This window comes from Crocodylus siamensis, chromosome 9, assembly GCF_052110815.1.
Source record: "Crocodylus siamensis isolate JL-2025a chromosome 9, ASM5211081v1, whole genome shotgun sequence".
NCBI lineage: Eukaryota > Metazoa > Chordata > Crocodylia > Crocodylidae > Crocodylus > Crocodylus siamensis.
In genome coordinates, this window is record NC_143403.1 from 37,781,208 (window position 1) to 37,904,468 (window position 123,261).

General features: G+C 48.0%; 2 protein-coding genes and 1 long non-coding RNA gene across 6 annotated transcripts; 1 reads left to right on the forward strand and 2 right to left on the reverse strand.

The window, feature by feature from the left end:
* Window positions 1-21,845: 21,845 nt before the first annotated feature.
* Window positions 21,846-51,608, forward strand: LOC149857357 (uncharacterized). Its single transcript, XR_016444121.1, has 3 exons — window positions 21,846-27,008; window positions 41,324-41,393; window positions 51,020-51,608. It is a non-coding gene; the product is annotated as an uncharacterized LOC149857357 (long non-coding RNA).
* Window positions 51,609-52,217: 609 nt separating this feature from the next.
* Window positions 52,218-66,549, reverse strand: CFAP20 (cilia and flagella associated protein 20). The gene is made up of 6 exons (XM_090062386.1): window positions 66,310-66,549; window positions 59,901-59,980; window positions 58,937-59,048; window positions 58,106-58,294; window positions 54,306-54,416; window positions 52,218-52,709 (listed from the first exon to the last, which is right to left on the reverse strand). The coding sequence occupies exons 1-6, from the start codon at window positions 66,391-66,393 to the stop codon at window positions 52,704-52,706; spliced, it is 582 nt and encodes a 193-aa protein (XP_089918512.1). The 5' UTR covers window positions 66,394-66,549; the 3' UTR covers window positions 52,218-52,703.
* An 11,627-nt stretch (window positions 66,550-78,176) lies between these two features.
* CSNK2A2 (casein kinase 2 alpha 2) lies at window positions 78,177-122,924 on the reverse strand. 4 transcript variants are annotated; one of them, XM_090062017.1, is made up of 13 exons: window positions 122,581-122,924; window positions 122,248-122,359; window positions 105,909-105,971; window positions 101,790-101,891; window positions 100,676-100,726; window positions 89,944-90,003; window positions 87,773-87,856; window positions 86,107-86,217; window positions 85,780-85,881; window positions 85,261-85,361; window positions 84,085-84,233; window positions 83,739-83,832; window positions 78,177-80,242 (listed from the first exon to the last, which is right to left on the reverse strand). In XM_090062017.1, the coding sequence occupies exons 3-12, from the start codon at window positions 105,948-105,950 to the stop codon at window positions 83,756-83,758; spliced, it is 879 nt and encodes a 292-aa protein (XP_089918143.1). In that variant the 5' UTR covers window positions 105,951-105,971; window positions 122,248-122,359; window positions 122,581-122,924; the 3' UTR covers window positions 78,177-80,242; window positions 83,739-83,755. The 4 variants fall into 4 exon arrangements, with proteins under 4 accessions (XP_089918143.1, XP_089918140.1, XP_089918141.1 ...); XM_090062014.1 differs by having other exon boundaries at window positions 122,522-122,770; XM_090062015.1 differs by lacking the exon at window positions 105,909-105,971 and having other exon boundaries at window positions 122,522-122,770.
* Window positions 122,925-123,261: the final 337 nt, after the last annotated feature.

The following is a 123,261-nucleotide window of genomic DNA, read 5'->3' on the forward strand; positions in this document are numbered from 1 at the left end:
TTGTTTGCATGAAATGGATCAAAAGAAATACGACGGGTTAATTTTCCCCTCCAGTAGGAATGTTTCAGTTGTTTGATTAATTTTTAGCATTTTAGAGACTGCTGTCTCAGAGAGGCACCAACTTTCATGGGCAACAACCTACTTCATCAGATACTTAAGGTTAATGAATAGGAGACCAATGGTAATGGATGGGAGACCTCAGGGAAACCCCCAAGAAAAGGTTCAGTGGGTTGTCAGGGCATGCTCTTTCCTTAAGGTCAATGCTAATCTAGTGCCCCAATATGATGCTAGATGGCATCTTGCAAGTGACATCACAATCTGATCCTGACCAACAGTGATCCTTTAACTCCTGATAGCATCTAATAAAGTAGATTATTGCCTGTGAAAGCTCGTACCTCACTGAAACAATTAGTCTCTAAGGTGCCTGCCTGACTTTAGACCACAGGTCAGTAGCCCCTGGCAAATGTGCTAGAGTGTGGCAGGTGAAGGCATTTTACTTGGCAAACACACCTTGGAGTGGATGGCTGGGAAGCGGCTGTGCAGCAACCCCACTGCCCACCCAGAGGTATGCATGCAACCACCACCAGCAACAAGTTGAGCCAGGGCTCCAGAGATCTCAGTGCAGCCGCTTGCAGCCTCCCAGCCGCCCGCCACAGCCAACCTAACTCTGGGCAGGCCCCTGCCACCCACCACAGAAACTGGGCTGCTCACAGCAGGCAATGGGAAGACTGCAAGCAGCTGCACTGAGGTCTCTGGAGCCCCGGCATGGCTCATTGCTTGCAGTGAGTGAACGCGCACCTCTGGGACGACAGCAGGGAAGGGGCTGGATCTGCACCACCACAATAAAGATTGGGCCCTGTGGCAGGGGACTGTGGGTCCTGCCACTTTAAGGGCCTGGAGCTGGCAGCTGCCAGGTGCCTGATGAGGGCAGCCATTTTGAACCAAGGGCTGCCCATATAAACAGGGCAGTTCTGCTGCTGGAGGCCAGGCAACAGTGTTGCCTGGCTAGAGAGCTGCTAGTATCATCTGGAGGTAAGGGAGGAGCTGTAGGGGTTGGTAAGGAGGCTCCTGGTCCTGGTTGTAACCTAGAACTGCACCAAGCTGGGAGTGGGTGGCCTGGTGGGGCTCTTAGTGGTGTGGGAGCCCCCAGGAAATGCCAGGCCAGTCACCACCCTGGTGAAAGGTGGGTTGGGGCACCTTAGCGCCTAGCCCCCACAACTGGGTGGGTTACCCCTTTGTTGGAGGGTTGGGAGGGTGGACCCCATGGAGAAAGAGTGAGGCCATGGACTCATGCCTGTCTGGACTTCCCCATACTAGTCATGCTGGGGCCAGGACTGGAAGGGTCAAAGGGCCGGAGACCCACCACAAGGAACATCCAGAGCTGAGGGCCTGGGGTTCCGGCTGGCCTGGAGGTGGCCAGGGCTAGTGAGCCGAAGGTCCCGGGGGGACCACACCTGAAGGGGAAGCAGTTCAGGGACTCGATGATCTATTGAGGTCCCTTCCGACCCTAGCATCTATGAATCTATGCCTGAGGAGAAGAATCCAGGCAGGGTTCAATTAGAAGGATTCTGGGGCCCAGTGTGGGGGCTGGTGATAATGATAACATCAAGATGCTATCTGTGAGGCTTGGGCTGCAGTGTAGGGGAGTTGATGCCAAGGGGCACTATCTGTGGCTCCATAAGGCAGGAAATGGGCAGCCTCCTGCTTAATTATATCATTTAACTAATTAACAACAAGGTGTGGTGGGCGAGAAGGCAGGCAGTTAGCCCAGAAACAGGTGGGTGGGCCACAGTTAAATTGGTCCTGAGAAGGCCCCCTGTTACAGGCCCCTTGCCATTCCTTCAATGTCCTCCCCTGGTACTTCAACATCTTACAAGTTAAAGTTAGGCGCTGGGGTGTTCCCAAAAACTTTGTCAACCCCTGCTTTAGACTAACTCAGCTAATCACTTCTGTCTTTCTTCCCTTTGAAAACCGAAGAAAAGCCCATATTTTTTTTATTTTGGACGACAACCATCCATTTAGCCAAAAAAAGCAATTTGTCCAAAAATGGAAAACTTTGAATATAACAAATTTCCCAAGAAAATTTGTCATGTAAAAACAAGTTTTAACAGTTTTCTTTCCTACCAGTTCTGATTGGCTCCCACTAGGCATAGTTTCATAGTTGGTAGGGTCAGAAGGGACCTGAGCAGATCATCAAGTCCAAACTCCTGCCATGGGCAGGAAAGAGTACAGGGGTCAAACAACCCTGGCAAGGTGATTATCTAGCCTCCTTTTGAAGACCCCCAGGGTGGGAGCAAGAACCACTTCCCTTGGAAGTTGGTTCCAGATCCTAGCCGCCCTGTCTGTGAAGTAGCACCTCCCAATCTCTAGCTTGAATCTACTCTGTCAACTTATGGCTGTTATTCCTTGTTACTCGAGGTAGTGCTCGGGGAAACAGGGACTCTCCCATTGCCTGCTGGTACCCCCTTGACAAGTTTATAGTAGGCCACCAGATCCCCCCCTCAGCCTTCTCTTTTGGAGGCTGAACAGGTTCAGGTCCCTTAGCCTCTCCCTGTAGGGCCTGCCCTGCTGCCCCCAGTCATGCAAGTGGCCGTCCTCTGGACCCTCTCAGTGCTGTCCACATCCCTCCCGAAGTGCGGCGCCCAGAACTGGACGCAGTACTCCAACTGCAGCCTGACCAATGTTCCACAGAGCGGGAGGATCACCTCCTTGGACCTGCTCGTGATGCATCTGTGGATGCATGACAAGGTGCAGTTAGCCTTCCTGGCTGTTTCCTCACACTGTCAGCCCATGTTCATTTTGGCATCAATGATGACACCAAGATCCTTTTCTGCCTCTGCACTGACGAGAAGGGAGTTCCCCAGCCTGTAGGTCTGCTGCTGGTTCTTCCTCCCTAGGTGCAGTACCTTGCACTTGTCAGAATTGAAACCCATCCTATTCTCATCTGCCCACCCCTGTAACCTGTCCAGATCTAGTTGTAGCCTGACCCTCTCTTCTAGCATACCCACTTCTCCCCACATCTTGGTGTCATCTGTGAATTTGCTTTTCACCCCCTCGTCCAAGTGACTGATGAAGATGTTGGACAGTGCAGGCCTGAGGACCGAGCCCTGGGGAACCCCACATCCCTCCAGGTTGACAATGACCCGTCCACCACCACTCTCTGGGTGCGGCCCTCCAGCCACTTTGCGACCCATCTGACTGCGTAGGCATCAACACCACAGTCACCTAATTTTTTAATTAGCACAGAGAGTTACGTAGGAAGAAGATTAGGGATGAGAGAAGAGTAGCCATGTTTGGAGGTAAAGTATTTGGAGATATTGACATGAGAAAGTAAAAGGGAGTGAGCCGGGCTGGTGATGGAGGAAGCATGTGAAAAGTGATATAAGATGAGGCAGCAGGGGGCAAAACTTGAATGCCACTTGGTGAGCACATCTACATGAGATGCTGACCATGCAGTAGCCAATAATACTGCAAAATAGCACATCACAGCACAGACAGTGCTAATAGGCTACTGTGTAGTAGTATTACTAGGCTACTGCATAATAGCATCACTTAAAAGGCATTTGCTAGTGCTACTGTGCAATAACTCCAGTTCCTGCGCATGTATTTAGTACTGGCTTATACAAGTACTAAATAAATGCACAATAGCCACTGCGCAGTAGTGTCTTGTGTAAACATGCCCAGTGATTGGGTGAAGGCAGTGGCGGGAGAAGAGGGAGAATAATAAAAATAAAGGTCAAGGAAGATGATCTTGTAGCATTATGTTAGAGGGGAAAATGGGTGTCTGGGAGGTTGGAGAAGCCATCAAGCTGGGAGTGAGCAAGACCTGAGTGAGCATGTTGGCTGTCTGTATGGAAAGGAAATGAAGTATCTTAGCTAAGTTACGGGGTAGGAGATGGATAGGCAGGGAGTTTGATAGACTGCCCCCCATCCAGTTCAGCACCAGAGCCACAGGCAAAGAAAGGAGCTGTCTGCAGTGCCAGAGAACAGGAGGAATGGAGATGGCTTGGGAGGAAAGACCAAGAATTCCCCCCTGGTTCAGAAACATACAGGAGAGGTCAAAGGGAAGGAGCAGGAATAGGGCATTAGGTCTGTGAGCTGTAGCATACCAAGACAGTTGAAGCCTCATGAGTCACATGGAGGCATGGCCAAGGGAAGGTTACCACACTCACTTGATCTATGTGTCTCAAAGCCTGTATGGAGCAGGCTCTGTTTCCTCATCATTACAAATGAGCAAACCTATATCCACATAGGAAATTGATCTTGAAATAAACCCCAGATGCCCTGACACTCCATCCTGTGCTCTATGCACTACTACTGCTGTATCTTCCTGTTGTTTCAAGAAGAGGTGCTGCTAAAGGTCAGAAAACATAGCTCTAGGCATCTAGCTATGAAGCTTTGCCTCTTCTGGTACCAGGATACACTCAGGACTGCAGTCTCAGCTGTTGCTAATGCAATGGAGCTAGGAACTAGTGAAAGGCACCATAGACAAGTTGACAGTGCTCTTGATACTATGTGCTCTCACAGTTCCAGTATGCCAGGCACTGAGCTACTTTAATGCCTTCTGGCTCACAGTCCTGCATTGTCATAGTATCATAGTGCTTAGGGTTAGAAGGGACCTAAACAGATCATCAGGTCCGACCCCCTGTCCCAGGCAGGAACAGGTGCCGGGGTCATATCACCCCAGGCAAATATCTGTCCAGCCTCCTCTTGAAGACCCCCAAGGTAGGAGAGAGTACCACTGCACTTGGGAGCCCATTCCAGAGCCTGGCAGCCCTAACTGTAAAGTAATGTCTCCTAATGTCCAGGCTGAACCTTCTCTCTAATGAATTGTGGGCATTGCTCTAATGAAATGGAACATTGCCCCTAGCAGGCTGACAGCATTCCAGGATGCACAAGGCTGCTTGGGGCCACAGGAGCAGGAGCAGTCTATGCCAGGAGCAGGCTGGCTGCAGGCCATGCCACATGCATATACACACCCTTACACACATGCCTACAGCAGGCAGCCCACATCCCATGGGCAGGAAGGTGTTGGCACACTTGTTGCCCAGCTTCTTATCCAGGGTTGTGGAGGTAACCCCACAATTTGGTCCCATGCAGTGACATGTGGAAGAAGCTGGCAGGGGCTGTGGGATTTCTGGCTGGTTCAAGTCAGTTTACACCCAAGGGTACTCAAGAAGTTGGCAAGCATCATAGCTCAGCCCCTGGCACGGATCTTTGAGAGCTCCTGGTGTTCTGGTGAAGTGGCCAAAGATTGGAAGAAGGCCAATGTGGTGCCTATCTTCAAGAAAAGGAGGAAAGTAGATCCGGCAAACTACAGGCCCATCAGCCTGACCTCCATCCTGGGGAAGGTCTTGGAAAAGATTATCAAAGAGGCCACCCTTAACAGACTAGCTGATGGCAATATCTTGAGGGATACCCAGCACGGGTTTGTTGCAGGTAGGTCTTGCTTGACCAATCTCATCTCCTTTTACAACCAGGTGACCTATCACTTGGACAAGGGGGAAGAGATTGATGTCATATATCTTGACTTTAAAAAAGCCTTCGATCTGGTATCCCATAATCACCTTCTAGCAAAACTGGCTAACTGCGGCCTCAACCACACCACTATCCTCTGGCTGTGGAACTGGTTCTGCGGTAGGACCTAGAGGGTGGTGGTTGACAGAGGTCAGTCGTCGTGGTGCACGGTGACCAGTGGGGTCCCTCAAGGTTCTGTCCTAGGGCCTATACTTCTTAACATCTTCATCATTGGTGTCAGAAGTGGGCTGGCCAAGTTCGCCAATGACACCAAACTCTGGGGTAAAGCATCTACACCTGAGGACAGGAGGGTGATCCAGGCAGATCTTGACAGACTCATGAAATGGGAGAATGAGAACGTGATGGTGTTTAATACCAAAAAATGCAAGGTTCTCCACCTTGGGAGGAAAAACCTACAGCATGCTTATAGGCTTGGCAGTGCTACACTGGCTATCACTATGGATGAAAAGGGACTTGGGGGTCATGATTGACCACAAGATGAACACAAGCCTTCAATGTGATGCTGCAGCTAGTAAAGCTAGCAAAATGCTGGCTTGCATCCATAGATGCTTCAACAGGACAGCTTTCTCCCATGTATTTGGCCTCGGTGAGGCTGCAGCTGGAGTACTGCGTCCAGTTTTGGGCTCCACAATTCAAAAAGGATGTGGAGAAGCTTGAGAGAGTGCAGAGGAGAGCCACGCGCATGATCAGAGGTCAGAAAAGCAGACCTTATGATGAGCGGCTGAGAGCCATGGGACTCTTCAGCCTGGAAAAGTGCAGGCTCAGGGGTGATCTGGTGGCCACCTATAAGTTTATCAGGGGTGCTCACCAGGATCTGGGGGAACATCTGTTCACTAGAGTGCCCCAAGGGATGACAAGATCAAATGGTCGCAAAATCTGCTGCGACTGATTCAGGCTGGACATAAGGAAGAACTTCTTTACTGTCCAAGCCCCCAGTGTTTGGAATAGACTGCCGCTGAAGCACCCACTTTGAACCCCTTCAAGATGCATTTGGATGTTTATCTTGCTGGGATTCTATGATACCTGCTGACTTCCTGCCCCTGGGGTAGGGGGCTGGACTCAGTGTTCCTTCAGGGTCCCTTACAGCCTGAACGTCTATGAAATCTATGGAGGATGTGTGGAGGCATGTGTCCCATCTTTCCATTTTGAAAGGTGGTCACCCTACTAGATAGTGGCATATTGCAGGTGAGATCACAATTTAAGTCTTGAGTAACTGTGATCCTTAAGTTCTGGGGAACTTTGTATATTTAAAGCAAGGGGGTTCATCCTTTCTTTCTAGTCCTGAATGCTTGTGGGTTCATTGTAATGGTTGCTGTGTTCTACTACAGATGTTGGTAAATTTTGCCTGCTGTCACTGCTTGGCTGTTTAGGGGCCTACTTGGAAATTGCTCTGTCTTATCTTTACAGAACAAATGTCATCTGATGGGACCACTGGACACAATGAGATCCAGTGAACTGCATTCACTAGGAATATGCAACACAAGGCCTAGCTGCTTCTCTGCTAACTTCTGAAAAAACAAACACCGTGAGCACAACTTTAAAGAGCACCAGCTCCTTAAAGTGACACTACCACAAACATCTATTTCAGAACTATCATGGACTTCATAAAGGGGAAATCAGAACACTTTAATTTGGGAGCCCATGGAAGTTCAGCAAGGGCAAAGCCAAAAGGTGGCTTCTATGCCACCATCTCTGTTCCCCTAACATTCCACAGACACGCGCTTTCTACCCTTCTGATCCCATATGGCTGGAAGACAGTTTGCCAAAAATGGGCCTGGGATTTTTGAATGAGGTAGTCACTTGAAGGAGTCTCAAAAATACAAGCTCATATTTCTCACCCAAACAGCAGCATGGAAACCAGAAGGTCTGAGCTGTTCTGGTGGAAGAATGCAAAGGGGTGAGAGTGGGCGTGCAGGCCCTGGGATTGGTGATAACCATGCAGACTAGCTCTGGCCTGTTTGTTCATTATCCCTACTGCATTCCACATGGAGAGCTGATAAGGAAGCAACCAGTTAATTAGGGCTTCCCCATTCACCTAACTACTACCCTTTTGGCTCTGCAGTTTCAAGTGGGGAAGGGATGCCTTGCATCCTTTCTCCCTGCTGCTTGTGATACTTTGCAAGAGTGCACCAAATGGAGAAGAGGTGCAAGCACTACATAGGACAGACAATAAAGCAATGGGCTAGAATTGAAGTTTATCCTAGGATAAAATGCAAGCTTATATTTTTACAAGGAAAGTCTCCATTTACTCAGCATCCAATGAAAATAAAACACAGAAAAAAACTGAGAGGTGACAGTGGCCAGTAATTTAGACATGGGAGCAATATTTAGTTGCATATGCAGAGGCATCACATCTTAAAACAAAGAGATGAGTCTCTTTGTAAAGTGGAAAGCATGCCTACAGTAAATGAGGTATAACATGTGGGGCTGGAGTGAGTCTGTCAGCCATTGACTGTAAAATAGCGTATTAGGTACGTGCCTAGGGAATATTTTGATTCTTGTCACACTTTTAATATAAAAAGAATTTCCCTGACTGCCAAGGGGAAGCCCTAGGGGTGGATTTAAATAAAATGAGTGTCATGCACTGCTCACTTTCATGCTGACTTTATTCTTTCTTTATCTGATGCTTTAATTGATCTGCAAATATGGGTGTCACAGACTGAATGTGTACATTTTTATGTCTCTGTTCCTGGAAAACAAATGAACAACAAACATCAGTTTGACATCAATCCCTGGGAAGATCTTGGAGAAAATTATCAGAGAATCCATCAATAACAGGATGACAGAGGGCACCATTCTGGGAGAAAGAGACTTAATGGTGGTGAGAGTCTACTACAGACCTCCCAACCAGGGTGAAGAGCTTGACCAGGAATTCTTGGGTCAGCTCACAGAGGTAGTGAAGGCTAAGGATGTGGTAGTCATGGGGGACCTGAACCTCCCGGACATCTGCTGGGAAGAACAGTCAGCCAGGTCTGAACGCTCCCGTAGGTTCTTGGCCGGAGTGCAGGACCTCCATCTAACCCAGGAGGTGCACAGCCCCACCGGGGGGACGCCTTGTTGGACCTAGTGCTGGCCACGGGTGATGACCTGGTGAGGGGGCTGCGGGTGCTCGACCACCTGGGCGACAGCGATCATCGCCTGCTGGAATTCACCATCCAGCGCAAGGTGGCAAAGGCATGCAGTAAGGCAGCAGCCCTAGATTTTAGAAGGGCAAACTTCAACGAGCTAAGGAGGATAGTTGGAGAAGCGCTGAGGTCCCGGAGGGGAGGGGAGCCAGGTGTCCAAGGACAGTGGTCGCTCCTTAAGGACACGATCCTCCAAGCCCAAAGGAAGATAATCCCAACGAGGATCAAAGGAAGAGGAGAGCACACAAGCCTCCGTGGCTCACCAAAAGCATCTGGGAATGTCTCCTTGCTAAAAAGGAGGCTTCCACCCAATGGAAAGAAGGGGTCATCACCAGGAAGGACTATCCTGTAGTTGCTCGGGGATGTAGGGGGGTAGTTTGGAAGGCCAAGGCAGAGATGGAACTGGGACTAGCTTCCCAGATTAAGGACAACAAGAAGTCCTTTTTTAAATACAAAAAAGAAGGTCCCAGGTAATGTGGGGCCCTTGCAGGACACGTTGGAAAACTTGGTCATCACACCAGACGGCAAAGCTAACATGTTTAACGATTTCTTTGCCTCCATCTTCCTAAGTAGGGACTGGAACAGCCACCTCCCTGCTGGGCCCCCTACAGGCCCCAGGGGAGGCACACCTGGGCCACGGGTTAGCGAGGATTTAGTTATGGAGCTTCTGGAGGGGTTGGATGTATTCAAGTCAGCCGGCCCGGATGATCTCCACCCTAGAGTTCTAAAGGAACTGGCCGAGGTCATTGCAAGTCCCCTGGCACGGCTTTATGAGCACTCGTGGTGCTCTGGTGAGGTACCGGAGGACTGGAAGAGGGCCAACGTGGTCCCCATCTTCAAAAAAGGCAGGAAGGAGGACCCGGGAAACTATAGGCTGGTTAGTCTTACCTTGATCCTAGGCAAGCTGTTCGAGGAAATATGCTGGCTCACATCCAGGAGGGGCCAGCAGGAGACTGCATGCTTAGGGGCAACCAACACGGGTTCATCAGTGGCAGGTCCTGTCAGACCAACCTGGTGGCCTTTTATGATCAGATCACCAGATCATTAGATGCAGGGGTAGCAGTGGATATAGTCTTCCTGGACCTCCGGAAGGCATTTGACACTGTCTCTCACCCTGTTCTCATTAAGAAACTGGGGGGCTGTGGTGTAGACACCCACACAGTCAAATGGGTCACCAACTGCCTGGAGGGCCGCACCCAGAGGGTGGTAGTGGATGGGTCCTTCTCAACCTGGGAGGACGTGGGCAGTGGGATTCTGCAGGGCTCGATCCTCGGGCCCGCACTGTTCAACATCTTCATCAGTGATTTGGATGAGGGGGTAAAAATCACCCTGTTCAAATTTGCTGATGACACTAAGATGTGGGGGGACGTGAGCACACTGGAAGAATGCAACAGGCTACAATCAGACCTAGACAGGGTACGAGGGTGGGCGGATGAGAATAGGATGGGTTTCAACACAGACAAGTGCAAGGTGATGCACCTTGGGAGGAACACCCGGCACCATACCTACAGGTCAGGGAACTCCCCTCTTGTCAGCACGGAGGCGGAAAAGGATCTGGGGGTCATCATTGACTCCAAGATGAACATGGGCCGGCAGTGTGGGGAGGCAGTTAGGAAGGCCAACCGCACCTTGGCATGCATCCACAGATGCATCTCGAGCAGCCCCAAGGAGGCGATTCTCCCGCTCTATGCGGCACTGGTCAGGCCGCAGTTGGAGTACTGCATCAAGTTCTGGGCACTGCACTTCAAGAGGGTTGTCGACAGCATGGAGAGGGTCCAGACGAGGGCCACTCATATGATCAGGGGACAACAGGGCAGGCCCTTTGAGGAGAGGCTACAGGACCTGAACCTGTTCAGCCTCCAAAAGAGAAGGCTGAGGGGGGATCTAGTGGCCTGTTATAAACTAGTCAGGGGGGATCAGCAGGCATTGGGGGAGTCACTGTTCCCCCGAGCACCGCCAGGAGTGACCAGGAATAACGGTCACAAGCTGGCAGAGGGCAGGTTTAGGTTAGATATCAGAAGGCGCTACTTCACAGTCAGGGCGGCTAGGGTCTGGAACCAGCTTCCAAGAGAAGTGGTGCAGGCTCCTACCCTGGGGGTGTTTAAGAGGAGGTTAGATGCTCATCTTGCTGGGGTTGTTTGACCCCAATACTCTTTCCTGCCAAGGCAAGGGGTCGGACTAGATGATCTGCTCAGGTCCTTTCCGGCCCTAGAAACTATGGCTTCATCATGGGTAAGTGATGCCTGAATAACCTCATCTCCTTCTATGACCAGGTGACGTGTCACCTAGACAGGGGGTTTCATGTAATTTACTTGGATTTCAAAAAAGCATTTGACTTGGTCTCCCAGTGTCCCCATTGCAAAATTGGGGAACTGAGGCCTTGACAACCTTGTGGTACAATGCCTGGGGAATTGGCTCCATGGTCAGACCCAGAGAGTGATAGTTGATGGAACCAAGTCAACATGGCACATGGTGACCAGTGGCATCCCTCATCATTCAGTACTCGAACCAGTACTCTTTAATATATTCATTAACGATCTGGATTCAGGTGTCAGAAGTGGACTGGCTAAGTTTGTGGATGACACCAAACTATGGGGTAGCATGGTTTGGAGGATAGGCTGAGGATTCAGGCCAACTTGGACAGGCTTGCAAGCCATGTTCCCTCTAAAGAGTAGCTGTCCGTGAGTGCACTGCCTCGGTCCAGCATGGGACACTTATCAAAGGGGGCTGGGGGCTGGAGCTGAGGAGCCAGAGGCTGGAGCTGGGGGCCGGAGGCTGGAGCTGGGGCCAGGGCCTGGAGCCAGGGGCTTGAGGGTTATGATTGACCACAAGATGAATATGAGCCACCAATGCAATGCCACAGCCGGCAAAGCAAATAACCCCCTGGCTTGCATCTATCAATGCATCTCAAACAAGACCCAAGATGTCATTCTCCTGATTTACTCGACCTTGGTGAGGCCGTAGCTGGAGTACTGCATCCAGTTCTGGGCTCCACACTTTAAAAAGGACATAGAGAAGCTTGAGAGAGTCCAAAGGAGAGCCATGCACATAAACAGAGGTCAAGAGAGCAGGCCTTTTGAGGACAGGCTGACAGGCACAGGACTCTTCAGCTTGGAAAGCCTGGCTCAGAGGGGACTTGGTGGCAGCCTATAAGTATATCAAGGACACTAGAATCTGGGAGAACAGCTGTTCACCAGGGCTCCCCTAGAGAAGACAAGGTCCTATGGCCACAAACTGCTGGAAGAAAGTTTTAGACTGGACATAAGGAAAAACTTATTTACCATACCATATTCCAGAGCCTGGAATAGACTCCCCACAGAAGCGGTGTGAGCACCTACTCTGGACACATTCAAGTTCTGTTTGGATGATTATCTTGTTGGGGTCATCTGACCCCAGCTTACTTCCTGCCCTTTGGGCAGGGGGCTGGACCCGATGATCTCATGAAGTCCCTTCCAGCTATAAAACACCAAACAGAGAAAAAATGGTGTTGATAGAAACCTGGGTATAACTAGGGCTATTGGGACCCAAAGTGCAGATCCTAATCAGTGTTGTGGCCATTAAACACTGCACAGTACTTTTCATGTAAGACTAGAAATGTTAATGTTGCTAACCTGCCAAATTATTGCTGCTAGTGGATTTTGGAGCACAGCAGCTTGGTTTCCAATTGGAGGAGAGATCAGTGATGTAGAGTTTGTGCTTTTCCATAGTGTACCTACACCATCTATACCTATCCTTAAACAGAGGTGGCCACAAACAGCAGAGAGAGAATCTTTCTTTCAGAAACCATATCTTGCTACTAATGCCACGTTCCCAGGAGCAGCTCTGCACTAAGAACTGACAGTAGTCAGAGTGATTAAGGTAAAATGCAAATTCTCTTGCTATTTGCAACAGCCCCCTCAGAAGTAACTACATCACTGAAGTAAAGCCAGTGCTGCATTTCTTTAAATGTTCCATGCTACACTTCTGCTTAGAAAAAAGACCTGTGAGACTGTGTGTGTAACAGCTCCATCTGGTGACTCCCCCTACTAAAATAAAGTTCACCATTCCTATATTTCCCCTACAGTTTATTTGGATAAATATTCTTCCCTCCATCCTAACAAATTGTGTAGTCATTTGCATAGCTGCCATGGCTCCACCCCAGAAGTAGATACATTTCATGGATGACCTTTGGGTATAGTCTGTGTATCAATTTGCACTGGGATTCTTCAGAAAGACTAAGAGCTATATAAATATAAGATAATGATTATGAAGTAATGGGATGAAATCAAGCAAAGGAAAACGTAGGCTGGCCATTATAGGAAAAATGAATGAGCAATAAGCTTCTTAGAAAGCAGAACAGTCTCCTGGGGGAAGTGATGGAAGCCCCAGTGACTGAGTAATTTAGAATTAATCTGGACTGAGCATCCGAGAAATATTGCAGAGAACAATCTGGCACTGTGCAGGATGTGTGTGCAGGGGGTGGAGGGGCCAGTGGATGAGATGATCTAATATCATAGGTCTTTTCCATCTCTATTATTCTGTGCTAATTTGGGTTGAAGGGAGAGTTTAGCCTGGAGCCTATATGAGCTCATATGGACCTGTACTGCCTATAGCTTTATTATAGCCAGGCACACCCGCATTGCTTTCCACTGTAAACTGCTTTATAGGCACAGAAGGGGAGTTAGATCACCCAGCTGTTCCAGCTCCTTCATGGGCTGTAACGTGAAATGCCAGGGGAGAGCTATAGGCATTACACAGTGTGTGACTAGCATGTTGTCTCGGTGGTATTCAGCTGCAGTGATTCAAGTGCAGAGCTGCTTCTGTGGTCTGCACTGAGTGGCTTTTACTCCAGCCTTCTGCAGTAGAAGATGGTGGCTCACATGCTAGAACAGCTCAGTCTCTGCTCCTATGGCCCTGACCTATGCCATAACCTAGCAGGCAGGACAGCAGGAGCCAGGGATGGACTTCCAGCCTTATCTCTCCACATTCTCCCCCTTGTCTGCTTTGCTCTGCCCTTGGATGTTACTTTTAATGCAAATCGGTGTGTTTTATCTCCCATTTCCTTAATAGCCTCTTGTGAGGGATGTTATCAAAAGCCCGTAATAAATTAGATCCATTGCCTCCCTTGCTTTTATTAACCTGGCTTTTATCAACTCTTTCACAGAGGCAATGGTTCCCCTCACAGAGCATGAGTGTGCTTGTCTCTGCCATTTTATAGTCACCAAAGAGGCTTTCCAATGCAGGACAGTTAGGTATGGGATGCCATGGAAGTAGCACTTAGTTTTCTGTGCACCCCTTTGACCAGTGGTGGTAGGGGCTGCTGTGAAGGTGCTCCAGTTTGTATTCCAGTCCCTTCAATCGTGGAAAGGCTGTCCTAGCAGGCGCTAACTGGGGAGCCAAAGGCATAAGCTGCTAAAATTCCTGTGATAGGCCTGTGAAAAACAGGCCATGGCTCCACCGGACTCAAGAGCAGCATCCACCAGCGTGCTGAACTGCTCCAAGCAGGCTCCCCCCAGGTGATCGGATGATCTCCACCCTAGAGTTCTAAAGGAACTGGCCGAGGTCATTGCAAGTCCCCTGGCACAACTTTACGAGCGTTCGTGGTGCTCTGGTGAGGTACCGGAGGACTGGAAGAGGGCCAACATGGTCCCCATCTTCAAAAAAGGCAGGAAGGAAGACCCGGGAAACTATAGGCCAGTTAGTCTCACCTCGATCCTAGGCAAGCTGTTCGAGAAGATTATGCTGGCACACATCCAGGAGGGGCCAGCAGGAGACTGCATGCTTAGGGGCAACTAACACGGGTTCATCAGTGGCAGGTCCTGTCAGACCAACCTGGTGGCCTTTTATGATCAGATCACCAGATCATTAGATGCAGGGGTAGCAGTGGATATAGTCTTCCTGGACTTCCGGAAGGCTTTTGACACTGTCTCTCACCCCATTCTCATTAAGAAACTGGGGGGCTGTGGTGTAGACACCCACACAGTCAAATGGGTCACCAACTGCCTGGAGGGCCGCACCCAGAGGGTGGTAGTGGATGGGTCCTTCTCAACCTGGGAGGACATGGGCAGTGGGGTTCCGCAGGGCTCGGTCCTCGGGCCCGCGCTGTTCAACATCTTCATCAGTGATTTGGATGAGAGGGTAAAAAGCACCCTGTTCAAATTTGCTGATGACACTAAGATGTGGGGGGACGTGGGAACATTGGAAGGATGCAACAGGCTACAATCAGACCTAGACAGGTTACAAGGGTGGGCGGATGAGAATAGGATGGGTTTCAACACAGACAAGTGCAAGGTGATGCACCTCAGGAGGAACAACCGGCACCATACCTACAGGTTGGGGAACTCCCCTCTTGTCAGCATGGAGGCGGAAAGGGATCTGGGAGTGATCAATGACTCCAAGATGAACATGGGCCGGCAGTGTGGAGAGGCAGTAAGGAAGGCCAACCGCACCTTGGCATGCATCCACAGATGCATCTCAAGCAGCCCCAAGGAGGTGATCCTCCCCCTCTATGCGGCATTGGTCAGGCCGCAGCTGGAGTACTGCGTCCAGTTCTGGGCGCCGCACTTCAAGAGGGATGTCGACGGCATCGAGAGGGTCCAGAGGAGGGCCACTCATATGATCAGGGGACAACAGGGTAGGCCCTATGAGGACAGGCTGTGGGACCTGAACCTGTTCAGCCTCCAAAAGAGAAGGCTGAGGGGGGATCTAGTGGCCTGTTATAAACTAGTCAGGGGGGATCAGCAGGCATTGGGGAAGTCACTGTTTCCCCGAGCACCACCAGGAGTGACCAGGAATAACGGTCACAAGCTGGCAGAGGGCAGGTTTAGGTTAGATATCAGAAGGCGCTACTTCACAGTCAGGGCGGCTAGGGTCTGGAACCAGCTTCCAAGAGAAGTGGTGCAGGCTCCTACCCTGGGGGTGTTTAAGAGGAGGTTAGATGAACATCTAGCTGGGGTCATTTGACCCCAGTACTCTTTCCTGCCATGGCAGGGGGTCGGACTAGATGATCTGCTCAGGTCCCTTCCGACCCTACAAACTATGAAACTATGAAAACAATAGGGCTGTTTCAACATAGTGCTTCAGGTAAGCCAATTTGCTCAGCTGAGGCAGCTGGTTAGCCCACCTGCACTGCCATGTGGGTATGGCTATACTGCTTCCAGCGAGCAGCTTGACTGGAGCAGGGTATGCTGCCACGTAGCTGCAGCCTGACACCTGTTGTGGGTCAGGCCTGTAACACACACCAACCAGTGGGTTACATTTCCTATCTCTCTTTTCTCATGGGCACTTTATATTTGTTCTTAATGTTTTCCCTCTTCAGCCCCAGTGAAAAATACTGAGAAGTTATTTACAGAAAGTCATGATACACAGCAGCTGTGAAACCCAGTGAAAATGGAGCTGCCAGGTGTGGATCTGTAGTGCTGTGCTGTGCTATGCTGTGACCAGGTCTGAGTTGCCAACACCCACAAATGTGTTGGGAATCCCAGTGTATTTAGTGTGTTCTTCATAAAGCCTCAGCTTCAATGCACCAAATGCCCTGATGGAAAATACATACGAGAGACCAAAAAACTGCGCACCAGACTGAATGCACATCAGAAATCTACCAGATAAGAATACCCGATTACCTGCATGTGCACACTTCTCATAAGAAAACCATTCTCTCTCCAATCTCTTAGTTCTAATCCTCAAAGGGAATTTAAAAAACACCTTTCACAGACAAGCCTACACACTTCACTTCATCAACCTGCTGCATACAAAAAATCGTGGACTAAATATAGACATCGGGTTTATGACACACTAGCAAACTACCCATCAAAAATGACAGGGGAGGGGGACAGAGGGCTGCGTCTGGCTGCCTCGGGCTAGGGCTGGGGATGCAGCCACTCCCCGCATCTCCCCGGCCACTTCGGGCCGGGGCTGGGGCCACAGCTGTTCCCCCCCAGCCCTCCCTCCCCCCGTCGCTTTGGGCTGAGAGTGGTGCCATGGCCGCTCCCCACCTCCCCCCCACTGCTTTGGGTTGGGGCCTGTGACTGAGGTGGTGGTTGTGGCAGTAGTGACAGCCGATGCTGTGGTGGGATACAGCCACTAGTAACCCCTCCTCCCCTTCCTGCTCTCCTCCTTCCCCTCTTCCCTGCCGGCTGTTGGGGGAGGGGGGAGCACTCTGGCCATTGGCTCCAAGGAGGTGTGGGGAGAGGGGGAGCAAGGCCAGCACCGCTGGTGTCACCCCCCACCCGCTCTGTCTCCTGCGTCATGGCGGTGCTTCGGTCACCATCATCCCCCTCTGCCTCCAAGAAGCAGGGCCCCCCTGCTCCAGCCCCTCAGTCCCTGCTGTCATGTGGCACTCTGCCATGTGTCTCTATCTGTCCAGAGCACTATGATAGGCTGCCGAGGCAACCAGTCAGAATGTAAATAAAGCATTAGGGACAGACAAAGGCTTTTATAATGTTAGAATTATAGGCTTCCTGACATCTAATTCCCCAGGTACCTCGCCACTATTTACCACCTACATTCATTCTACTTTCTCCCTGCCACCTCCCCCAACCTGTCACCCAACTGCCTCTCAGTTTAATCTTCACTGACTGGCTTTCCTGCATGCATACCAGCCTCTGGCTTCTTTACTATTCATTCCATCCAGGAAGACACCAAATGCAGATGCTTCCTCAGCCTGACGAAGGGCATTTATACCTGAAAGCTTGCAAAGAAGAATTTTTCCAACTCTATGAGTTGGTTGTTTGGATAAATGTGATATCTTTTATTAGACTGTGTCAGCTCCTGGAGGCACATGACTAGGTGAGAAGGGCCTTTTTTACAGAGCTTGAAAATGTGGTTTGAATGACTCCTAAAGACTCAAAACCTGAAAGGAAATAATATAAAAATCTCCAGGTGTTTTTTAAATCCATCTTATAGTTCTGGGGAGCTTCATGATTTTTGAACACCTAGCAATATCCCAATTTTTTTTCCTGTCATTCAGATAACCCTCAGAGGAATGTGGATGTGGCTAGGAAACATGGTTTCAGTCTCCTTCTCCCCTGCTTCTAATCAGTGTTCTTGGAATGTTTCCATTTCCAATGAAAAAAAATGTGCATTTCTGGTCTCAAATAATTCCTCACTGGGATCAAGGAAAAACTGCAGCAAGTCTCCATGAAAGAGAACACAGTGTGTGTGTTTCTGTAATATGTTGTAGCAGCTCAAAGAACAAAATGGCTTTGAAGTCAGTACGGTGGCAGGGAGCGCTTGGAAATTCAGAGACTGTGCACAAAAAATCCATTGGAGTTTCATGGCTAGATGCCACATAATTTCTTGAGATCATCCACACCACCTGTTGTACCTGTAATTGGGGTTGAGTAGATGAGTTACTTAAAGTAGATACACAGATCTCTAAGGCAAGCTTTGTTTTATTTAAGAGAGAAAGAATAACTTAAGAGTATACTCACAAAAACCAATATAGCATGTTCAAGCCTTGTTACCTCTTATGTGCAATTGTTAAATACACCCTTACAGATGATGCCTGGAGCAGATCAGCTAAGCCGTTGGTTCTGCAGCACCTGCTAAGCTGCTTAAGTCATCTGTTCCCCCAGCAGTATGCTTCTATGGGAACCTGAAGATCTGCACCTTTTGCTCAAATTTCATCCCAAATTTATTCTCATTCAAGCAGAATTTAGAACCAAATTTGGATTAACCTTTACTATGATTGGCTAAGTGGCTACCCACCTGTGGTTAGCAGACCTTTGGATGCACTGTTCAGCCAGGTTCATATTGTAGCTGCTGTATCCTGTTGTGGTTAAAATTTTGTCAAGCTGCCTTGAGCAGCTTCTTTGTTCAGTGAGCCACCCTGAGCTGCTGCCTCATTGGGTGAGCTGCTCACCTTTTGACACGGTTTTGTGGTTTTCAGCACACTGCAGCACAGGTGTTTTATTATCTTGACAATGTCATGAAACCACATGTTTCCCTGTTGCGGCAGCTCAGTAGCAACCGTGCAGTCAGAACACTTAGGTTTCTCTTTTGTCAACTTCATGTCTGTTTTCTGTGCTGACAGCATAACCGAATATGTGGGTACCACACCACATTCATGAAGACAAGTGCACTAGGTGCAGCTGAGTAACAATGGGTATTTTTAAGTACTTTGTTGGTTTCAGAGCAATTCAATCCATCTTCTCTAATCACTGCTGTATCTTGTTGCTTATGTACACTGTGTCACCCTCTTTTCTAATAAGTGTAACCTCGGCAATACTCCAAGATGTACCCCCTCTCCAACTGAAGGGATCAGAGCAGGCGCACAAGCGCTGTGGGAGGTGTAGGGATCCTCCTTCCCCTATAGAGCAGAGCCAGATCACCAATTGGGACTTAACCATATACCTTTTAATGAGCAAACAGTAGTGGGAACATAACCAGCATAAACCAGGGGGTATAGGGGACACTACAACACCCGAAGGGGGCAGGATACAGCAAAGGTTAGAGACTTACAATCGTAGACATATTCATCCAGTTGACAAAAGGCAGGGTTAACAAAATATAAAACTCAAACAGCAGAACAAACAATACTGGTTGGCAAAATATAAAATGCATAAAATACAAAATGTCAAATAACAAGAAATATAGGGCCTAGGTACCTGGAGGTGGGAAAGAGGGAAAACACAGTGACCCCATTCCACTGCAACAAGAATTTCTCCCTGTTACATCACTCACCCCTACTTGGCCCAGCTGGAACTTGAACTCAGATTGCCCACATGGTAGGCAAAAGTCCTAACCACACAGCCACCACTTTGGGGCTATACTCAGCTACTAGGGGTTTTGACCTTCCAGGAGTCCCTGCTTTACATTAACCTTCCAGCCCTCTTGCTGAAGGAGCTGGAAGCAGAGCTGGGAACTTCTCAGGTCACTGCTCAGCTGCTTGCTGGAGCAGGGGAACCTCTCCTTCTGGCTGCAGCCTCTCGTAAGGGATCCTGGAGCCCAGCGGGGGCCTCTCCTGCCGGCTGCATGCCACGCTGCTGAGGGTCCAACTGCTGCCTGCATGTCCCGCTCCTTCAGGTTCTTCTGGGGCAACTGCTCCTGGGCCAGCTCTTGTTTGCATTTTCAAACTCCTTCCTTGTGGTCCCTTGCTAGTCTACCCTGAGTCAGCTGTGCTGCCCTTTTTATCCCCCTCCAGGTGACCCAAAGAGCCAATCAGGGGACATGGAGGGTGAGTCTCTGGGCTCTGATTGGTGAGGAAAGGGAATCCCAAGCCCTCCAATCATCTTTTACCCCTTCAAAACCACTGGGCCAGATATTACCAGATAGCCCGTCACATCACCTAATAGCCTGCAGCAGGAAGAACAACAAGCAGGTGCCCATTTAGGTGGTAAAGCAGTAAGAGGAGACAGTACCCGCTGACATTAAGGATCAGTTATGTGTGCTGCCTACTGAACTGAGCTGTTTAGCTCTTTAGTTCCTTTCAATCCTGAGGTGATGGAACAGAACAAACTGGAATTGTGATGTCTCAGGCTTTCTAAACCTCCCTGGACATTGCCACCTTGGAGTCGTTTGGGAGGACCTGCCTGGGTTCAGTATTTCTCCACCATCTACAGGGGCTTTGGTGTGTAAAGTAGGGATTGAGGATGGTGTGTAGGAAACCCAGTGGTGACCCCTCTCGCCTTTCTAAATTCCTCCAATTCATGCAGTTTCTGCGAACAGCATAATTTGCAATAAATCTGGTTGGGAATTTTCCAGTGAAAGAGGATTCCACTGAAGCTTTGTGGGAATGTGTCCGTTTTGGTGCACAGGCAGGTTTCAGAACATGATTTCCATCAGAAATGTGCCAGGTTTCAAGCCAGCTGACCAGCCTGGCTCCATACCAGCCTACCTGGCAGACTGCCTCAGAGTTGAAACCTGAGGGTTTCCAATGTCCCTGGGAACAACCTGCCTCAATCAGGTCCCACAGTTTCCAGGCTGCCTGCTACCAATCCAGGAACTTGGCAGTTGTGAAAACTTTGTGAGGACCAACTCCCAAGATCCAGCCACAGTCCTAAGGCCTCCTAGGCAGGGCTAAGAGCTAGGAAGTTGTCAAAGCCACCACAAATTTAGGACCCTTAAAGCTTTGGGGGTTTGGGCGGAATTTGGCTTTACAGTCTTTTCAAACAAAACATATCAAAATATATTTTATATTTTCCCTTCCACCACAAATTTCAAAATGTCTCTATTTCATTCCAAAATTAGTGAACATTTCCCTAGAATTTGGACCTTCCCAGAGAAGGGATATTCTGACTTCCCATGAGCAGTAATTTCAGCCATGGTTAAGTGCCTTCAGCAAAGCCTTGGATCTCTCAGTGGTACAGATCCATGCTCAGGAGGAGAGTTGTGATTGAAGTTCAAGTCCAGGGCTAGGAGCTGGGAGACTGTTGGGATTGTTGGGGGAGTCCTGGCACAGGCTGGGGAGACTACTGTGGTCAGAGAAATGGGAACACCGCTTCCCGGGGCTATCAAAGGCCCGCTCCCTTTGAAGTCCATGGCCAGGCTGCCATTGACTCAGTGAGATCTGTTCTCTGAGCAGTGCCAGAACCCACTTGGCCTCCTAAACATGGGACACTCCCCTCCCTCCCCTCCCATGTCCTGTTGGGCAAGAAGGGCTCTTTGAGCTCACACCCAGAGGGTCTTCTGCTTCCATACAAGACACAGAGTGTCTCTGGCCAGTGTGGTCTCTGTTAGAGGAAATTGAGATTGACAAGAAAAGTCTGAGCTAGTCAGTATCATGCTCTGATTGTGTCATCCCGTGTCCACCCCTTTGGCAGCCTGGCACAGCCAAATGATGCTTTGGGCCAGGCAAGTCTCTGGTCAGAGATGTCCAGGAGAATTCCCCAATGGCACAGAGATGTGGTCTGGGGTGGCCCGAGGAGAATTTCTGGGTATAATCCCAGCCCAGTTTACAGTTCCTTATTTCGGTCTATGTATTTAGCACAGCAGCTGGGGTGCTATCTATTGGCAGCCTGGCACGGCCAAACACGCATTGGGCCAGGCGAGTCTCTGATCAGAGATGTCCAGCAGAGTCCCCCTGTGCCACTGAGGCATGGCATGGGGTGGCCCAAGAAGAATTTCTGGATATAATCCCAGCCCAAAATCCAGTTCCTTATTCAGGTTCACATTCTTAGCACGGTGGCAAGGGTGGTGTCATCTGGCAGCCTGGCACAGCCAAACCGTGCTTTGGGCCGGCCAAGACTCTGATGAGATGTGTCCAGTAGAGTTCCCTGGTGGCACAGAGATATTCTGATGAGTGGCCCAAGCATTATTTCTAGCCATAATCCCAGCCCAAAAGCCAGTTTCTTATTCAAGCCATTATACTTAGTATAGTGGGCATGGGGGCTGTTATTTGGCAGCCTGGCACGGCCAAATCATGCTTTGGGCTGGGCAGGACTGTGGTCAGCGTTCTTTGGGACACTCCCCCAGTGGCATCGACAGTAAATTTGGGGTGGCCCAAGAAGTTTTTTGCCCCATAATCTCATCTGAATCTGACCTTCATTTAAGGCTCTGTACTTGATGTGGGATATTATTTTACATATTAAATAGTACATATGCATAGTTTATGAATTTCTCTCTCTTTAGGAGGTGTAATTCATTAATAACAAGCTTTTATTGGGTCTAGGTTAGCTTTGAAAAAGGAACTGATAACCAGAAATAAGTAATAAGGAACTTGGAATAAGGAATAGGGAACCAGGAATAAGAACCTGGGAATAAGCAACCAACTTCAGCCTCATACCTTCTACCAGGGTCTGAGAAATGGGGGTGCTGTTCTCAGGGGCCCACCTCAAGCTTATTCCTTGCTCCCAAAAACAGGTATCAGTTCAATTCTGGGTCTCATTTTCCTCTCTCTCTCTTCTTCCCATTCTCCTGCTAACCAGTTGTCAGCCACTCCCTCCCCACCAGACCCGCCACCACTTCCCCTTCCCACAGACCCCCAGCTCCCATCGCAAGGCTGACTTGGAGCCCATACAGGACAAGGGACTGGTGGGATCTGCAGGCATCTGCACAGCTCACAGCTTTGCCCCTCCAGCAGGTTTTCTGTGTCCATCCTGCTGGTGTCAGGGGCCCCTTTCCAAAGGGCAAAACTTGGAACAGAAGGAGAGAAAATTCCATTGTCAGCACCACACGGCCACACACACGGGCTCTGTGTGTAGCTCAGCGAGAGGGTGCCTGGGAGCAGGGCTAGCTCATTACTTCACATCCGCTGAATGAGGGCAGCCTTCAGGAAACAAAGCACAGAGTGTTGTAGTATCCATCCTGGGATGGGAGAGAGGAATCGATAACGGACGTTTCCTCCTAATGGGGTCAGCACCAGTGATTCAGACACTTTCCTCACAGAGAGGAATCTAATTTGGTTGGTGCTTTCAGGAAGCCAGCAATGCCGAGGGCAAGGGCAAGCTAGAGAACAAGCTCTAGTTTTCCAATGCTCCCAGGGAGACCTTGAGCAGATGAGCTCGCTGCTAGAGAGCAGTACAAACCTATCCAGGAGAGACAGCCTGGAACTCCAGACAGGTAGATTGGCTCTGCTGGGATTTCTAAGATAAGGGACTCACTGAGCTAAACTCAAAGGGTTCCCTTAAGGGTTGCCCACAGGCTCCACAGCTTGGAGCTCGAGGACCTGTGTGAATGCACTGAATGTACCACTCCCAGGGCAACACCCAGCCATTAACAGGGAAAGAGACAAAGGACTTGGACACATGATATATGTACAGCAACGCCATCAGCCTTCTTTACATCATTGTAAATTCCTGCAAAGGTGTCATTCTCATCCAATAAACAATTACCCCAGGAAAAATGCAGTAAATCTACAATATGAAAGTTACACCACTGTAGTAGACAAGTCATCTGTTTGCTGCCATCCTGTGGTACCCCAGGACAAACAAGCAAGTTTACTCCCCCACCATCCAGCGGTGAGGCACTGTAACAGCACCTACTGCAGGCAGCTGCCCCAGAAGGTACAAAACCAACTTAAACTGTACTGTGGTAAATGGGCTTCATGTCTGGGCCAAGAGACAGTGAGAGTTATGCACATGCATGGGCAGGTGATGGCTCCCCTTCATTCCAGTTTGGCTCCTGTGTTTCACTGAAGCTCAGTGTGTGGCCCATCTTACCCCCAGCTCCTTGCCCCCCTGCCAGCTTTTCAGTCTCTTGGGAAGTTGAGTCTGATTCTCTGTTCCACTAAGGCCCTTTGCATGCTGTCTGGTGGTATAATGGCATGTAAGCCTTCTGGGGCATAGTCCTGTGTAAAGATGCTCCCACACTGGCCCAGAGCTCTGAGAAGAGCTCTCTGCTCTAACCAGCAATATAGGGCTGGGGTTAGGCGTGGAAGGGATGCGGCAGAAGAGGAGTAGAAAGGGGGTGCACCAGAACTTTCTTTACCTTCTGAGCCCCACTAGGAGGCAAGGGAAGCAGAGAGCAAGTTGGAACAGCCTTGAGGCTGCTCGAACTGACACTAGCCCAATGCTGCACATGATACAAAAAGCAGTTTAAAACTCACAGCCCAGCACCCGCCATTCCCCCACTCAGCACAGGGATGCACTATTTAGAAGATAAGGACACTGTGCAGCAGGTCCCGTGGCTGACGCCTAAATCTGGCAGTGGCTGCCACTGCCAGAAGCCCATGGGAGAGCCAGGGGCCCATGAGATCTCAGGGCGGAACGAGGAGGGGGAAGATAGATTTGATGGCAGAGGAGCTAATAAGCCTGGGTTCCTGCAGTAGATACCAAAGGTCTCTGTTTCAGTTCAGTTCTGTAGGGTTAACCCCTTCCCAAATCCATGGGAGGATACCAGGCACCCTTAGGTTTCACACCCATCTGAGGAGCTGCAGCACAGCAGAGCTGCAGCTTGGAAGCATGTGCTGCAGTCGGGATGCAAGGGGTTAATAACAGTAGCAGCTAACAAGTTCACAAGGCCAAGAGTGACTAGAGATTTGATCATTAACTGAGCCAATGGAATTTCAGCCTTCATTCATTCCCCTTGCGGAGTTCTGCCCTCCGTGAGAGGGGAAAACAGGCTGCACTTTGAAACAGGGGTGTGAATTTGGCATTCGGGGAAATGGAGATGTTGATGCAACTGGCTGGAGTGTGAGTGAGTGTCAACAGGTGCACTGTGGGTGTCTCCCACCCAGCTCTGCCAGCACCCCTCTGTCCTGCCCTCCTCCCACTAGCTCTGCCAACACCACCCTATTCCTTTTCTGCAGTCCATCCTGCTGTACCAGCCCTTACCTCCCTGAACACCCACATGCCAAAGACTTGAGGGCTCTGCTTATGAACCCACCATTCCCCTTTTCTTCTGCCTTAGGGTGAGACAAGACTGCATCAGTTTTGGCAGGTTGTTGAGGGCCGCGGGGGTAGCCCTGCCCCTTGACAGGTGCCCCACCCCTCATCACCATGTTGGGAACAGAAGTCCTGCCCCTAACTTCTGCCTCCTGAAGTCCCTCGCCTGGCCCTGGAAGTACTCCTTTTGGGAGTGGGGGTTGCCACCGTGGAGCCAGAAAACCCCCCAAATACACTAAACATTAAATCATATTCTATAACATATTTTAATTGTATTTTTAAAAATATTTTGTCCTGATGTAGGTGTGTTTGCATAGTGTATCTAGAAGTGATTGCATAAGAGCTCAAAATAGACTCTTAATCTTGTATATTGTGTGTGTGGGGTAAGGGAATATATGTGGGATGTGTGGTTGAGGAGTGAGTGGGTGTGTAGGGGTGTGGCTATGCTGGGTGGGGTATGTGGGTGTGTGCAGGGAAGGGTGGGGGTGTTTTGGGGGGTGGGGTATGTGGGTGTCAGTCTAGGGTGTGTGGTTGGGGTGGGGGCTGTGGGGGGTATGGTGGGGGTTGGGACTGTGTGTGGGGGCTGTGGGAGGGTGGGGATATGGTGGGGGACAGGGTGTGTAGGAGGGTGTGGGTATGTGTCTGGGATGTATGTGGTAGGGGAAGTCCCTGAGTCCCTAGAGTTGTGTGAGCCCCTAGAGTCGCACATGGAGGCAGCAAGCGGGAGCAACCCATCCAGCCCCATAACATGCAGCTCCAGCCTGAGTCCACAGCCAAAAGTAGTGGCAGTGTGTGCAGCCAGCCCAACCCAACCCAACCCCATAGCACCGGCTCCTGCACTCCTACAGCCTGGCCTGGCCCCATAGCAAGCGGTGCCCCACACTCCCAGCCCCCTTTCCCCCAACAAGAGTCCCTAGCCCTTGGCCCAGTGGGGCCCTTACCTAAATTTCCACATTGGTAGGGAGGCTGGGAACAGCCATGGGGTGAGCAGGCACAAGCTCATCCAGGCAGTGGCTTCCTGTCTCTCATGCCAGGCTGGGGTGTGGGGAGTTGATTGCTTAGCAAGCAAAGCTGCATGTCCTGCATGGAGGTACCAGCTTGCAGAGGAGCAGCAAAGGCCAGGGCCCATGATAATTCTTTTGGTTTGTGAAGGGTTCCCGTGGGCTGGATGGATTGCTTGCTGGGTGGGATCCAGCCCACAAGCCATGTTTTGCCTGCCTGTGTATTAAAGGAAACATACAGAACCAGCCCTGAGAGAAGTAAGGGTCAGGGCCCATTCCTCTGACCTTCCCCTGACCTCAGCTACACCTCATTGACCATGATTTACAGTTGGGCTTTATTCCCCCCATTCAGCTCATTAGAAAACCAAAACAGGGCTGGGTGATGGGGGCCCAGACAACATCCCAGCTGGTGGACAAGAGTAGGATGCAAGGAACCAGATCAAATCTTGGTCTCACTCCATCCATCACTTGAAAGATAGAGAGGTAAGGCCTGCTGTAAACCAGGCACTGTGGATCAGGGTTGAGAGCTTAGGAAAAGCTGGCCTTCCAGGGCCGGGCGTTTGGGAGGGCCTGTCAGCACAGCTTGCCTTAGATAATGGTTCCAGCGGGGTTTCTGGGAGCTAGGAGCAGAGGTGATGTAAACTGATAATTGATGGTCCAGTCTCTGCCCTGGGACAGGGGCCCACCTGCTGTAGGCCACTAGCAAAGAGCTAACAACAGAGACGTGAGAAACATGCAATGCTCTCATGAAATATTTGCTTTCGGAGCGTTACCCAGAGCTGTGCAAACACACGGAACTAACACTTCTGTCCCCCGAGTGCATTATGGGACAGGGAAACTGAGGTACAGGAAAGGGAAAGGAGTAAAAGCACTTTGGCGAATACCCACACTACAAGCTCAGTGTCGACAGACAGCAGGGCCCTTTCATCCTCCCCCCCAGCTCCTCCCCCAGTCTCATTGCAGCAAACCTTGTGGGGCTCTTTGCTATTCCAATGACCCTCCAGCGAGGACAATGAGGTTTACAGTCTCTCAGAGATGACACAGAACCAGGGTTTGCAACATCAGAAACGTTTCCTGGCAATGAAGAGAGGTTCGGCAAGCAGGTAAGTTCTGGCTTCCATGAATGAACCGACCAGACGGTGGTGGGAGGGGTTCTGCTCAGGAAGAAACTGGGGTAAGGGAGGTGGGGAGGGTTGAGAGGGCAGCTGATCTGGCAAGGTAGTGTCTCCTGCCCAAGAAGGGACCTGAAGAGGGAAGGGGTTCTGCCTGGGAAGGGGCTTGGGAGGGTAGAGACTGCCTGGCATTCCTACATTTCCAGCCCGCCGGGGTGGGAGAGCTGACACTCTCCAGATCTGCTGATCAGGGAGTCCAGACATCCCTAAAGGAAGGTTGTGTTTACACAGAAGCTGATGCCGCTCCCAAATAGCCAGCAGCCCTTGAGTGCCTGCCCCCAGCACCACCTCTGACCTTCTACCATCACCACTCAGGGGCAGGAAGCCAGTGACATCTCCAGGCGGGAATGATGAAACATCCTTTTATTCTTGCTGCTGACTCAGGGGGATGGGGCCCAGGCTCTGACAGGGCTGTGGCACCCTCTGCCAAGCTGCGTAGGGGGTGGAGGATCACCAGCCACCCCACCACACTTGCTTCATTGCAGGGAGCTCCTGAGCACAGACTGAAAGCCCACCACAGCCCCCTCTGCCCTGGCCTCCCTGCCTCTCATTTCTACTCCCTCTTCTCAGGTTCCCTGTCCAAAGCACAGCCCTCTCCTTTCACTTTGTGCTCCTGGTTTATGCCCCTTTCTCAGCCCTGCAGACCCTGTTTCCACTCCTGCCCTGCTCTCAGCGGCAAACCTCTCAAACTGCCATTTCTTTATTTTCCAGCTTTTCCTTGTGCCGCTCCCTCTAGCTGGGACACCAGCCTCAAATCCCCTCCCCTAGGGACCCAACACCAAATCTCCTCCCCTCAGAGAAGCCCAAATGACTTAGTAAGACAGTTACATCCAAACCATGGAGCTACTGAGGTAAGTTGCCTCAGTTTCCCACTCTTGTCAATGGGGATGAGGCAGCCTCTCCAGAGGGCATGGTGTGAAGACCCTTTCCTTTAAGATGTGTAACTAGGATGTTTTGTGCCCTGGGCTTTGGTGTTGTGTGGGGCAGTGGGAGCAGCTGGGTTGGCAGAAGTAACAGCAGGTGCCATTCTTATGCACCCTCTAAGTCTGAACCCAGGTCTGGTACCCTGCTCATCCACTCCTAGTTATACTACTGCCATCACCTGGTCTCTAGGTCTTGGCTTAGTTAAGTGCTATGCAAAGATGGAGCTGAATTGAATCTACCCCCAGGATTTGGAGTGGTTCTGACCCAACTCTGGATCCTGAGGCTCCAGGGCTGGTCTAATACTCCTCTTCCACCCATTGCTCGGCTTCCCTTATCTTCCACCCTCTACCCATTTCCCGCCTTGTTATACCCTCCTCCCCTTCTCGTTCCCTGGCTCTCCTTTCCCACTGGGGAGACTGGAGAGCAGTCTGGGCCCAATCCTGCAAGACTCTAAGCACCCATACTCCCACAGGAGCTGAACACATTCACTCTTTCAGGGCTCAGGCCCTTTTGTCTGAGTGAATGTGTCCCTTTAATTCCCTTGGCACTCCTCCAGGGAGCAGGAACATCATCCAATGGAGTCTGGCGGCTGCTGGAACTCAGCCTGGGAGCAAGGCGCCGGCAGAGTCCTGCAGTAAATTAAACCAGGTCTTTCATGCTGGCCTGAGAGCCACTAATTACTTTAAAAGGGAAGGACACTCTCTCTTCCCTTCCCCCACCTCCCTGTCTAGCTTTAATGGAAGCTCTGTTGAAAACAGAGAAAGGCCCTTTTTATCCACTCACTGGGAACCCGCTTTTCTGAGCCCTGCACATCAAAGTGCCCCCAAAAGATGCCATGACATCCTCTTTCCAAAGGACCCATTGTCCTGCCTTCAGGACGTGGGCCAGCTTAAAGGGACAGCAGAGGCTTTCCCAGCTCCCTTTGTCTCTGCCTCACTCTGTCTGCAACTGGGATTCAGCAAGCAGAGATGCTGGGGGTGGGACGGGAAACATGGAGGGTTCCAGGGAGTGTTTCCAAGGAGTGTTGCTGAATCCAGCCTCGGGCCAAGCAGGGGGAGAATCTCTCTAGGAAACAAACTCTGGCAGTTACCATAATTTTGCTCTTCCCTGGTGTCGTGACAGGAAATGCTCCATGGCTTCGTGCGTTTAAATGTTACAGTGCTAAGTGGGAGAGTGACAAAAGGCGATTCCCTCAGCTACAGACAGCTGCCGGTACCTATGGCATCTTCTCTGTGCCTGTCACCTTGCTGTCCATCTTATTAGCATCCATGGCTCCAGGTCTGTGATGTGACAGGTACAACACACAGTGCCCTTTCATGACTAGATGGTGGGTCTGTTCTCCCTGACCGGATGTCAAAAGTGATATATAGCTTCATGTCTACTCTCAGCATCATGCCTTGTTAGCAGAAGAATTCAGGTAACTGGGCTTAGGAACATTGAGCCAGCAGGCTTGCATGGCTGGGAAGGAGCAAACCCAAACTAACTGGGCCTGATGTGGAGAAGAATGAAGTCAAGCTGTTGTGGAATCATGGGCTCCCAAAGCCATACTCCTTTCATGGCACCACTGACACTGAATAGCAGACACCTGAAATACTTCACTTGGCCTCCCAACCCTGCGGGCACACTGGGCCCAGCTGCAGAGCCTGCACCCAACAGGCCAAGCAGAAACAAGCTCATGCTGCTTCTGAGCAGAATGAAACAGAGAAGCCACTTAGAGGGACTGTGAACAGAACACAACTCAGCTTACAGCTAAGAAGTATCCTCAAGGCAGGAACTAGCAGTGCATGCATGTACAGGCACCTGCTGGCACTGAATGAACTGGTACAATTAGCCTGACATTGGAACTGGAGTGGTGTCACACTATTCATGCCACCATAAGCAAGGTGCTGAAGGGATATAACTGGGAGCTTTGGTGATCATATTTGTATTGATAGGTGTCCACCCAGCTGTTTCTGCACTCCCTGTATCCTGTTTCAGCAATACACAGGGCCTGGTGTGAGAACAGGGATAAAAGTGATGAGGACAAATTCCTATTCAGTTGTTCCAAAGTCCTAGTTAAGAATCTCAGAGGATGTGCCCAGTGTAAGTATACTGGCCTTAACAGGCTGACACAAAACAACCAGGTTGGCTGGAAAAAATTGGCTGTGGGCAGTTGGTTAGGAGCCGGGGCTCCAGCCAATAAAATTAACCTGTTCCTGAAAGCTGAATTTGCTTGCACAAATTGCAGTGAGTGTATATGGAAATGACAAGTGAGTTATCTTCCCCTGCACACTGGTTGATGCAACTGGCTTGCACTGTCACAGGGAACTGGCTGCCATTTCGTACTCAGATAGAAATCAAGTTTTGTACTAAAAATCTGACCACCTGCCTATTCCCTATTATTTGGAGCCTAAGATAACAGGGAGTGTCAAACAGCACAAAAGCAGGAGAGGGATCCTAACTGGACTGTGAGGCAAAACTTAAGCAGCTGAAGGTGCCTCATCCTTAGCAACCTTCTTCAGTAACAGCAATCAGAGGAGATGGGACTTCCTGATGACTTCTGATTCAAGGTAGAGGGGGCTGCTGTAGGGGACAGGATGAAGCCATGGAAAGATGGAAAGGTTGGGGTGGAGGGACTTGTACAGGACCTGCCTTCATTATCCCAGTCCTGCACATTTAAAGGCACCATTATTTTTTCAGGTATCCAGGTTGTAGCCATAGTGGTCTAGAGGAAAAAGCAATCAGGACTCATAGTATAAATGAAATCTTTTATTAGACCAATAAGATTGTCGCAAAACTAAAGTATTTAATTGGAAGCTTTCAGGCACAACCCAAAAGCTTGCAATTAAAGACAATTTTTGCAAAAATCTTGTTGGTCTAATAAAAGATATCATCTCTACTATGAGCCCCAATGCCATTATTTTTTCCTCATTAATACACAACCAGGCTTTTCTCTGTGCATGCTCCAGGCAATTGCAGAACTCTTTTGAACCCCAGAGCCCATGAGTGGCTCCATGTGGGGAAAAAAAGAGGGTAAATCTCTAAACATTTTACAGCGGGATGTCAAACACAGAGCTGCTCTATCCAGCCCTCCTCCTTTGACCCGACTGGCCATGGCCAGTGCCACTGCCAACCCCAGACTCCTCGCTGCTGCTATGGTAGCCATGGCTGCTGCCATGTGGCCCAAGCTGGATCCAGCCCACATGGGACCCCCCACCCCCTCATCTACATCTTGCCTCAGACCCCACATTTGTTTGATGTCCCTGCTTTACAAGGTAGGGGAAAACACTTGCTAAGATCAGCCATCTACCTTTTGACAGTTTTGATCTGATTGGCTCAAAGAAGCCACAGGCAATTCTCCAGGCTCTTAAGCAAAAAGGTGGTCACCCAGTCAGGAAACCACAAACTGCACCATGCGACTTGGAGCCAATTAGGACCTACTCATCCTGCTTAAAATTTGTCACAGTGGCAGAAGCCACCCCAAGAGCAGAGAACTGCCTGTGTGGGACCACACTAAAGAGCATCTAGTTAACCCAAAGTCCTGCTCCCGTGTCGTGTTTGCCTTGTGAGTTCAGGAAGGGGCAATTCTCAGCTCAAGGTTGGGTTAGTTTTTTTTCTTTGCCTCCGCAACCAACCTCTTATAAAGTCTTGGGCTGGTTACTTAATCTTTGGATCAGTTACCACAGGCACCACAGTCCTTCCCTTGTCTGCCTTGGCATTTTAGATGGCAAACTCTTTGGGTAAGGGACAATCTCTGGCCACGTGTCTGCCAATAGTTGCATGACAGTGTTCAGGTCTTGGTAGGAATGTCGGGTGCTGCCAAGATATAAATAATACTAATAAGACTTGGGGTGAATTTGACCCAACATCTGACCTGAATCTGCTTACAAAGTCCTGCTTATAAAATCCACCATGGGACCTGCAGTCCAGTCTCAATTAACCGTACCTCCCTTCTGGGAAAACCCTGGTCCCTGAAGCAGTCATGTTCCCTGAATCTCACTGAGGACAAGAAATTGTTCACGATAATTAGAAGTTTCAGAGAAATCAGATTAGGATAATGGAACCAACTGGCTCCCCAAAAGACAGCTGGCTCAGCTGAAGGGTGTTAGCTAACACATGTAGCTGAGGGCCAGTACTAACATGCTTTAATACTAACATGCTTTAATACTGGCTCCCAGCTACCTTTTCCCTAAGGCAGATCAGCTGGAGTCCTGCCCACCACCTGGGCTCAGCTGAAGCAGGCACCATGAGGAAGGGTGGGAGTCAGAGTTACAAATGAAAGTGATGCATGGTTTTTAAGTGCCACAGGAGGGATGGACAGAGGCAGATCAAAGTCCTAATGGGTCAGCATCCCATGGGTGGGATGGAAGAGACTATATCCAGCCCAGAGAGTAGGCAGGGGATGGGTTATAAGCAGTAGACTATTTTAGACTGAGCTCCATTAATTTGGCCTGCCATTGCCAAATTAAATCTAGTGGGCCCACAGTTAGATCCTTAAGGATCTAGTAGGCCCACAATTTCATGCAGGAAGCACAGCAGTGGGTGATAGCATCCTGTGTCACTGTGCTCTCTGCATAAGACCTTCCCTTCCACCAATTCTTAGGAGTTTGGGATCTGGTTTGGTCACCTCCAGACCAGTGGTCTCCAGTGACCACTTCCTCTTTATCTCAATAACAGCATGCGTGCCTCTAGTTGCAAATCCTCTATGATGGGCAGGAGACAGTCACCAGGGACTGGCTTTGCTCCCATAACCAGAGCCTCTTTTGCAGCAAGAAGTGCTCAAAATACTCTTTGCTGCTAAAGAACATTAGAGCTGAGAGTCCAAAAAGGGGACAATGGAGGACCCCAAATCCAGTGGGCTGTGGGCTCTGACTGACACCTCTAACCTGAATTGCTGATTGCTTGTAAAGAGTCTTTTGAGGCCTCCAAGTAACTGGGGATCTGCCACATTCGTACAAGGGTCAGCATTTTAACTGCCCAAAGCCTGCCTCACTGATCTCCTACCCTGGCCCTGCCACTGGAATGTGGGGGAGAGTAGCTCCATCATATTACTTGAATTTGGGAAGGAGGAAAGAGAAGGGGCCATATAACTTGATGGGTTCAAGCCTCAGCATAGGGTATGGCTTCAGGGGGAGACTTCTGGGTCCATCTCAGTTACAGCCAGCGAGGCCTGTAGCAGCCCTTACATCAGAAGCTGGGTTTGGATGTAGACCCTGATGGTTCATGACTGTTTAGATCTTACTGGGGCCTTTCTCTTGCTGGAGGGGGTGGGACCACTGCCACTGCCTTCTGTCTTCCACAAATGCTTCTGCAGGCCCCATTGCCAAGACCCAGGCCATCTGGAAACTCTCACTAACAAAAATTAAACAGCAGAATCAAGAGACAAACCTGAGAGTTTAAAGCTGGATCCAGCCTTGTCGTCATAGCAACTGGTTTCCGTCACAAACCCCAAACTTGGCACGGTGGTGGAAAGCTGTGTAGCCCTGTTGGTTATTACATCAACCCTGCAAGCTCTGGGGGAGCAGTAGCCACTGCCAGAGCAGGGGGGAGATGGGGGCTGCTGGATGATTGTTTGCTTTTGGGTGAATCTGAATGCTTACGGAAGGGAACAACTGGCAAGGCTGGCTGGGGCTCTGGTGCACACACAACTCTGCAAGTACTCCTCAGTCCTGACCTGCAGCCCCCCACCCTGTTATTCCTGTCGTCAGTCCCCCCCACGACAGCCCTGCCAGTGCACCAAGCTCACGACTTCCAGCAGCCTTTACATGCAGTCTTGAACAACTGTCAGTGCAGCTCAGTTACACTACACAAGCTATGCCTCATCCTTCCAGGCTTGGATTGCCCCAACCACATCTTTCAACACACCATGGTCCTGGCCTGCAACCACCCCTGCTATTCCCACCTTGCACCTCTCAAGCTCTGGCAGCACACCTCAAGCCTGACCTGGGACCCCCTTGGCTACCCCATTCATGGGTGCCCACCAGAGCCTGCCCTGGCACCTTAGCCCTGCGCTGCTCTGCCAATACTTCTACCCCAACCAGTTCTGGGCCCTTCTAGAACTGGAGCTGTAGAAAGTGTTTTAATTTGTCACGTAATGCAATCAGCCTGAGAGACAGCAGTAGCCTGGATGGAGTTCACCAAAGAGACTGTGCTTCTGGATCATTCCAAGAATGCTGAGGAACCCCCAACCTTGCCTGGATTTAGCAAACAGCGGAGAACAAGTACCCCTGGCTCCTTTGTTTGACTGTACTGTATCAGATCAGCAGTGCGTGTTTGGGGCTCGGTGTTGCTAGAACAATAACCATGATCTCTAGCGCAGATGCAAATGCAGAAGTGAACTGGAGTAAAAAAAATCAATTGGCAATTTAATTTGTAGAAAAATGGACCGTGCAGGGCAGAAGCAGCAGGGTGGGAAGGGCAGGGGGCCCAGGTCCCCACATTTGTCAGGAGGATTGCCAGCATCTCACTGTGACTGTGACTGTTGTAGTAGAGCAGGAAGAAGGCATTCCAGTCACTCCCAGTCAGCCCAGCCCAGGGCTGCAGGGACCTGCCAGAAACAAGTCTGCTCGGCAAAATGTTTTCCACCTCGCCTGGGTGTTGTGATTGGAAAAACATGATGGCCAGTGTTCCACATATGGAGGCATTCAGTGCAAATATCTGGTGACTGGGTGGCAGGATTCACAGCAAGGAAGGCTGGAGGTGGGGGATAGAACCTGTATCCCCAAGCAAACACCCTGCAGGAGGTGTGGAAGAAACAGCTTCACTTTCCCCACTCTTCATTTAACCAGTTAGGAATGGGACTGAGGATTTCTGCAGTATGAGAGACTCAAAGCATACCTGCAGGAGGTGCTGGCAATCCTGATTCTGAGCAGTGGGCATCTCAATCAGCTGGCAAAGTTATGGTTGGCAATGGTACAGAGCTCACTGAGGCTGTTTGGGTACCCACACAGGACAATAACTAATCAAAAGAATCAGAAGCAGATACTTTCCCTCCTCCTCACTGCCCCACATGAGCTAGCAGCATTCATTCCATGTAGGTACAGAGTCCCACTGCCAGTGATTCTGGAGGCTAGGGAAGCAGCACTGGGCTGTATCTAAGGTCCGTGATGTGCAGACTGGATATCTGGGCTTGATTGAGCCCTGTTTTCAGTGTCCCAGGCTGAGGGAATCTCACCCAGCATCTGCCATGCAGAATCCTAGCCAAATTCTAACCTGACTTCTCCCCCACTGAGGCCTCTGTGCAACATGGCTTATATATCAATGAGGCCACATGGAGGATGGGTGGCCAGTGGTTGGCAGTTCTCTCTGGGAAGGTGATGCACCACTCCCTGGAATTCTGGTATCTCTTCTGGCAGCTCCATGGAGTCCAGCCCACAGGCATCAAACCACACCATCCAGGGAACTGCCAAGATTAGGAGAGACAGAGGACCATGTGCTTTACTTAATGGATCCAGGAAAAGCTATGTCCTCACTGAACATATCTTCTTGGAAGATCTTCTTGGAAGATATGTTTGCCCAGCTCCTGATGCTGAGACCCCTGGATCATAGTGTTTGGGCAAGGGAGGGCTCACATAGATTGGCACAAGGGCTTGAAGGTTCTTGTGGGGCGAGATGTAGCTCTACTGCATGCCCTGACAGCAGACCTTCACCAAGGGTACTCAGCAGCACACCCCAGTCCCCACCACCACACAACTCCTTCCTAGAACACACATGCAGATCATGTCAGCTGCATGGGTCTCCTTTTTGCACCACAGTTGTCAGATACCCACGCAACACCATCCCTGTTAACAAGCAGATGGCAATGCAGCAAGACTCAATGAGCAGTAAGGCTGGCCTTGGTGTATGAACTGGCTAAAGGGTTCAACCCAGAGAGTGTTAGTGAACGGGCCTATATTGTTTTGGCAGGAGGTAGCAAGTGGTGTCCCACAGGGTTCAGTTCTTGGCCCCATGCTGTTCAACATCTTTATCAACAATTTAGATAAGGATGTGGAAAGCACGCTGGCCAAGTCTGTGGACAATACTAAGTTATGGGGAAAAGTGGTTGTGCTAGGGAAGAGGATGCGGATCCAAGAGGACCTGGACAAGCTGGAAAGGTGGGTAGAGTGGAACCAGATGCAGTTCAATAAGGATAAATGCAGAGTGTTTCATCTGGGGAGAAGTAACCAGCAACCTAAGTATAGGTTAGGAGGGTATGTCCTGGCCAGAATAATGGCTGAAAGGGACCTCAGGGTTATGGTTGATCACAGGATGAACTTGAGCCACTAGTGCAAAGCTGTAGTCAACAGAGCTAATAGCATACTGGGATGCATTAGCCGATGCATCCTCTCTACTTGGCGCTGGTGAGACCCCAGCTAGAGTACTGTGTCCAGTTCTGGGCGCCACACTTCAAAAGGATGTGGAGCATCTTGAAAGAGACTAGACAAGGGCCACAAGAATGATTAGGGGCCTGGAAGACAAACCTTATAGGAAAGACTACGGGATCTGAGAGTGTTCAGCCTGGGGAACAGAAGACTAAGAAGGGGCACTTGGTGGCTATCTGTAAGTAAGGGGTGAATACTGGAAGCTGGGAGAAAACCTGCTTACTAGGACACCCCAGAGGAGGACAAAGAATAATGGCCATAAACTGTTAGAGGAAGGTTTCAGGTTGGATGTAAGGAAGAACTTCTTTACAGTAAGGGTGACCAGAATCTGGAATATACTTCCCTAAGTGGTGGTGCAGTCCCCAGTCTTCAAGAGGAGACTGGACAGACACCTTGCTGGGATCATTTGATCTCGGCAGTATTCCTGTCCAGAACAGGGTGTGGGGTTGGACTCAACAATCTTTTGAGGCCCCTTCCAGCCCTTAATTTCTATGATTTCTATGGCATAGCCCGAAGCACTGGAACATTCTACAAGGGGCCTGAGGGCCCACCTAAAGGCCAACCTGAGGGCCAGGGGGAAGCCTTCTGGGAGCATGCAAGAACTGCACTTAAATCAGCCACTCTCATCTTTTGGACATCAGTGCAGCCCATGGAAACTACAGGTCCTGGCACACCCCACTCTGCTGTAAGCACCATCACTCAGGTCAAGATGAACAGTTGCATCCTGCAGTCCAGGTTGTATTAAAGATTGGAAGGTGTTGGGGATCAGAGATGTCACATAAAGAGACAACTGCCTCCCTTACCCAGCTAGAGGTGACATTTGCAGCATGGGATCATTTGTGGGGTGACCCTTTCCAAAGGTGCAGACAGTAAATGACACCAAGCTCCATTGTCCCATATCAGGAGCCTGACCTTGAAAAGCCATAGAATGGCCATCCAAACCATGAACACTTACAAAGATCATAATACATCTGGAGCAATTTCCCTTTGCCTTCTTGTCAGGAATTTTTGGTGTACACTGAGTTAGAAACTGATGTTTGCTTAAGAAAGCCTAGTTTTTTAGGAACATCATGACACCAGGAGTTGAGATTTTAAGAAAGAAATGCACAAGAGAATGTGCCTGCCCTGCTTTCCTAGGAGCAGGCTGCCCATCCAGCCCACAGTGTGCATTGTTGAAGGACGGTGCCAAGCCATCTGAGCAAACCCAAATACAGCACTGGGATTCCTGGCAGTTTCTGTGTGGGACTATAACAGCTCCCAGCTGGTAGCAAACTCAGCTGTGCATGTCTCACTCAGCCCTTGGCCTTTGCACTGGGGCTGCCAATGAGGCAGCCAATTCATGCCAGGAACAATGATGGTCAAGCATTTAATGGTGTTTCTGAAACTTCCAAAAATAGGAGGAAAGCAACCAGAACTAGCAAAGAGCTATGACATCACAGTCAGCAGCCCCTGCCAGGGCAGGAGACAACCCCACCTAGAGGCAAGATACGATGCCATTCGCTCAGCACAATCAGCATGCTTGGAGTTGGACAATGGCCAGAGGAAGCTGTGCGCTGTGAGGCACAGGTTGAATGTGGTTCCTGGTCACCAGGAATCCTGGTTTTTGCTGATAAAAAATACCAAATTTCTGCTAAAAAAATCACATATTCTCTGCTAAAAACCCCAAATCCATGACTAAAACTAAAGGCCCCTCCACGGCCTTGCTGGTGCCCCTTACCCCCCCATCCACAGACCCTGCTCCCCTAGCCCTGCCGGAGGGGGCCCCTAGCTCCCAGGGCTACAGAGCCGGATCAGCAGGCCCCCACCCCTGCTTCTGCGGCCTCGAGCAGGGCAGCTCCCCATTGCTGCGTGCACTCCTAAGGGACAGGGGAACTCGCACCCCCCAGATCTGTACCCAGGGCAGGCATAGGCTGAAGCTGCTGCCCAGCTGGGTGGAGCTTGGGGCTTGGGGCTTGGGGCAGCAATGCACGGCTGCAGGGCCCCAGAAGGGAGCAGGACAGGACCATGGTTGGCTCCTCCAGGGTGGGGGGAGAGGGAGGGAGAGGAGAAGGGTCGGTTCCCTGCTGCCGCACGCACTCTCCTGGGCGACCTGCGCCCCCCAGATCTGTACATGGGGCAGGTGCACGCTGTGGGCTCAGGCTCCTGCCCTGCTTCTGTCCCCCAGGGCCTCCAGAGCCCAGCGGGCACGACCCAGAGCAGCAGGAAAGAGCGGAGCTAGATGCTGGGGATATAGCCCCCCACCCCCGTGGGCCCTGACAATGTGCCTCCAGCACTTGCTGCTGTGGGGGAGGGAGCACATTGCTGCATGTGGTGGGGAGGTGGCAGCCAGGCTGAGTGTAGCTAGGGCCACTGCAGCAGTGGTGGCGTGGGGCATACTTGGCCGCAGCAAAAGCCAGATTGGCCATGCACAGCTGAGCAGAGCCTGGTGGGCATGACCCAGTGTGGCAGGCAGCTGCCCTGGATCTCATGGCCACTGCTCCCCCACCCAGCAACACGCCTCCAGGACCTACCACTAATTTCAGGGGCACAGCCCTGCATTGCTGCCCTCACTGCAGCCCTGTGCACAGGAGGCCCGTCACCAAGGCTGTGGGAGGAGTGGGGGAAGCAGCAGCAAGGAGATCCTCAGCAGCTCTACTGCTACCTGCTGCACCGGGTTGTGCCTGCTGGGGTCCAGACGCCACAGGGGAGGGGAACCTCATTGCCGCTTCTCGCCACCCTGCTGCCCTGGCAATGCATCTCCTACGCACAGCCGTGTGGGGCTGTGCCCCTCAGAGCAGTGGCAGGCACTGGAGGTACATCACCAGGGCAGCAGGGAGGCCGAGCAGTGACATGATCCCCGCATGGCCCTGCTGTCCCCAGCTGTACCGGGTTGCACCCACTAGGCTCCGGAGGCCCGGGGCAAGGGAAGCACGGAGCAGCAGAGGCCCTGTTCCCTGCTGGCCTGATTCCCTCCCCCAGGGACTCCCCAGCCTGGCGGGCATGACCCGGCACAGCTGGGGACAGCGGGACCACGCAGGGATCTCGCCGCTGCTGCATTCCCCACTCCCCACTGCCCCAGCGACACACCTCCTGCACCTGCCTCTGCTTTCAGGGGTGCAGCTGCCCTCACTGCAGCCCAACGTGCAGGAGGTGCATCTCTGGGGCAGTGCGGGGTGAGGAATCCCCCTGCAGCTCCAGTGCCCCCTGCCATGCTGGGTCATGGGGGACAGAAGCTTGCAGCTGTTTCCTGCAGCCCCCCAGCCCCTACTTACTACCCAGCTTCCCCCTTAGCCCTGCCCCACAACCCCCCAGCCCCACTTACCACCACACAGGCTCCAGGAGTGAAGAGTCAGCCTGAGGCAAGCCCTGGGAGAGTGAGAGCCTCAGGCCTTGCCCTTCCCCTCTCCCTCTCCCTCCCCCTCCCCCTCCAAGACATCCTAAGTGGCCCCTGCAGTTGGCCAGATGGATCGGATGGGGCCATAGTGGGGTGGGGAATAGTGTCCAGGAGCCAGCTGGGTGACTGGGGCCATGGCCAGGGCTGGGATTGGGATCACAGGGCCATGACAGCACAGGACTGGGGCATGGGGCAGAGCTGCAATCCACCCCCGGCATACACTCATGATGCATGCCGATTCTGTGGGCAGGGGAGTGCAGGGAATGGATCACAGCTGTACCTCAGGCTCCAGCCCTGCGCTCTCACTGCCCGGTGATCCTGGGGTCGCCATGGAGACTGGCTGGGGCTCACACAGGCAGGTCACATAGCCAGGAGGATGGGATGGAGCCTTGGGCAGGCTGGGAGGAGTGTGTGAGTGGGATGGGCAGGCAGGAGACGGACTGCACGTGCCACAGCCCAGGCTGCCTCCTGCACCTGGGCTCAACAGAGATGAGGGACCTGCTGCGGGCCAGACAAAATCCCTTGGAAGGCCAGACCTGGCCTGCAGACCTATTTTGCCTACCCCGCTATAGCCCCTTGCACTTAGGCCCCAGGTAGGCAACTGGGGTTGGAAGCACCTGTGTCCACTCTTCTTCCCCCGCCCCCTTGGACTACAGAGCAGGCTGAAATAACAGGAGACAAGAGCTATCCATGGCACATCAGTCCCAGGTTGCTGGGAGTCCTGGAAATGGAGCAGTGCCATTTCAGCCTCGTCAGTCCTCCTTCAGGCCAAGACTCCCAGGCTAAGCTGACACAATTGCAGCCATCCAGTCAGCTTTTTCAGTCTTCTGTTGAGCTCGGTGGCCAGCCCTGTTTTTTTTTAAACAGTGCTTGTTTGCTAAAAGGGTGCAGGCAACATAAAAATAGCAGAACCTTGGCAGCTGCCCTCTGATGATCAGAGAGCCCATCTCAGCCTCATGCTCCTGGGCTTGAAAGTTAATTTGTTTAAACCTCAGCCTCGGAGGACGATGCCGCTATTGAATTATTTGGGACAATATCAGAAGTAAACCTCCTCACCATTGCAAAGCACATCAGGCTCCCTCTAGTGGAGTCAGGCTGCCTGCTGAGCTCTGCATTAGGCCTTGCACTGCTAACAGCTTGAAAAGAGGCCTCGTCTAAGGCGCAGGTGTGAAGTTCTGGTCCTGCTCTCCTACAGCTGTTCTTGGGTACTGATAAAACTGGGCAGTTACCCCAGTTTCATTTAAATCTGTTGTTAAACTGGTACCAGGCCTGATGTGACAGACAAGGTTCTCTGAGTAAATATGATATCTTTTATTAGACCAACTGAATAGTTGGAAAATTGTTCTTTGCAAGCTTTCGGGCACAAACACCCTTCTTCAGGCACAAGGAGAATCCGGTCAGACATTTAAAGAACCTTACCTACCTATGTCCTTAGACCAACACGGCTACAACCAACAAGGCCTTGTGTGGGCATTTACAGTAGTTTGGCTTATGCCAACTGCCAACTAACTTAAGTGTAATGGGAAAAAGCCTGTATTAAACCCCACCCAGAAGCATATGCACAGGGCTTTGCTTTAGTTGAACTAATCCACTTTCAATTTCCACCTCAGGCTCAGTTGGTACAACTTCTTCCTGAAGAACCAATTCGGTTACATCCTCCTCAAAGAGCTGGTCTGCATGGTAAGTTCTACTCCTGCTGACTTTTCATGTGGCCTAGAGACTCCTCCAGGAAGTGCTTTGAGATCCGCTGATGGAACGTGCTACCAGTCATAAGGAACACAGAAACTATTCTGTTGGCCATTATATTATTCTGCATTGTTGCATGCACTGAATATCCTGTGCAATTCAGGAAGTTACTCCGGGTGGTGGGAAGAAACCAAGTGAAACAGAGGACAGCTCACTAATAGTGGATGGAGGCATGTGAGCAGCTGGCCCTGGAGGAATTATTTATTTTAGACACCTAGGCTTATTAGCTGGGAAGAGAAGTGGAGGTGGGACAGATTAGGCAGTTCCTCAGAATGAAGAATGGTTTAACAACAACCCTCCAGTCCTTCAAACATCCCCTCCCACACGGTCTGAAAACAAAGGGGTGGACTCAAAAGGAAACACAGTTCACATGGATCAGAGGAAACACAATTGCTTTTAAATGTCAAGTACAGTGGAACCCAAAGTTATGGCCAGAGGAAATGCACAAAGGGGGAAGAGCACCCTAGCCAGGGATTCACAAGAAGTGGTTTAGGGGGCTTGATGCTGTATAGCCTTTGAACTCATTAGGAACTCAGTTGCTGATTACTGCTGAGGACAGAATGAGGCCCTAACCACACATGCAAACAGGAATAATGCTTGTAGCAATGCTAATGCCTGCCAACAAATGAGAGGACATCAACCTTCCTGGGGCAGTAGGGGATGACCCTGTCTGAGCTGGGAGGGGGGCGGGAAGGAACTGCAGCTTCCCCTCCCCCACATTAAGTCCGCACCATTTGCCAATGTGCCAGAGGGAAAGGGAGGGAGGACAGTCAACACCTCATGAAGCACTACCATGAGCCACTACAGCATGTGGTCTGAGGCAATAAGATGGTGGCAGATGGGGGGCTGGGTGCATCCTTGCCTGGCCAGTACAGTTGGCACCTGGTGGGACTGGATTCCAGTGTGGGTGGAGAAATGACATGATATGTTGATGGCAATGGAACCATCTGCTCCTCTAGGGATGTTTATGGCCTTGCCTCTATGACCAGCAGGGTGGGAATGCCGCCTGGGCTGACAGAAATGTTCCCCCCTGGAAAGATGCTGGGGAGGGGGAGGAGGTAGCTTTGATCCCTGCACTAGTTTGTTCCAACACCCCAGGCATGTGCTGACCAGCTGCTTCTCCACCAATACTTGGCTTGAATTTGCCAGGGTAGAATGGGAGCACAGAGGCCCAGGGTCCCCTCTGGCTCTACAGCCACTCTCAAACTCCTGCTGAGTGCACAGAGGAACCTTATCATGCCACCCCCGGCACAAGGCTCCACAGGCCTTCCAGCGTGCACAGAGCCCAGCCTAAAGCACCATCCTTCCCAGCAACTTCTGCTGCTGCTCTTTAAGGGATTTCTCTCCAGCTTTCAAACAGTTCCAAAGGAAATGCATCCCACGGAGGAATAATGCAGGAGCAGAGCTGGGCACTGGTCCAGCCCTCACAAAGGGGGCCCTGCAGATCAGATTCTCCACCCCAGACCCACTTTCCCACTCTCTTTGTTCTTTCACTGCAGAGCAAACTTCTCACCTCTTCTGGAGGCTTTTCTGCTTCTCCTCAGCTTCAACAGCCAGCAGGGGAGCCTTTATCCTTCCTTTGGGGATAAAGATGGAACAAGCAACCTCTTCTAGGAGGCGCAGGGAGGGCAGGACACAGAGCTAATTGTTTTCTTCTCTGAACTTCACTCTCTGACTTAGAAGCAGACAGCTCGAGCTGCCCATGAGGAGAACCACCACCTCAGTGCTAACCCCAGCTTTTCAGCTTGCCACAGCTCCCTTGTTTTGTTCAATGTTGTGGAGACCACAATGGCAATGAAGTGTCTTTCCTGCACCAATGCCAGGGTGTAGCTAAGCTTCTCTCTGCCCATGGAGTATTCTAAACAGGGCTGATGTAAATTAACAAGCACGTCCCAGGTTCATCATACAGCTCTGCCGATTTACCTCTATTGCAAACTGTAGCACCCCCTGCTTCCCCCACCACCACTTATCAGTTCCTGGGGACTACAGTCCAGAGGTGTAACACAGCTGGGTGCCCTGAGCAGCTGCAACATGGGGGAAGCAGTGCTGTAGTTCTGCACCCTCTTCTTCCTCCCCTGCACCAGCTCCCACCCTCTCTACTACCACAGCCAATTCAGCCAGGGCATCCCAATCTTGCTCCACAGCAACCCCTGCTGACTCAGACAGGCATAGCTTTGACAGTGAACCTCAAACTGCGTCCTCCAACAACTCTACTCTTCCAGCCCAGGGCTTTTTGTGGGGAGACTCTTTCCATCTACACTAGAGCTGCAGCTACAAATCAGTGGTTCATTTTAGAACATTGCCACCTCGTGGCCATTCTCCAAGTTCTGCAGAGGCAATGCTTCCCACCCTCATTCCCCTGGTTCATTTTCAAGAAGTGCAACCAACCATGCCTGATCCAAACAAAACTGGTGGTACTTGGGTGGTCAATGCTTTCATCTAGCCTGGGGAAGCTTTAACCCTCTCTAGATAGCAGCTCAGGAATATTTGCTTTCCCCCATTTGCAGAACTGACCAGACACAGGCCCCAAAGTGGTCATTCGTTTTTCCTGGTTGAAAGCCAATGATAAAACTCAAAATAAATATTTCCCTCCCCTTCAGCAACTGTCCGCACCATGTTAGACAACAGCTGCAGAGGATTAGTGCACGGTAAGGAGAAACGATCGCTTTACAAAGAACGCAAAGTTCAGAGCAAGGAACTTTTTTGAGCAGTGACACTCAGAAATGGAGGGATGTCTCCATGCACTTAAGTTAGGCAAGAGTATTGAATGCTCATCCCTGCCATAGGAAATCTACATGGTTGGAAGATCAGGAGGATGTTTCCCCACATGCAGGGCCTTTTCTGTATTACATATTTGGAGATCTTGATGATAATTTTAACTCTTCAAGGGCAAGTATCTTCTGGAAGTGCAGCTGAAATTAAATGCTGCATGGCTGAGAGGCAGAGCGGTCCATGACTTGGGAGCCAAGATCCTAGGCTCTATTCCTGGCTCTGCCCCTGACTTGCTACATAAGCTTGATCAAATCACTTCTTTTCTGTACTACATCTTCCCTCCCATCCTTTGCCTGCCTTATCCACTTGGAACTGTGAATTCTTTGGACCAAGGATTCTCTCTTATTTTAGAATTTTTTACAATATTTAGACCCAGGAGGCCAAACTCATAGCTGGGGACCAATTACAACTGCAATGGAAGCAGCAGCTGTCATTCCAAGTTTCTACATGAAAATCTGAAGATGATCACGTACTAGAAGCACCAAATGCAAATACACTGGATAAGCCTTTGGAGCAGAACAGTTTCAGAACTGCCAAAGGCAGTGGACAACACACTTCACAACCATCTTCCAAGGCTGAATCAAGTTCCTGAAGGAGTGAACAGGCCCTCACCTAGCTGGTTCAATAGTTTGCTTCTCTATTCCATGCAAATTTAAGGTACTATTAAGAGAGGGCACTTATTGATACACCCTACTCACAGCCAGAAAGGATCAATGATAAAGAAGCTGACCAACAGCAGCACTCTGAAAAGCTACATGCTGTATTCCTGAAGGCAGCAGCAGTTGTGAAGAAACAGCTTTGTGTTCAACAAAGCTAACCACACTTTATTATGCATTAGCAGGTGATGCTTCCCTTCTATGCAGCACTGATCAGGCTGCAGTTGGGGTACTGCATCCAGTTTTGGGCACCACCCAAATCTTGAGAGGGTTCAGAGGAGGGCCACTTGTATGGTCAGAGGCCTGCAGGCAGGGCCCTATGAGGACAGACTGAGGGACCTAGATCTCTTCAGCCTTCATAAGAGAATGCTAAGAGGTGATCTTGTGGCTGCCTATAAATTCATCAGGGTAGGGCAGCAGGGAATAGGAGATGCTCTATTTACTATGGCATCCCCTGGAATAACTAGGAACAACGGCTACAAATTGATAGCAGATTTAGGTTGGACATTAGAAAGAATTTCTTCACAGTAAGGGTTGCCGGAATCTGAAATGGGCTTCCAAGAGTGGTGGGGCTCTCCCCTACCCTGGTGGTCTTCAAGAGGAAACTGGACAAGCACCTAGCTGGGGTCATCTGACCCCAGTGCTCTTTCCTAACCAGGGCAGGGGGTTGGACTCGATGACCCACTGAGGTTCCTTCCAATCCTAACATCTATGAATTTATGAAACACCAACGAGCTATTACATGAGAACTCAAGTTGTTTTTCTGACCAAAGCCAGAAGGGGAGTCAGCCTGCTTATATGCTGCCCTGAGTTCTTGGATGGCAGCTTTGATCATGTCTGCACTTACCTGGTTTTGGCAGGAGACAGCAGCCACTACTGCCCAGCAACCATAACTACTGGGTGGCAACAGTAGACTTCTTCCCTCAGAACAGGCAGCATCACTGCTAGCAGGAAGGGGGGTCCTGGGTGCCACAGAGGAGTTTTGAATGTAGATGTATGTAAGTTTTGCCAGCAGAAGAGTAGAGTGTAAACTAGGCCTCAGCAGCCACAGTGGTTCTGGCTCAAGTGAACAAAGTTCAAAGGTCAGAAGAATACATAAGAAACCCTGCAGTAAGGCTTTGCCTGGAACACTTGCATGGAGATTTCTCAGAGTAAGAAGGGTGCAGCATGCCATATAATCAGCATTCTAAGAAGAGATCCTTAGGCACTGATCAAACTTGATTCTCTTTCTTTCCTCTGTCAGTACGCTCCAGATCAGAAATTATAATCATAGAAGGAAAGCCAGCTCTGAACTGCAAGAAGTTCCTTTTGATCCTTCCTAAGGGTCAGGGACAGGTGTTCAGAGATTCAGAAGCAAGTACGGATCCTTACCCATGTTCCTGGACTCAAGAGGGAAGCAGGGTGAGATATGGTGGACCAGATTTGAAACAAGTCTGGTTATTATCAGGAAGATAAGAAGAGGAGATGCCTAACAGTTTAGACAGACAGCTACCCAACACAACACCCTGGCTAGTAACAACAGACTTTTGAAAAGAGATTAGATACAGAGACTTTTTTCTTATACCCCCAGAGGCATAATACACCCAGTTTAATAAAAGCTGCATTTAGAATTAAAGCCTGATAAGGAAGCCACTAGAACTTAGTCCCAATGTGGGAGGATAGCAGCTTGCTAAAGAGAGAGATCAAACAGTAAGATACTGAACAGCCATAGGAAACCATCATTCCCGTTCATTTATCAATGGCTGTACAGTCCTAGATACTTGTGGCTATATTCAAATCTCTCTCTGATCAAGAGAACATCCCATAACTGTTTTTAATTTAGCATTTTACAGGCTGAAGATTGCACATTCTATTATTTGTTATTGGTATAACCCAGAGATCCCAAACCCTGTCTTGCCAGGTGCCGTACAAACAGAGAGAGAGAAACAGTGAAAAGCTGCCTATGTGTATAGAAAAAAGTTGGGAGGGAGAATGAAGGCCCAAAAAGTGAAGTGACTCTCTCAAATTCACACAATAGGTCACAGTCACAGCCAGGAGTTGAAACAAAAATCCTAACTCCCAGATCCGCTCATTGCCACTGGACCACGTTGCCTTGCAAAAGTAATCCAAAAAAGACTTGTAGTATTTTAAATGGACTATTATGCTGGGAACAACTGGGAAAATGTTTCTTTTATGATTATGTGCAACTTGATTTCCCTGTTCTGCTTTGAGTATGCTGCCTGCCTGAGCACAGAGAGTTAGGTCAAAGAAGGCTGTACAGGAGCTGCTAAAGAACCAAACAGGAAAGATAAAACAATGTCACATAAGTCAGCCTCAGGTACACAGCTCTAAAGAACTTGAGAGAGCAATGGCTAGTTCCATCCAGGCCAGAATGGGTCCCTCTTTGTCACGTTGAAGTTAGAATCAAATGAGACTTAAAACCTTGAATGACCCTAGAAAAGGGACAGGATTTGGGTGAGGTTAGAGAGCCTCTATGAGGGCATCACCAAAAGAGACTGAAAAGTCTGAGAGGCTGGAGGCACTCAGGATAGCAAACAGTGCAGGTTACTTCTCCCAACTCAGATGTATAATAAAGTGGACTCTACTAAATTCTGGATAGAGAAGTCAAGTTTAAGTAAGCCAGACCTTTTTGTATTTCTACACTTTGCTCTAAATGCTTGATCCTTTTGAGTAAGGAAGAAATAGAGCTTTCTTTTGAAGAAGTCCCAAAGGGAACTCCTTGCAGTGTTCAGCTCCAGTTGGACCTGCTGAAGTTATGATCGGGACCAACACTTGGTCTAAAAATGGGCAAATTTTAGAAATCTGCTGATAAAGTCTGAAAGCCTGAGGCCTCACATACTTGTTGGAATGTAATAGTGAGATTCCTTGAAAAGGGAAAGTGGTACAACTAGCCTAGTAAGCTGTGACATATGGCACAAATAATTCCCACTGACAAATCCCTTTAATTCTTGTTAATTATTACTCACGCTTTACAAACATAAGATTTTTAAAGAGAACCCAAGTCCAGCTGGGTTCTCAATGCAGTTGGCCAAGTTGAATCTCATTAACATTACAATCAGTTCAAAAGTTAGCTGAAGTGAGGTCCAATGGCAACAGAGAATATAACTAATTGAACCCAGCAAGCTTCTGGATGTAGAGCTCTCTATGACAGGGAACACTGTGCCTACTGTATGGATCACTGCACACTGCTACATAGGAGACACCCTCCTGATTCTCTAGGCTGGCCTATTGAGATTCTTCACAACACTCAAGTGACCTCTGCTGGTGACCAGGAGCAGAGGTAGTGTTCTGGAGGGAGTTCTGCTTATTTTGACTTGAATCAATATAGCAGGAACAAGGTGTAACAAGGGAAAAAGAAGGGAGGAGTCACATTATAGTAGGACAAACAAACCTTTCTTAGTAGGTTTTTTGATTTTGGGGGGTTTTTTGACTTTGGTGCTCTGGCTGCCACAGCATCACACTTCCCAGCCTCTCATGGTTCTTCATGTCTGAGGCCATTCTTACAAAGAGCATGCATCAAGTAGCCTCAGATTATATCATAATGAGGTTGCTAGAAGAAAATAGCCATGAACACAGGAGCTTGCCTAAGCACACTTTTACAAACATACTGATTACTCAAGCTTGAGAAAGTTACTTAAGTGCATTCTAGTGGCTTCAGAAAAAGCCCAGGAGGCAGGAAGAAATTGCTGCGTGGTTGAGTGGTTCCTAGTCATAACTTGCTGTGCAATCTTAGGCAGGTCACCTGTGTCTCCTCTCACAATCCAGCTGGAAAAATAGGTTCAAAGTAGGAACTTCATTAGAAACAGATGCGACAGCACAAGTGAGCTTCTGAAGCACAAATCACTTAGTATTGGCTATGACCTGAATAAGCCACAGGTATTTCCAATACTACATAGGGGCCGTTCTTACCACATAATCGATGCCAACAGCAGACACCATTCCAGCCAGCACACAGATGTTACCCTTTGCAGTGCATGAAGCCAACACACAGGAGGCTCAGCCTTTAAAACCAATCCTGAGGGCTTGTCTACCCAGAAAAAAAAACAGCCTAGCATAGCAGAGTAATTACTGCAGAACAGAGCATCCCCCAAAATGAGTTTTGTTGACTCTATTCCTTCCGGTTTCTAAAGTAGCAAAAGGTAATGATTGTTCTCTCATTGATTGGATATAGTATAAAGCACTGTAACCTCTATGCTCCAGCTCTATCAACAGCTGAGATTTCAAAGAGGGGCTTCTGCTTTGATGTAGAAAACAGGCTCCTAGCCTTTACAGCCCTGATCAAAGAGCAGGCTGCCCCAGCTGATAAAAAGGAAGGGAATGAAAGTTCTGAAAGCTTCAATAGGCAAGGAAAACCTCTCTCTTGAGTACAGACTCTGCTTGCCTTAGGTTGAAACTCTTTGAGACGTTAGCTTGGTATTTGAAGGGACTCCTTGAACAGATTTCTTTCCCTTATGTTTTCAGTGAAATGCAATAAGAATTAAAAACCAGGAGGAAAGATATGCCTGCCTTCCAAAATGTGAATGAGCTAGAGTATTTTAGACTTCACTTCTTTATATTTTGCTGGATGGCCAGTACATGCCAACTTATTCCCCAGGTCATGCTGCCATCTTTCACCAAGGCTCTTCATGTAACATAGCACAAAGGACTGGTCAGAAGAATGTTTGTTCAAAAGGTTACCTTCCAAGGCTTCTCAGAATGTTTATGGACAGACAGATGCAAGTGATTGATACAACTGTTTTGAATTGGTAGTCCTGGGGGAAGGCATATAGAACAAAAGCTCTCAGGAGTTCAGAATACTATTGATCCCACCCAGACTGAGCCATAATCCAGCTGGTAAAAGATGGACCTTTTGCACTAACATTTTTCTGCAAGTACATTTATCCCCAGAGCTCCTGCTGGGTGCATTTGGCCCCCACAAGAGCTTTGAACTCTGCACCAAACAGTATGCCATTCCTCTTGGATGAAAATTATTGCATTCTCTTGTCTTTGTGGACACATCTACACAAGATGCTACTGCACAGTGGTTGCTCCATATTTATTTAGTATTTGTATAAGCAAGTACTAAATAAGTGCACAGTAACCGGTTACTGCACAGTGGCACCAGCAAACACCTTTTAAATGACACTACTGTACAGTACCCCAATACTACTGCACAGTAGCATCTCAGCACAGTTTTTGCCACACAATGCTACTGTGCAGTAGTAGCAGGCTACTGTGCAGTCAGCATCTGTAGATGCACTCAATGACTACTAAACAGTTACAACTGGAATGAAAAAAGGAATAGAAATGGAGCTCATTCTAACTGCACTTCATAAAGTCAATGCATATGGCCCCAAAGAAAAGCGTCAGTTTTTGTTGATGATATACTTGCAACAACTTCTATATAAACAGAAAATAGTGTTTTATATTAGATGTATTGAAAGAAAATTGGGGAATCTAAGAGTTTGTAGTTAGCTGTTTATTCTGGCAAGATATAGTTCAATGGAATGCTCTTCTGTCTCATACTTTTAAGACGATGATTACCTATCACACCTGTTTGATCCCTCTGCTGTTACAGCTAATGGGTCGTGGACAGGAATCTCTTTAGCCAACTTTAAAGTATTACATCACTGGCTTAAAGCAAACCCAAGGCACCAGTTGACATCTTTGCCATGGAGTAATTTACTGCTGTTGGCTTTTGGGGTTTCTTGAACCATCACTCTGATAACAATGCAGGGTAGGGGGGACTGTCTGCTGCTGGAAGACAAAGGAGTTGCCAGTCTGCCTGTAGCCACCTGAACTCTGTGCCCATACGCATCTGCTTCCACTGGGAACATGTGTTCTCTCTTATGGGTTTGAGTGACTCTCTCACTGATGCCAAGATTTCCCACCCCCAATGGCCATCAAGCATGGACTTTGGCAAGCTCCGTATGTGTGTCTGGAAAGACTATAGATGGACTTCATTACGGCCAACCTTGGCATTGAACATAATGGTTGGCTTGGCTTCAGATTTCTTACTCTCCCAAGAGCTTGCATGCCTGTCAGAGCAAGACTGATGCATCCCATGTGTGCTGCCTCCTTATCCTTACTGTTTTACTGGCCAGGTTACCAGACAATTCAGTTGATAACATACTTTTAAATGGTCTCCCACAGAAAGCCCTCTACAAGCAGCTTCACTGTGAACATCAGAATGGAATTTGTGGCTCCATTTTAAAAGCCCTGTTAAAGATGCAAATATTGCAGACACCTTGGACACTGGCAACTTACTAGATCAGTGAGGAAGAGTCTACAAAAAATACCAGAATTCAAAAAACTTCAAGCCAGATGGATCATCAGAAGCAGGGACTGAACCCAGGCCCTTACATCTAAAAGCATGAAACTAATGAAAGACTCAGATCTGAGAGCTCAAAGGCTGAAGACTCAAATCTCTGTGGTCTGGCTGTGTAGAGGAACAGAGCTATACTAAAAGTTTGGTTCAACCATTTAAACTGGTAACCTCTCATCCCCTACTCCCTGTATATTGTTCCAACAGTAAAACTCCAATGATATTGTGTTTGTATTAAAGGAACTATGCAACTGTCGTTTCCTCTTATCTGCTGCACATCCCAGCTCCGAGAAGGGATAGACAAACTATGTACTTTACTTAACGCATTGTGGAACTGACCCACACTCACTGTTCTCACATTACTGGAATAAGTTTGGTAGCATATTATTCTGGTAAGAGTGAAAGCTATGGGCAGCTAGGTCAGTTTAAAGAGGGGAAAGGCTTTACAGCAGCAAAATACAGAGCTTCAGATTTGCTAGACCTTCACTTTGAGCCTGAGAAACAGCAATAATCTGACAGACTGTTACTTTGTGCCTCTCACTACAAGAGGCTGTTAAAAGGCTGGATAGAAAAACAAAGGGTGTTTTTATATGGTATGATTCCAAAACTAATGTGCAGCTCCTAGAAAACTTGATTCTTCCTCATGAATTCAGCCAGAGGAACACAAAGGCCCGTCTTCATGTGACTGCCCTTCCACTGAGTGAAGAGCAATACTAGCCAGAACCAGCCAAAGGTAGGTTCTACCCTCACTACTGGAGCTTGTGCAATTTCTGGGATGGTTTAGACAGGGATGATCCTGCTCTGAAGAGAGGGGTTGGATTATATGACCTCTTCTATTTTTCCTGGATGGTAATGCCAGTGTGTCCTTTCTAACCACAGTGGCAATGGTTCCCTTGAAGGCAGGGTGCCCAAACAAATTGGACTTAGAGGTAATTTTACTATCAGAGTTACTAAGAAGTTCCCTTGGAGCTTCAATGTATGCAAGTTCATGGATACTATCAAAAGAGGCAGATACTAGGACCAGACTTACAAACAGAATCAAATGTTTAATAACTTTCAAAGTGTGAGTATTACATCCATATTTAGAGCACATATAAAATAAAGGAGATGGAAAAGCAGGAAGGGGGAAAAAAAGCCATATTGGTATCTTTGTGAGGGCACACTTAACCCTGTAATACCACACCAAATCCTCTCTTCAGACACACAACTGCTGCTTACTTGGCAATTCCCCCAAGCAAAGTAAAAATTAGAGACCACGTCACTTGCAGCTTTTAGGAACAGCCAGATAAATACTCTGATTCCGTGCTACATATCACACACTCACAAAACAATTTCCAGTATTATTACATGGTTAGTTGTGTCCTGTCCAGAAAAGGGATATCAGATTATTCAATGCAGTTACCCTACGCAGAGTGAATTTTTCTAAACTTTTGTTTCAGTAGGACGTTCATCACCTGCCTTCCCATTCGTATGGACCCACGGCACATCCCTCACGTCTCTTCCCAAGTGGCGTTATTGCTGATGGGGGACAAATAAAGGAGACAGTATGTTACTAGGCAACTTGTAGTTAACATACAACCTGGAGCCTGCTGGAAGGGTAGGTTCTAGTTCTGTCTTCTACACTACAGGATACAGGCAGTCCTCAATTTACAGTATTTCGAGTTACAATGTTTTGCACTTACAACTTTATAAACTGACACTCTGTTTCAACTTTCTGATGTCAGTTTAGACTTTACAACACTTGATCTGATGCCACACCAGCAAACAGGTTTGCTGCATCGCCCATCTGCCTGGAGAACTTCTGTCCAAACTTCCTTGGACATTTTCTTTAAGAAAGCAGACAAACTTCAGCCAAGACTCATGAGAAGACTCCAGCCAAGAACCCTTCAAAAAGTCCAACCAAGAGTCCTTCAAAAAGTCCAGCAAAGTCACCTCAAAGAAGTCCTTCCAAATGAGTATGATTGCTTTTTACAATATAAACACATTAATGTAGCTATATTACTCATCTTTAATTGATCGAGTACAAAATTCTGGGTTATTTTTGGTGAAAATAGGGTATTGGGCCTTGGTTCAGGAACCAAATCCCCCCATTGTTTCCTATGGGAAAATCAGTTCCAAGTTACAACATTTCGACTTATGACACAATTGGTTCCTGATAATTATGTCGTAAATCTGAGGACTGCCTGTACTTTAATAGCACAGAAGGAAATGTTCCACTGGTAGCACCCAATGATTTTCTACAGTTTTAACACTGCCCTCTACCTAGCAGTAAATAAACTGGAGTTAGTCTTTTAGGAAGAGAAGAACCACTCCCAGAGAAATTCCTCTTAGCCCCACTAGCACTTTAATAGCTGCCTTATTGCGCCCAGCCCAAAGCATCCATATCACAATGGCATTTGCTTGGTCAGAGAGGGATTCTCAATAAAGGACCTCAAGACCACTCATGAAATAACCACAGTGATTACTCCAAAAGGATGCAAATGGCTTCTTTGCCATCAACCCCTCCCCAGAATATATTACCATCATTGTAAGAGCAATGCTGCCAGCAGCAAGCAGGATTAGGAAAACTATGGGAATAAAACTAAGTGGACTGGGATGAAGGACCCTAAAGCCAGCACCTCCGTTTGGAGACTCTGCAGTTTGTCAGTAGCTTTGTTCCTTAGCTGGGTGTGAATTTCATACTGATGAGAGGTGTGGGGGAAGCAGCCTGTTTCATGCTGCCTTTGATCCCTGGGAAGAAACAGAACAAAACTTTCTGCTCACTCTAACCCCTAACTTGGGAAGGCTGTTTGGGAGTGGGAAAGGAGCTCGCTTCATCTCTTTCAGGGCTTAGTTTCCCCAGCCAGACCAGCCAGAAGCAGCAGTCAGCAAACTGTTTAATGTAGTGCTACCAGAGCCAGCAAGCAGTGTGAGCGATGAGGAGGCATTCGCTCCTGCAAGCACAGGGAAAATGTTTTACTGACAGAGAAGCCTCTGCCAATTAGCTCATGAAAAAACATTTTTTGCCAAAGCATTGAGAGAAAGAGGAAAGGGAACACTAGGCACAGAGGAGGCAATTTTTGCAATGGCTATAGCTGCTGTTTCTACTTCTCCCTTCTTGCCTTTCCAGCTTACCTTGGCCTTGTTCTGAACAGGGAGATACAGCTTGAACTCTGCTGGAAGTTCATCCTCTGAGTACAGTCTGTCGGAAAAGTACACCCTCCGGATGCGACAGTTGGCATGGATCTGGAGATCAAAATGCAGTGGCAGAGCTGGCCTCATCTTTCACATATCTTCTTCCCTTTGAACCTCTCCCCTCCAGCTCAGTGCTGGTCTGACTTTCCCAGGACAGTCCAGCCTCCTGCTGGCCTCTTCCTTCAGTTCTCAAATCTCCCATCACCTAAGAACCCTAGTCCCTTTGCTTATGGATAGTGTACAGATTATTCTGCCTTGCTGATTCCCCCTCCAGCTCAGCAAAGAACCCCTCCAATCCTGCTTTCTAGCAGCTTCTCCCCAGCCTTCTCAGTTATCCTGCCCACACATCATTCCCTCAGTTTTTGTGGCTGGATGACCTGCTACCTCCTAAAATCTCAAACATTATTTGTCCTGAACATGGCTGGGGGACTGACTAAAGAGTTATGAGACACTGCAGTGTATCTGGTGGAATAAGGACTTGGGAAGTAATGTCTAACTAAATCCTGCAATACGAGTCATATAATTGCTTCATAGAGGCAGAGTGGGGCCTTGTTCTCAGCCCTACATCAGCCTCCTTCAGCCTTACATTCAGCACTTTTTCTATGCAGCAGATGGCACCTAGTACTGGGAGCTGGTTAAAAAGCCTTGTGCGTTGCCCAAGTTCCATGGAATGAGCCTTGCATCAGCCGCCAGAAGACAAGCGTGGTCCTCCCACACTACCCCCCACCTCTGCTTTCTGGCGCTCCCCTTATTTATCTGACTCTCAATGTTCCCTACCACAGAGAGTGCAACCCCACTCCTGCATCTTCTTCTGATACTTTAATGATACTTTCAGACTGCCCTGAAAACAGGCCCGAGAACAGGCTTTCAATCCGTTGTCTGTACCTTTAAGGCAGGACTGGCATCCCAAAGAAACTCAACTATCAGCTAACAGCAGTAATAGCACCTTTCCAACTTCCTTGTGTGACACACGTGATGCTTCAGAAGCAGGAAATGTCAAAAGCTTCCATACTAAGAAGTGTTAGACACATGGAACATTTAAATAAAACAGAGACTTCTATATGAGGGAGATTAACATTCTCTGTGTCTGTGTGTACCTAGACCCACGGTTGGGTTTCCTATGGAAACGCACTAAGGTTAATTACTGCAGAACACTAAGGTACGTAATGAGTCTTGCTCCCTCAGAAACAAGGATACACTTGTTTTGGTTCAAGAGGCTTACAAGTCATATTTCAGACTATGTGAAAGACTAGCTAGGACCCAAGATGCTCACAGTGGAACGGAGCTGAAAAATCTAGGTGCCATACCTGCCAGGGTCCCCTGTGGGTGATGAGTAACACCTGGTAAGTAGGGCTGTACGAAATGGAAGCATTTTGTTTTGACCAGCATTTCGACAGAACAGTGTTTTGTTTCAACTTTTGTTTCAAGTTGAAACAGCTGTCCTGTTTCGTTCCGTCGAAACATTTTGCCGTTCCAACCCTGTTTTGATGTTTCGCCCATAGGATTTAACAGGAAAGGTCAAAACAGGCTATAACTTTGTCATTTCCAGCCAGATTTGGATGAAACTTGCAGGAACGGTGGCATACATTATGCTGTCAGAAGGGGCTAAGTTTCAAGAAGACAGGTATAGGGGGTTTGAAGAAACTGCACCCCAAATATCTTGAGAGCAAAACTTGTCTCACATATGTGTTAAGACACAGTGGGGTCAAACATGCAGGCTTGCTAGTCCCTGCTGAGGCTACAAAGCCTGCAGAATTTCAAGATGATAGGTGCAGGGGTTTGGGGAGAACTGCACCTCAAGCTGCTGACAGGCAAAACTTGTGATATAGATGACACTGTGTGTGTTAAGGCACAGCGAGCTGAAAACTGCAGAGGTAGTAGCCCCTGCTGAGGTCACAAAGCCTGCCAAGTTTCAAGTAGGTAAGTGCAAGGGTTTGGGGGAAACTGCACCTCAAGCTGTGGACAAGCAAAACTCGTGACATGGGTGTTTGTACAACTGTGTCTATCTTGGGGCACTGGAGCGGTGGGGGGGACTACTGCAAGCCTGGCTGCTAAGCTACTATGTTACCAGTTACCAATTAATTATGATTCACTCAGGGACCAGCTCAATACACAGTACCTAGCTACTACATAATGACTTACCAAACATGGATTAACACCTACAAAACCAAAGGCGAAGGAGAGGAAATAATGAATACAGACAATCAACTGCCCCAAGGCAGAGAGACACAGTTGCAAAAGCACTCATGTCACGAGTTTTGTCTGACCCTAGAACTCCCCAGCACCTCTCTCTTTGAGAGCTGGCAGGCTTTGTGGCTGCAGCAGGGCCTAGCAGCCAGGTTGGCAGTAGTTCCACCCCACTGCCCCAAAACAGACACAGTTGCACAAGCACCCATGTCAGGAGTTTTGTCTGTCACCAGCTAGAGGTGCAGGGCCCCAGAACCCCTGCACCTATCTCCTTGACAGCTGGCAGGCTTTGCGGCCGCAGCAGGGGCTAGCAGGCCTGCAGCTTTCACCCTGCTGTGCCTTAACACAGACAGTGTCACCCATGTCATGAGTTTTGTTTGTCTGCAGCTTGAGGAGCATTTTACCCCAAGCCCCTGCACTTATCTCCTGGCAGGCTTTGTGGCCTCAGCAGGGGCTAGCACTCCTGTAGTTTTGACCCTGCTGTGGCTTAACACATGCACGTGACATGAGTTTGGCTCTCAAGCTTTTGGGGTGCAGTTTCTCTGAACACCCTACACCTATCTTCTTGAAACTTGGCATGCCTTATGCCCTCAGAAGGGGCTACCATTTCTGCATGTTTTATCCAAATCTGCCCAGAAATGACAAAGTTATAGGCTACTTTGACCTTCCCCATAATAGCCTATGGGCAAAACGTCGAAACAGCACCGAAACAGGAAAACGTTTTGACTTGCCTCGTTTCGTTTCGAGGCTATTTTGACCATATCTGTTTTGTTTAGACTTTGCTGTTTTGACCTCAAAACAGGTTGAAATAGCGTTGAAACAAAACTGGTGGCGAGATTTAGCACAGCCCTACTGGTAAGTTCAGTATACATGTAAGTGGTTTATGACTTCAGGATATATTTTCTCCTCGTTTTTTGTTGTTGTCTTAAATAAATAGTATGGTGTTTTGTGGAAGCTAGTTGGTCACTGCATAAATCCATCATTTTCCCCGTGGGTGCAGATCTGCAGGTAGTGAACAACACTTAAGCCTATCCAGATCATTTCAGTGAATTGTAAGGGGGACTGAGGCTTTCCAACCCCTGTCTGAGGGGAGGGAAATGAAGGATTTTGAGCCAAGAAAGACAAGACCTAAAAGGCTAAGTGAAATGGATGTCCTCCATGAAGGCCAGGGGCATATGGGTTAACCCCAGAACTGTGGCAATGCATAATGCTCAAAGGCAGGCAAGAGGAGGCAGAGACTGATGTTAGTTCCATTACTGGCCCAGATGCAAGTGAATGGAGAGGAGGGCAGCACTGAGGCCCAATACCATCACCTCTTTGCCCAATATACGAAGGCCCCAAGTGACTGCTGAAGGGGTCTTAGGACTCTTACACCCTTTGGACAGGTCACTGAAGAAGACGACAAGCAGAGGCAAACCCAAGTCCCTGACAATATTCCTTTGGCTGGGGAGGAGAAGGACTGCAGGGGTTGATCTCCACAGATGGAAAATGCAGCCCCTGGGAAAAAGTGCCCTCCCTTGACAGCAGAGTTTGGCTGCTGGACCGGCTTGTACCTGGACCCTCAGGGTCTCGATGTAGTTCGTCCCATAGGCACGACGCGTGAAGTCAGATAAGTTGAACTGGATTTGGTTCCAGCCATCATCCAGCCGCATCGGCATGGTGCAAATAAAGGGCTTCACCCGGGTTGTGCTCTGATAATTACTTGCCCGAAAGCGCCTGCGCACATTCTTATCATCCAGCACCTGATGCAGAAGAAAAACAAGGCCCCATCAGGTAGGTCCAGCACAGGAGTCAGCAGTGGATTACATTCAGGATAGACTGACTTGGGGCTTAGGCAGCCTAAAAGGTTCTAAACAACAAGATTTCTCCCACTTTCTCACCCCTTTGCCCATCAGATTATTTTGAAGCCAGTATCTGGAGCTAACATTAAAACTTGATTTCAGATATAGCTACCACATCTTCTAACACCCTGACTAGGATCCCCTCACTTTCAGGTACCAGACCTAGTTAGGCTAGGGAAACAGCCTCAACACTGAGCAAAAGGACAAGGGGAAGAATGGATTATCTTGAGGAGGACGTACTTAATTAGGACTCAGATCCAGCACTGCAACCAACTTTCTGTGCCTCCTCAAACAAATTGCTTCATATCTATTTTGGGCCTCAGTTCCTCATCTGTCAAATGGTGATCATATTTCCTGACCTTGCAGGGCTGCTGGAGGATAGATATGTTGGTGTCTGGGAGGTGCTCATGTATGACAGCAATGGAGGGTACATGCACCAAGACAGACAGCTGCTCATCTTCATACACAGAAGTTACTGAAGGGTAGTAAAGAGCACTCGCTTTGAAATTACTGCACAGTAGCCCTGCACCCTCTCCCACTCACCTGCACTTCAAAAGTGAAGTATTTCTTTAGGTTCTTGATGATCATCACCAGGAAGGGCAGTTTAATGCCCAGTGTCTTCTTTGGGTCAGCAGGGCAGGTGATGTATGTGGTACTGGGAGGAGAAAGGAACACACCTTAGAGTTCTAATTACTCATGTCCAGCTGCGTAGGATAAAGCAGAGGTGTAGCTGCAGACACTTGCATGAGCAATAGGTGAATTACACAGAAAGCTCTTAAGTCCACATGAGACCCAGGTTCCAGCACCTTCCAACAAAATGAGGACTAACTTCAAGTGCACACATGCTCAGGGAAACATCAGAGGCTAGCATGCCCCAGAAGTTTGGGCCATAGGTCTGGCAAGCCACGAAGCCACAAATCCTGTCAACCAAAACATTCTATTTACCCTCACTTCCTGCTGCCACTAAAACATTTCCACCATAGCCAGGTTTTTCAGTAAATTGGTGACCAAGAGGGACAGCCCTACGGCAACAAGGTTCAAGAGACAATGCATTGCTTCTGCAGCAATTCTGCTATTCTTAGTGGGATTCTCCAGGCCTGGATAACTCAAGGGCTCCAATGCTCCAAACGGTCTCCACTAAGAAGTGCAAGTTATAACAGGGTGAAGGTGGGGAGATGGCTCTGGCATGGTTAGGGAGCAATAGCAGGTGACAGTCAGCACAGAGTAGGGGTTCAGTTTGCAACTGAAGCTCTGAAAGCATTTCAAAAGACTCCACTGAGGTTTAGAACCAAAACATCTTGGGGTAAAAGCAACTGAGACAGGCTGCAACGTCACTCTTCCTATCCCAACCACAAAAGGTGGACAAAAGGGGCTATTCTGGCAATAAGCTGAGGGGAAAAGACTGACAGTCTCTGGAATACCCAATGACTGAAGCAGCACCATGATCTTTCATTATGGTTGAAAACTAAACACATTAAAAGGCAAAGAATAGGCCTTTCTATTCTACCTGACATTGGTTCCTTCGATCTCCAGCACCAGTGACTGGATATCATTGTCAGTGATTCGTTTGATATGACCATTGCGCACCTGGAAGAAAAGAAGGAAAGAGAACATTTCATTACTCACGAGGACGAGAAGAAAGCAAGACTAGAAGAGGCCTCCCAAGCCAGAAACCAGGAGAGTGCTCTGGAGACCTATTCCACATGAACCCATCTCAACATTTACATGAAGAAAGCAGCCTATTATACATCCCATCATGCCACGCAGCCATAACTTGGCTCCTGGGCCACACTGCTACCTTTCAATATCAGATGAATGCTGAGCAAGGGCCTTCACTCAGTCTGCAAGGCACAATGTCCTCTGCGGATGCAGAGAGGAAGGGCAAAATTAGTTCCTCAATACAAAATAATCCAATCAAATGGCTGTCAAGGGACTTGCATGCATTAGGCTCACATAGGAAAAGCCAAATATGGCATTAACCAGACAAGAGCTAAATTGAAACACACCAGAAAAAGGACTCAGACCGCAACAAAAACAAAAGCAAAGAGATGGACCTCTATCCTATGTCTCCCTGTAGGCTGATGCAAACTCATGCACATACTCCTTTCTCTGCCTACAAAACTGTCATCCTCCACAGGCTACTGCTCATTCCTGGGACAGGAGAGTCCACCAAAAAAGATGGCAAACAGCCCCAATGATGAAGAAAGTGTTTGTTTAGAGTTATGCCAATCATGGAGTCTGGCTGGAGAAAAACCATCAACTGATCTGATAAGAGACCTCCAGCAATTCAATCCATTTAGTCACAGTCTGCTCCCTGCACAAGGCAGGGATGACAGAGTAGAAAATGGAAGCCAAATCAAACTCATTCTCCTCTGTGACTGACTGTGCTGAATCCCACATTTTGCAGGTTTATTTTTTAATGCAGCAACTCATTTTCTATCAGATTTATCTACATTTAAAAGGCACTTTTAGTAATTAAGTTGCCTTCTTCCCAAAGCTGGATCAGCACATTGCTTCCTTGAGGTCTCATGATTTAATTTCTTCAGCACCAACTGCTACTAATATATAGAGCCACATTAAGGTTCTAATGAGATGATTCCAGACATGGGTAATAAAATGATTTAGGAGACCAGCAATTCATCTTAAAATTGCTAGTTTAGGTTTTTTAGATGGTCAATATTGGACACATTACTGCAAGAGCAATAAGACCTGAGTGCAGCCCATCTCACTGTTCTGTTATTACACTAAGAGTTTTAAGGAAGTTTCTCACTGGATCCTGACAATGGTAAGGAATACTAGCTCTGACTGACAGATTAGGGCTTTAATCTTGTTAAAAGCCCTCACAAGCACTTACAGAAAACATTGTTTCCAGAAAAAACTCCTCCTGGGGTAAATGTGTATTCCTGCGCTTCAGGCCTACCCTTCTTTGCATCAAATGCTTCCCCCACTGACAAGCCTAAGAGAAACCAACTTGGTGACATTCAGGAGATTTGATGGTTTTGCCATCTGTGACTGAAATCACCTTATTGCGTTCCTCTCTATTAGCAGCAGTCACAGATGCTAGAACCACACACACAGATACACTGTGCTATTTTAGCACAGAGAAAATAACATGCTTAAGCATGGTTAGATAATCTAGTGGGAAGAAAGCCTGTTCCCAGGCTACAACTTTCCCATTTGTGGTAGTTCAAACGGGGAGGCTGTGAGGGTGGGAAAGATTAAGTTTTTGGCTTCTCTAATGAGACAGCCAAGAAGGATAGCAATTCATTAGTTAAATATTATTTAATACATTGTTTAGTTAGGTCAACAGGGTTCCTAAATGCAACTGGATAGTAAAAATAAGTTTTCCTCTCCGAAATGGAAAGACACTGAAAAGGAAGGTGCCACTTTTCATAGAAGGTTTATAGGAACATGAGGAGTAAATGAGAGGAAACAGAAAGTTAGCAGAAAAAGAGTGAAAGCAGTGGGGATGAGCCAGACAAGTATGGCAGCAGGCACAGTCATGGTCTTAACAGTAGGGCATCTACAGCAAGTCTAAACTAAGAACTCCAATATCTGGAACATCACCATATAGGGGAGGTTGGTTGACATATAGGAGATAAGAACAGTTTGCTAACTATTCCCAACTATGCATCTCCCCCCCAACAAATTTCATTAGCATTCAGACATTAGTCCCCAGTCCTTCCCTAGAAAACAGAGTGAAAAAGGTAGAAACAACAAACTCATTTCAAAAAGACTTTGGAAGAGCCATCAGAACTGCCCCATCAACCATCTTAGATTAGACTGACAGGTGAAAAATCTTTAATGACTCCTCCTGCAAGTCAACCCCACAAAGGCTAACACACTGATAAAGGTGAATACCAACTTCATAGGTGGTGGCAACACTGTCTAGCAGGGAAACTCTTAATGCCACAGAAACAACATTTATTGCTATGCTTTACAGCATATAAAGCAGTTGCTCAGCAATGATCGCTGTTGTTAACAGCAGAGGGATTTTCATTAAATCGTCTTCTGGAACTCTCAGAAGTTAGTGTCAGTGGAAAAAACCTCTTCTTTCAGGCTAACATTTTCAACATATCAGTTCAGCCCCAAAAGTGGCTTTTAAAAGTTAAGCAACAGGACTTTAAAGCCCTTCTGTCCACAGAAAAAGTTTAACCTATTTTGAATAATCAAAGGTAGTGGTTATTTCCTAACTTTTCTATAAAGAAAATAAAAATATATATATGCACATGCATAATTTAAAAATAAATGGTTTTAAAGGGGACAGCACCTCAAAATAGTTTTGCCTGAACTCATTTGTACCCACAATTATTGCTCATCATAACATTTCAGCTTCATGTAACTGAATGACTGAAGAGAAAAAATTAATTCTTCCATCAAGAGCTGAGTTGAAATTCAGCCCAAGTCTGTTAGGACAAAGGATTAAATGGATTGATGGAGCCCTCTAGAGGCACCTTCAAGTAATGTTTACTGCTGTCCAATTTCAATGCAGACGTTGTTAGGTGACCAACTGTGTGGCTGGATCCCTACTGGCAACAGCAGAATTTAAACACAGCTGTTGCTAGCACCATTTCCCCAATCGCTGTAGGCAAGGATTCCATTCCTCCCCCTCAGAATTATGCTATCCCCACCATGCAGCCACAGCAGTTTTCTGATATAATTAGAGAAAGAACTTCCCATCCACAATGCTCAGAGAAACAGTAAAAAAGAAGTTATTTGTAGTCTGTGTTTAGACGTCAAGAGTGGTTATTTGATATCTGAATGAATCCTTGCACCATTGTACTCAAAGCTGCTATAACTTTCTAGCCTCTCTCTCCTCTAGCATAAGGAACTCCTCATTTGTAGCATAAGGAACTCCTCATTTGTTCTGTACCTGGAGACATTAGCAAGAAAAATCGGTAAGTTTGGTAAAGTGTTAAATGGTTTTGATCCATTACAGAAGTAAGGTTTGCAATGAATTCCACTAATAGGTAAGTCAGAGGTTCAGGAATGAACTGGGGTTCTCAATAATACAGTACTAACATGGCAATAGCAAGAGCAAAACTGGATACCAATTAAAGCTTGGATGGCTCTGAAATTTCAGGAGAGAAGCCCCCATGTTCAGGATGTTAAGGTTGATGATGTTTGCACAAAAACATTTCCAACAAACAAGTTCTGTATTGAAGTCTCAAGCACCTGCTCTATCAGGAAGTAATGCTTCCCTTTGCTTAGAAAGCTAAGAGTCAACGACTTAAGTTTTAGCAAAATCTACTTTGGACTCCAGAGTGCTAGTCTGTGTATAGGACATTAAGCACAGAGAAGGTCTGTGAATCAGCTACCCTCATTGCCAGGCCTCCTGCTTAGAAACCACAGCACATGGGGAAAAACACAGGAAAGGAAGGAAGGTAGTACAGAAAGCAGTTGAAGCCACAATGTTCATCCAGCCTAACCGAGTTTAACCATCCATGTTTCCACACCTGCCCCTAGACCTACATACATTCAGAAAATTATGCTAAATGTAACTACATTAGCACTAGATGGGAAGCAGTCTTTCCATCCTGCAAAGCTTGAAGAGTCTAGGTTTTCTTTTTATTTTGCATCAGGATGAAACCAAGATTTCTCCAAGGTATCCACATAAAAAAACTAGCGTGATATAGCTGTCATCACAACAGCCAATGTCACAGCACTTACCTGGGGTGTAAAAGAGTGAGGTCCAAGTCCCTGCTCCACTTGATTCAGCCCAGAGACTAAAACTCGAGTCTCCCACATCCCAGGTGAGTCTCTTTGATTGCTAACCTCATGGCTGTTTTGGGATTTCTCTCTCCCCTTCTCCAGAAATTCCACCCTATTCCTGGAAAGGTTTTCTGAAAACCTTTCCCATGCACGTAAGCATAGCATACAGCCCTGATGCAGAACCACTACACAGGCATCATGTAGGGCTCACACAAGAGCTACAGGTTTTGATAATTATTGCAATAAGCTGCACCAGAAATTAAAATAGACATAGTCTTACTCATTTTCTAAAGGTCCAAGACACTCAAGACTATGAGCACTTCCCATTTTACAGCCAAACCCAGGTCTACGGGAAATGGCATTAAAACACTTCAAAAACTTCAAACCATGAGCAGAGTAAACATGCATATGTGAATAAATCCATTTACGTGTAATAACAAGCTTCCAAATGTCTCTTATCAATATTTTTTAAAGAATACATTTCCTAGAAATGCTAACCACCTCAGATGTCACAGGCAAGAAGAATTTACTGATTTCAGCCTCCTCTTTAATGGGCTCTGGTCACTATTTTTAAAAAGCGCTCAGCGCTGTGACACATGCAGTTGCATAAGTGGCAAAATACACATTAGCACTGAGAAAATGGCAGCAGCGGACTTTTGAACTAAAACACCTTCAAGGTGTTTTAGTTCAAAAGTGCAGCACTGACCTTTTCTGCATACTGATGCGCATTTCACCACTTACACAACTACATGCAAAGCAGCACAGTATGCACCAGCTCACATGCGGAGCAGACTCAATTAATCTGGATCTCCAGCGCGTCACAGGACAAAAAGGTATGTGTATAAATGCCCCATCACAAGACTAGCACACAGCCTGATGCCTCCACAGTGGCAGATAGACACCTGCGTTGCCTGGCACCAGGAACAGCAGGTCTACAGACACTCTGACAGTGTGTGTGTGCTGACTGCCCAGACTGTGCCCAGCTGTGGTAAGCAGTGACGTGAACCCATGCAAGTCTAAGTACATGTGCCCAATGTTTCAAAATGTTGGAGGCAATCTGGTTGGCACCAAGGAAGGGACTGGCGGCAGCAGTCAGGTCAGAAGCAGTCAGGGGCTGGCCTTCAAACCTAGCACCATTAAAGCAGCCTGTCATCCTAAAAGGTTGCTGCCTCCAGTTCTCCACCACTCTGATTTCTCTGCCCCCAGCACTGCTCTCAAATTAGCTGTATCACAACACATCATAATCGCTATGCTTTCTCTGCCTGATAAATTACATTAAAAATTCTGGAGAACTAACAGAGTTACGACACCACAGAGGACATACCACTAGGAAAGCGGACTCTAGTCAGACCATGCAGTGCTCATTTGTAATGGCATCTATCACTAATATGAGATTTGAGAGGAGGGGGCATCAGTAAAATACTCAAAATCTCCAACCCTTCCATTATGATACAAGAGTTCACAGACATCTCAAATCTCCAAGAAAGGATATAGCAAAACCTGGGAAGAGGAGAGCAAACATCCTTAACACTCTTATAGGAAAAAAACAGAAAAAGAGCCCCTTTCAGTCCTTCTGCATACACCATAACAGTGCTAAAAGGGGAATCTGACAGCTTTTAAACTGTGGTTTGCTGGGCATCTCTGATAACCAACTTCAGGGAAAGGCACACAAGTTACACAGGACTGTTATAAGTAAATCCAAAAAGGAGCATCACTTTTCTCCAGTTTGCTCAAACCGCCGCATCAACTGCTGCACACGGTCCCTCTTGCGTTCTCCCTACGCAGCTCCCCACACCTGCCTGGCTCCTCAGGGCAGGAAAGGGGAAGAATTTAAAGCTTTTTATAAACAATGAAACGTCCAAAAAGCCCCGCGCCAGGCCCCGCGGGACGGAGGGAAGAAGCAGCTGCAGCTGGTTTTCTAAAAGCCAGCGGCTGGCATACGGGCCGCATCCCCGGCCGGGCTCCGCGGGAGGGGAGGAAATTTGTATCGGGAAAGAGATGAACGTGTGGATGCTTAGGATGAGGCGGGAAGAAGAGCCAGAGGCGCTGTTTCGCACCCCCGGCCACGCACCGAGGCTGCCCGAGAGCGAGGACCTAGCACGACGCAGGTGGGGGCGGTCGGCCTGTTGCCATGGGGATGGCCCGTCCCTGGAGGGAGCCCCGTGCCCCCCACGCTGCGCCCCCCGGTGCCCCGGGCCCGGCACCTTCTTGTCCCAGATCTGCAAGGGCTTGCTCCCGATGCTGTACAGCACGGACAGGAACCCGCTTTGGAACGTGTTCTTGAACATGCCGCCGCCGCCGCCGCCGCAGCCGGGCTGGGCCGGGCAGGGCCGCGCTGGCTGCTCCCCGCGCTGCCGCCGCCGAGCCTAGGCCGCCCGCGGAGGGACACACCGCCTCCGTATGCCGCCTGCCTTATCCGCCTCACCGCAGGAAGGGGAGGGAACACCGCCGGCTCAGCCGCTCTTCCGGGTCGCGCACAAGAGTCGTCGCTGTCACCAGGGAACTACTTTCTTTCGCAGTCGGAACTACTTGTGCCCGCGCACGGGCCGCATGTCGGCGTGCGCGGTGCCATGGCGACGGCGGGACGCGCGTTCACGGGGGGCCCCGCCCCTCGGGCAGGAGTGGGATCGGGCGCCCCATTGAGGGTGGCGGGGACGGTGCCTGTGACTCTTCCGGGGCGCTGCTCCTGCCTGCCGGTCCCAGGCCCTGCGGGGAGCCCCGGGGAAGCTCCCCCTCCCCACAGAGGACGGGACTGGAATGCCCAAACCTTACCCAAAACTCACGCACCGCCGTTGGCTCCCCCCAGCCAGGCTGAAACAAAACCGAGAGTCCAGGACAGAGCATCCGGCTCAGTCCAGTCCCCCCTCCCCTGCTCTCCCCGGACCAGGTTTCCAGAGAGCATTTCAAGCAAAATGAAGCCTTACACTGAGTGCAGGGCTCCCGACTCTGGGTCCCTCACTGGACTCCATGCGCCCAGCTTCAAACATGAATTTATACAGGCAGGGACTTCCCTCCTTGCAGAGGGGCCCAGCGGTAGGTGTGGGGCCTGTCCAGGCCCTGACAAGCTTGAGGCTGGCTTATCTGTGGAATTTATCTGCTTATCTACTCACACCTCAGGGAATCCTTCAGAGGATCTGGCAACACCCTGGGTGCACTGGTCTAATGGGAAAGACCACAGACAGGCTCATGAAAACCCACACAAAAAAGAGCAGGCACAAACTTTATTATTTTTCATTCCAAGTGCCATGTCATTCTGTACCTTGTCCTACCAGTGAAACAGCATTGAACAGACCAGACTTGCAATGCTGCTACCACTAGCACCCAGGCACAGGGCTGCTCTGCTCTGCCTCTACGGTCCACACTCAGGCATCCTGTGAGGGCCAGTGTGCAGGCTTAATTATACGCATTCTGAGGAGCCTTGTGAACTGCAGTGGGACAGTTCACAGCACATAGCAGAAACCACCTGCTCAGTCTTTCTTAGATCAGGGCCTTAGATAGCGCCTCTTTGATGCGCAATGACATGGGATGCATGTACAGTGCCTAGCACAGGCCACAAGGTGCTACTGCAATACAAATATTCAGTAACAATACAGTGATCATCCATTGCTAAACACATGACAAGTGGCTACCTGAAATCAAGGCTGTTCTGGGACAGATTGTCAGGGGATACGGACATTTTCTGTTTTAAAAATTTTTTGTGGACTGGATCAGAAATTCATAGGAGAGAAAAGAGGGGCATAGCCTCCCCCGGAGCTTAGACTGGGGCTCCCCTACAGGAGACCAAGGTGCCCTGTTGCTGTCATTTCCTGCTCCCTGAGCAAGGGTTCTGTTTCCTTTCTCTATAACTGGTCTGCTTTTTGACAAGCAGGTGTCACTGCTGATCTCCGAAACAGTGAGGGCTACAATGATATAGAGTAGGAGAGCTAGACAGAAACTTGAAGAGCGATCAGAACTGCTTGACTCATTCTTTCATTAGTACCAGGGTTAAGTACAGGCATTCAAAAAGCCAGAGCCTGGATTGATTCAATCTTTGCAGGTTAGTCTGACCTAGGTAGATTGAAACAATTTGCAAGTAAATAGACATTTTTGATTCCAGAAATGCAGCCACATGCCTGCAGTGGCTCAGGCTAGAAGCCAGGGGGCACTAGAGCTAGCCCTCCCTTTCTTTTGGCAGCAGCACAAGGTGGGAGGAAAGATAACCTGGGGGGGGGCGAGGGGGGGCATAGCCAGGCCCTGGTAGGCCACTGAGTATGACTGGGGCAGGGTTTAAACCCCCACCCTCTCCTGCAGGGACCTCAGCCAGGGTGTGACTGGAAGGGGTTGGGGGAAGGAAGAAGTAGTCCTTGCCAGGCTTGCCCCTGAGTTGGAAGCATGGCCAGGGCAGCGCCTCAGGTGAAGGGAGACAGGGAGAGGGATTAAACTCCTCTGTCTCCCTTCTCTGCTACAGGCATGGGGACCCCAACTGACATCTGCCCAGGTTTCTGTCCTGCTGGCTGCTCACATGGTTGGGGGCCTGGCCAGAGCCAGCTGCCATAGCCCCACCATCCACCCGCTTTGTCCAGGGCTGTGGCTGGGGCTGAGCTGGGCCATCACGCAGGCACTGCTAAGGGCGAGTGTAGAGGGGCAGGCCCAGGCTGGGCGGTGGGGGCTAGGCCCTTCCCAGCCATCTGCAGCTTGGGCTGGGACCATGGGAGCTGTGTACCTGAACTGCTCCTGGGTCCCTGCACCCAGGCCAGGCCAGGCTGCCTTACAGCCGCAGCCCCTGTGGCTCGACCCAGCCCCTCCACGCCCACAGATGGCCCAGCTCAGCCCCAGGAAAGGTGGGCAGATAGTCAGGCTGGCCTGAGCCGGGCCGTGGGGACAGGGCACTTCCCAGCCAGCTGCGGTTTGGTAACAACCCAGCCTGGCGCAAAGGTGATGGCTGGCCATGCATGCAGCAACAAAGAGGTGATGCCACTGCAGCTGCAGGCAGGCACTTTAGCAGCCAGACTGGTTACATAGGACAAGTCCATTGTGCCCATGGCTGCCAGAGCCAGCATAGAGGTACCAACAGGCCCAGAGCCTGGCAGCCGCTCACCACAGGCGCTTTTGTGCCCACAGCTGTGGTGGGCACCCCTTGCATGATGTTTCCTAGTCCATCTCACGTGGCAGCTGCAGACGGACAAGCAAGCATACTCAGGATAGTGAATCAGAGAGCTGAGAACGAAGAGACACAGGGACGGACAGTCACACTGCTGAAATGCTGTCCTGAGAAGACACTTATCAGAGGAGGAGTGAAACCCTAAGCACACTGCAAAGTCCTGGTTCAGACAGAATCTACCTGTCTCTGGCAAGCTCTTGTTTCTTGTTAAAATGTGTCATTCTGTACCTTGTCCTACCAGTAAAACAGTATTGAACTGACTAGACTTCCAAGAAGTCAAGGCAATTGAAGACTGAGATTTTCTTTCCCTCCTCTTTTTCACTCAGCCAAATTTAAGATTAAACCAAGGCTGTTCCAGCCCATATACCCATGTTCAGAATACTGGAGCTAATTAAATGACCGATCTTAATGGACACTTACTGCCTGGATACATCTTCAAAATGTTCTACTTTTCCTTTTGAAGTTTTTGGTATAAAGTTTCCTGCAGGAATGGGGGCTCTTTGGCCTGTGTCTACAACAAGGGACCTGGTTTCCAAGTACCTTATTATTCAGGGTATCTCAAGGATCTGCAGGCTCTGGTGTGTTTTTGCTAGATGTCCCTGCTTTCACCATTTTCTTGCTGAATAACCCTGCAACACAGGCTCTGTGTAAATTGCTTGCATCACTTCCCCTCAGGCTACACTTTTTATAAATGCCAGTGAATCCACCAAAAATAATCAGTTAACAGTAGTCTGCCATGTGAGGATCTGAACTGAGCCACTGACTCAATGACTAGGGACAGACATTACACATAAACCAGTTTAAGTGATCAGAAACTGGTTTAAACCTGTAACAGAACAGATGTTCAGTGCACATAAACCAATATGAAAATGGCTGAAGCCAGTTTGAAATAAAGCTAGTTGAATGTAGTATCAGACTTAACTGATTTGGGTCAAACCAGTTTATGCAATGTCTGTCCCAGACCCCTTCCTGGTTTAAGTTAAACCAGACTCCCCCAGCATCTTGGCATGCTCTTTGGGTTGGGCTATCTGCTCCACAGCAGAGCTGGCCCGTCCCCTCTTCTCCCTGGCTGGAGCTCCGGCATAGACCGCAGACATCAGGACATTTATTCTGTGACCCCCCTGCTTTCCCCACCTCCACTCCCTGCTAAGCAGGGATTCCCCCCTCCTGCCTTACACGGACACCTCTCAGCATTAGCTAGCATACCACATGCTGGCTATGGTCCATGCTGTGGCAGACAGGACAAAGGCAGACAGGACTGTGTCCTTTTTGGAGCAAATCAACAGGTAATGTCCTTCCTTGGAATGTTCTCTTCCTTGGAGAAAGTTGTTTAAGAAGAGCTTGAACTAATGTGAGAGGCTTTGACGAGGTGTAAAATGCAGATAAAGCTGATAAATACTCTGCTATGGGGAGGGGGGCAGGAAACTCCTTCCTAAGGAGAGTGTCCTGCCAGGGCCTGGCCATGCCACACCCTGCCCCCCAGCTTCTAGCCCAGGGGTGGGCAGAATACAGCCCATGGGCTGAATCCGACCCACCAGGCCATTCCATTCAACCCACGGGGGAGCCAGTGGCAGACCTAAACAGCCACAGCAGCAAGTCCACCCTGTCCAGCCCCCCCCCACCAAAACTTCTGCCTAGCAGAGGGAAATACAGATAAGGAGGAAGGAGGCAAGGGAGGACTGTGGGTGATCACCCCCACGGGCAACTGGTGCCATCTTAGTCTGGGGGGGGGGCACATGCCCCCCCAGCAACCAGTCAGTGACCTGGGGGGGGAAGGGGGCTGGTGGGCCCGCAGCCTATTGCGCTAACCAGGAAGCAGCCGCGGTGCTCCTGGAAACGGCTGCAGCAATTCATTTGTCTCTCCCACTCCCCAGCCTTCGCTTACAAGAGGGGCACCAGCGCTCCCACCTGCCCATCGCCTAAGTAGGAAGTACGGCCTGTCAAGGAGTGCACCAGTGCTCTCAGGGGGTGCACATGCATTCTCGTGTACCACCTAATGTGTTGCCAGTGATGACCCCAGTCCTCAGGGCCAGCCAGGCCAGATCCTATGGTCTCAGTGCTGCAGCCAGGAGCCACGTGGTACCAGCCAGTGGGCTGGGGGGGAGCAAGGAAATGGCTGCGGCAGGCAGGGGGAAGGGCAGTGAGCAGGTGTGTGGACACAGAAACAGCTAGGCAGGAACACAGGGCCTATGCCAGTGCCCCAGGCCAATGCCAATGGGACCCAGAGCAGGGCAGCAGGGGCTTTATGGAGCCAGGCTGGCTCCCTCCTCTCCATGCTTGAGCAGCTCAGCCTGGTTCCATACAGCCCCTGGCAGCCTGGGCCCTGCATTCCTGCCATTGTGTTATGGGCCCCTCCAGCGCTGGCCCTGGTGCACTGGTGTGGGCCCCATGTTCCCACCTAGCTGTCGCTTCACTCTGCACAACCCCTTATTGACCCTTCCACCTGCTTGCCGCAGATAAGAATTACTTTAAAATATGCAAGACTTGTTTTTAAAAAGAGCTTCCTACCTTGGGCAATTTGGAAAGATCATCTTACCACAGCCAAGGGCTTAGAACTTTCCTGTAGCACATTTGGGATAGAATCATTCATTAGCCTATTAAAAAAACCCAAAGAGCTCACAATGGGCTTGATCCTGCCCCTGTTGACTTCAAAGGGAGTGGATCAGGCACAATGAGAGTAGGAAGCAGGGATATAATATAATGGAAGCCTTCCATCTAAATGAGGACCACCTAACACAAGTTTAAGTTCTGATGAAGTAGGCTGTTGCCTACAAAAGCTTATGACTAACAGGGCTAACTATTTACCTCCATTTAAATTCATTAGACATTTACTGAATGCTGGTCACTCTGACTCTCAGTGTCTGGGAGACACACTAGCACCGCACAGTAAGATCAGCCAAGCAGGGACTGGACAACGTGTAGAGAGAAGTAATGCCAACTTAGTGGCTGCACTGAGTTTGTGCAGAGATGTTTTTTTTCCTCTTATAGCTTTTAATAGGAATTAAAGCTCCAATACTTAGAAAAGCTGATGCGGGGCTGAGGGTCCAGTGTACAAATGCACGAGTACACATGCAATGGTTTACTGGATGGTCCCAAGTACACATGCAATGATGGACATGTAAATGGACTTGGCAATTTTTAAGCTATGCCTCCCTACTGGCATATAGGCAAAGGCAACTCCTTCCTCACCACTGGGCTCTTTCTGCCAGGCCTGCATTGCACTTGGTGGCAATGCTGGGAGCAGGGGTTGGGGAGACTACACCCCACCCCGCCCCGCTCCCAGTGCCACTGCCACAGCCCCGGCCAAGAACAGCCTGGGGCTGCACCAGCCGTCCCCACCCCGTATCCAGATCCAGGGGCATGCACACCCCCACCCTTGGTCCCCAGACTGCGTGCTCCCCCTCCCTGCACCCCCCCGGATGAGCAACTCGCAGCTCCGTCCCCCACCCCACCCTGGCCGCAGGCTGGGCTTTGTGCCTTGAGACCTGCTGCACATGCCGCCCCCCGGCCTCTGCCCCTTCCCTCCCCCACCGACTGTCCTGCTGGGTTTCAGGTGGTGGTGTGCACGCACTCAGCCCCTGCAGCCCAGGATCAACTTCAAGAGGCTCTGGGGTCCACCAGTCAGTCCCAATCAACCAGTTGGTGACCACTGCCTTAGTGTTTGCTAACCCACTGGCAAAAAAGGCTGTTTTGTCAGATACATTATTATTCCATTCCAGAAGCTGATGTAAAGATAGACCAGCAGAAATCTTTTACCAGAATAAGCTGCATCTTTATCTGCAAAGAAGATGGGAGGAGGATTTTGTATAGCTCTACTGCAGAAAACTGTATTTGACTTTGCTTTCACTTTGGACATATGAAAATAAACAATTAAGCCTCAGTTAAATGTTTTAATAGGTGGGGGGAGGGATTTCTACCCATAAACATGAGTTAGTTGACCTCATGCAACTGTCTCATCTGTCCAAGCTAAGCTAGTGATGTACACTGAATGAAGCAGGTGGTAAAGAGTTGTAGTTTAGCTTCTACTTGCTGTGGGATAAAGCAACTATAGTGTACTCAATACAGCGGATCCTTTTTCAACTGGTATAAATTGGTTAATCTGTCCTTGTTCAGCTTGCATTTGTAGCCTGGCCAGGCAGCATTTAAAGTACTTGTTTAGAAAAAAAAAAAAAAGTATTATAATGGACAGATTCCTAGTAGGTCTCTATAACAACCTTATTTCTCCTCCTTGTCCTGATAAGTGAAATGCCAGACCCCTTTTCTGCAAACAGGCACAGGAGTAAGTTGAGGCCTTTGAGCAATCCCTCTTACTTCAGTGGTTCTAGTCATGCAAGTAAAGCTAGGTATTCGAATGTTTGCAGGACTGAGGCCTAAAGGTTGGGCCCAAAACTTAAGTGTGAAGGATTGGCAGAAAAAAAAAAAAACTAACTTACTTTTAATTAATCAGATTTGTACTGAAATCACAGTGAAACAATAAACTGGAAACTTCAACATACAATGTATACAGTCATTTTTCAGGCTCTCTGTTACTCAAGTTGGCCTTCCATTTCAACAAAAATGCAGACATTTTGTCTTTAACTGATATGTAAAGCAATCCAACCAGACCTACTTCTACTCAGCTTCAGTTTAAAGTAGCATTCTTAAGCAAAAACTGTTAAGCTCCTATTATAATCAAAATAATTGTCTTTATCAACCTCCAACAGGAAACAAAACACGTGGGCAAGTTTAAAATGCATTACAATCCTGCACCAACTTATGCACTTGCTTAACTGACTTCAGTGCAAACATTCACAAGGCCTGTTCTAAAACCTGCTGAAGACAACAAGGAGCTGTTCATGATATAAGAGGGCTTTGGGTTGGGCCCATAGTGCTAAAAATTAAATTGATCAAGGCATTAAATCATTTATTCTTCCCAAATCATTGTATCTATCAGACTATGTTACCTCTCTCATGAAGAGAATATTCAAAAAACATACACCATCCCACAAAGACAACTAAAACACACTGTGAAGACAGGAAAAATGTCCTGTTTAAACCCAGAGCAAGAAACTTACCTGCCTTGCCAGAGCCGGCAACGGCAGGAGACGGGAAAATGCAATGAGAGCCACACTTTATGAGCAGCTGTTCAGCCTGGATTGGACTGCCCGACAGCTGCACGGGTATTTCTGGCCTCCCGCTGAGAGTGGGAGATGGGCAGGACCTGCCCCACGGGGGAGCAGTGGCAGGGGAGCCCAAGGAGCCCCAGAAAGCCAGGAAACTATGTGAAACAGAGAGTCAGCTGCCTCCCTGCCGGGAAGCTAGGAGGAGCCCCAGTAAGCCAGGAAATGCCACTTTCAAACCCACGGCAGAGAAGCGGCAGGGGACTGACCATGCCAGAGAACAAGCCAGCCACAGGGGAAATGGCCACACTCCAACTAAGGTTGTTTCTTTTTTTGTTTTTCTTCTTTTCTTTGCTTCTGGTTTTGCCAGGAGAGATGTTTGGGTTGAGTCCAGGGCTGAAGACAAGAGAAACTGGCACCAAGCTGGCTTAAAGGGAAAGACGTGGGCTAAAGCCAGGCTCCCGTGTCCAGGACCTCCTGACTGTTCATGGCCAAGAGGGGCCAGCAACCTGGGTGACCCGCCCTGACAGGGGACGCTGGGAGAGGGGCTGACACTGAAGTTCCAGCACTGTGGAGAGGCAAACCCAGCCCAGATCTGTAGCAGCTAGTTGTTTTTTTTTCTGAGGGCAGATCAGCCCTGTGCAGAGGGGAGAAACTCCATGGCCCTCTAGAATCAAACCTAGTGCAGTGGGAGGACTCTGCCTGCAAGCTACAAGACCAAGGCTGAGAGACTTAACTGAGTTCCAAATTGCATGTTTTGTGTTGCTCTTTAGTTTCTCTCTTACATGTCCAATACCTGATAGGGGACTGGTAAGGCCAAGGCGACCATCATACATTAGAGATGGACTCAAGACAACCATGAGCCTACAACACTGAAGCATTATTTTTCCTACTAGACTCCCACAAATGTGACCTTTAATAACTTTTTCAAAGGTTTTCGCAAGGATAGAGTTGAAGCTCACTGGCCTATTGATCATCCTTTCTCCCCTTCTTGAAAATAGGGGCCACGCTGGCCCTTTTCCAGTCCTCTGGGACCCATCCTGAGCACCATGAGTGCTCAAACAACCTTGCCAGTGGTTCTGCAATGACACTGGCCAATTCCTTCAGCACCCTTGGATGAAGATTGTCTGGCCCTGCTTTCAGTAGAAGAGGGTATTATTAAACATGAAAAAGGAGTTCAAAATCTAGTTGGGCTTTTTCCTCATAGATCAGGTACAACAGAATAAGGAGGACACAGGTTGGACCCGGGCTTATTAGTGACACTGGACACAGGCTGGGTATAGCGAGAAAAGTAGCCTGCCAAACCCCCTTAAGAATGGGAATGCAAATGTGACCATCTTAACATATTTTGCATTTTGTAAAGCAAAATGATTTCTAAATACAGCATGCTTCCAAGATTTTAACAGGGTGCTGCCAGCAATCAGGTAGAAAAGATGGCCATACAGCAAGCAGACAGAATAAGGCCTATCCAACAAACAGGCCAAAAAAGAACTTGGAAGGAAAATCCTGCCACAGATATAGGGCCAGTTATTGGACAGATAGCTGTTTATGGACGGGGAAGCTGGACACTGGAAACCAGCAGATGAGAGGCTGTAAGCTTTGGAATTGTTACACTTGCTGGATCTCAAAACAACAGACATTCAAGGAACAAAACAAGGCAGGAGAGATATGACTATAGTTGGACAAAAAAAAAAAAAAAAAAAAGGCAAATTAAAAAGGCATGAACATATAGCAGATGGCCCAAAATGTAACATACCTTAAAACAAATCAACACATGCTTGGAGGAAGCCATCTGGTCATTTTCTATGGAATCATTTCCCATTAAAATCAATGTTGTTGTCTTTTTTTGTTTCCATTTTTATTTTTGGGGCCACTTACAACCCCATGTGAAAGACAGACAACTCACAGGGTTAATGCTGCAGCAAGCAGATCAAGCCCTGTGGTACTTTGACAAGGCCAGGAGGCAACTCAGATGGAATTCAAGGTGAAGGAAAGGAAGAAACTCAATGTTTTGACCAATGGAAGACAGAAAGTCAGTAGGCAAAGAATGCTTTATTTTCAGAGACTTGGTGGGATTACAAACAAACAATGGAGTGTAAAAAAGTTAAAATGGTAACAAAGCAGTTGACAACATCTTTTAAAGACAAGTCAGGAAATGAACTATACATGGAGGAGGGGAAGAGGATGGGCAACAGGAGGATGCTGATGGGGAAAAGGGAAGGGATGAGACAGATGTACATTAGTGATGGCTAAAATGCAGTACAAAGCCACCACGGCAGATCCAGGATTTCCCCGAAGGAGACCATAGGAGCAGCAACCCACACTGCTTGGTTGGCTGCTCCCCCTGCTCCCAGCCACCTCTGGCATGGGCAGACTACACTTGTGGGAACCTCTCAGGAGTTTTTCGAAGTCCTAAAGTAGGTGAAAATACCACCCCCCTCCTTGTCTACTCCTGTGTGTATTCACCAGTTCGGGGGCAGAAAAATTCCAAAGCCATCAGGGCTGATGGAACTGGGCTCAGCTGGGAGGGGGCAGTGGCAGAGTGGCTGGTATTCCCCAGACCCTGCCTGGTGCGGGGAAGAGGAACTCCTGTCCAGCCCTGCTGCCCTTATCTCCATCCTCAGTTGAGTCCAGCACCTGCCCAGCAGGCAGGAACAGCTCTGGTGCTTCTCCATCCCTGGGACAGTGAGGAAAGGTGAGGGGCAAAGGGGATTTCTCTGAGCAAGAAAAGGAGGGGCAAGAGCATTCTCATCTGCTTTCTGAACTTTAAAAAGTCCCAGGAGGCTCCTGTGGCACAGTCCAATCCAAAAGGAGGGTGCAGCTGCAACTCTGTACCCTTTCTGAATCCACCACCTTATACAAGTTGGCATATATTGGTATCCAAGACGACTCCTTTCTATGTTGTTTAGTACTCCTGCGTGTAAGCCTCAGGAGATGCCTCATCTGGATTCAGCATCATCACATTGCCGCAGCTCACGGGCTGGCCCAGTTGTGCTACAGAAACGATGGTGGGGTACTTGTATCATGCTGTTTATTTGGTACCTGCGACAACTGGAGCAAATCTATATTCTAACACATGTCAATGCAAGTCTAAAGCATTTGTTAACACTGTGGAGGGCACCAACATATTTCACAGTATCCAACCATGGTAGTGGATGCTGTTTCGCAAATGATGTTTCCCTCCTTTTCCAGACCAAGAGGAACAACACACCTTGCTCAGTTCAACCACTTCCTTCAAATTCCTTCAATGCATAAGGACATCCAGGTATCCTCTGACCTCACTCTTCAAGGAGCTCTTCATAAAAATCATGGCACAAAGAGGCATTTCATTCTCTTGCCTGGAAAACTTGCATTTGTGATGAATGTCAGCCAGGATTTAATGCTTTACTGCCTAATCTAACTGTGCTGGTATGAACTACAGAAACAAATGAGTATAAAATAGCACCACTTTTCCTTGCAACTAAAAGAACTTGATCTGTTCTTCCAGGAACCAGGGGCCAAGGACTCTATGGTGATAAGCACAGGCTTAATACCTAGATCAAGTGATTCAGGAGAACACTTGCTGAAGATGCTATTGTGGTCCCTTTACCACCACTTCCAAAGCCTTGAAAAACCAAACAGGCTCATGTGTTCTTGGAAACATGCTCACCATTAGGAAGTTGGAAAGAGGTGGATCAGAAGACACGATAATGTAAGGGAACAGAGTCCATTTCAACATTTCACCTGTCATTTCCCACCTTTCCCTTCCCTTCCCTCCTCCCCAAGCAAACCCTTAAGCTGCACACTCCGCACAGCATTTTCCCAGATACAGACCCACACATGGAAACACGGATAATAAATACATATTTTATATACACACACATACATAGCACCACTTCTATAAGGCTTAGAAGATACGAAACATACGTTACAGGGAGGTGCTTGTTATAAAGAGGTATTTATAATGAGCTTCCAAATAGCTGGGAGACAAAAATACAGCAGAGAGCCTTATATCAGAGGTAGCCTTACAACAGACAGTTTCAGTACCAGGGCACTGTATAAAAACTATGCAAGAGGGCTTGGAGGAGGGGAAGAGTCAGTGGAAAAGGTTACAAAGTAGAATTGTAGAGCCCTGCTGGGATGTTGAAAAGTAGCTTCAAGTGTCTGGGTTTGTTAACTTCAAGCTCTAGTTTGCTGGATTGGAAATGTTGCCTGCCCAGCCAAAATCCTGAAGCTCAGACAGTGTAGAAAGGCCACTCAGATAAACACTGGATGATTGAGTGGGTGACACATCAGCTGACATGACAGGGGTCTATTGATCCACCTAACAGAAATCACTACCTTCACCAAGGAGAAAATGCATCCAGGCCCACTGCTTGTTGGAAGAGGTGGCTCAATACAAGTGAGGATTGGGGGACATCAGGGAACAAAGGAGCCTGATTTACTCTACAGCTTCCCCAGCCAATTCTGATCTACTGCAGAGATAGAGATCCAGTGGCGGGCCAGGGGGAGAGCATGAAAGGGTGAACACATTAAAGCATTGTGGGTACTGCTGGCTCTGTCTGTAGCTGAAGGCACCTGGAGGAGGCTGTGACCCTACATGGAGCATGACTCGCCAGTGCAGGGGGAGAGGGAAGCGGGATAGGTTTCTTCTGCTCCAACATGCCCTTTTCAGTTCAAGGGAGCAGGAACAGCTTTTTTTGTTTGTTTTGTTTTTTTACTAGAACCAAGAACTAGCCCCTCTCTTGCTGCACTATAGGAATAGTCAGTCATTTTCTCTTTGTTAGGTGGTATTGGGCCTAACAGGATGAAGCAGGGTGAGATGGGCATTTCTTTTGCTTTTTAATCCAGCAGAGGTCTGCAGGCAAGTAGAGCTTGAACCAAGTGCAAAGCCTCCCCTCCCCCCACCCATTGATTCAGGCACCTTCTGGGGGGTGCCTCTTCCCCAACAGTGCTGCCTTCTCCTCTGGGGGTGAGAAAGTGAAAGAGGTGGGGCCCTTCACAAGCCCACTCCTCACTCTAGAAAGGCAGGCAGGGAAGGGAAGGAAAAAGAAACAGGACACTGGCTAAAGGCAGCAGCCACCAAGTCACAGCACCTACAGAGGTGCAGGCACCACATGGGTGATCATCTAGTGTTTATCGAGGCCTCAAAAGGAGCTTGACATTTGAAGGAAGGACATCTGGAATCAACATGGAGTTCTTTTGTATATTCACCTCCTGTCTACCCTTACGCCAGGTGTCTAAGCACCACCCGACAGGCAGAGTAGGTAGGCTCCTATTCTCCATAACACTTGAAAAAGCCTTTGTACAAGATTCATCTCCCTCTCTTCTGCCCCTGCCTATGCCTCTACATAATATAAAACAAGGAAAAGAGAACCAGGAAGTGCTCAGAGTAATCCCAGCCTCTTCCAATGCAGCAGGTCATGGCCCATGGCTCCTTCCATACTGAATACTCTCCATACATTTCTTTTAAAACTTTTATTCAATAATATATAATTCTTTTAATTATAATATAGAACTGTCCATCATGCCATATAGTCCATCCCCATCCCCATTCCCTCTCTGCCCTGCCAAGTCTGGAGCCAGCTAGTTAATAGGTTAATGCTGGAGTTCAGGGAGCAAAGGCTGGGGTGAGGGGGAAGCAACATTAACCAACAACCATTTTGCATACCCTTCACATTTTCCATGCTTTCTGGGTCGGGAAGAGGTCAACAGGAAGTCAAAGGCGAAGGAACCTTTTACATTCAGAAGTAAGGTTTGTGTTTATAAACTGTTGGGTGCCATCAAGCCGGCGCGGTCCCTGCTCTCGTACCCCGCCACCGCCATGTCGTCTGGCCGCCATCTCTGTACACACGCTGATAAGACGTTTGATTTGGTTCTTGTTCTGCTTATGGAAAATTGGGAGGAACAGCATCGGACCTAAGGAGAGACGGGAGGAGGGAAGTGAGCATCAGATGCTAGTGGGAATGGACACCAATGTGTATCCAGAGCTTCCCCTCTGGGCCCAGGAGACAGGAAGGCATTCTGCTCCATCTCCATTTCTACCACCTTGGGCAAGTTGCATCACCTCTGTGCCTTATCAAAAGTAGGTAGAATACTCACCTATTTCCAGTGGCTTCCTAAGGCTTATGTAGTGTCTACAGAGTGTTTGGATCTGTACCAGCACTACAGAAGTAGTGAATTACTATTTCAAAGAAGACCAAGTAAATCAAGATTTGCTTCTTTACCTTGCCCACTATACTGATGGTTAGCAGCAATCCAGCAGGTAACAACTTATTATGAGCACATAGGACCTCAATGCCTTATTTCATCACCACTCCTTCAGCCGTCAGCATCGTGTCAAACTTCACTCTATTCTGGTAATATTCTCTCTTCTACAGCCCAAAGTGCTCTCATTACAGGCAATGACTAGCTGAGGAAGTTGCAAAACACTGTTCCTTTCCTCTCCTCCAACAGGTCAAGTACACAGGTCCTGTCTGTGGGCAAAGGCCCTGCTGGGCCCACCAGCAAGGCTCTAAGCTCAGAATCCGAGTTCTTGCTCTCTACATGGAGTTGCTATTGCACAACTGGGCCAGCCTACCCAGCTGGGAGTCTGAACTGCTTCGTGGAGAGCTCTGTCCCAGATCACCATTATGTTATCGTATCAGAACAGTACAATCATGAGCAAAACAAATGGGATTGTGTGTCCAGTCATCTTCCCCTCCACACACCCTCCTTTCCTTCCTGGATACAAGATACTTCATAACTACTTTCCCCTTGCTGTCCTCATGAAGGTGAAAAATACTCAGCTACTACACAGGGTGAAGCAACATTTCCTGCCCTGGCTGCCTGAAATGCCGACTCACTCAAGACAAAGAAGCAGCTCAAACAGTAGGCGTGTGCACATGTACGCACTACTCACTACATTACAGCAGTGAGAAATGCTAGATAAGGCTGAAACAGTGTTTACAGCCCTAATTTCAATGCTTGACTGTCTCATTTCCTGTTGGACTGATGCTTCCCACACTGTCTCAAACTGAGGTTAGACCTGGGGAAATATGGGAACACCTCTATTTCCGACTCTGTACCTGATCAGGTTGGCTAGGGAATGCAGGTTCTCTCAGCAACATAAACCTGCCCACACTATGAGAAACTTAAGCTTTTTGTGTGCACACACACATCCAAATACACTTTAGCTTTGGAATTTAATATTTAATGCAAAATTAAAGTTGAGGAACCAACCAAAACCAGGAATTGTCACAGGTTCAGTTTACCATCATAATGCTAACTTCTACTCATTTCTTTGCCTGGTAACTCTCCATGACATAGGTCAGGAGTTCTCAAAAAATGGAGGCTGTGGACAGCTCAGGCAATCATGACTACTCAGCTAATTCCATATTGCTCAAATTGGAATGGATTCCCAATACATGTGAGATGGGGGAAAGGGGAAAAAGTCATTCCAATGAGAATAGCTGAGAATCACACGTACGCTACATTTAAAAACCTTCCATTTAGAACTCGTTCAGCTTTGAATGGCTTGAAGTCTCAAGCTGGGCACTGCATTAGTGTTTGTTTTTTAAACCAGGAGAACAAATGAAAAAGATGATGCTCTCTCAGCATGCTCTTAATAAAGCACATTTTATTTGCCCAAGCTGAAAAAGATAAAATTGCGTGACCTTGCAGGTGAACGATTCATGACCTTAAGAGAGTAAAATCATTGTTTTTTTCCAGCTTGAATCACTTTTTCTTCCTCAGTGAGCTGTATAAAACAATCCTAGTTTGAAATGTCCAGCTTCAGCTCTTAAAATCTGGCGGGCACAAAGTGCAACTCCCCAGGTATTTGGGAAAATCTGAGTTCTTCCTTTTAACCTGGTAGCAGCTGAAGTGATTCTGCTGAATTTTCAAAGAATTTCATCTTTGGGTTGACAGCAAACATTGATTGTTTCATCCCAAAAGGAGCTAGTGAGAAAGTTAAAATAAACAGCCCAGTTCTGATAAAAGGGGAATGAAGATACATTAGAACTCAAAATGTATCTATAGGATGCAATGCTTTCAGCTGCTCATAGTGTATGAATATCCCCATAGACTAGAAGACAACAAAAGAAGTTCATAGGTATAGTTATTTATTGATTTCAGTGAATTATACAAATGGATGTGATCTGCTCTCAATGCCAATATAACTTTATTGGAATATGGAATGTAAACAGATGTTTCAAATAGAAACATTCTAACCTTATAAAAATTAAATATTTGACATAGAAGGAAATTCTCTGTTTAGGTGCTGGTGGGTAAACTATCTCCAGTTTCTAAGTTTATGGTATCACCAGCCCCATTCAAGGAATTACACACAGAACACTTAGAGGAGGCAACTGTGAATTGTGGGGCTCCACAGGCATCAGGGAGGCAGAGAAAAGCCATGAGAGAACCCCTACAACAGAATCATTGCCCAGAGTTTATATTTGGCTGATTTTGTTAGAACACTACATGGACCCAAGTCCTGGATCAGTAGCAACACAGCCTCCCCAGCAGCCTCACTCCAACCATACCACTGCTTCCTGTATCTTCCCCCCCTCACCTGCTACTCCCAAAGAACCTTCTCCCCTCTGCTTTTCATTCTATGTTGCTGAATTGAAAACCACTCTAGATTCATGCTCCTGAACTATATCCAAAATGAACTATTATGCAAGCCATGTAATAAGTTATATGGTTGCATGTCTGTTATAGCATGTCTTATAATATCAATTTTCCCAAGTCTGTAGCAAAGCATTTTTCTGCCACAAAAAAACCCTTCTGTCCTCTACGTTAAAAATTTTCCATAACAGGTCTGTATTGTTTCTTCCCAGATGGAGCCTTTCTTGAGTGCACACACAGGGGAACTCCCCTCTCCCTGAGCAACTCAGAAAGATGTTACATTTTAATGATCCAAATCAATCCAGAGACACTGGTTGTTCATTCGCATTTAAAATTAAAGGGCCAAATTCAGACCTGGAGTAAGCAGACTCAGACTTCAACAGCACTGCACATACTTATACACTGTCTGAATTTGTCCTTGGGTCTACAATTAAAAAGGCCTATTCGCATGGGTGCATGCTAGGGGCTAATGATGGAATAGCAACTTTGCCCCACCAGTATGATAGGAAAAGGCCAGACTGGGAAGAAAGAATTAGATCCATAGAAAGGTGAGTCACAAATCAGTCAACTTGAGCCCTAAGGATATAACTATTTATTTAGTTCTTGCACAACCATTTTTTCCAGGGGCTTTGGTACCACAGGTTTAAAGTAACATTATCCACAGCCACCAGAGGTGATGAGGTTTTAAAACCCCCAAAGGTTATATTTCTGCTGAGCATAAAGGAACTGTGGGGAGGGGTCTTGGTTCATTCCCTTCACTGTGTGGCTGAAGGTTTTGTTTTTATTTGTAAATATCTTGAATTACCCGTCGTTTTCCAGTCTTCATCGTGCTGCTGTCAGGCCACTAGAAAGCACAGCATTTTCTGAGCTGGGCTGAGACTGCTCCTTCACCACTGGGTCTGCAAGAGACAAGGATTAGCCAGGAATCCAAAGCCACACTGCCCAGTATCAAAGCTTCACTGCCAAGGAAACCTCCTCCCAGGCTCACAAGCTTCCATTATACTCCTTGTAGCTACATGGCTAGATGTCCAGCCCTCAGCACAGAATTAAGAGCCATTCAATTCCTGTCTGGAAAAAGATGTACAGTCCCACAGCAAACCCCTGTTCTGCTCATCAAGCCCACCCTTTGATTCCAGCTCCCCACAACTCACAGAAGTAGGGGTGCTCCATAGCTTCTTTGGCAGTCAGCCTCTGTTGATGGTCATATCGCAGAAGTTTGTCCAGAAGGTCCAGGACTTCAGGGCTGACCAGGTGTCTGTTCTCGCTATGGATGAAGTTTTCCCAGCGTTTCCGTGAATGCCTAGAGCAGACGAATCTATTACTGCACAGAATTCTGAACAAATTAAGCTCTGAAATGCAAAGCAGCCACAGTTCTATCCTGGGAATCACCTGTCACACCCCACACACGGAGTTATTGCTCCTGCAGCTGGAACAGAGTTTATCTACCAGCTCCTTTTATTTCCAGAATCCAGCATTTGGCTAGTGAAATACAGAAGCATTTGAGGGGTTTTTTATGGCACAACTTACTTGGGGAATGTTCAGCCACAAGTGCTCTAATTCCAGTGACAGATAAAGAAGCGCAAAAGAATACTGGAATGGCGAACCTAGATGTAACCATCTGTGAGGAGGCTTATGGAAGCTCTTTGCTCTCAAGGGGTCCAGTCCACTGCAGGCAGACATGGATTCCACATGGTGAGAAAAAGCCAAGTTTTTCTTTTCAATCAGTATATAAATTGTGAGCCAGCTTTCCAAAATTTTATTTGCAGTCCAATAGGATGTGGGTAATTTTACTGACAGACCAGTAAAACATCATCAGCTTGGTTTACATTAGAAAGTTTTACTAGCAGAACTCAAGCTCTGCCAGCAGACAGCACCCACAAAGTTCTCCGGCAGCAGTACCCTACTTGCAGCTGGCAGGGTTAGCCACTTCTGCTAAAGTGACTAAGGCTTTTGCCACCACCTGGCAATTGGCAGGTATGCATGAACACTCCCGTGTCACCTGGCAGCTCTAGCTGCCCCATCAGCAACCAATGCCTTCCTGAGGGCCACCTCACACTCTGACAGCATAGCTACTAGAAATGCATAGCTGTGTATGCACTCTGGTGGCAGCAACCACCACATGCCACCAGAAATTCTACTGGCAGAACAGGTAAGTATAGACAAAGCCAAGTCTAGATTTTCAGAGTGCAGTGAATTCAAACAAAGAGTCTCCTCTGATTTGAATGACGGTTGTGTGTTTTATGTCCTTGAGTTGTTATTGGAATAGGTACTTAGGTAATTGTTCCTTTTCCCTTATAAAAAGCAAAAACATTCTCCTATCCACTTACTGCCCCAGAATATCATTGAAGTGTGGGTCCAGTTCTATGTGATATTTCTTCAGGTATCCATATAGCTCATCTGTGCCCAAAACCTTAGCAATGCGAACCAGCTGCAATAAAAGACAATGACAGAAAACAGCATGAGAAGGGCACATCAGCAACTTGGAGGAATGGAGAAAGGTCTGCTGTGCCAAAAGGTTCTTTCAAGTTTGGTATACAAAAGGGAGACTAGGACACTGGTCTGAGGGCCCCTATGAGCAAAGCCGCTTAAAACTAAGAGCTCAACATGAGGAAATCCTGAAGTCCAAGGAAATGCCCACCTAAAAGTAATTTCTCCAATTGGTGCCAATTTATCCATTGGCGTTGTGTGTAAGGCATGCTTTCTGCTGTGAGTCCCGATGTCTCAGTTCAATTAACACGTGGAAACGCTCTACCAATCAGATAGAGTGCCCTGAACACCACCAAGAGCCCAAACAGGAGAAGCAAACAAGAGACCTTCTGTAGGAAAGTCAGGTAGCAGCTCCTTACCTGGTCATAGTTGTCTTGACCATGGAAGAAGGGCTCTTTTCGGAAGATCATGCTGGCCAGCATACAGCCTAAACTCCACATGTCTAAGCTATAGTCATACATCTAAAGAGAGGAAAGGACACAGAGAGATGGGGAAAAGGGTGTCTTTAGTTCAGCTCCCAGTCCTATCATTTAGTCACAGGAGATGATCTGAGCTTTTTAACTTGACAGCAAAACTCTTTCCAAAGTAGGGAGCCTCTAGAAAGCACATGGATGCTCCAAAGTTAAGTAACCAACATACAATCACAACCAATATAATTAAGCAACAATTAGAAGCCAGGTACTTACTTGGTAGTCCACAAGGAGCTCTGGTCCTTTAAAGTACCTAGAGGCCACACGGACATTGTATTCCTGAGCTGGATGGTAAAACTCTGCCAAACCCCAGTCTATGAGCCTCAACTGAACATGAAGGAGACACACATAGTCAGGAACAAATAGTTTAGCTGCCTCAATACAAACAAGTTAGGCGTGCAAAGCTTTTTATGATCCTGTGGTGAAAGCACGGAACCCTCTGTGCCATGATGCAACATCACAATAGATTCTCTTGTCCAGGGTTGCTTCACTCTCTTATCTGCAGTGGTTTATGGAATCACCCAGGCTCAAAGAATTACCTGCCTTGCAAGCCTAATTAAATAATCTATTGCTTGGCGACTCATTCTTTACTAATGCCACCAGTCAACAAATGACAGTTAATTGTATGCTGGGGAGGCAGGCAGAAACCAGCCACGACTATTTGGTTTAACAAAGCTGGCCCCAAAAGAACTATCAAATCAACACTAATGTGCAAGGAGAGTTGTGAAGTAGTTGCTGGCTGGAGTAGGATATAATGCAGAGAAGACAGGATGAGCTGCCAAGAAGGGCAGACTGCAACACTGGCATGCACCTGCTCACAGAATAACTGCAGGGGTACTGCCATCTCCCCCACAGCTGCTGATTCATGGGGAGGGAACTGAGGCCTACAGCTTAACAGAAAAAAAGTGTAAGAGCTGCAGAGTGCTCCCCACACAAGTTGGCCCAATAAAAAGAAAGACTTTCACAGAGATTTAAGGGCCAAAGGGGAAAAGCTGGTACTTCACTGCTGCAAGTGCCATCGAAGTTAGGATGACACTAGGATGACACTATGATGCTAGGCACCTAGTTTGTGAGACAATGAACAAGTATCTACACTAGGGCTGGCCAAAAGCTACAGAGGATCCACAGAAGGCCTCAGCAATTGGCCAAGCCTGTGCAGATGAGACTTCCAGTTAGGTTACCAAGCCAGCCTGAAAGATGCAGAGGAAAGGTTTCATCCAATATGATCCAATATAGCCACATACATCTAAAGAGTTACAAGAGCTTCAAAATTTGGAGACAAGCCCATTTGTGAGCCAATGGAGTAGAGTTACTAAAGGGCTCCAAAAATGCTCTGTGCCATAATGCAAGACCATGGATGATGAGCTAGGGCCTCAATAAGAAAACAAACTCCACTGAGACTAATTTTACTAGGTCCAACATTAAGTTTATGGAGCTGTAATGATACAAAAGTTTTTGTTTCCAGAACATACAATCCATGGGCATTTCAGACCACATACAAAGTCATACCAGAACACAACAGTATCCATCAGAGAAACTTCTACCCTCCTCCCCCACTCCTACTCAGAGGCCTTTGTTCCCTACCCCTAGATCCTCTCCCCAGGAGATTTCCAGGCACTGGCAGCCATCTCCCAAATCAGCAGAGGAATACTGAAGTCACCAGAAATATTCCTCTTACAGCCTTGCTGAGCCAGAGCATTTTGTCACTGTATGTCTCAAAGCAAGGATGATCTCTCTCTGTGAGTGAAGCGTGTCACTTCAGACAAGCAATTCCTGGCATGCACCAAGTCAGCATGCACTGATAATGAAGCCCAACTTAATGGCTCAGTAGTGGCAAAACATCAAGCTGCCCTCCAACCTCCGTGCCTTTGACAGTACATACCTTTTTTTGTTGGTGGTCTATCATGACGTTGTGGGGTTTGACGTCCCTATGCATGATCCCCATGCTGTGACAGTAATCCAGGGCCTGGCAGATACACATATAATGTTAGATAAACCAGGCAAGAGACAGAATTAATGATGTCACAGACCGTTCTCCAGCTAGTAAAAAAGACTTGGAGGTGAAGCCTTTTGGTCTGGGAAGCCCTGCAACGCAAGGACTATGAACAATTGGTGCTCTCATTTCTCTCACCATCCTGGCTGAAGCGGAAGTGGCACGTTGCCAGCCAGAACCATAAAGGACTGTGCAGCTGCAGTTCCTCTACTGGTGGCTTTGTCACACTAAATTCCTGGTCTCTCAGAACAGACTTTAGAACTCAAAGCCCAGCGAGGTGTCAGTGTTCAACTGCCCAGCAGTTCTAGGGTCACCAAAGAGAGAAGAGTCCTCTTCACCTCCTTTCATGCAGTCATGTCTACCCCCCCCTCAAACTTTCTATAATCTTGCTTAGCCTTAATAACTTTCACCTTTTTGTTTAAACAAAATTCCCCCCTGCAACACACAGAGCGGTTCCACAACCAGGACAGAAATTATAACATGGTTTAAAAGCGCAAGACCAAGAGTTCCTGGATCTGCAGCTTGGTGACCTTAAGATATTCACTTCTTCCTGTGCAGCTGTTCCCTCATGTGCAATGGGGAAAACGCTGCTTCCTCACAGGAGGGGTGGGAGAGTCCAATCCATTAACCATGTTTGTCAAGTGCTCCAAGGTTTTTACCAGAGGAGGACAGTGTATTCCCTGCCTGTGCTTTAACAGGCTGCTTGTAGGGCTATGTTACTTGTCTGGGCTGCTTTGTTCCTCCCCCTATTTCTTCCTGGGATTTCAAAGCATTCCCCAGGTCAATCAAAAGCCTGTTTCCTTCAGAGACAGGCACAATCATTGCCTAAAGCACAGGGCAGGGAGTGAGGACAGGTAAACGTAGCCTGAGCTGGCTAGAAGTTCTATTCCAAGAGGTCACCTTTAGCCATCAAGTCCTGGAGTAAGCACTCTGGGGCTTAGATGGACTTGCCTAGGCACTTCAGACTCATAGCTGGCCCACAAGGTCTGGAAACAGCAATCTTCAAAACCCAGTGGTTCTGCTGGGAATCAAGACAGATAACAGCTGCTGCTCTGGCACAGATTCAATGCAATACAACCAAGACTGCAGCTTAAACAACTGAAGTGCTCCCTTTATGTTCTTCAGATTAAACTCTTAAATTCCACAGAGGCAGGACAACACATCTCAAAAGCTTCCCAGGCTCACACTGGAAGTGTCACCAGAAAAATACTTGGCGTGGGCCACTCCAGTAAGACAAAGAGTAAGAGCACACTCTGCTCATCCTTTGGGAGTATGTCATCCAGCCTTCCTTCCAAGGGGGAGAGAAGGAAGGAGCACTCAGCCACTTATTCACTTCATAGGCTTCTAGCAATGGTCTCCAGGGAATTACCCTCAGAAATAAATTAACAAAATCAACAAAACCATCTACAACTAACACCTCATCCCAACCCCACAACAGAAAATTTCAGAGCTCTTAACTAACCATCATGCATCTGACCTGTGGGTCTATTCAAGGGGGGAAAAAAGATCAGAAGTTTTCCTCCTTTACTCCCCTACCCAACTTCCACTGTCCTAAAAAAACAGGTCTTGCAGAAAGCTCATCAGAACACTTCTCAGGCAACATGAGTTCTATAGCATAAAGACAGAATTGGTGACCCATGTCTTCTGCCTTTGGAGAATGTTAACCATCACCGATCCCCTGCCCCCACTTATTTCCTTTACCCCCAAGCAATTTCCAGTGCTGTGTGCAGCAAGCCTTACATGCCATTTGCCTGTGTAACCACTACCAAGAGTGAACTTATTACAGGGAAACTATTCCCTCTACCTGGAGTATAAAAGAAAACTAAGCAAGCCCCACCTCAGTTCTGAACACCTTGTATTTGTCTCTTTCTAAGGCCAGATATTTTGATCTTCTCTCACCTAGACACTGCTCCCATTTATTTATACAGAAGGAAACTACACAGATAATCCAAGAAGAAATCAACATGAGTACCAGCTATCCAGAAGGCTGCTTAAGGAATTTTACCATTTCCCTGCCCCAGGTTTGTGGCCTTAACCTGCTGTCCAGGATCTTCACTTACCTTGAGCAGCTCATACATATAAAATCGAATATCAAAGTCTGTCAGGATCTGGTACAGTTGCTGAAACAGATTTGGGGGAAGGAAGGTAGGAGAGAGGGAGGAAGAGAGAGAAAGAGAATAGAAAATAAATATTCAAATCTCTATTAGTCAATCTCTAAACATGCCTTGTATTTCCTAGGTCCTACTGCTTTGAATCACTGAAGCCATTACAGATTTTGTTTGTTTTTGTTGTTGCTGTTTTGTTTGGTTTGTTGTTTGTTTGTTTGGGGGGGGGGCGGAAAGCTTTACCCTCCTATTCCCTGGAGCCCAGAAAGGGAGGGTGACTACTCTGGAGAACATAGCATATACTGGAAAATGAGAGAAACAGGCACACATTCCACAGCATTCTTACCTCATTCCTTTCCCTATCTTGGGTGATCCACTCAGCATCAGAAAGGAAACAGCAAAAGCTTATATGAAACCCAAACACACACTGGGTTTCATATAGCTACCTATTATTATCAAGGTTCCTATGCTAGTCTTTGACACAATTTACAAAGCTGATTACAGATGTAAAACAAATAATTGCTCTCTAGCCTGGTAAAGTGTTGGCAAGATCTTGAACAGCCCAATCTGGGGGAGTAGGGAGAAAAGAACATGAATCTGAATTGTTAAGATCAGAGGGACAGGCACAGGGCTGAGACTTCTTAAACATCCTCCTTTGTCATCTCCCTCAGTCCCAGGCCCAAGGAAAGATGAGAAAAGGAAGAGCTGTACAAGGGGAAGGGACTCCAGAATGGCACAAGAGCCTAGAGGCCATTATGGGGAGGTGGCAAAGGACACTACTGCACTGAGTCCAAACAAACTCTTATGATCCACTTATGATCTCACCCTCCCTGCTCTATAGGCATTTCTGATCTCAAAAGGAACAAAGTACTAGGGGAACAATTTAAACCACATCTCATTCTCAGCACTACACCTCTGATCATTCTGAACATGCAAAGTCCCCTCCCCAGGTCATACCTAGCACAGACTGATCATTTCACTTCATAGCTAGCACCAGCACCCTTGTCAGCCAGACCTGTACCATTATTCCTGTTTCAGAGGAACAGGAAAGCCTTTATACAGGGTGAGGTGAGACTTGCAGTACAACACTAGGAAGCAGCAGCTGTGCCAGGAGTGAAACTCACATTAAGTTTGAGACAGAACAGCAGGATTTCACCTTTTTCCTTCTTAATAAACAAGAGGCTCCTTAAAGCCCAGTCACATCATTTCATTTCTTTAACTTCAAAGCCAGCTGGCTCAGGGCATGCCCAGCTGTCTGGAGAAAATCCCAGAGTGAGGGATTGAAATTCACATTCTAAGAAACTAGAGCTAGCTCTAGACCCTCCCTGGCACTGGAGTGCAGTTGCTGCCTGAGCTAGAGTGGCATAAACATGTTACCACCTTTGCCCAAGGCATCTCCAGAACCACATCCAAAGGGCCCCTCTGCCACCAACCTGACTCCAAGGCTTTTAGCCATTCAACTACATACAATAATTACACAGACACATGGGAACAGAGTTCCAGGTCTCCTGAGGTGCAATCTCTGGGTTATTTTCATGAGTTGGAGGGTGAGGGAGAGGGAATCTTTACACTAAAAAGCAACTTAATGAACCAGGCAACTCAGCAAGGAGGAATTAAAGGTTTAGTAATCAAGCTACAAGACGCTGCACACCAAGCTAGCTGGCCCCACCTTGGGTGCACTGAGCCATCCACCTACCACTCCTTCTGAATGCTCTGGAGCAGATTATTGTTATTAGAGGATGGCTCATCCACTTGGACTGGCTCATTTAAAAAAGAAGCAGGTTGGGGGGAAGGGTGCTCTGAAATGTCTCTCTCCATGAATCACATCCCCTAATCACCATCACTAATTTAGCACGTCTCATCTGGAGATATCAAAATGCATTAAGAAAGTTAGTGCAGATCAGCCTTCTCATTTTGCACATGGGAAACAAGAGAGACCAGACCTGCCCAAGTTGCACACAGAGCCAATGTTCTCAATGCTCTGCTCATTTACTGAGGCACATGGGTTCCTCTCAACAGAAGGGAAAGAGACAGTAGGGAAGGAATTCTCTCTCTCTTCATGGCTGCAAAATATTAACATATTCTTTCTTTCCTCGTGGCCTTACAAGTAAGGAGACGAGGAGGAAAAGAATAAGGCTTCTTGAGGTATTCTCCCTTCCTAGTCCTCTCCCCTGAAACTACATTACCTTTTTAGCAGAAGTTTGTTGACCAACAACTCTTTTCAAAACATTTATTTACAAAAGCAACACTGAAATGCAGAACAGTTTCCTACTGTGCTCATACAAGGCAGAGCCAAAGTAATAGCTGAGGTGCCCAGGCCACTACTGTCAAGAGAGCTGAGCAAGTAGGTGGAAGGAGGCAAATCTGAGACTTTAATGCCTTGCAACTCCAGCTGCCTCTTGCCTTTCTACCTACACTGTTTCTCTTCCATACAGCATGGTGAGTTCAGAGGACCTGTCCAGACAACAGCACACATGTGGTTTGCAGTGCTGCAGACTCATCTGTGGCACTGCAAAGCACGCAAGCTCGCCATGCTAATTTGCAGCACAGCAGGGTTTTTTTAACACTGGGAGGTGCCAGTGGCAAAAAAAAAGCCTATGCCAGAAAAAAGGGGTGTGGCATACATGATGGTAGTGCATGCCACCTGAAACCAGAGCCTGGTCAGCCACAGCCATGTGCTGGCTCCCAGCCAGGCTTCATGGGCCCGGATCACCACTGCTGGAGCCCCGGAAGGCCCCTGGACCCCAGGTAAGGCTGCTGAGGCTAGCCCAGGTGCTGGCCCCAGCCTCCCCTACTGCACTCAGGGCAACCTGCCACATGCCAAAGCACACAGTGCAAAGGCGTTCCCCATGGACAACTACCGGCAGCACAAATGTGCCGCTGCTAGTTATCCCTGGGGAATATACATTCCCACCCATGAGGAGGTACCTAGGGAGTTTTAAAGAACAAGGCTAAGGCTGCTACAGTACAGGACTTAGGGCATCAATAAGAAGGCAGCTTTGGGAAGCAGTCCTGAGAGACTTCAATAAAATGAACAACCCCCAGCAGGGCACACATTTTTGGTATTTAAACTATTTACGGAGTACTATCACATACACACAGAATTTGCTCCAGAGTTACAATGTCATGCACTGAAGTGTTGTTCTACTCTGAAATGACTAAAAATTTCACTACAAGGCTGTGTCATGATTCCTTTTAACACACTCAGATAGGCCATGCGTAGATGAAATGAGAGAGGTGTGGGCACAACAGGGCTGTGCAAAGCTTCAGGGGGTGATTTAATTCGGAAGAGATTCAGCCCAATTCAGTAACTGAATCACCAAATCCAAATCCAAACAGGGGACCAATTTAAAGGTCCGAATCGATTCAAAGCTCTCCAAATCTTCAGAAAAGGACAGCTTTGATGATTCGGGTAGTCCCTGGTGGCTGCAGCTGGGAGCTGCAGCCAACTCCCAGCTGGTAAATACTAGGGGCAGGGGAGGGGATGCTGGGGGAGGGGACCATGGTGGGGGGACCCCTGCCTGCCCCCTCCACCCTCCCCCAGCTCCCAAGGGCTGCCCCCCCGCTCACCCCAGCTCCTGGTACTTTAAAAAACAGCTCAGTGCTCACAGTGCTGCCAGGCGGGGAAGCAATACTTGTTGCCCCCAATGCATGGGGGGCTCTGCATGAGCCCCTGACCCTCCCCCCGCCAGTATCCCCACAGATGCCCTGCTCCAGCCATTTCCAGCTCTTTAAGAGGAAAAAAAAAAACCATCCCCAAGACTCACTACTCCTGGTGCAGCCTCAGGAGCTCATGCAGAGCCTCCCACGTGGCGCAGGGCAGCAGGGATCACCCCACGGCAAGAGCTGCAAGTCCAGGGTGGGGGTTTAGTTTCTGTTTTTTCTTAAAGAGCCAGAGCTGGCCTGGGCAGGGCACCCATGGAGGGGCTGGGAGAGCTGGAGGGGAGGGGAGGGGGGCTCATGCAGAGCCCCCTATGCAGAGTGGGGCAGCAGGGATTGTCCCCCACCCAGCAGCACCCGCTGAGTCGGGCTTTTTTTTTTTTTTTTTTTTAACAAGTGCTGGGAGCTGGGCAGCCATGGCCAGGCTGGGAGAGAGGCAGGGGATAGGCTTGGCCTGGCTGATTCACAGATTTGGCAGCAGCCAAATCTCCAAATCAGATCTGGCTGAATCAAATTGGGACAGTGATTCAAACAACCAAACTGAATCACTGTTCCCCGAATCGGCTGAATCTGAAGAGAATACTAGCTGCTTCGCACAGGCTGAGAGCACAACACTTAAAAGCAGGCTAAATGCTTTTGCACCACTCTAATGGTGTTGGTGTTTGCATGCCTTGGTGGTGTATTGCACGTTAATTCCAGCCGCTGTCAGAAATTCAGTGGTGTAATGCACTTTAAATGGCTTGGGGTGCAGCAAACTAAAGCTCCTTCAAGTTTTAGTTTGCTGCCCCTACAGCTGCACAGCGAAAAACCGGGTTCCGTGCAGCTCCACAGCGCTGCAGAAAGCCGGGCAGGCAGCCTGACAGCAGCCCAAGAAAGCGTGCTCTGCCCAAGAAAAGCAGCAAACCCAGCATGGGAGATCATGCTCAGGGGCAACCAACATGGGTTCACTGAGGGCAGATCCTGCCTGACTAACCCGGTTTCTTTTACAACCAGGTCACACACTCCTTGGATGCAGGCGCTGAAGTGGATGTCGTCTACCTGGACTTCAAGTAGGTCTTTGACACTGTTTCTCACCCCTTTTTCAAAAAAAATTGGCAACTGCGACATTGATGCCTACACAGTTAGATGGGTGGCAAACTGGCTCAATGGTCGCACCCAGAGAGTGGTGGTAGTTTTTGACCAGTGTAATTCCCCAGGGCTCGGTTCTCAGGCCTGTGCTATTCAACTTCTTTATCAGCAACTTGGAAAGCATGCTGTCCAAATTCACTGATGACACAAAGGTGTGGGGAGAAGTGGGCACACTAGAGGGGAGGGACAGAATCCAACCAAATCTAGACAGGTTACAGAGGTGGGCGGATGAGAACAGAATGGAATTCAACACAGACAAGTGCAAGGTGCTACATCTAGGGAGAAGGAACGCACAACAACACACCTACAGGCTGGGAAACACCCTTCTCAACAACACAGTGGCTGAAAGGGATCTTGGAGTCATTGCTGACTCCAGGATGGACATGAGCTGCCAATGCGAGGAAGTGGTCAGTAAAGCTAACCTCACCTTGTTGTGCATCTAGATGCATCACAAGCAGGTCCAGGGATCCTTCTTCTCTATGCGGCATTGGTCAGGCTGTAGTTGGAGTACTGCGTCCAGGTCTGAGCACCACACTTCAAGAGGGATGTGGCTAACCTTGAGAGGATCCAGAGGAGGGCCACTTGCATGGTCTGGGGGCAGCAGGCCAGGCCCTACAAGGATAGACTAAAGGGCCTGCATCTATTCAGCCTCCACAAAAGAAGACTGAGGGGGGATCTGGTGGCCATCTATACACTCACCAGGGATGACCAGCAAAAAATAAGTGCTGTGTTCCCCCCAGGCACCACCTGGGATTAACAAGGAATAACGGCTACAAATCGATTGAGTGTAGGTTCAGGCTTGATATCAGGAGGCAGTACTTCATGGTTAAGGCTGCCATGCTCTGGAATGGACTCCCAAGGTAAGTGGTGCTCTCCCCTACCTTGGGGGTCTTTAAGAGGAGGTTGGATAGATATTTGGCTGGTGTATTATGATCCCAGCACTTACTCCTGTCCAGGACAGGGGGTTGGACTTGATGATTTGTTCAAGTCCCTTCTGACCCTAGAAACTATGAGCATGAAAGTTCTTACAGATCTTACAGGTCCTGTTAAGCACTCTACAGCTGGACAACCCTCAATGGCTTTCAGTGTATATAAACCCTTGTAATACAATTTTGTTGACACCCAAGAAGGAAGACTTCCCAGCATCCTTCTCCAAGTTGCATTAACTCCAGTGATAGCAGTTAAACATTTAGCTTTGCTAGAATGAGCAAATACCCCGCCACCTCCCCATGTTGGAAACAGTGTGGGGAAGAAGCTATGTCATTTTTATACAAAGCAGTAATGCATTTTCAGGGAAGCTGCTGTAAGGTGCAAAGCACACAGCACGGGGCGAATGGTCTAATTTCAAATCATTTGCTCTTTAGCTCCCAAGTGCATAGTATACTTTGCTATGTTAAGTTTTAGTGTTAAAGTGGGAAATTATATATTTACCTTCAAAATGTATGAAGTTGGGCAGAAGGGGAAGGAGAAACTATAGTTCAAAATATGGAAAAGAAAACTTAAGGAATCCTACTGAAGCATCCTGCTTGAGTCCCTTTAATGCACTGAATAAGAGAACACAACAATCATTCTGTTTTCCTGTTTTAAAATCAGACCTATTATGGGCAGAGGCGTAAACCACACTGCTCCAAAATTTACTGGGATACATAGCCCCTTTGAATCTTTCTTTTACACGTGCCCACATGGCTTGAATCCCCCTTCCAGAATCTCTTCACATCTCTGCTCTTTCTTCCTGCAGATTACCTCCCAAACAGCCTGTAAACTTTAGTCTTCCCTTTCAAAAGAGCAGTCTCCATAACAAATGAAGTAGCAAGATCTGTGAAGCACTTAAGGAGCTCATATCTGCCCCTCTATGTAGCAGAGATTTTGCTACTGAAGGCAGACACGTTACAGGCACTACACAAATCCTGCACAATTTTAAGGGAGAATCTCCCAGTTTTCTAGTTGGATCAGAAAAACCAATAGGCACATTGGGCCTTTGCTCATCATTTGCCTGACTGTATGTAGCATTTTGCTGCAAGTTAGGATTTTAGCAAATATTTGTGGGCAGCACTTGTGAACTCAAAAAGTAACACTGAAGATAAATATGAGTAATTCGATTGTTTTTTTCAAACACAATGGTGGGTGTTTTTTATAACCCTGATTTATAATCCTTACATGCTCAAATCAATCAGTTTTAGGAGGGATAAAATCAAGCATTTTAACACTCTAATTGGATCAATGTAGAAAAGTATAATCTATTGAGGTACTTATCTCATGGAGTATTTCTAGAGCCTCCTACCACTACACTTACCAAGTGCTATTATTTTAAACTTCTTTGGGTCTAAATATTGAAAGCTTGGGCCACCAACCAACTAGAAACTCCAATTGCCTTAGTTTAGTTTAGGTAGGGTCTACAAAGCTATTCCTGCCCAAAAAGATCATAAGGCAGCCAAAGGAGTCTAACAGCCAGTATTCTGAGGGCAATGATCATACTCAAAAGGAAATACATGTTAGCCATGTACTGTAACAAGCAACTAACATGAGGCAAAAAAGACGTTAATTTCACTGAAAACACAAGGGAAAGCACACGCCAAAAAGGAGAAGGTAGATAAGAAAATGCTCATATTTTTAAGTGGATATGACAAACCTGAGAGATAAAAATGCAATACAATAAAGTACTTGGCAGCATCCTATCAGACTCAAAATAATCAGTGGAAAGTTGTTTGAGAACCCATCACCTAACCCCGAATAATGTTTCTGTGGTGGAACTGGTCAAAATGATCACTGCCATCAGGTGTAGTAGGTAATGTACACACCACTAGTTCAAGCATTTACTAGTTTAGCTCATGGGCCAACTGTGCCAAGAAAGGAGAGAGGAAACAATACTATATCACTACAATTAGCTAGCATTGCATTTAATTCTAGCAAAATTAAGCTGCTGGTGATAATTAGAAGCATTGAGATCTGAAAAAATGAAAAACAATTGAATTGGAAGCTCTCCAACTGGCTTCAAGTCTTCACAACCATCTTCTTATTAAGGTGAAAGGACAACCAATGGAAGCTGACATAAGCAGTCTAATCAATTTTTCAGCCTTCCCTCCCAGGATCACTCCTGCCTAAGTGAAAAAAGATTATGGGGTCTAATTTTAAAAGCAGCCAGCTGAACATGTTTTTGTGCATACAACAACTTGAGAGGCAGCCATTAGCCATCTGTGAGTGTAAATACCCAAATTACAGTAAGATGTGTGTGAATCTCCAATCGCAGAAACTGCAGGCTCTAAACATAACTAACAAGTCCTGAACCATCAACATTGCTTGCGCAGCCAGGCTGGAAATCTCATGGCAGATGAAGATTTTTGCATTTTTAATTTTAAGAGACGTTTCCCATTTCTATCTTATACAAGTGTCAGTGACACTGAGCCTTGAGAAGTCTCAAGACACAAACATAAGAGTGTTTGTTTGTTTGCTTGTTTAATATCTACTAATGCAATTGACAGAACTTAACCTTGCATCCCATGATCTCCTATTCAGATGAGACAGAGTAAAGTTCAAAGATTGGCTTGCAAACCTTTTAAAAAAATGCTATTCTTGTTCTAGCAGGGAATGTGGTATGTGACCTGCACAAAGGCCCTGAAAAGCCTCACTTAACTCTCTTGGCACTGTATCCATCATACTCAGACACTGTGGTAAGAATCAATATTCTCTCCTCCCATAAGGGTACTGTGATAGCAGCAAAGGAACTGGGAGTCAAATCTAACTTGAGTGCATACTAGGAAAATTTACCTTGTTCTATATTCCTGTGTAGAAAGATTATTAGGCACAATTATGGCCTGATCTCTTTTTGGTATGGCATGAAAATGCCATTAGTAAAAACAATTTGATCTGCTGTCTTATGACTTGACTTTGTCTCCCATTGTTTGCTAAAAATGTAAACATAAGTTTCCAGTCAAACTTAATGGCTACATCTTGAAGGGATCAAATATGCAAAGGAGGCATGAGCTGTGTTTACAGAAACCTATTCTTCAGAACAGCCTACATTGCGTTTGCACCGTCCATCTGATTCAAATTCATCCCAGACAAATCAAGGTCATTTTCATTAGTCCTCAACGATTGCTAACACACCACTCTTCTGGTTACTATTTACGTTATGGCTCATACCCTGTGAACTCCTGTCAGGACAAACTATCACAGGTTACTATGTTTCAGTCTCTATGGTAAATCCCTACACAGGATAAAGAATATCCAAAATGCTTCAGTCAGATTAATTACATGTTTTGGCTGTGGTCAGCATGTTACAGCAGCACTCAAATCACTACCTTGACTCTCAAGTGATAAAAACCATGCATGTAATCTTGAACTGCAAGGCCTTGGAGGACTTGCAGCCTTCTTACACAGCCAGCATACTGTACTGATTCTTCAAACTCCTTTTTTGTTGGATTTTAGTCAATGAAGCCAAGGTTGCTAAACAACTCCAAAGTAAACAGGATCCTGCTTGGGTCAGGTGTCTACCTCAGAAACAGGTTTAGACCTCCAGATATGAAATCCTGGGACTGCAATTATGCTCTGCAAGATCCTTGCTCTCCTTTTAAAACGTCCCCTCAAGGATTACATATTCAAGCACCTCTTCTGAAGGCAGCTCACATTTGGATCCCACTGCAACACCCTGAGCCCCTAGAAATTCACTAGACAGCAAGAAGATACAATGCAACAATCTCAGGGGCCAGACTTCTAAAGGTATCTGGACACCTACGGAGGCAGCTAGTCACTCAGTAGGATTTTCAAAAGCACTGAGGCACCAGATTTTAAAAGATATTCCAGGCACTTAACTCCCATGGGACTCAATGGAATTATATACACAAGTCTGCTGACTTGAAAGCCAGGAATCAAGTTCTGCTCATTTAAATAGCAGTAACTGGTACTGGCAGTAGCCCAGGGCAGGGATGATCTTCAAACACTAACTATTTTGAAGCTATAGTCCTAAATTCAGCCTCTACAAAACATTTCCCATACTGACAGTATCTGACAGATAACAGTATTTTCCTGCATGAGGAATAAAAAATGATCTCAGAGTGGCATGTTAACTGCTGTCATTTAAAAACCAATCACTCATAATTAATTCCATTTATCAGAATTAATTACTTATGGTAAGTCACATGGAGCAAGTATGGCAAACCACACGTAATGGAGAAAGCTACTAATCACACAGCCATTTTGCAGATCACCTTTCCCTTCCCCTCAGCCTGGAACTGTTTAAACCAGAGGCCTGATCACTGTTGAACCAAGTCAGAGACAGTTCCTCTCTGGAGTAGCCATGTTCCACTCTTCACTGCTCACCACTCCTTAAAGTAATACAATATATGCTACAGTCCTTTTTTTTTCTTTCTTTTTTTTGGGGGGGAGGGGAAGTACAGAGGCCAGGGGACCTTTATAACTTGTTCAAGACAGCCTAGGTATGACATGGCACCAAACTCTATAAATGAAGAAATCGCTCCCAGTCTTCGCACCACCTCTTCAGGATGTCTATGCAAACCAGTGATACCATCTCCATCAACAGCTCTGCCATAAATAGAGTATCATAGCAGAGGGATTAACTTAGATTTAAAATATAGCACAGCAGCAGTTGCTATATTGAGAGAGAGTAACTAGGAAATGCAATACACCCTCCTGTTTTCCTGTTCCCTCTGAACTTGTACCTCTCAGTGAGGAGGAGGGACAGCTGGATGGTTTTCAAATTTATTTCTTTTAGTCCAAACTTAATCTTTGTTGGCTGCTTTTTGGTGGAAGCCAACATTAGGAAACAAACTCATTATTCTTCCCCTGTGGCTTCTCAAAGCCTACAGTAAAGCTTGTACATAATTAATTTTATAGGATCCTGAATCCTTCCCCCATCCCCACCTTGGCATCAAGACAGACTCACCTTAAAATCTGTATTATTGATGTACTCAAACACGAGAGCTGGGGTCTTTGACTGTAAGAGAGAAAGATGAACGGTTTAAACACTCTCCCACACCACCAATTCCTTCTGACCTTTCTGTGTCCAAGGACTCTCCTAAGCAAATTTAGTTTCCTGTTCCCAGCCTCTCTGCCCATTGTTACACTTCACAGAACAGGGCAGTAACGTGAGAGAAACACAGTCTCTGCTCTGTCACTAACAAAACATGCTGGAACAACTCATTCTTGCTTCCCACCAGTGAGGCATTTCTCACCAGGTTTGTCTCTCCTTCCCAATCACTGATCCCAGATAATCTCCAGCAAAATAAAATGCAACATCTAGTGCTCTCACCTCATAGCTGACCTGGAAAGTGATGTTGCATCTTACTAAACTTAGGACTTGCTATCCATGTCATCTCCAAATTGGTCAGTAAACTAGAATTCATGTGACTCAGCTCAAGAACCCATTCTACTACCAGCCCCCAAACAATGATCAGAGGAACTGTTTTGGGAAAGGAATAAATGTAGCATCTAAATGACAAACCAAACCAAACAACAAAATGCATGCTCATGAAAGGAAAATGAGGAATTAAGAAGTGTTCATTAGATAGGAAGACAAATTGTAACCCTGGGTGGTGCTGAACACCTGATATACCTCTGCCTGGAGAGACCACTGCTCCTTAGGCCACCCAGAAATGGACATGCTGCCCAGCCAGAAGTCTCTGCTTTAAGACCAACACAGTTGAGCTACAAAGTTCTTCCCTGCTAGTTAGTGCAGGGAGTATCATCAGATGCAGAACAAGAGCAAATGGTTCTGAAGTAGGTAGAAGAATATCAGGTCACCTGAACCAAGTTGTTCTCAGCAAAGCCTCAAAACCCAATACTTCTCACTCCTTTACAGGAAGAACGATGCAAAGAGCAGCATGAAGGGTAAGGTGACAGAACAGGCAGAACAGAACAAAGATGAATTTTGTACATGGAACACATATCCAGCTAATGAACATCTTGCAGGACTTACTGACTGCACGGGACTGGCTGTACAGACTGCAGGTGAAGACAAGCTCAGCACTCAAGATACCCCAAGACATACTGGCACCTACCACTGGATCCTTGACAGTGTCAATCAGCTTAATGATGTTGGTGCCACCTCGCAGATTCTCCAGAATCTTAACCTCTCGTTTTATCTTCTTTTTCTTCACTGGCTTGAATACACAAAAGTAATTAGAAGTGAGATTCCTTTCACAAGTTAATACCAGTTCCCACCTGTTGATTTCTACTAGACTGGACTACCTCCTTTCTCTGTATGGTTTGAAGGGAAACAGGGAAGGAGAAAAAAATGAAAGCATTTCTAGCATCTGTGAGGAGGCAATACAAGGGCTGGCATACAACAGACAGGATGACCAAATAGTTTTCACCTGCTCTCATTAATTACCTATAGATACTGGGCAAGACCAAATGGTAGAAGTTGTCAAACTAACTCAAGTCATATCCAAGTACTTTAATACTGTTTGCCAAAAGCCCAACATGCTAGTTGTGTGTTAAACACAGTGTAACATAGGACAAGAATGGCAGATGTGACTTCAGACATTATTTACCAGTCCAATACCTTTTTCTTGTCCTTGTTGCTGCACAGTTTTAAAACATCTATCATCTTACAGGCTAGGGAACTCCCTTCTCATCAGTGCAGAGGCAGAAAAGGATCTTGGAGTCATCACTGATGCCAGGATGAACATGGGCCGGCAGTGTGGGGATGCAGTCAGGAAGGCCAACTGCACCCTGTCATGCATCCACAGATGCATCTCAAGGAGGACCAAGGAGGTGATCCTCCTCCTCTATGCGGCACTGGTCAGGCCGCAGCTGGAGTACTGCATCCAGTTCTGGGCACCGCACTTCAAGAGAGATGTGGACAACATGGAGAGGGTCCAGGGGAGGGCCACTCGTATGGTCAGGGGACAGCAGGGCAGGCCCTACAAGGAGAGGCTACGGGACCTGAACCTGTTCAGCCTCCAGAAGAGAAGGCTGAGGGGGGATCTAGTGGCCTGTTACAAACTAGTCAGAGGGGACCAGCAGGCTTTAGGGTAGTCCCTGATCCCCTGAGCACTACCAGAAGTGACTAGAAACAACAGTCATAAGCCGGCAGAGGGTAGATTCAGACTAGATATCAGGAGGCGCTACTTCACGGTCAGGGCGGCTAGGATCTGGAACCAACTTCCAAGCGAAGTGGTGCTGGCTCCTACCCTGGGGGTCTTTAAGACAAGGCTTGACAATTACCTTGCTGGGGTCATTTGACCCCAGTACTCTTCCCTGCCATGGCAGGGGGTCAGACTTGATGATCCGCTCACGTCCCTTCCGACCCTACTAACTATGAAACTCTGTCATATTTCCTTCAGCTTGCATAATTTTCAAATATCAAGGGCAATATATAGTTCACACAGTGTGCACCTCAACAGGTATCATACAGTTCTTCAACTACCATAAAGTGTGGACACCCACTGTCATTACAGTACTTGGTATATTATTACTATTTTTTTAATTAAAATATAAGGAATATAAATCTGAAGTGAGAATATTCCTATACTCAGTTATTCCTATACTCAGTTTCAAATGCTGCTTAGATTTGAAATATTGTTCATTTTTCTAAGAATGCTATCAAGTGAAAGATTAAGCTATGCCTTATTTTGCCAAGTGCCGAAGTCTATGAGGTCACTCTACGGGTTGGCACGGTAGAGTTCATTTTTTCCATACTCAAATAAAAAAATGTTAAATTGCATGTAAATTGATCTTTTTCATTCTTGGTAGTCAGGAATGATCCAGTCTTGATCAGGGGGCTGGAACTAGGTAACATCACATGATCCCTTCCAGCTCTACTTTCCTATGCTCCCAAGACATTTTAATGTTTTTAATTCTCTTTCAGGTGTATTCCCTGCAAGAATCTCTTTTAGGAAGCAAACTTTCATTGATCAAGCTAACAAGCTGCAGGAAGTGGCAGGGGAGGTTTCTTATCAAATCATATAATGTTTTCTTTTTTAGTTGTATACATTCAGTCCTCATTTCCAATCCATTAAGTTACTATAGAGAAGTTGCAGTTTTCAGTTCCCAAATCCTGCACCTGCTTTGGATGAAAAAGCAGCCTGTCAGCTAAAGTAAGATTTGGAGACTTATTTAAAAGAAGATTTGAAAATAAGATTTGCTAGCAGCAATTCTCCTTGGATAACTGGCAGCCCACAATAACTTGCTCTTGTAAGAACTAGGGCAGGGTACCAAGGATAGATTTAAGTTCATAAGGAACACTAACTCCCACTTGTACCCACCCCAAAACAGTCTGTAGAAGGCAAACTTTGGAGATGTACTATTTTAACACTGAGTTTAACTAGTCTCCCTTTTCACTGTCAGCTGCTGCGTCAGCTTTCATAATTTTTTCAGTATTTAACATTTCTGAAATCACTAATGTTTTAGATTAGAAAATAACACCGAAAACTGTAGCAAAAACTCTATTTACATAACTACAAACACTAAACCTGCATTCTGATCCTACCTTGGATGGCAATCATATAACAACGATGAACTCTGCAAACACACAGACACCACACACTTCAGAAGCTAAAGATCTGCACCTGGCCCTGATGTTTCAGTTGCATTTCCTTTACCCATACGTTGAATGTAAAAGTTACATTAAGAGATTAAAAATTGGATTGTAAATCAGGAAAAAGGCAACATCAAAAGCCGCACATTCTCATAATTTTTCCCTCTCATGAATGCACATTAAAACACAGTTGACAACTACAAACGGTGTTAAAAGTAGTTCTAGGCTTTTGGGAAGATAAAATTCCATACTGCATGACTATCTGGGTAGGCATCACTAGAATACACCTTACAAAAGGAGCTAGAAAGGTTTATAAAATACAGTGGGTAAGGCAAGGACTTTGGATAGACTTTTCATTCATTGTGTACCTCCACTCAATTTTACAGTATGTAGCTAAAAGTTACGTAGACATGCTGCCAGTTTACTTTCAACAAGCTAAATTATTGTTTTAATTGTACTGCACGTGCACAAAGAGGATTTCAAGACCTCAAAATTCATTCAAAAGAAAGTGTAACCCATTTGCACTGGAACACTCCAGTGGCACTATCCCTTGGTAAGGATTCTTACCTTCATGTCAGATGAAATCTTTCTCCCTTTGCCCTTTCAGCAATAGAGAGGTTAAAAGCAAGCAAACCTTATAGCTGTGCAGATTTTATATAATGGAGAAAGTCTGACTCAAAAATTTCCAAAAAAGCCACATTCTAGCAGAGGTCAAGATTAAGTTTTCAGCCTGAAAGATGAATGTTCCAGAAAGGTATCAACAAGTGTTTCCCTACAAAGCCCAGAAAACAAACCCTCACAAACAACAGTAGCTGCTGTTCCCATAAGAATAAGGCCTTTTGCATTTTTGTCCATTAATTACAGCAGCCAGTCAATCTTTGTCAGTGTCATCACCTTGAAACATTCAGGAAAGGATGCAAGAGTGATACCCCAATGCAATTAGGGGTGCACCAGCAGATATTTTTGGGGAGGCATATCGGCTGATACCAATCCAATTTCTGATAAGCAGCTCTTCAGCTGAAAGACCTGTGTCCAGCTGGTAAGTCTGGTGTGGTGGAAGGGGAAGGAAGGGGGGGGGGCACAGATCAAGGCCCCTGTAGTGAGGGAGGGAATGGGACTGAGGCTGACCAGCTGGGGCAGGGAGAGGTGTGGGACAGAGCTGCAAGAGGCTCATCTGGGGGGTGGAGGGCAGGCTTCAGCTGCAGGCTGGGGCTGGGGCTGGGGCTGGGGCAGGTGCAGGACAGAGACACAGCTTGTCTGGGGGACAGCTCTTGCTGCTGCATGGAGCTTCTCCACTGCTCATCTGGCGGCTTTCGCTGTTCATCCAGGAGGGCATGGGGGGAGGAGGCATGTGCCCCTGGATACATCCAGCCCCAGCCTGCCCCACACAGATCCAGGGGCACATGCCCCTCCTCTCCCTCCCCATGCCCTCCTGGATGAACAGCAAGGGCTGCCAAACAAGCACCAGACAAGCCACACACAGAGATGGAAGCTGCTTTCCCCCGCCACATTTCTTGCACCCACCCCCGCCCTACTGGCCAGCCCCAAACCCACACCCTCCCTCACTGCAGGGGCCTTGATCTGCCCCCTCACCCCATGCCACTTCCCCCTCCCCTTCCCCTTCCACAGGACTTACCAGTTGCACGCAGCACTCCACACTGCCGTCTCTGCTCCTCATTGCACACGTGCTATGCTGCAGCTGTGCACACACATGGACATTTACTGGACAAATTATTGGCCGCATCAGGCCAATTTCCAATACAGAAAATTTCCTATGTATCGGTGCCAATCCGATATCGGACCAATGTATCAGTGCACCTCTAACTGCAATTTTGGGAAAAGCAATTGTAGAATGTAAGGGCAGGCAGGGGAGGAGAGCAAGGAGCTATCACCTGCAAATCAGTGAAGTTTGGTGTTTTTTGTTTTTGTTTTTTTATCTAATAGGAAAATGTTTCATTATGAGACTATAATTCCATCTATTTCAAGCTAACTATATAAACCATTCCAGCTTTGTTCACATGACTTCATCATCATCAGGAGGCCAAGATGGAATTAAAAAGCACATAATTTAGTTACCAGGCTTGTCTGCCTGCACAGAGAAGCAGACAAGCTATGTTCTATGTAATTTTAAGTAACTATGTTGCTGCTCCACCCTTAACAAGTGCATTAAGCCTGGCCACTGCTGAAGCCTCAGCACTTTACAAGAACTCTCCTATTGCATATGATGTGATATGCAGACCTAGTTGGGGACCTGAAGTGATACCTTTATTCCAGGGGTGGGCAAAATACGGCCCACGGGATGGATTCGGCCGACAAGGCCATTCTATCTGGCCTGCAGAGCCCCTAAAAATTTGTAAAATTATTATTTGTCCCTGGCTGCCTATCTAAACTGACTAGGTGCCAGCAAGACCCAGGAGAAGCCCATGGCAGGACCCAGTGGCAGTCGCAGCAAGGCTCAACCAGCTCCACCAGTCCCACCTCCCCAACCCCAACTGGAAGCCTCTGCTTAGCAGAGGCTTTTGGCCTGGCTACCCCTGTGGCTGTTTCCCACCTCCCTCCACCAGAGAGTGCAAAGTTGGAGAGTGCCAGGGAGGAGGGGAGAAGCAGCAGGAAGGTGTGGAAACGGCGGTGGCGGCAGCAGCAGGCAGGAGTGGGGCTGGGTAATAACAGTGAGCGGGTGGGCTGGAGTGCAGGGGCCACCCCAGGGAGGGGCAGCAGGAGCATGAAGCCTAGGCTGGCAGGGTCTCTATGGAGCTGGGCCGATTTCCTGCCTCTCCCTCCTGGCAAAGCAGGAGCCAGTCCAGCCCACTCCTGCACCACACGGTTCCCGACTGCACGGCCAGGACCTCACAGCACAGCAGGAGCCAACTTGGGAACAGCAAGTTGCCGAAGCAGTGGGCGGTGGGGTGGAGTGGCAGGTGGGTGCCCCAGGACCAGGGCCAGTATTACAGCTTAAAAGGCCAGCCCTCATACCTCATGAGGGAGACAGGGGTGGGCTGAGACAAAGGGCAGAGCAGGTTGAGCCAGATATGACCAGAGAAGACAGGCTGAGACTGAGAAGCTGGGGCTACAGCAAGTGAGCTAAGCCCTGCACAGGCTGGTGAGTAAGACTAAGACTACACACACACCCACATGCTCCCTAACCCCACATACACACACACACACACACACACACACACACACACACACACACACACCCCACCACACCTATCCACGCCTCCAAACTACATCCCCATCCCCTCTGCCTATCCACCCCTCCACACCCTTCCCCACACCCTGCATACCCCCCCACAAACCCTGTACCCAAACCACCCACACCTCCCCACATACAATATACAAAGGTAAGACTTCATTTTAAGCTATTATGCAGTCACCCCTATGTACACTATGCAAGCATATGTAAATCAGGACAGAAATATTTTTTTAAGTCAAATTAATGTATATTGTAGTAGATGTTTTATTTTCAGATTATAATTTGGTTTTTTCTGGTTCCAAAATGGCAACCCCCTTGCTGAAACGAGTACTTCCAGGGGGAAGGGGAGGGACTTCTGGTTGCAAAAGTCAGAGGTTAGAGGGCAGGGCTCCTGGTCCCAAGATAGTGACTAAAGGATGGGACACCTATCAAGGGGCAAAGCTACCCATGTGGCTGTCAAGAGCTCACCAAAATTCATTAAGCCGCCCTCCAGCCAAAATAATTCCCTGCCTCTGTTTTACTGGCATGCTAAAGTGATATACAGGCTGATGAAGTGTGCACTTGGTGAAGCAGGCCATGGATCAGCAATCTATGGCCTGCAGAGCCAGATCTGGTCTGCAGAGCTATTTGATCTGGCCCAGGTGGGGCGCTTCAGTGACAGAAGCTCTCCTCAAGCCATGGTGGAGAGAAGCAGCAATGGCAGCTGGTCAGTCCTGTGTTGATACCGGAAGAAGCAGGGTTGGGTCCTAGCACCCACCCAATCACACACCTCTGACCCAAGCTGTGTCATTCACCAGCTGTGTCATTTAGCTAAGTGATCTTCCCACGAGATGTCCGGGTAATTGAAGTCACCCATGACAACCAAGGTCCTGGAGCAAGCGGCCTCAGTCAGTTCCTGGGCGAACTCCTGGTCAAGCTCGGGACTTTGAGTGGGAGGTCTGTAGTAGACTCCCATCGCTGTGTCCCCTGTGCCGAATTCCCCACGAATTTTTACCCAGAGGGTCTCTAGCTGTCCATGCCGGTCGCCAACATCAGCTTGCAGGGACATGTAGCTTTCCTTCACATAGAGAGCTACACCCCCGCCCCTTTTGTCAACACGATCCCTCCTGTATAGGGTACAGCCCTCTATACCCGTGGTCCAGTCATGGGTGGAGTCCCACCAGGTCTCTGTTATCCCAATGACATCATATTTCTTTGCACTGAGCAGGAGGACGAGCTCGTCCTGCTTGTTGCCCAGGCTCCTGGCATTAGTGTACAGGCAGGCAAGTGTGCCCTTGGGGGCTCTTGCCTTGTCCACAGATTGTGCCAGGGCTGGGGCAGGGGTGGGCTCCCTTAAGTGCCTTGGTCCGCTGGCTTTGCAAGGGCCTTTCAGCGGGCCAGCAGGGGCAGTAGTCCCCCCACCCCCAGCGGGCTTAGTTTAAAGCCCGGTGGAGCAGGTCAGCCAGCCTGGCTGAGAAGAGCCTCCTCCCCAGGGGAGAGATCACTCAGCTAAATCTGAGCAGGCACAAAGCTTTCTCTCATGCATGGATGACCTCTACCTGACTCAAGAAGTCTATGGGCCAATGAGAGGCAAAGCGCTGCTTGACCTGGTACTGGCTACGGGGGATGACCTAATCAGCGACCTAGTGATTGATGGGAAGTTGGGTGACAGCGACCACGAGCTGATCACCTTCACCATCCACCGTAAAGCTGGCAAGTCAGTCAGCAACACAGAAGTCCTTGACTTCAGAAAAGCCGACTTTGACAAGCTCAAGAGGCTAGTCGGTCAGGCCCTCAGGGACCATGACCCCAGGGAGATGGGAGTTCAAGAAGAGTGGTTGCTTCTCAAGGAAGCGATCCTCAGTGCACAAGCTAAATCTATTCCAACATGGAGGAAAGGCAGCAAGAAGGCACAGCAGCCCCCCTGGCTCTCCAGAGACCTAGCGGACCTACTGTGGCTAAAAAGGAAAGCCTACAAAGGATGGAGGATGGGATTCACCTCCAAGGAGGATTACTCTGCGCTGGTCCGGTCCTGCAGGGACCAAACCAGGAAAGCCAAGGCTGCAACTGAACTCCAACTAGCTTCAAGCATCAAGGACAACAAAAAGTCCTTTTTCAGATATGTGGGGAGCCGGAGGAAAAGCAAGGGCAATGTTGGACCCCTGCTAAACCAGATGGGGCAACTGACAACTGACGCCCAGGAAAAAGCCAACCTATTAAATAGGTACTTTGCGTCAGTCTTTCATCAGTCACACGGGATGCCCATGCCTGCTATGGGACAGGGAAATCTGGGTGAGGGGAATCTCCTACCCTCCATCAATGCTGACCTTGTGAAGGAACACCTTGAGAAGCTGGATACCTTCAAGTCAGCCGGCCCTGACAACCTGCACCCCAAGGTACTCAAGGAGCTGGCGAGCGTCATAGCCCAGACTCTGGCACAGATCTTTGAAAACTCCTGGCGCTCTGGTGTAGTGCCCGAAGACTGGAAGAAGGCCAATGTGGTGCCGATCTTCAAGAAAGGGAGGAGAGTGGATCCGGCTAACTACAGGCCCATTAGCCTGACTTCTACCCTGGGGAAGATCTTAGAAAAGTTTATTAAGGAGGCCATCCTTGAGGGACTGGCCCAGGCTAACATTCTAAGGGACAGCCAGCACGGGTTTGTTGCGGGTAGGTCTTGTTTGACCAATCTCATTTCCTTCTATGACCAGGTGACCTATCACCTGGACAAGGGAGAAGAGATTGATGTCATATATCTTGACTTCAAAAAAGCTTTTGATCTGGTATCCCATGATCACCTCTTGGCCAAACTGCCCAGTTGTGGCCTTGGCTCCACCACGATCCGCTGGCTGGGAAATTGGCTTCGTGGTCAGACCCAGAGGGTTGTGATTGATGGCAGTCACTCATCATGGTGCCCTGTGACCAGTGGGGTCCCTCAAGGCTCTGTCCTGGGACCCATACTGTTCAACATCTTCATTAACGATGTGGACACTGGAGTCAGGAGTGGACTGGCCAAGTTCGCCGATGACACCAAACTTTGGGGCAAAGCATCCACGCCAGAAGATAGGCGGGTGATCCAGGCTGACCTGGACAAGCTCAGCAAATGGGCAGACGAGAACCTGATGGTGTTTAACACCGATAAATGCAAGGTTCTCCACCTTGGGAGGAAAAACCTGCACCACCCTTATAGGCTCGGCAGTGCTACGTTGGATAGCACTACAGAAGAAAAAGACTTGGGGGTCTTCATTGACCACAAGATGAACATGAGCCCCCAATGCGATGCTGCGGCTAGTAAAGCGACCAAAATGCTGGCGTGCATCCATAGATGCTTCTCGAGCAAATCCTGGGACGTCATTCTCCCCTTGTACTCGGCCTTGGTGAGGCCGCAGCTGGAGTGCTGCGTCCAGTTTTGGGCTCCACAATTCAAAAAGGATGTGGAGAAGCTTGAGAGAGTCCAGAGGAGAGCCACGCGCATGATCAGAGGTCTGGAAAACAGATCTTACGATGACAGGCTGAGAGACATGGGACTCTTTAGCCTGGAAAATCGCAGGCTCAGGGGTGATCTGATGGCCACCTATAAGTTTATCAGGGGTGACCACCAGGATCTGGGGGAACGTTTGTTCACCAGAGCGCCCCAAGGGATGACGAGGTTGAACGGTCACAAACTCCTGCAAGACCGTTTCAGGCTGGACATAAGGAAGAATTTCTTTACTGTCCGAGCCCCCAAGGTCTGGAACAGTCTGCCAGCGGAGGTGGTTCAAGCACCTACACTGAACACCTTCAAGAGTAAATTGGATGCTTATCTTGCTGGGATCCTATGACCCCAGCTGACTTTCTTTGGGCAGGGGGCCGGACTCGATGATCTCTCGAGGTCCCTTCCAGCCCTAATGTCTATGAAATCTATGAATTCCAGCCCACAACCACAAAAGACTACCTAGGCTAAGGAGAACAGACTTGAAACTCCATTTTTCTGTTACACCACACTCATTCTATCAGCCCTTCGTTGGAGCTACTATGCTTCCTCCAACCTAAACCTTCAACCAGAAATTTCCAGGCTTTGTCTCTGGCTGCAAATGAGAACTTTTTGTTTTCCCTCCTCTTCTTTTCAAAATGTGAGAAAAAGATTCAGCAACTTTTGAAATCAAGGAGAGTGACTTAAAGTCCTTGTAAATGAAATGCCTGTGGGCAGACACTGCAATCTGACAGGGTAATAGTTGTCATTTAGAAAAAAAATAAGCTGGACTGCACTAGGGAAACCAGGTTTTGATTGGAGTGAGTTAGAACCATTTCAAAATTGCATACTATGTAGAGACATAGAGCCATGAAGTATGGCTTAGGAGTACGTGAATGGTTAAGTCAGCTATATAACTTTCAAAGCTGTGCACAGACAAGAGGAAAAGGCTCAGAAGTGCCCTGTGAACATTAGCGGGCCTCTCCCCAACAGCCAGGAGTTTCCATGGCAGCTAACCTGCTAAAGAGCTCAGGGGGGAAGCCATGCTCTTGCATTCTTTGGCAGTTCCACAGTAAGGAGATGAGCTTCCTCTCCTGGGCACTATTAACAATAGTCAGAGACAGGGGCTTTCTCTTTGGTACCTTGCATAATAGTTGAGACGAGGCATTTTGGCAACATCTACCCAAACAGAACATGTTATACACAGAGTTCTATAATCTTCAGTTATTATTTCCAAACCTCTCCCCTGAAGAAATCACCTAGAAAGTTTCACTAAGTCCTACTTTAAGGGAATAGAAGGGCAGCATGTTTAAATGCTGAAGAATCTGAAGATGACAGAATTAAGGCCACCAGTGTAATCTCTTCTCCCTCTCATATACATGAAGTCCTCTGTGTCTCAAATTCAGCACACAGTTTTCTCCTATAAGCTTGTACATCTGTATATCACCCTTTCACTACCATGCACTAGTTAGTGCTGAGAACTCATTAGCAGGCAACCACAGATCCTTCTGGATCATGGTGTATGCATGAGAGGCACCAGGACCTTCGATACGTGGGCAGGAGTATGAAGGAGGAGACTGCCCAGGCCTTCCATTCCCACTTTAGACCGCTGAGACAGAATCCAAAGGTCTGACAGAGTCAGGACATTTGGTACCTTGATGGCACAGTCACTATATAAAGCACATGCAAGCCCCACTTACACTACTAAAATATCAGATGCTTCCATGCATATGTAGTGCATTTCACAGCTAAGGTTGCAAGTTTTACTTGTGAATGATTATTTTTTTAAACCCTAAGTTATACCATTACTCTATCATTGACACAGCCATACCATTATTAAGGTGCTTTGTCCTGGTATTACCACACTTCCCATACCAGAGAAGCTGTATATGTATATAGCACATGGGTGGTAGTTTTACTGTGACCATGATGGGACATGGTTGTACTATTCTAACAGGAGAAGAATAGTTACACTGATACAACTTTGTGGTATAAGTCCCATGTTTCATAGGTATTGTACCAGAAGATACATATTCTACTGGTTAGTGAGAAAAATATAAAGTGTGTGACTGTTTACTAAATTCAGTAGAAGCACTTTGAGACACAGAAACCAACAAAACCAGATGCTAAACTATCATGACAAAGTATAAACCTACACAAGTGAAACCATACCACCAGAAGCAAACACTTTTCAGGAACAAATGCCACGTGCGGGCATTTAACATTTTTCTTGTTACACAAGTCAAAGATTGTATGTATAATTAGCATTAATGCACTCAATGCACAAAGTTGCAACCTAGTATTTTCAATTAAAAAACCCTGATTATTCTTTATTCATTGAACCCTGGCTATAAGCAGCTGCTATAACTGTTCTAGTGAATCAGTAAGCAAATCATGATGCGTAAAGTTCAGCCCCAGAGATGGATTTTTCTAGGATCCATAGAAAAGTGGGCCATTTTATTTCTAGCAAAAGTTACCAAAGGCACTGCTATGACCAACCTACTAAAGCACATCACGGATTGCTCAACTGGGAAACTGACTTCAGGATAATAACCTTTATTAAAGGAGTTACAAAAGTGCCCATTTGTTTTTACAGTAATTTGTGAATTAGTCCCTTGGCTCTCTTACAAAAGATGTTTTTCTGAAAAAGCAGGTCAGGAAAACAAACACTTTTGAAAATGCTTAAATGTTTTTCTCTTTTAATAAGTTATGGTCAAAGAGAAATGCTTCAAGAATTAATTCTTTTCTTCCTGTTACAATTTCCCTCTTTCTTTAAGACTGCCCATTGATCTTATTCCTCCAGTCAGCTGGAGGATGAATGGGCAGGACTCTAAAAGGGATGATATCTGAAAATAAAAACCAACACCCAAACCTGGATCTTCCGTACTAGTCTACAGGGTGAGCTTAGCAGAACTTACTAAGATTCAGGCAAGTGCCTACGTGAACATATATTACACCCCATCTCACAAGCACATTTGTAACATGCACTCTCTCAGACTAACGCACCAGTTACAGTGAACTATGTTTTGCCATAAATATGTAATCAGTAGCATCTTTCAGTTGTGGGCTTGATTTAAAGCCACAGAACAAGCTTCAAACCATACCAAGCTAGCAGTGTGGCTTGCTCTCCAGCCTGCGTACCTCAATTTCCCAACTACGCATCAATGACCTTTCAGTTTAAACCAGCATTCTTGTCCCATCCCACGTGCCTATATGATCCTGCATCAGAAGGAGAATTGGTTTCAATATCAAGTCAGAAAGAGGAAGTGGCAGTGACAAGTACTTATTCAAAAAACCAAAGCTGCAGAAGTAGAGCACAGCTCACAGATTTCTTGGGTTCAATTTCAGCTTTTTGAATAGAAATGGTAACAGTGAACAATCCAGCTAGGAGGAACCAGTGATACCTGATCCTAGTTCTCTAAAGCCTTTTCTTCATGCTAATATGAAAAGTAATTTACAGCCCTTCTTAACACACTGTTATTTCAAATTACTATAACATTTCTAGCCTACTTAAAAAAACTAAACAAAAAACCAATAGCACAGACTGTAGGAAATCCAATAAAACCATGGAACTAACAAAATTAGGCTGGAAAAGATGATGCATTCAAGCTACTAAAAGGATGTTCCAGCCATGATATGTAGTACCCATTAGTTAAACAGCTACCTGGTATATAGGCCAGTCTGCATTAGTAACTCTTATGTAGGAAGGAGACAAATATCACACTTCAGCTGGACACTGGAGCTAAAGCACCAATTTGTGGGCTTGGCATGGGCTGAAAGCACCAACATGAGAAAGGGGACAGCTTCATTGCCAACAGAAACACAGACTTCTCTTCACCACTTGGCCTTCTACAGTGTGCCTTCCCTATCCTTCATACGTGCATCACCTATTCAAAATGCCAAGCACCTCAGGGAAGGAAACTTCTCTCTTGCCTACAAGCACCCGATACATACCCAAAAAAATGCACACACAAAAAGAGAAGCAAGAAGAATCCTGAAAGGGGCTGAATGTATCTACACTAAAAGCACTGCCTTGAGCAGACACTAACCTCAAAGACAACTGGCACAACAAAGAACAGGTGGCAAATGAAAGAGAAATGTACATCTACTACCCATAAAACTTTGCAGGTGCCTGTCTGGCTCATAAGTGCAGGGCCAAAGCAACTGCCAGTTTGGAGTCAAGAAAGATTTTTTCTCCAGGTCAGACTGGCATGGACTGTGGATTTTTTGTTTTTTTGTTTTTTAAACTTTCCTCTAATGTGACCCTAAAGTTTCTTCTTGGGGTTGTCTGGGCACATTTTAACTTAAAAGATGGCAAGGCATTGAGAGCTCATCCATGTACTGCCACTCTTTTCCTATGGCTGTTCCTTAGGGGGTTTTTCCCCATCTCTTCAATATATGAAAGGGCAAAGATTTTTTTAGTGATATATTTATTGGACTAACTGTGTAGCTGGAATAGTCAGGAAAGCTTCTGAAAGTAAGACATTCTTCATCAGGTCTGACCAGAACAAGCCAGGCAGAGCACCTTAAGTCCTTAACTTGCATAATTTCACAGATGCAACACCATTTTACACTACCATTTATGCAAGGGATTAGAGTAGACATCTTTGTGGACTCTTGAAGTATAGGTCACCTGCAAATGCAGAGGTTCCTTCCAGTCCTATGTTCTTATAGCATAGGGTAGCCATTCTACAACATGAGTGCCAGGAGTGGTATTGGCAGTATGCGTGTATGGCGTGAGTAGATCAAGGAGGGGGCAGGAAGCATAATGACAGAAAATATGGAGCAGAAAGCAGAGCAGCAAATCAGACAAGGGAAGAGGACTGGAGTGGTACCTGGGGAGAGCATAAGGTTTAATTTGTAAAGGTTGACCACCCCAATGCTATAGCAAATGAAACTGTATGATAGGTCACCCTGCATGGTACTTTTAACCAGAGGCAGAGCTTAAGTGTCCACAGCATGAGTCATCTTTTGGTTACTTATAATTTTCTCAAAATTTTATCCTTTTGGGCAGCAATTTATTCTGCTTCTTTTCAACTCTGAGAGCACTTTCTCTATCCTGGAAGTATCAGCCAAGAAGCATGCAAGGAGCCTGAGAACTGAGAACTTGTTTTTCCTCTTAAGAAAACATGATGGCAAACTATTTTTGAATAGCTTTAGCACCTCAGCAGCGGGTGATGGAGACTTGAAGTTTGGCAGAGATACAGCATTCAGGCCACATATGTGCCTTTCCCTGGTTTAACAACGATTTAATCTGATTTGGTTGAATTAGAAGCATACAGAAATCACACTTTAGCTATTTGCACTGGGTTACATCAAATCTAATGTTACACTAATAGTGTATGTGCATTTATATAATCCACTGCCAATGAACAGATGACCTCTTGAGAGTCCCTTGGATGTGCAGGGGTGTTTTCCAGGTCTCATCCTTGGTCCACTTGAGCTGTATTTGTTGAAGGACCTGAGTGGAAGACAAAGATGCTCAAGGCCCTCTTTGCACATTCTCAAACTTATTTCAGCTGGTCATGACCCCTTCCCAAGCTTACAGAAGCACAATCATGTTTTGAACACATACTTTAGAATAAGGAAATGATATTAAGAGAGGCTGAGAGTAAAAGACATCATCCAAAAGGACTGCTCCATAACAGATTCATAGACGTTAGGGTCGGAAGGGACCTCAATAGGTCATAGATTTCATAGATTTTTCATAGACATGAGGGCTGGAAGGGACATTGGAAGATCATCGGGTCCAGCCCCCTGCTTGAAGGGCAGGGAGTCAGCTGGGGTCATAGTATCCCAGCAAGATAAGCATCTAATTTGCTCTTGAAGGTGTTCAATGCAGGTGCTTAAACCACCCCCGATGGCAGGCTATTCCAGACCTTGGGGGCTTGGACAGTAAAGAAATTCTTCCTTATGTCCAGCCTGAAACGGTCTTGCAGTAGTTTATGACTGTTCCACCTCATCATCCCTTGGGGCACTCTGGTGAACAAACGTTACCCCAGATTCTGGTGATCACCCTTGATAAACTTATAGGTGGCCATCAGGTCACCCGAGCCTGTGCTTTTCCAGGCTAAAGAATCCTATGGCTCTCAGCCTGTCATCATAAGGTCTGTTTTCCTGACCTCTGATCACGCGCATGGCTCTTCTCTGGACTCTCTCAAGCTTCTTCACATCCTTTTTGAATTGTAGAGCCCAAAACCAGATGCAATACTCCAGCTGCGGCCTCACCAATGCTGAATACAAGGAGAGAACGATGTCCTGGGATTTGCTTGAGAAGCATCTATGAATGCAAGCCAGCATTTTGGTCGCTTCACTAGCCGCAGCATCACATTACAGGCTCATGTTCATCTTGTGGCCAACGACGACCCCCAAGTCTCTTTCTTCTGTAGTACTAGCCAGCGTAGCACTGCCGAGCCTATAAGGAAAACCTTGCATTTTTCAGTGTCAAACACCATCAGGTTCTCGTCTGCCCATTAGCTGAGCCTGTCCAGGTCAGCCTGGATCACCCGCCTGTCTTCAGGTGTGGATGCTCTGCCCCAGAGTTTGGTGTCATCAGCAAACTTGGCCAGTCCACTTCTGACTCCAATGTACACATAATTAATGAAGATGTTGAACAATATGGGTCCAAGGACAGAGCCTTGGGGGAACCCACTGGACACAGGGCACCATGATAAACTGACTTCTGTCAACCACCACCCTCTGGGTCCAACCACGGAGCCAATTTCCCAGCCAGCGGATTGGGGTGGACCCAAGGCCACAATTGGCCAATTTCGCCAAGAGGTGATCATGGGATACCAGATTGAAGGCTTTTTGAAGTCAAGATATATGACATCAATCTCTTCTCCCTTGTCCAGGTGATAGGTCACCTGGTTGCAGAAGGAAATGAGATTGGTCAAGCAAGACCTACCCAAAACAAACCCATGCTGGCTAACCTCACGATGTTGGCATCGGCTAGTCCATTTAGGATGGCCTCTTTAATAAACTTTTCTAAGACCTTCCCCGGGATAGAAGTCAGGCTGATGGGTCTATAATTAGCCAGATCCACTTTCCTCCCTTCCTTAAGATCAGCACCACATTGGCCTTCTTCCAGTCTTTGGGCACTGCACCAGAGCACTAAGAGCTTTCAAAGATCCATGCCAGAGGCTGGGCTACAATGCTTGCCAGCTCCTTGAGTACCCTGGGGTGTAGATTTTCAGGGCCAGCTGACTTGAAGGTATCCAGCCTCTCAAGGTGTTCCTTCATGAGCTCAGCATTAATGCAGGGCAGGGAATCTCCCTCACCCAGAACTCCCTGTCCCGTAGTGGGCATGGGCGTCCAATGGGACTGATGAAAGATCATCGAATCCGACCCCCTGCATAGGCAGGAATGTGTGCTGGGTTCAGATGACCCCAGACAGATCCCTATCTAACCTCCTCTTGAAGACTCCCCAGGGTAGGGGAGAGGACCACTTCTCTTGGGAGCCCATTCTAGATCTTGGCCACTCTAATTGTGAAGAAGTTCCTCCTAATGTCCAATCTAAATCTGCTCTCTGCTAAATTATGGCCATTATTTCTTGTAACCCCCAGGGGCGCCTTGGTGAGTAGAGCCTCACCAATTCCCTTCTGTGCCCCCATGATGAATTTATAGGCAACCACAACGTCGCTTCTCAACCTTCTCTTGCGGAGGCTGAAGAGGTCCAGGTGCCCTAGTCCCTCCTCATAGGACTTGGCCTGCAAGCCCTTAACTGTACGAGTGGCCCTTCTGTGGACCCTCGCCAGGTTATCCACATCCCTCTGAAAGTGTGGTGCCCAAAACTGCACACAGTATTCCAACTACAGTCTGACCAGTGCCCGATACAGGGGAAGTATCACCACCTCCTTGCCTCTGTTTGTCATACATCTGCTGATGACTTTGTCACTGATGACTCATGTTAATCTTGGAGTCCACTAGGACTCCGAGATCCCTTTCCACTTCCGTGCTGCCGAGCAGGTCATTTCCTAGGCAGTAGGTGTGCTGGACATTTTTCCTCCCTCAGTGCAGCACTTTGCATTTCTCCTTGTTAAATCACATTCTGTTGTTTTCTGCCCATTTGTCCAACCTGTCCAGGTCTGCCTGTAGTTGTTCCCTGCCCTCCGGTGCGTCCACTGCTCCCCACAGTTTTGTATCATCTGCAAACTTGGACAGAGTACACTTCACTCCCTTGTCCAAGTCACCGAACACGGAATATCCTCAGCTGTCTGGTTCATAGGCAGTGCCTGCTTAAAGCACATGGAAGAAGTCCTTTGCACCAGTGGACCACGACAGAGCTAAGGAACTGGCCCTTTCTGTAACTGATGAAGGACTGTAGAATATGGTTTCTGGGCAAAAGATGAGGCAAAGACTCCAGTCTCACCGATTACATGTGTTGGCTACACAGAAACAGAATGCTGAGTGGTGTACTCAGTGGTATGTGGAAGAATTCATTTTCATTTGCCTCTAAATACACACACACACACACACTTCATACAAAATCACATGAAGAGCATAAAGGTTACAAAGTGAAGCACGCTAACTTTGTCACTTTCTTACTTAAGTTGCCTACTCTCTCATGCAGATATATTATGACAATACTGAAACACATGATCACTATTTTTCTGCCTCATGTAAAGCACAGGATAAACAATGAACGAGACAAGACTTTGTACTGAAATTGTAGAGAGCCCAGAACATCCTGCCTGATTCATCATATCAGCTCTAGAGTGTGGCCTGAAACAAAGCTAAAGCCCTTAGCTCCCTGACCTTGGCTGCCAAAAAAACTTGCATGGCAATGCAGCAAATGAGCCATGAGCCAGCTGGAAAGGGCAGAATGAAGTATATAGACAAGGCAGTAGGACTGGGACCTAGTAGACTGAAGCTGTATTCTTGATTCTACACAGGCTGACTTGCCAGAAGTCACACAGGAAGTCTCCGTGGTTCAGTTCTGTGTCTGTGAAATGGTGATAGTACTTCCTGACCTCAGAGGGGTACTGTGGGGAGCTGAAGTACAATGATGAGAGCCACAGAAGAACAGTTTATAAAAGAAAAAAAAATCTCTACAACACACCATCTTGCACTAAATAAGCATAAGACAAGCATTGAACCGAACAGAAAGAGAGAAAAAAGTTGAACAGCTAACCTAAGCACTGTTCCAGGTTGTATGCTATCTTAGCCATGGACCCCAAAGAAAGATGCAAGGCAACTGGCATTAAAACTTGTTTTGTGAGTACAATTGGGTTCCCACTTCAGGAACTGTTACCTAAGACTAAGGTACAAAACACATGTATCCATAACCATGCATTTCCCTCCCTCTATCAGCTCAGCTTGAACCACACACAAAACTCATCACATTCTGGCTTAGGTTTCCACTTCCCATGTTGAATACAAAGGACCAGTAAAATACATTGCATGTGCTAAAACTAAAGAATAGAAAATAGATTTAATTACAAATGTTAAAGAGAATTCTCTCTCGGATGGTGACATTCTTTCCACAAGCTAGGATTTTTTTTTTTTTAACATTACACCCAACATGGTGATGCAAGGCTTGCTCCTACTGACCCAATTTCTACCTTGAAGAATGTGCACCTTTATTTCCCAGTACCTTCCAATTTTAGCCTGTGACTTGCAAGAATTTGGGTTAACATGTTAATGTGAACAGAGCAAGCAGCACAACAGGCCCAAGTCTGGAACTGTTCATTCTCTCCCTTCCACAGCCAGCAGGCACTGGCAGCATAGCTGTGACAGTACAGTCAGGCCCTGGGGAGAAGGAGCACCTCATGTCTTGCTGAAATTATACCCTCCAGCTCCAAAAGTAGACTGAACCAATATGAAACCAGGAGAGAACATCACCCCATGTGGGGGAGGAAGACGAGGACTCTTTCCTGGTGCCAAACCAGATTGGCACTCACTGAAGAGTCACATAACTTTGCCACCTTAATTTGGAGCCACCAGTTAAGTTTTTAACTTGACTAACTGCTTGAGGCAGAGGCAGGATGGAAAGTCACAACTTACCTAGCAACTGTTACCAGGCAAACTGGGACCCACAGCAAAGCAAGTCAAATAGGGAGATGAGGAAGTAGGGAGAGGAAGCAGAGCCCCTCAGTATATGAGTGGGTCAGCTGATCTAGAGGAAAGGAGCAGCACCAATGCTAGTTAAGCACTTGGCACAACCCAATCTGTCTGGAGGACTCTGTCAGACCTAGTGACCAAACAGGCTGCTGAGTACATACCACTCTGAGGAAGAGGGCCTGTGTGAACACACGTACAACAGCTAGCCACCAGCCACAGCGGCTGGGAGGCCACTTCCTAAATACAGACTTCCCCTGTTGTAGTACTCAGGGCTGATACACACCCCAGCTCTCAACAACTCTAATGTCAGGGGAAGAGGCAAAAAAATGCTGCCAGACATGGAAACAAAGGCTCCAGGCACTGGGCTGCCCAAAGCATTTTTGGAATTTCACCAATCCCACCTTCATCAAGCGAAGAGTGCTGCTCAACAGTGGTTACTGGTCCCTTCACAAGCCTTGGCTGCTGGTTCCACAGGGCATCTAAAGCTGCAGTGATACCAAAACTTCCTCCCCATGTGCCAGCCTGGAGCACTTGACTGACCCTAACTACTATGGTTTTACCACTACAACATCTTTAGCAAGCTAACTGCATTGGGATGTGACCACTCAAGATAACTGTGCTGACAACCAAAGGAGTCCCCCTCTGTGCCAATGGTTGATTCCATTTACTCTGCACAAAACAGCAGGTATTTGCCCTAAAATATACATTTTTTCAAGTGCAGAATCTGAGACGCAGTTTGATCCCCACCCCTCACCAAAACCCAGGCTGCTAATCCTCAGACAGCCTGGCTCTACGAAGGATGAACACCAACCACCTAAAGACTAATGCCAGGGTCTCTGCTCCAAGGCTTCACGTTAGGGCAGCCAGCACCATCCTCCAGCCATCTGGGCCAAGCGTCCTCAGAAAATCATTTACACAGTACAGGCAGCACAGGCAACACCATTCATGCACCGAGACGCATGTCACTCAACCCAAAGAGTTCACAGCCCCCATCCAACCCAGCACCTTTGACACCAGCTACCCAGGAAGGGAGAGAAGGCACCAAGATGGCACAGCATGGTGCAAGCTGCGCAGTTCATGGCCACAGATTTGGCATCTCTCGGCTGGAGAGGGTGAGCAAGGCGGAGACATAAAGGAGGAGGGCATGTGGCAGGCTGGATGCCATTGCCCAGCTCTCCCCCCCCCGCCCCATCCACATCACCCTCCCCAAGGCCCCTCTCCCCGCTCTTGTCTGGGCCCAGGGAGGGCCACCCCACTGCACAAGCACCGCTGGGTCAGGCCCCGGACACTCACCTTGAGGATTTTCACCACCACACGCTCGTTGTTGGTGATGTTGATGGCCTCAAAGACCTCGCTGTACTTCCCGCGCCCGAGTTTCCGGACTAGCTGGTAGTCGTCCTGGTTGCTGCGGGAGGCACAGAGGAACATCACTGCCGGAGCGCGCGCGAGACAGACAAGCACCGTCCCACCGCCCCCGCCTGAAGAGGGGGGGACCCTGCCCGCGGGTTCAGGCCCGACGCCCCCACCCCCGCCCCCGCCCGGGTTGCGGGGAGCGGCGGCGCTTTACCCCCAGCTCGGGACGTGCGCCTCGTAGTCCCAGTACTCGCGGCTCTTGACGCTGTTCACCTCGGCGTACACCCGCGCCCTGCTGCCGGCCGCCGGGCCGGGCATGGCGGGGGCGGGCGGCGGGCGGCGGCGCAGGGGGGCGGCGGCGCTGCCGAGGCGGGGCGCGGCGCGCAGGAGGGCGGCGGCGGCTGGGAGCAGCACGGCCAGCCCGGCCGGGCGGGGGGGAGGGGGCCGGGCCTGCGCGGTCGGTGCCGAGGCCGATCTCCGGCAGCGGCGGCCCCAGCCCCGGCCCAGCCCAGCCCGAGCCGGCCCGAGCGCAGCTCAGCGCAGCCAACCCGGAAAAGGGGCTGATCCGGCGGCTGCAGCGGCCCAGGCAGCGGCGGCGGGAGCGGCCGCCGACGGGCCCGGCCGGCGGGCGGCGCCACAGCGACCCCTACGGCCCGGGGGACCCTCCGCACGCAGCGCCCGGCAGCGTCCCGCCGCGGCCTGGGCCCCGCCCCGAGGACCTGACGCCTCAGCCCTGGGGGCGGAGCGTAGAAAAAATGTCGGAAGAATCAGCGCCGTCTGTCAGAGCCCCCAGCCTGGCAGGCGCCTGGCACGCGCCAGCCCAGAGCCAACCCTAAGGACCCGTGACCCCCCAACCCCGCGTGCCTGTGACCTCTGAGCCTCCAACCCTGGGGTCCTGTGAGCCTCCAACCCCAGAGCCCCCAGTCCTGGAGCCCTACAGCCCGTAGAGCCCCC

Bases quoted from the DNA above. Each gene is read 5' to 3' on its own strand.
- CFAP20 (XM_090062386.1), bottom strand. From the start codon at position 66,393: ATGTTCAAGAACACGTTCCAAAGCGGGTTCCTGTCCGTGCTGTACAGC. The intron at 59,981-66,309 runs GTGCCGGGCCCG...CTTTTCTTCCAG, and splicing joins TGCAGATCTGGGACAAGAAG to GTGCGCAATGGTCATATCAA. The intron at 59,049-59,900 runs GTAGAATAGAAA...TTCTCCTCCCAG, and splicing joins ATCGAAGGAACCAATGTCAG to TACCACATACATCACCTGCC.
- CSNK2A2 (XM_090062014.1), bottom strand. From the start codon at position 122,625: ATGCCCGGCCCGGCGGCCGGCAGCAGGGCGCGGGTGTACGCCGAGGTG. The intron at 87,857-89,943 runs GTAAGTGAAGAT...TGTATCTGCCAG, and splicing joins ATATGTATGAGCTGCTCAAG to GCCCTGGATTACTGTCACAG. The intron at 84,234-85,260 runs GTAAGTGGATAG...CGTCTGCTCTAG, and splicing joins TTCAATGATATTCTGGGGCA to GCATTCACGGAAACGCTGGG.